The following is a 121,896-nucleotide window of genomic DNA, read 5'->3' as shown; positions in this document are numbered from 1 at the left end:
GAACTAGGATATTTATAAAATATCTAGATTGTTTAGAGGGTGGAAGTTACAGTGATATAATGTAACTGGAGAATCATGTGGAATCAAAGTGGTTATAGGCCTTGAGCAGTGGACTGGGGTCATCAGCCTGGAAGCAGCATGGCTGTGGAAGAATGACTGGAATAGGTGTGAAGATTCCTTGAGTTGTGGGGTTATTATTATTATGCAATAGATAGAAGAAATGAACCTGAATTGTACAATCAGAGTGACTCAAACTTTGCTAGTTCTAGTTAGTTAGCTGAAAACTGATCTTTTACCTGGCTTATGGAGGGGGAAAGTCAGCCATGGTTCCCACTTCTGATCGCTATCCAGTGATCCCTGCTGGAAATGACTCTCTGTGCGAGGACAGGATCAGGTTAAACCTTGATGCCCCTCATGTTTTAATATCTGCCAATGCTCACTGTCTCAGCTTATGCAGGAAAGATAGATACTTAGCTGAGGTTCTTGAAGATGGCTGACATCAGTGGAACTGTAACCAGCGTAAGTCACTGCTTTCAGGAAAAGGGAAGAGAAAATTGGATTTTTGTTGTTGTACAATTCATATATTTCTATATTCTAATAACCATTTGCATGATTTTGTTCCCCCCAACCTTTCCCTTTAACTGGATGGGTCAAATATTAGTGTTGATTAAACAGACCATTGCTATCTGTACACAGAATGAATATTTGTGTTTGGAGAAAATGTTTAAGGAATTAATAATATTGCCATGAAAGCCCTGAAATTCCAGGAGATGCTTTTTATGGAGCAGATCTGGGGCCAGGCGAAACTTCCACCTGCCCGATGGACGTACCCCTTCCCATATCTTGAGTTCAGGACCATTTATCTCTTTTGGGTGGGTGCCCATGCCAGTTATGTCACTGATGGAGTGTTGCCTCAGGTGGAGGGAAGGATTGCACTGTGGCACATTATCATAACATAAGTGGGCCTGGAGTTCCAGCCCAATATGTTTAAAAGAATTTTAAAGGCTGCTGCTTTCCTATTAGGCAGCATTTCTGAAAGCAATCAATCACCCCAAATTCCTCCCCCACCCGCCTGGATACCAACATTTTTCCACCCCGAGCCCCTGAAATTTCGGGGCTGATAATAGTGTGGAGATAACACTGTCTTTTCATAGTATCATCCCGTTTCACTCTTATTATTCCACTTGCAAACATCCTACGCTTAATGCAAGAATTCTTTTCCATTTTCTGAGTTGTAGAGACTCGAAGTTCTACTTGTGTGTCTTTGTATAAGCCCATTTTGAGTCATTTTGTGCCAAGGGTGTACTGTATCTGCTAGACTATTCCACTGCCCAATAGTTTATGTATCTGTTTTAACCTTCAATAAATAAGTAATTTTCTTCTCACAGCTTTTGAAGGATAGAGTGGGTGAAAAAAGAAAGAGATTTTGGAAGACCAAGAAATCATGGGATGCGGTAGTTCTAGAGTTAATACTAATTCAATGAAGAGGACAGAAAATGGTAAGATTGGAGTACTGCTTAACCACTTTGTACATGGTGCCATGGGAGTTATGTACCTTTTGGAAGATATATCTGACACACTTAAAACTAGAGCACAAATTTACATTTTCAGTGCTATTTCATCCTTATTAACACTTGCTTTACTGATGCTTAGTTTTTCCATTATAGTATAGTGTGACTGTGACCTCCAGCTGGTTCTGCATAGTTTTTTCAATTCTTTGTGCGATGCACATTTTTATTTTTATGATTCTGTTATCACAGAGGATTTCCTGAGACACAACTATTCCTTGCAAAAACAATTCTCCCAGGTTTACAACTCAGTCGTTATGGACTGCAACTTATTACTATTTTATTCAAAATCACTTCCGTGGATCCTCCTTTTGCTACAGTGAGATAGCGCTCTATAAATGACAGTAGTACTGTTACTCTGTTCAGCCAGATGCACCAACAAAGGCTGTGAGAATGTGCCAAAAGGACAAAGATACAGCATCAATTGAGGTGTTCAAAAGGGAGACAGACACCTATTTGGGAATTAAGAATATTAAAGGATAGGGAGAAAGGGTGGGGAATTGGTATTAAAAAGATAAAGAGCTGCCATGGCCAACAAAATAGTAGAGCAGTCTCAATGGGCCTAATGGTCTATTCCAGTTCCTATGACCACCATGTGAAGGCCAAAGTCTTTTTTTTTTACTTGGATGACATGGACTGATGTAGCCAGCAAAGATAACCAGTGAGAATTAATAAAACTGCATATGTGGCTGGCAGATCACAGCATCAGGTAGCACTAGTATTTGACCCTGAGCTATATATAAAATTGTAGGAATCAAAAATTCAGTTTGTGCTATATTTCAGAAAACACTGCCTCAGTGTTAGCACGAGCTTGTCTCATGGCTTCTCACTCATTTATAACTGAGGACTGAAAACATAAGCTTGAGAAACAAAACTGATGATGTGGTAAATCTGCCTATTTGGAATTTTGCTAAACACTTCTTGAAATAAGATATGTACATATTGAAGAAAAACAAAAGGATCTGATTTATTTAAGAATGTTTCCAAACTGGAAATAAAATTCTTCCAATGTTAAAATAAGCATGTAAAAATCAAAAGTCTGAAAAAGTAAAACAGTGTGTTGCAGTTGCCCTTCAAGTAATTCTAAAGCTAATCGGGGATTGGACCCCTGAAGATGGGGTGGGTGGGTGTGCTGGAATTTTTAAAAAACTTTCTAAAGCTGTCCCCTTTATAAGGGGGCCGTAGCACAGTCAGATTGTTGCTATGGGGGTGGGGGGAAGGACCCAGTATCCCTCCTCTCTCCTGGTTGATGAACTTATTTTGGTGTTTCTGGGGTCTTTGGGAGGGAGGCGCCACAGGTGAACCCCCAAACTCTCAAAGGCTCCTGGTGGCCCCTCCCCTGACCACGTGAACTTCAGCAGAGTCAGGGAAGGAGTTTCATAGTGGGCACCACCCTGATGCAACTGGATTTTCTGGGCCTATATATAGTGAAATGATTGAATGACATTCTCATTTCTGATAGAATCATAGAATGGCGACAGCACAGAAGGAGGCCATTCAGCCTATTGAGCCTGGCTGGCTCTCTGCAACAGCAATCCAGCTAGTCCCACTCCCCCGCTCTTTCCCCGTAGCCCTGCAAATTTTTCTCCTTCAGGTACCTATCTAATTCTTTTTTGAAAGCCACAATTGACCCTGCTTCCACCACCCTTTCAGGCAGTGCATTGCAGATCCTAACTACTCGCTGCGTAAAAAAGTTTTTCCTCATGTCACCTTTGTTTCTTTTGCCAATCACCTTAAATCTATGTCCTCTGGTTCACGACCCTTCCGCCAGTGGGAACAGTTTTTCTTTATTTACTTTGTTTAGACCCTTCATGATTTTGAACACCTCTATCAAATCTCCTCTCAACCTTCTCTGTTCTAAGGAGAACATTCCCAGCTTTTCCAGTCAATCCATGTAACTGAGGTCCCTCATCCCTGGAACCATTCTAGTAAATCTCTTCTGCACCCTCTCTAATGCCTTCACATCTTTCCTAAAGTGCGGTGCCCAGAATCGGACACAATACTCCAGTTGTGGCCGAATCAGGGTTTTATAAAGGTTCAACATAACATCCTCACTTTTGTACTCTATGCCTCTATTTATAAAGCCCAGGATCCCGTAAGCTTTCTTAACAGCTTTCTCAACCTGTCCTGCCACCTTCAACGACCTGTGTACATATACCCCCAGGCCTCTCTGTTGCTGCACCCTTTTTAGAGTTGTACCCTTTGGTTTATACTGCCTCTCCTCGTTCTTCCTACCAAAATGTAACACCTCACAATTTTCAGCGTTAAATTTCAATCTACCACGTGTCCGCCCATTCCACCAGCCTGTCTATGTCCTCTTTAAATCTATCAGTATCCTCCTCACCATTTACTACACTTCCAAGTTTTGTGTCATCAGCAAATTTGGAAATTGTGCCCTGTACACCCAAGTCCATAGATACTCACCGATTCTGTAGAACTATCGGGTAAATTCTCTGATCCAGCGCTCCTGATGAGAAGCTATGTTCAAAGGCAATGCAGGTCAGCGACCTGGGGTTGCAGTGTTGTAACCTTATCTCCAATCCACTCTCCCTTCGAGTGCAGCTCCCCACCAGGAACGTTGGTGTGGGGAATTTACCCAAATGGAGGTAGAACTCCCTCTGTAGTACTCCCATTTGAACTTATAGCTTATGCAGGTTTCAGGGTTCTACTTATATATTATTACAAGTTCATGGGTCATAAACAGTAGAGGGGTTGCCACTTCCAGACAGCATGGAGTTAGATGCAAATAGGCATGGAGTTGCATGTGCTTCATGAATGGAATGTCTGTGTTATCAAAACTCACCTGTTTGTTACTTTATGCGTCCAAATCTAGTTTCCCACAAATAGCACAGTACATACCTCTCTCCCAAAATAGTCCACAACATACATAGAGATTATGGATTCATTCAAATTTATTTTTTTCACCTTTATTTACATGCACGCAGCAAGATCCTTGACTCTCCCAGGTGGGTACCACTCTGCCATGTTTTATTGCTTTCAGATGGGCAAAATTTATAACATTTGGATTTGTTCAAACCAATGATTTTCAAACTTTTCTGTATGGAGCCCCTCCAAATATTGACATGGTATTTTGACATTCTCTTCGACAAAACAGGATATGGTAAAATATAAAAACGTCCACAAAAAGCAGGACGAATCCAATCTGGCCAATTACCACCCCATCAGTCTACTCTCAATCATCAGCAAAGTGATGGAAGGTGTTGTTGACAGTGCTATCAAGCGGCACTTACTCACCAATAACCTGCTCACCGATGCTCAGTTTGGGTTCCGCCAGGACCACTCGGCTCCAGACCTCATTACAGCCTTGGTCCAAACATGGACAAAAGAGCTGAATTCCAGAGGTGAGGTGAGAGTGACTGCCCTTGACATCAAGGCAGCATTTGACCGAGTGTGGCACCAAGGAGCCCGAGTAAAATTGAAGTCAATGGGAATCAGGTGGAAAACTCTCCAGTGGCTGGAGTCATACCTAGCACAAAGGAAGATGGTCGTGGTTGTTGAAGTCCAATCATCTCAGCCCCAGGACATTGCTGCAGGAGTTCCTCAGGACAGTGTCCTAAGCCCAACCATCTTCAGCTGCTTCATCAATGACCTTCCCTCTATCATAAGGTCAGAAATGGGGATGTTTGCTGATGATTGCACAGTGTTCAGTTCCATTTGCAACCTCTCAGACAATGAAGCAGTCCGAGCCTGCATGCAGCAAGACCTGGACAACATCCAGGCTTGGGTGGGGATAAGTGGCAAGTAACATTTGAGCCAGACAAGTGCCAGGCAATGACCATCTCCAACAAAAGAGAGTCTAACCACCTCCCCTTGACATTCAACCACATTACCATCGCCAAATCCCCCACCATCAACATCCTGGGGGTCACCATTGACCAGAAACTTAACTGGACCAGCCATATAAATACTGTGGCTACAAGAGCAGGTCAGAGGCTGGGTATTCTGCGGCGAGTAACTCACCTCCTGACTCCCCAAAGCCTTTCCACCATCTACAAGGCACAAGTCAGGAGTGTGATGGAATACTCTCCACTTGCCTGGATGAGTGCAGCTCCAACAACACTCAAAAAGCTTGACACCATCCAGGGCAAAGCAGCCCGCTTGATTGGCACCCCATCCACCACCCTAAACATTCACTCCCTTCACCACCGGCACACTGTGGCTGCATTGTGTACCATCCACTGGATGCACTGCAGCAACCCGTCAAGGCTTCTTCGACAGCATCTCCCAAACCTGCGACCTCTACCATCTGGAAGGATAAGGGCAACAGGCACATGGGAACAACACTACCTGCACGTTCCCCTCCAAGTCACACACCATCCCGACTTGGAAATATATCGCCATACCTTCATCGTCGCTGGGTCAAAATCCTGGAATTCCCTTCCTAACAGCACTGTGGGAGAACCTTCACCACACGGACTACAGCAGTTCAAGAAGTTGGCTCACCACCACCTTCTCAAGGGCAATTAGGGATGGGCAATAAATGCTGGCCTCGCCAGCGACGCCCACATCCCATGAACGAATAAAAAAACCATGATCTCTAAATTGGATAATTTGAACACTGTCCTTAAATGGGCTGAACTTTTTGTTTACTGTACCTAAATAACTTTTGTTTATTAGCCTGGATTTTATATTGATCAACATGGTCACCAAGTTTATATTTATCAATGTCAACCATTCCTTATGAGTCCTGTCTTGTGGACGAAGCTGAACTATACGTGTACTTACTGTAACCAGCGTGGTTCAGCTCATTCCAAGGATAATTGTGTGAGCTGGCTATAGTTTCAGTTTTCAGACCACTACCTTTTTAATGATGTATTATAATAGTCTTAATCAAACACAAGAATGGTAGTAAGACCACGTGCATTTCAAATCTAGAATCACAGAGCCATAAATGGGAATAGTTATGGATTGTAAACTACTATGAAAGGATGAGATGTCATCTACTAGAGCTACATCTTTGAGATAATTAGCAGGAATATTATTCCAGATAACCCTGCAAGTCAATGCTAAAATGTATAGAGTGGTTCTCGTTGGACAAGCAGTGGCAAGCTTCCTGATATCCTGTGCTGGTAAGCAGTGAGATTTCAACTAGTTAAACTGCAGAAATACTCCCTACACATATTTAGGGCTCCCCTAACTGGGCTATTGCCAATTTAGTTCTCCAGGCTTAATGCACTCATTATCAGGCAAATAGATACTTCATCTGAGTGGATTTCTTAGTAGCTTGGTTTAGAGATTCTTAATCCTGGCATTGATGGCTTTCTGCATCTATTAGTCACCTGACTGATCAAAACAATTAAGAGATTGCTGAAACGTATATTCATATTAATCTTACTAGTATTTTATAGGTGTGTTATTTGCATCTTTTTTAATCTTATGGAACTATTTCTCAATAGTATAACTTATGAATTCACTTTTCCGTTTGTTTCATGTAATCATGGAAAATCAATGCACAGCTGGCACAGGTAAGAAATACTAGCAATAATGTCATTGATTCTTTTAGCCTGGTTATATAAAAATCAGATTTGGATTGGTTTTACTTATCTACACTAAATTTAACTTTGGTCAGTATCTACACAGTAGGGTAAATTGAGCGAGGCTGCATGGTATGGAGCCTTGCTGGATTGTCTGACAATTTTGTGAACTCTATACGGAGTCACACCGAAGAGGTGTGAGACCACCCCGTCCAGGGAATCTCACTCTAGGCCCTGACTCTGGACCTGCCGGTAGCCCATGTGCCTGACCAAGTATTAAATCTCCTGAGGTCAGGAAATGTGCACAATCTTGGTGGGTGCCCACCCCAGGATCGACACATCGGGGATCGGCCGGGAAAGTGGAGTTGAGGTCCAAGATCAGCTATGGTCTTATTGAATGGCGGAGCAGGCTCAAGTGGCCATATGGCCTACTCCTGCTCCTATTTCAAAAGCAAATTACTGCGGATGCTGGAAATCTGAAATAAAAACAGAAATTGCTGGAGAAGCTCACCGAGTCAGGCAGCATCTGTGGAAAAAAAGAGTTAACATTTCAGGTCGAAGACCTTTCGTCAGAACTTAATCTGATGAAAGATCTTCGACCTGACACGTTAATTCTGTTTCCTGCTCCTATTTCTTCTGTTCTTATCTTGGTTCCCTGTTCGATGAGGAGTGGGGGTCAGATAAATGCAGTGCTGGCCAGCCGCTTATAGACAAAGCCACATAAGAAATTGGTCCATTTTCAGAAGGGTCACTGGCCTCATTTAAAACAATCTTTTCCTGAATGCTCCCGGCTTGGAACACTGTTGCGGATCCCACTTCTGCTGCAGAAAAGTACTCTACACCTCCACTCTTGCCAGCTTACAATACACTGGGGACACAGAAGGCATTACCAGCAGGAATTCTGGCGGTAACGTCGTCCCATCAGCCTCACCTCCACTTGTTATATCAGGATACAATGGGCCAGACACCTAACTCTGCCCTGACAGGAAATTCAAGGTTACTTCCAATTGGGTGGAGATCTGGCATAACTGGGTCCCATCCCAATATCCACCTCCGACACTCTCCTCCCACCCTGGATGCGCCTCAAATCTGTTGGTGGGTATCCAGATTTTTGGCGCCTTTTTATCAGTGTCAGTCAGTGCCCATCCCTAGTTCCCCTGAGATGGTGGTGGTGAGTCTACTTGAATCACTGGTAGCAGTTTGATATAACTGAGTGACTTGCTACATCACTTAAGGCAGCAGTTAAGAATCAACCACATTGGTGTGAGACTGGAGTCACATATAGGCCAGACCAGGTAAGGCCAGCAGGTTTCTTTCCCTAAAGGACATTAGTGAACCAGTTGGGTTTTTACGATAACATGACAGCTTCATTGTCACTTTAACTGATAAGAACTTTTTATTTCCAGATTTTTTTTTAAAGTGAGTTCAAATTTTCAAACTGCAATGGTGAGATTTGAACTCATATTCTCTGGATTAGTAGGCAAGGCCTCTGGATTACTAGTCTAGTAATATAACCACTACCATACCCAGTACATTAAGGCACCTTTATCCCCACCTTAGAAGGCCAAGCTTTACTGCACCAGTGCAATTTTTTCCACCTTCCTGCTTATGGTCACTGTTAACTAGTGTTGAATTAGGGGCAGTTTTCTAATGGGAACTGAACTGAGACTGCCCAAACTCATTTCAAGTAGGACTCTTACAGCCAGTAAAGAAGAGACTTCTTTCCATCACATTAAACAGGATTTGAACCCAGTTTTTGGACAAAAGGACGGTGTGATAATTGACTGTGTTATACAGTTCCCCTTCACTGCAACTTTCAGTCTCTACAACCCCCCCCAACCCTAATCAAAGGCATGTATAGTCAAGATTTCTCTTCCTAAATCTTTCTGGTTTGCTCTTTCCCTCCCCACCGTAAAGTTTTGCAATTCTGTTTTAAGCCTTTTTTTCCCCAAAGGGTCAGAATCATTCTCTAAACACATTGAGAATGATTTTTCTCTCTGTTAGGTCTGAAAATGGGTGGAGATAGGGCATAATGTAGCATTAAATTACATGGAAATCAGGTCCGCCTGATTTCTTCCTAGTTTTGGCTGTACCTGGGGTGGGCAGTGGAAGTTTCCATTCAAAGTAGATGGGAACTCCATTAAAATATGTAAAAAAGGTCTTGAAACCCTCATGATTTTCTTGCATGAAAGGTGCTAGATGTCAAGTCCAAGCTACGCCCAGGAAACTTGATGTTCAGGGGTCGCTAAGGTGGGCCTTTCAGAAGAGAATTGTTTTTTGTTTTGTTGGCCCCTCTTCAGCCTTTGCGTCAGTTGTTCCTAATTTTCTTTTTGGTCCCACTGCCATTATTGGTACCAATGGGTTTCCCAATGGAAATCCCCTGAGCTGATGTGCTTGGAAGAAGAGAAGGACCAACAGAGTGATGCCAGACAGTCATGTTATCTGAGAGGTGCTCTTTGCCCTCCTCACAGCACTTTCACACCCACATCTGCAGAGAGAGGCAAAACTACCACACTTTGTCAGATGTAGTGCTGGTGGAGATTCGTTTTCTGAAAGACAGCTGTGACAGAAGACCCCTGATGGCATAACTAACACATGTCATTGCCTGTCTAACCATCATGCAAGACCTGATTTCCAGAAGCACCGCTTTCTGGCACTGCATGAAAGACGATGTTCGAGAACCGATGTTGCCTGGATTGGCTATACCCACCAAGATGTCACCAACCATTTCTGCAGGCCTTGGTGCTCTTATCTACCAAAGACATTGGAGAGCTGTCTTCTCAGGGTCTGGGCCGACAATGAGGCAGGTGCGGTGCAGTGCAGCCTGCTGCAAAGACACCTGTGGCTACCATGCAGAGCGTAGGATAGCACACATAGGGACAGTAACAGTTAAACAAAAGCAAAATACTGCAGATGCTGGAAATCTCAAATAAAAACAGAAAATGCTGGAAAACACTCAGCAGGTCAGGCAGCATCTGTGGAGAGAGAAACAGAGTTAACGTTTCAGGCCGATGACCGTTCATCAGAACTGGTCAGCTTGGCAAGAAACTTGGCTGCACCTCCTTGCGGGCATGCTGCAATATTGACCGATTGGAATGGCAGCATGAAGTGCCACAGAGGGCAACCCTTCCTTGCAACCAGCTCATACAGCATTACCTCGAACAGGGATTGGGTGCTGGGCTGCCCCATCATTTGTCTACAGACATAAGCCCGCACCTAGGTTTCCATTTCCCTTCATTTGTTTTTTTTGCCATTTCTTAATCACCTGCCCCTTCAACTTTGGCCAAAGGCTATTAATTGATTGTGATGCCTTTTGAGGCTTTCCTAATTTTTGTCTCCCTATTGTGAATGCCCCTTTAATGATACCCATCCCTTTAAATTTGATTTACACAAAGTTTTTTTCTCCCATTATTTGTGCCTCACTTAGACCCATCTGTCTGCACCTAGCGTTGTGAATAATTATGCAGATGACCGTACATTGGGAAATTATGAGTGCTTTTGCCAATTAACCTTTCAGCTGGGATTTGCACCAGTTCTTAGACCTGTGGATTAACTATGGCTGAGACTGAGGCCTAAAAAAATACTTTGGGCTAGAAATTCGGCCGCCTAGTGCCCATTGTTTTGGCACTACCCGGCCTCCCGAAGTGCCAAGATGGCTTCTTGGCTGTGCACACACGTTTCCAGCATGACGTGCGCCGGACGCTATCTTGGTGTAGGTATTAGCGCATACGCAGAGAGCGAATGCCGGAAGCATTTAAATTAAGGAGAAAATAGATACAATCAGTATGCAACGCTGATTCAAAGTGATCGACACCATTTTGGAACTTAACGTTCAACTCACTGCACAGTCTTAACAACAACCATCTGAACATGCCTCAGAGTGCCTGGAGGTCTCCCACCAGCTCTATTTAAAGGGACCATGCAGGATTTACAGGTTAGTTGCTGGATTATTGCTTCTGGCTGCCGATACATTTGTAACTGTTTTTGGAGGTTTCCTATACTTGAATACTAGGACTAGGGGACATAGCCTAACATTTAGAGCCAGGACGTGCAGGAGTGGAAGTTAGGTGGGAGAAGTTTGGAACGCTGTCCTGCAAACGACAGCTGATGCTAGCTCACTTGTGAATTCTAAATCTGAGATTGATAGATTTCTGTGAACCAAGGGTATTAAGGGCTATGGGGCTAAGACGGGTATATGGAGTTAGGTCACAGGTCCACCATGATCTCATTGAATGGCGGAACAGGTTTGAGGGACTAAATGCCACTACCACTTGCTGCCTCCTGATATGCACCACCTTCTCCTGCAAGCAAGCGGGACGTGTGTCTGGGTGATGTGCCTGTCATGGTTGAATAGCTGCCAGTGTGTGGCCTGTGAGTTGTGTGTGGGCGGCTTGCAACAGTGGTAATGTGTAAGGGTGAGAGGAAGCATCTGATTGGAAGAGTTGAGTACTGATAGAAAGAGTTTATTGGTATGTGGGGGATGGGGGGGTGTAGTGCCTGGTGCAGTGGATGCGGCTAGTGGTGCAGTTGGTAGGAGATGCCACTTGACAGTTGACCTCACTCACCTTGACTGCCCTTGTCAAAGCATTGAACTTCTTCCTGCACTGCATCCATGTTCATGATGCTGTGCGCCTGGCATTGACTTAATCCCCCGCTGCCTCCCACTGTCTTTTGGGTATATGTCTGGAGGGCTTCTAGCACCCCCTCCTTCTACCACCCCCCCCCCGCCCCCCCGTGGATATAGGATGTCCCTCCTTCTGTCGACCTCTTGTACCAAGGCCTCTAGTGCATCAACAGAGAACCTTGGTGCACGCACTCTCGCAGGCCTGGTACAAACTCAGATCGGCAGATTGGTGAGGTCTGGCATGCAGATTGGAGGATGTGGGATTTAGTAGCGTGCAACCTTTATTCAATGTTTTAACATAACTCGTCAGTTTGTAAACATAGGGATGGGACCTGCATCTGTGTTTTACATGTGCGATGTCTGATTTCCGTTCAGACTCCGTGCAGACAGCAGACTGTTTTCAGCAAATAACAGGTTCCGGCTACGTTTAAGAGATTTTAAGAGACAGCCCGCCTTTAAGAGATTGTGCCTCCCCCTGCTAGTGTAAAGTGCGAATTACATTGAATCCTCTTTTCAATGCTGATTGCCAATGCTGCTTGAAGGTAAGTCCTCAGGCCGAACCCGAGTCGTGTCCCACCTGCACAGGAAGCACCGGGCGTGGGTTAACAGTTAATACACGTGTCTGGTTTTTGGGGTTATCCAATTTAACCCCCATGTGTCCCTCTGCCAGGCTCTTCTATCGTTTTGCTGGTGGGGATCCTGCGGGGAGTCGGCCCTGCATGACAAATGAGCCCTGACCCAGGAAAATGGGTCAGGGTTACGAACATACAAACATACGAAATTGACGGGCAGGAAAGGACCAGCTGGACACTTCTTCCCTCCCCCGACCTCCCACCATCGCCCCCACCCCCACAGTCCCCTGACCTCCCACCCTCACCTCCACCCCCGCAGTCCCCGACTTCCCACCCTCACCCCCGCAGCCCCTCGACCTCCCACCCTCACCCCCAACCCCGCAGCCCCACCTCCCACTCTCACCCCCAACCCCGCAGCCCCCACTACCTCCCACCCTCACACCCACCCCTGCAGCCCCAACCTCCCACCCTCACACCCACCCCAGCAGTCCCCCGACCTCCCACCCTCCCACCCACCCCCGCAGCCCCCCCCGACCTCCCACCCTCCCACCCACCCCCGCAGCCCCCCCCGACCTCCCACCCTCGCCTGCAGCCCCTCGACCTCCCACCCTCACCCCAACCCTGCAGCCCCGACCTCCCACCACAACCACCCCCGCAGTCCCCCGACCTCCTACCCTCACACTCACCCCCACAGCCCCCCCGACCTCCCACCCTCACACCCACCCCCGCAGCCCCGACCTCCTACCCTCACACTCACCCCCACAGCCCCCCCGACCTCCCACCCTCACCCCCACCCCCGAAATCCCCCGACCCTCCCACCCTCACCCCCGCAGGCCCCCCGACTCCCCCCCCTCACCACCACCCCCGCAGCCCCCCGACCTCCCACCTTCACAACCACCCCCGCAGTCCCCCGACTTCCCACCCTAACACCTACCCCCGCAGCCCCGACCTCCTACCTTCACACCCACCCCCGCAGCCCCCCAACCTCCAATCCTCACACCCACCCCACAGCCATATAATCTTCAGGGAGAGGCAAAAAACCCAGGGCCAATAAGGGAAAAAATACTCTGTTAAATTCCTCTCCAACCCCCTCAGGCAATTGAAACCAGTCCAGGAGATCACATGGACCAACTATTATCTAGAAAGACACTTACCTTCTATATGATGTGATCTCTGCTCCAGTCAAGAATCGGTCCAGCTCCCTCTTGAAGGCAGGGAGTCAGCACCCACCACACCAGCTGGCAATGTATTCCAGAGGCTCACAATTCTCTGGGAAAAGACCTGCCTAACATCCAGTCTATCCCTACTCTTCCATAGTTTAAACTCGTGACCTCTGGTCCTCCCCAACCTGTTCAACTGGAATGATCTATCAGTAGGGACGCTATCCAGTCTGTTAATTATTTTATAGACCTCTTTCAGGTCACCTCTAAGTCTATGCTGCTCTAAAGTAAATAGACCCAAGGTCCTTGAGCCTATCTGAGTAGCTGAGGTTCTCTAAGCTAGGAATCATTCTTTTTGATGCAGTGGCAGCAGCCGGGCAGAAGTCCCATTTCACTGCTACCACACCAGGAAGGGAAGAATCCACCCTGTGACTGACCCCTTTTTATTGTATCCCCCCTCACAGCCATCAAGGCTGCCATTCTTATTCAGAGGTGGTATCGTCAATACGTTGCCCGGATGGAGGTTCGCAGGCGATGCACATGGAATATTTTTCAATCCATTGAATATGCAGGGGAGCAGGACCAGATCAAGGTAAGGATGAGCAGGCTTGAGTTATATGGCGATCCATATCAGGAGTAGGACACTTCTCACCTCATGAAGCCTCTAGCATAAGCCACAAGTTAATTTAAAAAAACTGACAGATTCATATAAAATGAGAGTTCCTGAGCCATATTGTAAAAGGGAACTGAAAAACCATTTCAGTCACAAGACTGGACTGTGACCATCTCCACTTGGGAATTAAATTATCAGTGTAGGAGGTGGTAATTTGGCCCTTCGTCCCCATACTGGTGCTAAATGCACATCAGTGCTCTCTCTTCCAATCTATTTCCGTAATTTTGATCACTTCTATTCGATCTCTTCACTCCAATGAATACAGCTCTAGTTTTTCAATTCTCTCACCAGAACTATGTCCTCTCAACCCTGGTATTATTCAGTGAATCTATGTTGCACACAGTACTCCAACTGTGGACTGACTGATGTCTTGTACAGATTTATCATTAGCTCCTTGAACATATCATTAGTTACGTTCGATGCCCTAATGCATAAAATCCAGAATCACCTTTGCTCGACTTGTGTCTTTTTCCATCTTAGTTCTGCTTTTGAAGATCAGTGTGTCTGTACTGCAAATCTCTCTTTTCCGTTGAGAATTTTACTGTTAATGTTATATTTTCATTTTCTGTTCTTTTTCCCAAATTGTACCACTTCACATTTATCTACATTTACATAAAAACACAAAAATATTTTAATAATTCAGGGCTGAGAGAGACTGAAATTCTAGAGCGCTCTGGGATGTGCATGTTTTCTGAGTCTTTCAAAAAGCGATTTCAATATTTATTCTGCAATATTCTCTCATTTTGCACCAGAGCAGAAAACTCGCAAATTTGCAGGTCTTTGTAATGAAAAAACATGTTGGCCTATAAATTCGGCTGCACAGTGACCTTTCTTCAGACGCTAACTGGCCTACTAAGTACCCAATACAGCGGGCAGGAAGCATGCGCACATTTCCAGCTGGAAGTGCGCCGCCCGCCATATTGGTGAAGGGAAAAAAACAGGTGGCCAGGGCCCACACCTGAGGCAGGCGTTAGGCTCTTTGCATATGCCCCCACTATAAGATTGATTTGCTGTGAGGCAGCCGGCGCCAGCACTGGCTGCACTCAGTAATACCAAACTTTGGACCCTTGGCCTGCTCCCAAAAAGGTAAGTTTTTGAAATTTATTTACCTGAATGTGGAGACGGGGGAGAGCTACCGCTCCAACCCACCCCAATCACCTGCTCTCCCCCCCACACCCCTCAGCCCGGTCTCCGATTCCCCTCCCCAGCCTCCTATCTCCTGACCCTCGGCTTCACTTACCCGGGGATCGCTGTGATGCTACCAGTGGCCTGATTTTGTGTCCTCTTCGCCAGCTGGCTGTTCACGCCTTGGCCTTACCATTTCCGGTGCAGGGTTCATTGGACCACACATGGTAGACCCTTACTTTGCAACTGAAGCTACCATTCTCATTCATTACTCCGTTTCCAGTAGTAATGATGTTTTTCTGTTTTACAGCTCCAGAACTTCTTCAGTTATTTGATGGACCACTTTACTCCAAGTTGTCGCAATGAGCGTATGTCCATTTAAAACTGTTGTTGATTAAGATTAATGTGCTATCTAGCATCTTCCTGCAATGGGATCCATGATAAATGGGACCTTTAGTAAGAATGAATGAAAGTATGCATTCGTAAAACTAGATTCAAAAATATTTTCTGTTGCAGTACTCAAGGTCTAGTTTAATCTATTAACTCAGTGTCTTGATGGCTAAATTAATGCTGCTTAATATTCTGTAGCTATTCACAGTTGTCTGGTGCTTAAATGTATGTGATATATGTTTCTGTAATTTCACCTTGAGGCCTCTATGAAAATAGGCTTTGAAAGCCTAACCAGTTAGCTGGTTAAAATCCTCAGAGGGCTTGTAGGCAGATAACTCTTGCAGCTTTGGAAACCACAACATAAATTCTGGAGTATTTTTCACCTTTTATGGGATCTCACCAAGATGAATGTTATAATCTCTGATTGGTAATGTTTAAAATGTTAAACAAAAAACATCATTTGATGTCGAGAAAATAAAATCCAGAATTTAAAAATAAACCACCTTGCTCTTTTAAATTATTTGGAGATGTAAAATTATGGCAGGTTTATTAGACTAACTGATGTGTAGTCTGGAGTCTTGGGAGCCTCACCAATTCCCTTGATTAGGTGGCATGGTGATTGGAGAAGAAATGAGTTAAACGCTGCTTTTTTTCCCTGGCACTGTTAATTTGGATTCCAGGGGACCAGACTCCAGAGTCAGTTCATGCTACTAAATCCAGATCCCTTATCCCAATGGCAGACTTGTAGAACTACGAAAATCTGGATCTATGAGTCCATCGCCAGGTTAAGTGAGCTCGATTTAGCAGTGCAAGTGCTCGAGTCTGGCTCACCGACATTGTTCTTGCAGAATCCAAATTAAAACAGAGCCAATATAAAAGCAACTTATATATAAAGCCTCACCTGGGAAACTCCATGGTGCCAACAAAGGTGTGACATTCACCTGTAGTAGCCAAAATGTGGATGACACAGGATCAACCATGGATTTCCGAAAAATCTATTTCTACCAGGATAACACTCAACTCAGTGGGGGTAATTTTGACTTTGTGCAATGGTGTAAAAAAGATTAGAGCGAACCAGCAGCCCATTTTACATCTCTCCCCATTTTTATTCCCATTGAAGTCAATGTAAATAAAAATGGGGAGAGATGTCAATTGGCTTCCGTTTCGCTATCACCCATTTTACACCATCGCACAAAGTCAGAATTACCCCCAGTGTGTGTATTCTCTTTTAAGGAGTTGGAGCAGTGATGTGGTATGACACAAGCCATAGCTAATCACCATTTCTACAAAAACAATGAAGTAGTATAGTATGCTGAGGCTGCAGAAGCTGTGGAATAAATCTGCTCCATTTAAGTTGCTGGGGAATTCCACAGTACTGACAGCAACACAAAAAGAACTGCTCCTGACCGGGTTTGCCTGGCTGTGTGAAAGTCACACGTGTGACTTTCCCCATTGGCTGGGGCAGGTCCGCACAGGCCAGCGAGGCTTGAAACCATGGCCAGGAATTTCCTCGGAGCGGCTGAAACCCCTTTAATGCGGTGGAGCGGGAGCAGCTCTGAGGAAATTCCCGGCCCATATCACTGGTCTGTACAGGTGGGCTGAGAAAAAAAACAGAAGTGTGTGCTACTGGCAGAAGCCATTTGCATTTATGGCAAGTGACATTGCTGTCTCCGAAGGAGCAGCCAAGCAGTCCCTCCTCAGGTGGTTCTCTGCTCCTTCACCAGCTACAGTGCTAACCATTTAGAGTACAACGATGACATGGAAGTCAGTCTGCCATCGTGTCGACACTAGAATACTAATGGGGGCTTCACAAGACATAAGCCTAGATTTTCCTCACCAGTACCGCCCAGTTTTTGGGCAGTGTCACAGTGGCTGGATGAAGAGAATTGAAGGAAGTCCGGCCCTGCTGGAAATGCACTGAGCTTTTATCCTGATGCGTTTCCCAGAGGTGGAACAGGTGGCAGAAGAAGTGCCCGCCCATTCATTTCAATATTTATTTGGGGTAGGTAAAATTTCCCCTCCATTCTGCCATGCAGGACGTCTCACATGAAGAATGGACTTTTGAAATGAGCGTCCAAGCTTGATGGAGAGTAGTAAATATCCTGGTGCTCATGGAATATAAATTTGTGTATTTATGCCATTTTTTAAAAACAATTTTCCCCTCTTTCCCCCGGTTGGCACTTCAGTTCATGACCCTTTGCGCCAGTCGATGTAAATATTTTTTTCCTCACAACACCATTACTGGCTCCAATGGCAATCTGCCATGTTTGGAAGATGTGGAGATGCCGGTGATGGACTGGGGTGGACAAATGTAAGGAATCTTACAACACCAGGTTATAGTCCAACAGTTTTATTTGAAAATCACAAGCTTTCGGAGGCTGACGAAGGAGAAAGCCTCCGAAAGCTTGTGATTTTCAAATAAAACTGTTGGACTATAACCTGGTGTTGTAAGATTCCTTATGTTTGGAAGAAGAAAGGTGGAGCAGGCAGGCCTGACTGCACAAGAGATGCTCTGTGCCCACCTGTTTTTCTTTATTCGTTCATGGGATGTGGGCGTCGCTGGCGAGGCCGGCATTTATTGCCCATCTCTAATTGCCCTTGAGAAGGTGGTAGTGAGCCGCCCTCTTGAACCACTGCAGTCCGTGTGGTGACGGTTCTCCCACAGTGCTGTTAGGAAGGGAGTTCCAGGATTTTGACCCAGTAAGATGAAGGAACGGCGATATATTTCCAAATCGGGATGGTGTGTGACTTGGAGGGGAACGTGCAGGTGTCAGTGCCCACCTACCTGCATCTGTAGACTGAAGTGAAAATGCCTCTCCTTGGTAGACCATTAGTGCTGTTGGATGCTCCTCTTCCCAAAGATAGCATTGACTGAATTGCACTGACTCAGTCAGTGATTATCACAGTGGTTAGATATAGTAACTACTGCAATATGAACATATCCCAAGGACCAATACGACAGTGTCTTGGCTGAGTTTTTTTTTAACAGGTTGTTCCAAGAATTCAAATTGTCAATAAAGCAACAATAAAACTAGCAACAGCAGCTTTCAATGATGAAGTAAGACTAAAAAAAATTCACGTTATTTAACAATCTCTTGGAGAATTGATATAATACATAGTAAATAATTTATGTGCTTATGGTTTTAAAAAAGCACCTTGATTCAGAAATATGTCATTTCTATGTACAGGTTAGAAACCTAAGATGCAGTTTATAAGATAAACCTCAGCTTTGTAATGTATATCTGTTCTGAAGCCCAAACTATAACTCAAATTAAGAAGGCCTGTTGATGTGATGAAGTCAGAACATCTTGCATTGCACTTATATCATGGTTAGGAAACATTATCTTCTTTTACCATTCCCTCCACAGAAGACATCATTTCCCACATTTTCACTCAGACAGATGAGTCATGTAAGGATGTAGAGCAAGATAATCACTGCGACTACGATGCCATTGAGGTCCCAGACTCGTATGCTGGACCCCAGCTCTGTTTCCCTCTCACTCCTGCACATGTAACTACCTTACTGGAAGCCTTCAAAGAAGAACAAGTAAGTATTCAGATAATCAAAATCTGATTTTTATTTTTAGGTAGTACAAAGTCTGATATCACTGAAAAGGAAATCGGGCGGAATTTTTAATGGGTAGCCAATCTGATATCGCCAAAAGTTAAAATGACTCCCGCTATCAACAGCCAATTAAAAAAACTGAAGAGGATAAATGCAAGCTCGGGTCAGAGGTAGGGCTATAACACTGGAGGCTCGGGTCAGAGGTAGGGCTATAACACTGGAGGCTCGGGTCAGAGGTAGGGCTATAACACTGGAGGCTCGGGTCAGAGGTAGGGCTATAACACTGGAGGCTCGGTTCTAAAAGGCAATTAAGACTATGGATTAAAAATTCGGCTGTGTCGCGCCTGTTGTTTCGGTGCTACATGGCCCCCCAAAGTTCCACAATGGCATCCGGGATGTGTGTGCCGCTTCTAGCATGACGTGCACCTATCTTGGTAAAGGGGGTTGCGCAGGCACAGATAACGAACGCCGGCTGCATGTAAAGTAAGGAGAATATGTATTAGATCAGTGTGCAACGCTGATTTAAAGGCATAGACACCATTTTGGCACGCTGCAGCAAATGCACTGTCTTAACCACGACCAGCTAAACATGTCCTAGATGGCATGGAGGACTTCCCACCAGCGCTATTTAAAGGAACCCTGCAGGATTTACAGGTTAGTTGTTGGATTATTGCTTCTAACTGCCGATGCATTTGTACCTGTTTTTGGAGGTCTCCTATACTGGAGTACTAGAACGAGGATGTGATAGCCTAACATTTAGAGCCAGGACTTGCAGGAGTGAAGTTAGGAAACGCTTCTACACGTAAAGGGTGGGAGAAGTTTGGAACGCTCTTCTGCAGACGGCAGTTGATGCTAGCTCAATTATTAATTTTAAGTCTGAGATTGATAGATGTTTGTTAATCAAGGGTATTAAGGGATATGGGGCTAAGGCAGGTATATGGAGTTAGGTCACAGATCAGCCATGATCTTATTGAATGGTGGATCAGGCTCGAGGGGCTAAATGTCACTGCCACGTGCTGCCTCCTGTTATGCACCACCTTCTCCTGCATGAAAGCGGGACGTGTGTCAATGAGTGTCCTGCAAGATGTTTGGGTGATGGTTGAATAGCTGCCAGTGTGGATGACCTGTGAGTTGTGGGTGTGCAGCTTGCACCAGAGATAACGTGTGAGGGTGAGAGGAAGCATCTGATTGAAAGAGTTTGTTGGTATGTTGGTGATGGGGGGTGTAGTGCGTGCAGCAGTGGACAAGGCTAGTGGTGCAGTTGGTAGGAGATGCCACTTGACAGTTGACCTCACTCACCTTGACCACTCCTGTCAAAGCATTGAACTTCTTCCTGCACTGCATTCATGTTTGTGGTGCTAATGCTCCTGGCCTTGACTTCGTCTCCTACTGCCTCGGGAGCATATGTCTGGAGGGCCTCTTGCCCCCCGGCGGATATAGGATGCCCCTCCTTCTGTCCACCTCTTGCACCAAGGCCTCTAGTACATCATCAGAGAACCTTGGTGCACACACTCTTGCAGGCCTAGTTCAAACTCAGATCGGTGAGGTCTGGCGTGCAGATTGGAGGATGTGGGATTTACTAGTGCGCAACCTTTATTTACTGTTTTAACATAACTCAACAGTTTGTAAATGTAGGGATAGGACCTGCATCTGTGTTTTACGTGTGCGATGTCTGATCTCCATTCAGACTCCGTATGGACCTGTATCTTATTTTTTTGCAAATAAGAGGTGCAGGCTGCCTTTAAGAGGTACAGGCTGCCTTTAAGAGGTACGAGCAACTCACCTGAGATTTGGGCCCCCCCTGCTGGTGAGAAGTGGAGAGAATAGAGAAAATGGAGAGACATACGAAGCTAGGGCTCCACGCTGCGCATCTATCGGGTAAATTAAGTCGCAGCACCAATCTAACGGCTGGCTGCGTAGGTACCACCGGGCGCAGGCTGATCGCGCATTGCAATGCCTGCGCCTGGATTCGGGGGTTCACCAATTTAACCCCCCATGTCAGTATCGGACCAGAACATAACATTAATCAGAACTGAGACAGAACAGGGTGAGATATTTGGGATTCTCAAAGAAATAATAATGGAGTGATGGCCCAAGTAAAACAAAATAACCCTCTAGAAATACAAGAGGTACTGGGACTGTAGAGAGGAGTTAACCATTGCAGGTGGAATAATATACAATAGGATTAAGATTGTAATTCTGAAAAGTTCGATGCTATAAAAGATTCCTGAGGGACTCATGGACATAACGAAATGGGAAAAACAAGCATATCAGGCTATGTGTCGGCCCAGAATATATCAGAATATTGCAACACCATAGCAAATTGTTCAATCTGCTTAAGATATAAGACCAAGTCCATCAACAAATGAATTTCCTGGAATAAGAAGATCCAATAGTGACATTAAACATCCAGAAAGATTTAAAGGGCAGAATTTGCAAGGATACACTACTGGCTCAGAGCCTCCTAAATGCAAGCGCAGGTCAGAGATAGGGCTACAACATAGGTGCCCCAATTCTGCAGCCCACGCTTATGTCTAGTATAATTCTGTGCCAGAATGGAGGCCTTCCAATTTTTTGCCCTATCGAGATATGTTAAAAGGCAAAAGTTTCTAAATTCAGATCATTAATAGTTTCAAGAAATATAAATTTATTATATTACAGGATCATTAAGAATGGATACTAATGAAAAATAGTAAAATAACCATTTGATTATAATAAATGCAATTGTTTATTAGTTTTGAAAAGAGGAAGATGTAATGACATAGTATGAGAATTTATAGATGGTCCTTTACTTCAATAAGTGTCTTCTTTTCAATAAAGCGAAAACATCAGACAGAAATTTCCAGGATAGCAGGCAAAAATTCTACCACCAAGTCACCACTACACAAATAAACAATGCTGCGGTTTGGTCTTTAATTTACTTCCCCTGCAGGAAGTGTCAGTGTTTCCTATCAGTTTGAGCATGTACATTTAGCAATCTGTATCTGACAATGTATCAGTGAGACAACCATGTGAGGCAGATTGCCTCGACATAAGACTGAAGATGGATTTCTATTAGCAGAGACTGACAGCTGTTGTATATAATGTTATTTTAAAACTCAAATAAGTTATTCCTTTTTATTCAAAATTGGAATACAAAGAACCTGAATACAAGTTAAGAACTTTCCTCTAATCAGTATAGAAAAGGTTAGAGTTGTTCATTCTGCGAATTGTTTTATGTAACAGAGATGCTAACTATATCTTTGCTACTCTCCTATTTATTTGTGATTTTGTTTTATTCTTTGGGTGTTTGCAATGTAAAATGGATGAATTTCATTTCCCAGTCAGCTGCACTGCTCACACACCCCCTTAGAAAATATACAACTGCACAACATTATGGGAAACAAGGTTTCAGTGCGTCGCAAAGGCCCCTTTTTATCAGGAACTTTGAGCACAGGGAAACATGTGAAGATGAAATCCCTCCTGTCGATAATTTTAGCAAAATAGCATATGCATAAAATGGAATAAGTTTTGTGCTCACGGCAACGTTTCTCTAAAGTTACTGACATCAGGAAATTCAACCCCTCCAAGTCTGAGACAAGAAAGAAGGTCTCAAAAAATGCAGGTGTGGAAAACAGGAAAAAGAAATGTGAAATATAGACAGAAAAATAAAGCAAAGTAAAAAACATGAAAAAAAGAGATAACATGGTTTGAGTCAATGTTTCATCCTATTAACAACAACAAATAACAACAAATGTGTTTGGTCATCACACCTTCCTCTATGAAAAACACAATTTGTCTTGAAGGATTCTTTACTTTTGCAACACTGCCCCTGTAAAGAGACTCCCTCCGCAATGAATAGTCGCCAACACTCACTGTATAAGATAACAGTGAAGATTGGTTCCTTGGATGAGATACTGGCAGCACCCATGGAACCAAACTCCAGCAAGGAGTTAAGGGCATTCAAAATGGGGTGGGGGGGGAGGCAACTGGGGGGAAATTGTTCGCAAAAACAAATAAGAAAAATTATATCAACACCATCATATTATTTAGTTTAAGACTGGCATGATAAATAATGCATGGCTCACCTGATTCTTCTCCACAAATAAAATTATATTTTCCAAACCTTTTTTCTATGACGATTGTCCTCATTACCTTAAAAGGAACTGAGCTTGAGCACAGAGGTTGGTAAGAACAGAGAGTGAACCGCTAACAGAGTGAATTGCTGATAGAGTGAGGAATTTCAATTGGGAATTTGGTGAATGTGGCAATTAGGTACAGAGGGGGAAGAAGGTACTAAGTGATTTAAACCAAGGGACTATAAACTAATCTATCAATTTTTAAAACTTAAATAAAATATAATACATAAAATAAAAAAAGACTAAGTAATTACTAATTATTTCAAAATCAAGCTAAATCCATTTACTAAATATAATCTAGAGCTCAAGTGATTCTATTAGTCCTAGAAATAAACTAATGATAATAAGTAAATAAATAAATAAAAACCAGAAATGGCAGTACAGGCTATGTGTCGGGATTGTAATATGTGCGAGTTTGTGGACAGCGAGACTGTCTCGGATTGCCACATCTGCAGTAAATGTCTTTGACTTGAGACACTCCAGCTCAGAGTCTTTGAGCTGGAGTGCGAGTTAGATACACTCTGACATATAAGGGAGGGAGATGTTAGTCAGCAGGTGTGACTGTGTCAGTGAGAACCTAGGAGATGTAGAGAAGGAGGTCCCACAGACACTGGTCCTATCCAACATGTATGAGGTACTTGATACCTGTGAGGATAAGGATAAAGGCTGCAGGGAGGATACCTAGAATGCTAACCATGGCAAGATGGAGCATGAAGCAGTCCGGGGTGGGGGAGGGGGTGCGGGGAGGATCAAAATAGAAAGGTTGAAGTCATAGGGGATTCTATAATCTGGGGGATAGATAGCATTCTCTGCAGTCATGACCGAGAGTCCAGGAGGGTGTGTTGTCTAGCTGGTGCAAGGGTAAAGGACTTCTCAGAGCCACTGGAGAGGAACCAGGATGTTACCAGGGCTGGAGCGCTTCAGCTATGAAGAGAGACTGGGAAGATTGGGTTTGTTTTCCTTGGAGCAGAGGAGGCTGAGGGGGGACATGATTGAGGTGTACAAAATTATGAGGGGCACAGATAGGATGGATACTAAGGAGCTTTTTCCCTTTGTTGAGGGTTCTATAACAAGGGGACATAGATTCAAGGTAAAAGGCGGGAGGTTTAGAGGGGATTTGAGAAAGAACTTTTTCACCAGAGGGTGGTTGGAGTCTGGAACTCACTGCCTGAAAGGGTTGTGGAGGCAGGAACCCTCACAACATTCAAGAAGCATTTGGATGAGCACTTGAAATGCCATAGCATACAAGGCTACGGACCAAATGCTGGAATATGGGATTAGAGTAGACAGGGCTGGTGGCCGGCGCGGACACGATGGGCCGAAGGGCCTCTATCCGTGCTGTATGACTCTATGACTCTATGACTCTCTAACTTGGAAAGGATGAGGGAGGATCCAGTTGTCGTGGTCCATGTTGGCATCAATGACATAAGGAAGAACAAGGAAGAGGTCCTGCTAAGGGAATGTCAGAAGCAAGGAACTAAATTAAAAAGCAGGACCTCACGGGTGGTAATCTTAGAATTACTACCTGACCCATGTGCTAATTGGTATAGGGATAGGCAGATTAGAAAGGTGAATGCGTGGCTGAACGAGTGATGTGGGAAGGAGATGTTCCATTTCATGGGACACTGGCACCACTACTGGGACAGGAAGGAGCTGTTCCGCTGGGATGGGCTCCACCTGAACTGGAGTGGGACCAGAGTCTTAGCGGAAAGGATAAATACGGCTGTGGTTAAGGCTTTAAACCAGCAAGATGGGGGAGGGATCTGGTAGCAATAACAAAAGTCTAAAGGTAAAAGAAACAGGTGATGGGGGTGTAAAAGTCAAACCAGGGTAAGGAATAAAGATAACATAAACAGTCAAGAAACAAATACAGTTATAAAACAGAAGTATAAAAAGACTGTTAAATATAAAGTAACAGGAATAACTATTAATGACAAATTAAACTGCCTGTACAGCAATGTACACAGCGTCCAAAATAAAACAGGGGAACTGGAGGCAATAATCTATAGCAAGGAGCCAGATGTAGCAGGAATAACTGAAACATGACTACTTAATGAACAGGACTGGCAACTAAATATTACAGGCTATAACATAATCAGAAAGGATAGGGAAAGGAGAAGGAGTGGGGGAGGAGGTGGATATGCTGTACTAATTAGAGATAACATTATGACAGTAGAAAAAAGGGACATAGCTATCAGAAGGCTAGAAACAGAATCCATATGGATTGAAATAAAAGATAAGAAGGGATCGATCAGACTAATAGGGGTATACTACACAACACCTAATAGTGGAAAGGAGGTGGAGGAAGAAATATGTAAAAAAATATGTGAAATGAGTAAAGGGCATTGAATAATAATCATGAGAGAGTTTAACTATCCCCAAATAAAAAGAAGAGATAGGTAAAGGGGTGCAAATAATGGAGTTTTTACAATGTGTGCAGGACTTCTTTCTTACTCAGTATATAAAAAGCCCAACAAGAGAGGAAGCACTGCTGAATCAAGTAATGGGAAATGAATCAGAACAGATAAGAGAAGTAAGGGTAGGGGAACATCTAGGCAATAGCGATCATAACATAATAAGGTTTACAATAAAGATTGAGAATGACATAAGTAAGACAAAGACCAAAGTAATACATTTGAAAAAAGCTGATTTTAAGGGGATGAGAATGACATTAGGGAAAATAAATGGGAAAAATTTCCTGACAAACAAAGAAATAGAACAGCAGTGGGAAACATTTAAAATGGTGATCAATAGAGTCTAGGAGAAATATGTCCCCATAAAAATCAAGAACAAACCAGCCAGTAATGACACACCATGGATGAATAAAGAAATAAAGGCAAAATTGAAACCAAAAAAAAGTCATATACTAAGTACATAGACAACAAAGGAGAGGAAGACAAAGGAAATACAAAAAGGTTGGGAAATAAGTTTTAAAAAAAATTAGGAAGGCAAAGAGAAACTACGAAATTAAATTATCAAGGAATAGAAAAAGAAATAGTGAAGTATTCTGCAGACACATAAATAACAGAAGGAAAATAAGGATAGGGATACACATGATAAATTCAGAGGTAATGGCAGCAAAATGGCAGAAATATTAAATAATTACTCTGCCTCAGTATTTACCAGGAAGACTAACATGGTGGGCATAATATTAGAAGAAGAGATCAAAAAAGATATAAAATCATTTAAGCTAGAAATGGGGGTGGGGGGGAGAGATTTGATAAACTAATCAAATGTGGAGAGGATAAAACCCCTGGTCTGGATGGATTACGAATATACGAATTAAGAGCAGGAGTAGGCCATTCGACCCCTCGAGCCTGCTCTGCCATTTGATAAGATCATGGCTGATCTGATTGTGACCTCAATCCTACTTTCCGGTCTACCTACTATAACCTTTCACCCCCTTGCATTCATGCATATTAAAAGAAGTTAGGGAAGAGCTAGCGGAGGTACTATTACATATATATAAAAATTCATTAGGAAAGGGAATAGTCCCAGAGGACTGGCGGACAGCTAATGTGATTCCTATATTTAAAAAGGGAAATAGAACAAGTCCACGGAACTGTGGACCAGTTAGCTTAACGTCGATGGTTGAAAAAATAATGGATTCCATACTCAAAGATGTAACAGAAAAACATCTAGAGACCGAAAATATAAGTAAGAATAGTCAGCACGGATTTCAAAAGGGAAGGTCATGCTTGACCAACCTTATTGAATTCTTTGAAGAAGTAACAGAAAGGCTAGACAAGGGTAACGCCAGGAGAAAGTAATGGAAGGATATGTTGATAGGGTTAGATGAAGTAGGGAGGGAGGAGGCTGGTGTGGAGCAAAAACACTGGCATGGCCATGTTGGTAGAATGGCCTGTTTTTGTGCTGTACACTCTCTGTAATTCTATATCATTCTATGTAATATATTTGGATTTTCAAAAGGCCTTCGATAAGGTGCCGCATAGTAGACTCATTACTCAGGTGAAAGCATGTGGAGTCAGGGACAAGTAACAGAGTGGATAGTAAGCTGGCTTAAAAAAAAATCAGAAAACAGAGAGTAGGGGTTAAAGGTTACTCAGACTGGCAAAAGGTGGGAAGTGGTGTTCCATAATGATCGTTGCTGGGACCACTGTTGTTCACCATTTACATAAACGATTTGAACTCGGGAATGGGTGTGAGGTGGTGCATTTTGGTAGGAAGAATAAGGGGGCCACATACTCCTTGGAAAATAAGAGTCTAAATGTGGTAAAGGAGCAGAGGGATCTGAAGGTACAGATACACAAATCACTAAAAGCAGTGATGCAGGTTAATAAGGCCATAAAAAGGCAAACCAAGCACTGGGGTTCATTTCTAGAGGGATAGAATTGAAAAGCAGACAAGTCATGTTAAACTTGTGTAGAACCTTGGTTAGACCACAATTGGAGTACTGTGAAAAGTTCTGGTCTCCCTGTTATAAAAAGGATATAGAGGCACTGGAGAAGGTGCAAAAAAGATTCACAAGGATGATATCAGAACTGAAAGCTTTAAACATCAGGAAAGATTGAACAGGCTGGGGCTCTTTTCTCTAGAAAAGGGAAGACTGAGGGGTGACCTGATGGAGGTCTTCAAGATTATGAAAGGGTTTGATAGGGTAGATATAAAGAAGATGTTTCCACTTGTGGTGGAGACCAGAACTAGGGGCCATAAATATAAAATAGTCACTAATAAATCCAATAGGCAATTCAACAGAAAATTCTTTACCCAGAGAGTGGTTAGAATGTGGAACTCGCTACCACAAGGAGTAGTTGAGGTGACTAGCATAGATGCATTTAAGGGGAAGCTAGATAAACACATGAGGGAGAAAGGAATAGAAGGATATGTTGATGGAGTTAAATAAAGAAGGGAGGGAGGAGGCTCGTGTGGAGCATAAACACCGGCATGAACCTGTTGGGCTGAAAGGCTTGTTTTTGTGCTGTACATTCCACGTAATTCTATGTAAGAATGCTTCAGACCAGTTCCATATTGATTCAATAGAAGGCATCCGAGAATGAATTAGATTATGTTTTATAAGTTGAAAAGGATTCAAGGAAGTCTTCTGTTCCTTTTAAGTGCATGAATATATTACTGTATTTCAATTTTCAAATAAGTTAACAAGAATTTCTCACGCTAACTCCATTTCTCCCAGTAGCAACTTCATGCTCGCGGTGTATTACAGCTTCTGAATGAAACCAGGAAATATCTGGAGCATTTGCCAAATATCAACCACATTTCTACCTGCTACAGTAAAGAAATTACTGTTTGTGGTAAGCAGTGATGTAATTTGTATTTTATCTTTCCACAGTGGTTAACAGGATTACCAAATCTGTTTGACCTCTCTGTCAATTATTTGCCAAATCAGATTTATATATAGAATAACAATTCAGTTGGAGTGCTTTACAAGGCTTGAGCATAGATGCGGGCGTCAGATGACATCATTAATCACAAGAATAAGATTGATGAATTAGTGAATGTTACCTGATTTTGTTGCATCGAGTTACATCGAAACTACGGGACAGAAACCATTCGGTCCAACTGGTCTATGCCGGCGTTTATGCTCCACATGAGCCTCCTCCCTCCCTACTTCATCTAACCCTATCAGCAAACCTTTCTATTCCTTTTTCCCTCATGTGCTTATCTAGTTTCCCCTTAAATGCATCTATGCTATTTGCCTCAACCACTCCCTGTGGTTGCATGTTCCACATTCTTACCACCCTTTGGGTAAAGAAGTTTCTCCTGAATTCCCTATTGGATTTATTAGCGACTATTTTATATTTATGACCTCTAGTTTTGGACTCCCCACAAGTGGAAACATTTTCTCTACGACTACCCTATCAAACCCCTTCATTATCAGGTCAACCCTCAGCCTGCTCTTTTCTAGAGAGAAGAGCCCAGCTCGTAACTCACTCCAATGCGGTTGTTATTTTAGATAAAATTAAGTCTGGAAATGATTGGGCAGGTCCATCCCAGTGGTAGGATGTGCCCCCCCCCCACCCCCCACCCACAGCCACTGCTCCCGAGTCCGCCTAGGTTCGTGGGGTCAGAAAATGTGGCCACGCAAACCAGGCCATTGGCACTTGGGGGTGGGGTGCACCTCATTCATAAGTGGCCAGTTCAGGGGGCAGGGAGGGCAGTACCTCCGAAACAGAATCTGTGACGACCCCCCACCACCACCGCCCCCATTAACAAATTACTAATTAGTTTAAAAAATAACTACTCATCTTTGGGGTTCCCAACCTTGACCCCACCTTCCCTCAGTGGGCCCACTTGCGCCGGAATTGGAGTCTGTTACCCCTCTTCATCCTTGATGTACCAGCCTCTGATATTACCCTGGGTGGGTCCACCCCTCTCTAACATTGGTACCCAAGTAAGGGCAGAACCCCAGAGAAATTTCAGTCACTTTGGGGTTAATTTGAATTTTTCCAAAAGTGTAAAACAGACAGTATTGGATTATACACCTCTCCCGACTTTCCTTTCCATTGACCCCTTTGAGTCTGATATTCTGTAAAGTCCCACATAACTATAGAGTTTACTACCACAGTCTTTTGAAGGCTAATGGTTTACAAGAATACTTATCGGGGAAGGGGAGGGAGCGATTTTCAAATGCTGGCCGCCCTTTTCTCGCCTGAATAACGGCCTGTCTGATGCAATTTTCAGATGGGCCTGTAAATGGACAAGCTGCACGCCCCACTGTTTTGGACAATATGATGATATATATGCAAATTGGGGTCATCCGCTGGATGTGGCACCCTCATTGATATTTTCAGGTAGAAATGAGCAGACCGTGTGTCACTCATATTCTGCCCATTTGTACCTTAAGGGACCGTTGGTTATCGCTTCACAAAAGGGCCAGAGTTATTTTGGCAGAAATTATTTGTGGGGCCAGGAGGAGCAGGAGTGCTGGCCCATGCTCAGACCTTCCTGGATCGGCTCCCACTGCCCCCCTCTGAGGCCCGATCTGCCAGCCAGCTCAGTATAGGAGCCAGATGATTCCCCGCCCTCCCACAACCGGCGAGGTGCAGCCGAGTGTCCGTTTGGCGCCTGCAGCTTGCCGGCTACATTCAAATGAGGTTTGGGCCTCCCATTGGGCGGGTGGTATGGCCGATCCACCGACTTTGTGCCCATTTTGGGCAGAAGTGGAAAATCTACCCCATGGTGAAAGACAGAAAGTTATGAAGTGACTGGTACACTTTTACTGATATATAACCGGAAAATAATGTGGCCACTGAATATTGGGGAAGGTCCCTTTTTTTAAAAAACAGTTCCTCTCCCCCTCCTCTTGGAATTTTCTTTTCTCCTCCCCTGAAGATACTGATTCATTCTAAGGTATGATCTCACATGTGCTGGCTGTTCTCTGGTAGCTCACCCAAGTGGACATATTTCATATAAGAACCCAGGCAGTGAGTGTTATTCAATCATGGGTGGGAATTACGGCTGAGCTCATTCCTGCCCTCATCTAAAGTCCATACGCACACCTTCCAGCAGGAGCTGCAGTTCTGGCTCATTTTTCCCCTCTACATATACTAAGGGTATTGAGACTAATTTTGCAGCCCTCCTCCCTTCACACCCCACACCAGCTAAGTCAGCATAAAGCAGGGCTTGAATCTGGAGGCTGGCTAGCATAAGAAATAATGCTTGGTTGTGTTAGTTATACATCAACATTCTCCTGGGCCTTTTTTTTCGCTCCAAAATTAATATTTAGGGAAAAGTTTCAAATAATAAAAAAAGGAAATGATACTGTTTCAATGGCACTTCCTACTTGGTGGATTTTTAGTGATTAGTGTGTTAAATTTCTGTATCAGACAAATGGCTCACTTCTATGAAATGAATTGAATTAAAACAATAATTTCTGTATCAGTCGAATTATTCAACATTCAATGATAAAAATAGAAAATGTTAGAAATACACAGCAGGTCAGTCACCTATGAAGAGAAAAGACTAGTTATGGTATTTTGGGTATTAACTTCCATCAGAACTCATGAAGGATCACACACCCAACATGTCTTAACACTATCTATTCCCTTTCGAGGTGCTGACTGGAATTTTTTTTTTGTATTCGTTCATGGGATGTGTGCGTTGATGGCAAGGCCAGCATTTATTGCCCATCCCTAATTGCCCTTGGGACGGTCGTTATCAGTCGCCTTCTTGAACCGCTGCAGACCATGTGGTGAAGGTTCTCCCACAATGCTGTTAGGTAGGGAGTACCAGGGAATGCTGTGTATTACCAGCATTTGTCTTTATTTTAGATTTCCAGTATTTCCAGTTTTTCTTTTTTGCTTTACAATCTTTGATTATATTCTTTTCTGGTGAAACAATTGTATATAATGAAATAATTGTGATTTTTCCTCCATGGAATTCATAGGAGATTTGCATGGAAAATTGGATGACTTATTTTTAATATTCTATAAGGTACGCCTGCATATTTTTAAAAGCCAATTGGCAGAGTTTTCTACATATAATACTGTGTATTAGAAACCAGAATGATCTTATCCTCTGTCTTTATTATATCTAAATCTATTTTTAATGGCCTCCCCCCTTCCTTTAACTCACTCTTTTTCATGATGCCTTTTAAGCCATCTGCAAATTTTTTTTTCATACTCCTTCTTTCCATCAATTATTTTCTTAGTGTCCATTTGTTGCTTTCGATAATTTTCTGTCTTCATTCTTCCCAATTTTCTTCAATGTCACAGAAGACCTCTCCATTTGTATAAACGGGGGAGTGGGGTGGTGGTGAGGTGGAGAGAATACAACATATTATCTTGAGCAACACTAACACACATGTCTGTTGTCTATTGTCTTCCCATTCCCCAACCCAACAGATTCAAAATCCTTGTCCTCATCTACAAGTCCCTTCACAGCCTCACCCTTCCATGCAACCTCTGCAATGTCCTGCAGCCCAATATGCCAGCATTTGCCCTCTGCTCTTCCTACTCTGGCCTCCTCCTGGCCACTCCACTTTTGGCCACAGAGACTACAGTTCACTTGGCCCCACAGTTCTATGCCCTGCCTAATCTGTTCACCTTGCTCTCGCTCTCTCTCTCTCTCCTGCAAAAGCTTCCTCAAAACCTATTTCTCTAACCATACCTTCAATCACTCCCACTGACTCTTCTACCATCGCTCAGTGTCCATTTTCATCTTCGAAGTGCTTTTGAAATGTTTTATTACCTTAAAGATGCTTTATAAATGCAAGTTGCTCTTGCTCCTGTTGTTCAGTAGCATGGCAAGCTGCCCCCAAAATGTTTATGAAACTCTATCAACCAGATACAGCAAGTCATAAATACAATAGCAATGAGATCCTGAATGACACAAATACATTAAAGTATACATCATCAACATCACTGACACACCTTACGTTTCACATTATTGCAGAAACCTTCTTGCTTTCCAAAGGGCAATGGTGTTAATTAGATTTAAGTAGATCACAATTTGTCAAACTAATTTTCTTTGTCACAGAGGTGATTTTTGCTGTATTTGTTTGTATCTTATCACATTCCAGAAACAGGTATGATGATTGGTAATTCTTATTCCTGTTTCCTATTGGATATTATATAACCAGATTGAAAGCTGTAGATAAGGTCCACCTGTGTGGTCCGTGCATTGCATGAGATGAGTCCTTAGGACTAAGTCTACCTGTTAGCCAATGACATTTAGTATTAAATCCCACTGAAAATATTGCAGCATTCTTCATGAATGTTCACATCAGCTTTAGTTCTATTCACATAATTAAAAACTCAATAACTTACCGCACAATTTAAATGTGATAAAATTCGTAACATCAGAACGGTCCTCCAAGAATCTTTTTGTTTGTTTATAATCTGGGTGAAATTACAGTGGGATTTTCAGGAATTTACCAATGTAAAATGTTCTTACTTCCCACTGAGTACTCCAACAGATTTTACATGTGCACTTTTAAATTGATATAGTGATGCCTTATCGTAAAACTAACAGATTAACCCCAGATTTTCAATCATTCAATTGCTATTTGACTAGGAATTATTACTGTTAACCCATTTTAATTTTTGTTCTCACTTTTCTCATTTTTGAATGTATTTTTTCTGTGGGATTATTTTGAGAGTTGTATATTGGTTTATATATTTGTGCCGTTGCACATCTTCTTTATATAGCATACAGTGATGCAATGGGGCTGAATTTCCAGTCAACACAAACCAACACCAAACAGGCATGCACGGACCCAGGAAAGCACAAGGCGATTGAACTTGGCAACTCTGAACTGGATTTGTGCAGTGCATAAGTTACCATTTGATCTTTTAGGATGATATAAAAAGTCAATTTTATGCAAATTAAATTTAAAGCGGCACTGCATAAAATCCCATTCTTTCTAACGGGATCTCACAGGACACTTAGGCTACTCGTGTAGTAGGTGTAAAAGGCCAGAACCATTCTAGCCTTCTAGGATGTGTCTCCTTAAAGGGGAACTGAGGTATTTTTGGTTGCTACAACAAAAAGGGATGAACTAGATATTGTACTCAGTGCTCCTGTCTGCTTCAGTTTTTTGAAGGGAAGATGAAAGAAGGGATGCAAGAGAATATTGCTGCCATTAACCATGCAAACTTGTTTACAGACCCAGGCACAGCTACCTGGAAATGTCTGAAGAACTCTGCCTTTGCAGGCTGAGGTTCACCAGAGAAGCAGTGTTAAAGTTGTGCCATTTGCTGTAATCTAATTTGCAAATAACCAGAGGGGTGACATTGCCATTGGCAGTCGAGGTTACCACCCTTTAAAGTTTTATATTTCTGGTTCCTTCCAAGCAACTGCAGTGGATATCTGCAACATCAGTCAATATATAGTGTACGGGCACATCAAGTAGGGCCTGATGTTTGTTCACCAGGGCAAACACCTTCATCACTTTCCTGACAGAAAAGCAACAACAGAATGAGAGGGTACTGTGCTGTAATTTGTTTGAATGGCAGGATTCCCCAAAGTTCAGGGGACCCCCAGACACAATGTCATGGTGTTCTTGATCTACAAGGAGTTCCATTCCATCAATATCCAAATGGTCAAAGGCCTGTAACACAGGAGCATTTTTTGTTTCTTTCATTCCTGGGATGTGGGCATCGCTGGCAGGGCCAGCATTTATTGCCTATCCCTAATTGCCCTTGAGAAGGTGGTGGTGAGCCGCCTTCTTGAACTGCTGCAGTCCGTGTGATGAAGGTACTCCCACAGTGCTGTTAGGTAGGGAGTTCCAGGATTTTGACCCAGCGACGATGAAGGAACGGCGATATATTTCCAAGTCGGGATGGTGTGTGACTTGGAGGGGAACATGCAGGTGGTGTTGTTCCCATGTGCCTGCTGCCCTTGTCCTTCTAGGTGGTAGAGGTCGCAGGTTTGGGAGGTGCTGTTGAAGAAGCCTTGGCGAGTTGCCGCAGTGCATCATGTGGATGGTACACACTGCGGTACACACTGCAGCCACAGTGCGCTGATGGTGGAGGGAGTGAATGTTTAAGGTGGTGGATGGGGTGCCAATCAAGCGGGCTGCTTTGTCCTGAATGGTCTCAAGCTTCTTGAGTGTTGTTGGAGCTGCACTCATCCAGGCAAGTGGAGAATATTCCATCACATTCCTGACTTGTGCCTTGTAGATGATGGAAGCGCTTTGGGGAGTTAGGAGGTGAGTCACTCACTGAAGAATACCTAACCTCTGACCTGCTCTTGTAGCCACAGTATTTATGTGGCTGGTCCAGTTAAGTTTCTGGTCAATGGTGACCCCCAAGATGTTGGTGGTGGGGTTTCGGCGATGGTAATGTCAAGGGGAGGTGGTTAGATGCTCTCCTGTTGGAGATGGTCATTGCCTGGCACTTGGCTGGTGTGAATGTTGCTTGCCACTTATCAGCCCAAGCCTGGATGTTGTCCAGGACTTGCTGCATGCGGGCACGGACTGCTTCGTTATCTGAGCATGCAAGATGATGCTATCTTCCTAGGCAACAGTCACGGGGTATTCTATTGTAGGACACTTCTCTTTGTCTAGTTTATTTGAAGGAGAAGGCAGATTTCAAAGATATCTCCTAGGAGACCAAGGCTACCCTCTGCCTTGCAAGAGCTAGGAAAGAGATTAATACGCAGGACCTCAAGGGTAGTAATCTCCGGATTACTCCCAATGCCACGCACTAGTGAGTATAGAAATAGGAAGATACAGCAGATGAACGCATGGCTGGAGAAATGGTGCCGGAGGGAGGGCTTTAGATTCCTGGGGCATTGGGACTGGTTCTGGGGGAGATGGGACCTATACAAGCCAGATGGGTTGCATCTCAACATGGCCGGGACCAATATCCTTGCAGGGAGGTTTGCTAGTGCTGTCAGGGAGGGTTTCAACTATCTTGGCAGGGGGGTGGGAACTTGAGTGTAGATTCAGAAGGGAGAGAAGCAGAGCTAGAAATGGAAGGCAGAAAATTAGTAATTGAGTTTGGAAGGCAGAGGAAACAAAGGTTAGAAAATAGACAAGAAAGGAGTTTGTCAGTACTAAATGGTATATAGTTCAATGCAAGGAGTCTAGTGAATAAGGCAGATGAGCTGAGGGCACAGATAGACATGTGGCAGTATGATATCGTAGCGATTACAGAAACATGGCTTAAAAAGGGCTGGAATGGCAGCTCAACATTTCTGGTTACAGGGTTTTTAGATGAGATAGAGAGGGGGATAAAAAAGGAGGGGGTGGCAATATTGGTTAAAGAAACAATTACAGCCATGAGGAGGGATGATATTTTAGAAGGATCATCAAATGAGGCCATATGGGTTGAGCCAAAGAACAAATAAGGGGCAATCACACCACTGGGAGTGTACTATAGATCCCCAAGCAGTCAGAGGGAGATAGAGGAGCAAATACATAGGCAAATTTCTGAGAAGTGCAAAAACAATAGGGCAGTAAAAGTAGGAGATTTCAACTACCCTAATATTAACTGAGATACAAACAGTGTGAAGCATATAGAGGGTGCAGAATTCTTAAAAGGCATTCAGGAAAACTTTTTTAGCCAGTATATAGCAAGCCCAACAAGAGAGGGGGCAGTTCTGGACTTAGTTTTAGAGAATGTCGCTGGGCAAGTGGAAGGAGTATCAGTAGGACAGCATTTTGGTGGCAGTAATCATAATTCAGTTAAATTTAGCATTGTTATGGAAAAGGACAAAGAAAGAACAGGAGTAGAAGTTCTCAATTGGGGAAAGGCAAATTTTACTAATCTGAGAAGGGATTTAGCAAATGTGGACTGGAAACAGCTACTTGACGGTAAATCAGTGTCAGAGCAGTTGAAGGCATTCAAGCAGGAAATAGTGAGGGTTCAGAGCAAATATGTTCCCACAAAGAAAAAGGGTGGGAATGCCAAATCTAGAGCCCCCTGGATGCCAAGGAGCATATAGGGTAAGATAAGTCAAAAAAGGGAAGCTTATGTCAGACGCCGAGAGCTCAATACTGCTGAAAGCCTGGAGGAGTATAGAAGGTGCAGAGGTGAAATTAAAAAGGAGATTAGGAAAGCAAAGAGAGGGCATGAAAAAGTACTGACAAGTAAAATTAAGGAAAACCAAAAGATGTTTTAGAAATACATAAAGAGCAAGAGGATAACTAAGGAAAGAGTAGGGCCCATTAGAGACCAAAAAGGTAACCTATATGTGGAGGCGGAAGATGTGGGCGTAGTTTTTAATGAATACTTTGCATCTCTCTTCACAAAAGAGAGAGATGATGCAGATATTGTCGTTAAGGAGGAGGAGTGTGAAATATTGGATGGGATAAACATAGTGAAGGAGGAAATATTAAGGGGATTAGCATCTTTGAAAGTAGATAAATCGCCAGGCCCATATGAAATGTGTCCCAGGCTGTTAAGAGAAGCAAGGGAGGAAATAACGGAGGCTTTGACCTTCATTTTCCAATCTTCTCCGGCTACAGGCATGGTGCCAGAGGATTGGAGGACTGCTAATGTTGTACCGTTGTTTAAAAAGAGAGGAAAGGATAGACCGAGTAATTACAGGCCTTACAGCCTTACCTCGATGGTGGGCAAATTATTGGAAACAATTCTGAGGGACGGTATAAATCGTCATTTAGGAAGGCACGCATTAATCAAGGACAGTCAGCATGGATTTGTTAAGGGAAGGTCGTGTCTGACTAATTTGATTGAATTTTTTGAGGAGGTAACAAGGAGGGTCGGTGAGAGTAGCGTGTTTGATGTAGTCTACATGGATTTTAGCAAGGCTTTTGACAAGGTCCCACATGGCAGACTGGTCAGAAAAGTAAAAGCCCATGGGATCCAAGGGAAAGTGGCAAGTTGGATCCAAAATTGGCTCAGTGGCAGGAAGCAAAGGGTAATGGTCGACGGATGTTTTTGTGACAGGAAGGCTGTTTCCAGTGGGGTACCACAGTGTTCAGTACTAGGTCCATTGCTTTTTGTGGTATATATTAATGATTTAGACCGAAATGTAAGGGGCATGATTAAAAAGTTTGCAGATGATACAAAAAATGGCCATGTGGTTGATAGTGAGGAGAAAAACTGTAGACTGCAGGAAGATATCAATGGACTAGTCAGGTGGGCAGAAAAATGGTAAATGGAATTCAATCCGGAGAAGTGTGAGGTAATGCATTTGGGGAGGGCAAATAAGGCAAGGAAATACACAATAAATGGGAGGATACTGAGAGGTGTAGAGAATCAGAGGGACCTTGGAGTGCATGTCCACAGATTCCTGAAGATAGCAGGACAGGTAGATAAGGTGCTTTAAAAGGCATACGGGATACTTTCCTTTATTAGCTGAGGCATAGAATATAAGAGTAGGGAGATTATGCTAGAACTGTATAAAACATTGGTTAGGCCACAGCTAGAGTATTGCATACAGTTCTGGTCATCACATCACAGGAAAGATGTAATTGCACTAGAGAGGGTACAGAGGAGATTTACGAGGATGTTGCCAGGACTGGAGAATTTTACCTATGAGGAAAAATTGGATAGGCTGGGTTGTTTTCATTGGAACAGAGGAGGCTGAGTGGTGATTTAATTGAGGTGTATAAAATTATGAGGGACCTAGATAGAGTGGATAGAAAGGATCTATTTCCCTCAGCAGATGGGTCAGTGACCAGGGGCATAGATTTAAAGTAATTGGTAGAAGGATTAGAGGGGAGCTGAGGAGAAATTTTTTCACCCAGAGGGTGGTGGGGTCTGGAACTCACTGCCTGAAAGGGTGGTAGAGGCAGAAACCCTCAACTCATTAAAAAAGTACTTGAATGTGCACTTGAAGTGCCGTAACATACAGGGCTACGGACCAAGTGCTGGAAAGTGGAATTAAGCTGGATAGCTCTTTTTCTGCTGGCGTGGACTCTGTAGGGAATTCCTTATTTTGTGTGCTTCTTGGACACTGGACGAATAGACAAACTAAGAAAGTCACCCTCACTCACAATAGTTTCATTAATCAAAAGTAATTATTTAATGATGTTATCATTCATACGAGCATTCATGAAGTAAAATCAAACCATACATATGACTTTCCTCTATAAAATCCCGTTACACACTTAATAATTCACAACATTCTTATGTAATGACTTAACAATTCATACACACATCAGGAAAATCATTAATACATATACAACCTTTAAATCAAGGCTTTTGCTCGTCAGGCCTGAAGGTTGATCAGCTCTTCAGTACTTGAGGTCCTCTTCTTTTTGCGTGATGTTCAACTGTAGTGTGCGTTCCTTGTGACTGCCAGGTGGTGAAGAGGCCGTTCTTCTCTCAAAGTCTTCTTTTTATATTGTTTTTTTAACCAATAGGATGTAGGATTGGGGTCATTCTTTTTGTCCAATCGCTCCCTGTTGCTATGCCTCAATCATTAATGTACTTCAATGATTGACAATTTAGGCTTTGATCATGTGACTGGAGACCCTTTGATGTCGAAAAGACCATGTGCTCGAATGATGGAATGTAAAAGGCCCCTTTACTGTGTCTGTTTATGGCCTTTCATGTATGACCCATTACATTTCTACGCCCAGACATTCTTAATGGTCCTTATGTCTCCAATTTGGATTGCTTCAGCGGTTTCAAATCCATTCTTTATATCATTTGACCATACACTGGGTGAAATACTGTTTGATGTTTTAAAATCCCAGTTCTTTTGAACAGATTACTAGATAGGAATGAGAGGCCCATGTTCTTTCCACACCTATCATTGCTTTCCTGATCCGAAGCCTTTGATGTAAGTCCTTTTCTTACATTACCCCCTGCTGTGTTGAAAAGCTTGTGTTTCCAAAAGTCTACGGGTTTTGAAAGCCTGACAACGCTTTAAGTTCAATATTATCCATCTAGCTTATTTATTTAATAATCTAGATATCTATCCGCAGTACAATGAGTTTGAGCCCGAAACTCATACTTCTCCAATGACATCAGCGTCATTGAGGGAAAAACAGGATTTGCGAGAACACAGTTTGCGAGAACCTGTGTTTGCAGGTTTTCCGATGTCTTTGTTTAAAACCGGTACAGTTAGCCCTTTCAAATGTCTTTTGTTAAAGGGATTTTGAACCCTACAACACGATGGGCCAAATGGCCTCCTTCTGTGCCGTAACTTTCTATGATTCTATGATTCAAATACTTGAGGCTGAATGCAAATACGACAAGGCCTATTCCTTCCCCTTTGTGACAGTAGACAATGTACATCTTCTGCAACCTACTCTACTACTTCTCCTAAGTGTTTCCCCAGTGGAATGAGTAAGTGAAGTGACTGACTGCTGGATGTTAGTGGCAAGTGCTTGGAATTGGCCCGTACCTCCTTATGTTGGGTCCTGAACAGGGCCTGCAACGATTATCCCTTGTCCGTTGCTGCAGTGGCTGCCTGGTTGTGTGCTGTTCAATCACCTGCCCAGTAATTTTGTTTCCAATATTGTTGCCTCCAATGCTTTTGTTCTCAACTGGATACTTTGTGCCATCTAGATATTTAGTGCCCTAAAATCATATTTGAGTCTCATTTGTGCCCTCCGCATCTAGCCACTTCCATCTAAGTGGCTATTTTCCTTTAAATAGTTACCACAGTCTTTGATGTTGCTGCAACAACGCACAAAATCCCCTGCATGAGCTCCCAGCGCTATTCATGTTTCAGGCAGAACCTGGAAGTTAGCAAATGATCAGCTGTGGTCAACTCAGGAATGCACAAAATCCACATTGCACCATTCTCACCTTCCCCATGTAAAACATGGAAATTCTACCCCAATGTGTTTGTTGACATAGTTGTACAAATTGGCATAATAATAGCCTTAGAATAAGTGTTGGCAATAGCCAAAGGGAGAGGATTGCCTGAGTTGGGTCACTATGCTTGTAGTGCCACCCCGGGGTGGCAGTGTACTTCCATCTGTTGCTTTTAAACCAGCTGGTAGGAAGTGTATGAAAACAGCTCAGTGCGACTCAGCTTTTGGTGCCATCTCCCTCCATCTGGATAGTAGACACCAGGTGTGATTCTGCAATCCTACACTCACAGGCAGGAACTCCACATGCAGGGATCGTGGCGCCTTATTTCCAACTGGTACTTCCTGCTGTTGTAGCTTCGGTGCTTTGAACATGGGACGTGGCAGGGAAGTCATTGGAGGTAATTTTGACTTTGGGTGATAGTGTAAAATGGGCGATATCGATTTAAAGGAAATGAAAATCGGGTGAGATGTATAACGAATAGCTGAATCACTATCGCCCATTTTACCAGCCAGTCTTCAGGCAATTCGATTCACTCCATGTGATATCAAGAAACGGCTGAGTGCACTGGATACATCAAAGGCTGTAGTGCTCAAGACTTGTGCTCCAGAACTAGCCGTGCCTCTAGCCAAGCTACATCACTGGCATCTACCCAACAATGTGGAAAATTGTCCAGGTATGTCCTGTCCACAAAAAACAAGACAAATCCAATCCAGCCAATTACCGCCACATCAGTCTACTCTCAACCATCAGCAAAGTGATGGAAGGTGTTGTCGACAGTGCTATCAAGTGGCACTTACTCACCAATAACCTGCTCACTGATGCTCAGTTTGGGTTCCGCCAGGACCACTCGGCTCCAGACCTCATTACAGCCTTGGTCCAAACATGGACAAAAGAGCTGAATTCTAGAGGTGAGGTGAGAGTGACTGCCCTTGACATCAAGGCAGCATTTGACCAAGTGTGGCACCAAGGAGCCCTAGTAAAATTGAAGTCAATGGGAATCAGGGGGAAAACTCTCCAGTGGCTAGAGTCGTACCTAGCACAAAGGAAGATGATAGTGGTTGTTGGAGGCCAATCATCTCAGCCCCAGAACATTGCTGCAGGAGTTCCTCAGGGCAGTGTCCTAAGCCCAACTATCTTCAGCTGCTTCATCAATGACCTTCCCTCCATCATAAGGTCAGAAATGGGGATGTTCGCTGACAATTGCATAATGTTCAGTTCCATTTGCAACCCCTCAGGTAATGAAGCAGTCCATGCCCTCATGTAACAAGACCTGGACAATATCCAGGCTTGGGCTGATAAGTGGCAAGTAACATTTGCGCCAGACAAGTGCCAGGCAATGACCATCTCCAACAAGAGAAAGTCTAACCACCTCCCCTTGACATTCAACCGCATTACCATCACCGAATCCCCCACCATCAACATCCTGGGGGTCACCATTGACCAGAACCTTAACTGGACCAGCCTCAAAAATACTGTGGCTGCAAGAGCAGGTCAGAGGCTGGATATTCTGCAGCGAGTGACTCACCTCCTGACTCCCCAAAGCCTTTGCACCATCTACAAGGCACAAGTCAGGAGTGTGATGGAGTACTCTCCACTTGCCTGGATGAGTGCAGCTCCAACAACACTCAAGAAGTTCGACACCATCCAGGACAAAGCAGTCCGCTTGATTGGCACCTCATCCACCATCCTAAACATTCACTCTCTTCACCACCGGCTGCAGTGTGTACCATCCACAGGATGCACTGCAGCAACTCACCAAGGCTTCTTCAATAGCGCCTCCCAAACTCGCGACCTCTACCACCTAGAAGGACAAGGGCAGCAGGCACATGGGAACACCACCACCTGCACGTTCCCCTCCAAGTCACACACCATCCCTACTTGGAAATATATCACCGTTCCTTCATTGTTGCTGGGTCAAAATCCTGGAACTCCCTACCTAACAGCACTGTGGGAGAACCTTCACCTCATGGACTGCAGAGGTCCATGCAGAGGACCACCACCTTCACAAGGGCAGTTACGGATGGGCTATTAATGCTGGCCTTGCCAGCGACGCCCAGATCTCATGAATGAATAAAAAAAACACTATCATCCAAAGTCAAGATTACACCCATTGCGTGGGAAATAGCAGACATGAACCAACATCCTGTGTGTTACTGCACCATCACACCACTATCTACCGCTGTTGATGTGATACAATTGCATTTCTGTTACCAATATGAATTTGTTTTCTTCCCTGACCAGAATGGGCTACCATCCCCAGAAAAGGTGTATGTCTTTAACGGAGACTATGTTGACAGAGGCAAACATTCTATTGAGATTCTGCTGATCTTGTTTGCATTTCTACTTGTTTATCCAAAGGGAGTCTATTTAAACAGAGGAAACCATGAAGATCATATCATCAACTTAAGGTACAGATACCATGTAATCCATTCACCATTGTGTTGGTTCCCTCTAATGTCTCAGTGTGCATTCAGTGAGTCTCTCAGTCACACAACCAGTAAAGCTATGTAGTGACAGTGGGGGTACTACAATCAGCCTCAGGATTGCCTGGGCTAGATAAGGGAACACTAGCCAGAATTCCCTCTCCTGATCACTGTCTAGTGACCACTTCTGGAACTGTGAATGTGGGACATTTGATGAGAACAGGATTGAGATCAGTTCTGATGCTTTCCGTCACGAAATAGTCTATCAACACTCATTGTCAAAGCCTAGACATAAACAATAGTTACTTGGGTAAGGTACAGGATGGTGACTGGTAACTGTGGAACCTCTACACAGCAAGGAGTCAATACTTTAGGAGAGTAGAGGAAAAATTGGCAATGAAAGGAAAAGGTGAACCGTTAGTGTCTCTTTAGAGGTTCTAGATTTTCTTAATTCATTTCTGTTTATAATTGGATGCTGATCATTTTAGATAACCAGATACTGGATAGTCCAAAAATAGGTAATGAAACAGGCATATATTACATCTTGTAGTTCTTGAAATATAATTCTTTAAATGCCAAGTTATATTTCACCATTTTAGGTATGGCTTCACAAAGGAAGTAATGCAGAAATACAAGGTAAGCATTTGGATTATTCCTGTTATTTTTCTGCAAGTCCTTGATGACTTATTCTTTGAATATTTGAATACTTTCTGTACTGCTAAGGATTTTTATATTTGCTTCAGGTGCATGGAAGGAGAATACTGAAATTAATACAGAGTGTTTTCAGTTGGTTGCCATTAGCTACTGTTATAGATGAAAAGGTATTGATTATACATGGAGGTATTTCAGAAACAACGGATTTGGATTTCCTGGGCAAGATTGACAGACACAAGGTACAGTTTGACCGTTTAAGATAACTAAATATATCCTATTTAAAGTCTGATTTATTAAAAGTTATTCTAATTTACTTTTATTTTGCAAATAATCCCTTAATTTGTTTTCTTTTGATTGCCACTATTTTTATTTAAGTATGTTGGAATATCCAGGAGACTCCTAGTAATGTCAATTCATCCATCTCCTTCTATTTCTCAAAGATAACTCTTAGATAAGGAGGAGATGAGTATTAAACCAAATCTGAATCCAATGTGGTTTGAACTGGGTCAAACAGGTTAATTCACCTAATATTAAAATTGGATTCAATTAAGCCACTTTGGCATATCTCTTTAAAAAAAATGGTGAAGGAGCAAAAGATCCCTTTATACATATTGATTGCCATTATAGCAGTCACTTATAGCTAGAGCCACAACAACAAGGATTAATTTATTTTATTTTAGAAATCTTATCTACCAGCCGGAGACTTGCAATGGTTGTTACAAGGATTACTCCCAGTGCCACGCGCTAGTGAGTGTAGGAGTAGTGGGATAAGACTGGGAAATGCATGGCTGGAGAAATGATGCAGGAGAAAGGGCTTCAGATTCCTGGGGCACTGGGACCAGTTCTGAGGCAGGAGGGATTTATTCAAGATGGACGGGTTACACCTCAACAGAGCTGGGACCAGTGCCCTCGCGGGCAGGTTAACTAGTGCTGTGAAAATGTTGGAGAGGAGAGACAAGGTGCACAGAGGACTGGGAGGGACAAATAGCACTAGAGTAAAGAAGAGTTCAGAAATAGGAGGGATCAGACGGGGGCAAATGCGAGGCAGGCTAAGATGAATTTGGAGTGCACGTGCGTAAATGCAGGTAGCGTGGTAAATAAGGTTGGTGAGCTGCAGACTCAAGTCACCAAATGGGACTATGCTATAGTGGCAATAACAGAGACCAGGCTCAAAGAAGGGGAGGATTGGGTTTAATATTCCTGGCTACAAGATATTCAGGAAAGATAGGGAAGGAAAGAAAGGAGGGTGTGGGGATGGAGTGGCAGTATTGATCAAAGAAACTATTATAATACTGGAAAGGGATGATGTAGTTGAGGAATCAAAGACATAATCTATCTGGTTAGAATTAAGGAACAATAGAGGAGCTATTACACTACTGGGTGTATATTATAGGCCACCAAATAGTGGGAAGGAGATAGAGGAGAACATTTGTAGGCAAATTACAGAAAGATGTAAGAACTAGAGAATAGTGATAATGGGGGACTTCAATTATCCCAATATAGACTGGGGCAGTAACAGTGTAAAGGACAAAGAGGGGGAAAAATTCCTGAAATGTGTACAAGAGAACATTCTTGAACAGTGTGTTTCTAGCCCAACCAGGAAGGAAGCAGTGCTGGATCTGGTTCTGGGGAATGAAGTGGGGCAGGTGGGACAAGTTTCAGTGGGGGAGCATTTGGGGAACAGTGATCATAATATCATTAGGTTTAGAATAGTTATGGAAAAGGACAAGGAACAATCAAATGTGAAAATGTTTAACTGGAGGAGGGCAAATTTCAGTGAATTATAAAGGGATCTTGTCCAGGTGAATTGGAATCAAACATTGGTCGGCAAAACAGTAATTAAACAATGGAAGGTCTTCAAGGAGGAGATGGTACAGTGTAGACACATTCCCACAAGGGGGAAAGGAAAGGCATCCAAAGCTAGAGCTCCCTGGATGACTAAAGATATAGAGATTAAAATGAAACAGAAAAAGGAGGTTTATGCCATGAAGGGAATAAGACGGGCAAAGAGAGAGTATGAGAATCGATTAGTGGCTAACATAAAAGGGAACCCAAGAGTCTTTTATAAATATATAAATAGTAAAAAGGTAGTCAAAGGAAGGGTGGGACCGATTAGAGACAAAAAAAGATCTTCTTGTGGAGGCAGAGTGCATGGCTGAGGTACTAAATGAATACTTCACATCCGTCTTCACTAGAGAAGAGGATGCTGCCATTGTAGCAGTAAAGGAGGAGGTAGTAGCAATATTGGATAGGATAAAAATAGATAAAGAGGAGGTACCTAAAAGATTGGCAGTACCCAAAGCAGAAAAGTCACTCGGTCCAAATGGGATGCATCCTAGGTTACTGAGGAAAGGGTAGAAATTACGGAGGCTCTGGCCACAATCTTCCAATCCTTCTTAGATATGGGGATGGTGCCAGAGGACTTGAGGATTGCAAATGCCACACCCCTGTTCAAAAAAGGAGAGCGAGATAAACCTGGCAATTACAGGCCAGTCAGCCTAACGTTGGTAGTGGGGAAACTATTAGTGACAATGATGAAGTAACAGAAAGGGTTGATGAGGGTAGTGCGGTTGATGTTGTACTTATGGACTTTCAAAAGGCATTTGATAAAGTATCACATAATAGACTTGTTAGGCCATGGGATTAAAGGGACAGTGGCAGCGTGGATACAAAATTGGCTAAGGGATAGAAAGCAGAGAGTAGTGGTGAACGGTAGTTCTTAAGACTGGAGGGAAGTATTTAGTCGTGTTCCCCAGGGGTCAGTATTAGGACCACCGCTCTTTTTGATATATATTAATGACCTGGATTTGGGTAAACAGGGTATATTCTCAAAGTTTGCAGATCCCATGAAACTCGGAACTGCAGTAAACAATGTGGAGGATAGTAACAGGCTTCAGGAGGACATAGACAGACTGGTGAAATGGGCAGACACATGGCAGTTGAAATGTAATGCAGAGAAGTGTGAAGTAATACATTTTGGTGGGAAGAATGATGAGAGGTAATATAAACTAAATGGTACAATTTTAAAATGGGTGCAGGAACAGAGAGACCTGGGGGTGCATATACACAAATCTTTGAAGGTGGCTGGACAAGTTGAGAATGCTGTTAAAAAAACATATGGAATCCTGGGCTTTATTAATAGAGGCATAGAGTACAAAAGCAAGGAAGTTATGCTAAGCCTTTATAAAACACTGGTTAGGCCTCAGCTGGAGTATTGTGTTCAATTCTAGGCGCCACGTTTTAGGAAGGATGTCAAAGGCCTTAGAGAGGGTGCAGAAGAAATTTACTAGAATGGTGCCAGGGATGAGGGACTTCAGTTATGTGGAGAGACTGGAGATGCTGAGGTTGTTCTCCTTGGAACAGAGAAGGTTGAGGAGATTTGATCGAGGTGTTCAAAATCATGAACAGTTTTGATAGAGTAAATAAAGAGAAACTGTTTCCAATGGCAGACAGGTCGGTAACCAGAGGACATAGATTTAAGGTGATTGGCAAATAATCTAGGGGGGAAATTAGGAGAGGCGACATGAGGAAAAAAATTTTTACTCAGCAAGTTGTAACGATCTGGAATGCACTGCCTGAAATGGTGGTGAAAGTAGATTCAATAATAACTTTGAAAAGGGAATTGGATAAATACTTGAAGGGAAAAAAATTTACAGGGCTATGGGGAAAGAGCAGGGTAATGGAACTAATTGGATAGCTCTTTCAAAAGTCTGGACAGGCTTGATGGGCCGAATGGCCTCATCCTGTGCTGTACCTACTATGATACCATAGTAAGCGTTCTGGTTTTGTTGGGATTGATGAAATATAGGGCTATAAATTAGATCGTGTAGTGCCTGTTGTGTAGGTGCTACGTGGCCTCCTAATGGCCCAAAATGGCGTCCGGAAGGTGTGTGTACACTTCTAGTGTGTCATGCGCCAAACGCCATCTTGGTAAAGGTGTTTGCTCACGCGCAGATAATGAACATCGGCAGCATGTCAAGTAGGGAGAATATGTGGTAGATCAGTGCGCAACACTGATTTAAAGGGACAGGTGCGATTTTGGATCTCAACGTTCTAGCCAACGTTCTGTCTTAACCGCGCACTGCTGAACAGGTCGTAAACAGCATGGAGGACCCCCCACCAGCACTATTTAAAGGGACCATGCAGGATTTACAGGTTAGTTACTGGATTATTGCTTCTGGCTCCTGATGCATTTGTACCTGTTTTTGGAGGTCTCCTATACTTCAATACTAGGACTAGGGGACATAGCCTAAAAATTAGAGCCAGAACTTGCAGGAGTGAAGTTAGAAAAGGCTTCTACACGCAAAGGGTGGTAGAAGTTTGGAACGCTGTTCTGCAAACGGCAGTTGATGCTAGCTCAGTTGTGAATTTTAAATCCGAGATTGATAAATTTTGTTAACCAAAGGCATTAAGGGATATGGGGTTAGGTCACAGATCAGCCATGATCTCATTGAACGGTAGAACAGGCTCAAGGGTCTAAATGGCCTACTCCTGTACCTACTCTCCTATATTCCTATAATAACGTTTCAATACTCTACAGAGAGTGTGCTGGCTAGCTGACAAGGCAACAGCAAGGGCACTGGCGAAGTGGCAGAGGTGGGACAGGAATGCTGTCAAACTGAGAGAGGACAGCAGGTTCATGTTCCATGGAGCCACAGCCACTTGCTGCCTCCTGTTATGCGCCACCTTCTCCTTCAAGAAAGCGGGACGTGTGTCGATGAGTGCCCTGCAAGATGCTTGGGTGATGTGCCTGTCATGGTTGAATAACTGCCAGCGTGTGTGACCTGTGAGTTGTGGGTGTGCGGCTTGCAACAGTGGTAATGTGTGAGGGTGAGAGAAAGCATCTGATTGGAAGAGTTTGTTGGTATGTGGGTGATGGGGGGTGTTGTGCGTAGAGCAATGGATGCGGCTAGTGGTGCAGTTGGTCGGAGACGCCACTTGACAGTTGACCTCACTCACCTTGACCACTCGTGTCAAAGCATTGAACAACTTCCTGCACTGCATCCACGTTCATGGTGCTGTGCGCCTGGCACTAACTTCATCCCCTACTGCCTCCCACTGTCTCGGAAGTATATGTCTGGCGGACCTCTTTCCCCCACCGTGGATATAAGATACCCCTCCTTCTTGCACCAAGGCCTCTAGTGCATCATCAGAGAACCTTGGTGCATGCTCTCTCGCAAGCCTGTTACAAACTCAGATCGGCAGATTGGTGAGGTCTGGCGTGCAGATTTGAGGATGTGGGATTTAGTAGTGCGCAACCTTTATTCAATGTTTTAATATAACTCAACAGTTTGTAAACATAGGGACAGGATCTGCATCTGTGTTTTACAAGTGCGATGTCTGATCTCCGTTCAGAGTCGTATCTTATATTTTGCAATTAAGAGGTGCAGGTGCCTTTAAGTGGTGCAGGCTGCCTTTAAGTGGTGCAGGCTGCCTTTAAGTGGTGGTAGCCACTCGCAATATCGGGTCTCCCTGCTGGTGAGCAGCCACTCAACAGCGCAGGTAGGCCTGGCTGCTCGCAGCAATCATGTAAATCAGCAGGCAACACGAATGTTACGTGCTGCCTGCATCTCAACGACCAGGCGCAGGTTAATCGCGCAGTGCGACCCCCGCACCCAGTTTTGGGGGTTATCCAATATAACCCCCATCATTTGTATTCTAGTAATCTAGTAGAGGAAGGTAGACAACTTTGAGGTAAATACCACCTATCTGATCCCCAATAGCCTCATAAGGAAGCAGGATAGTTAGCTCATAGTTTTGATATGCCTGTCCAATGCCTGGCTGTTTAGTTCAGCAGGAGGGAAGGGAGATGTCTGCGGACTGGTGATTTGTTTGTTTTCTCCCAGGGAATTGAAAATGGTGATTGTTCTTACCCATGCTCCTTAGTGAATCAACTCTGTACCTTTGTAGAACAGTTCCACCTATGCCAGGAAAGAGGAATTAAAAGCACCTTCATTTTGATTTGTATACCACAGCATTAATATAGGACATTGGGTTAATTCAGATTGGATTCAAATTTAGTGCTCGTAGCACTGACACTTGAGATCCTCGCAAAGCAAATGCTCATTTCTACTCCTGGAACTACTCAGCACCTCTACATTGGCAGTATTTAGGTGAGGTTCTCATGCGGTGACATGTTTGAAATAAATCTGCAGGATTTCATTGAATTTGTCCACTTAATGACCAATATATTTACTTGAATGGAACAAAATGGCAACTTATTACATAACAGGAACAAAGGTACAGGAGTAGGCCATTCAGCCCCTTGAGCCTGTTTCACCATTCAATTAGATCATGGCTGATCTGTATCTAAACTCCATCTACCCGCCTTGGTTTTGCCTAACAAAAATTTAACAATCTCAGTTTTGAAATTTTCAATTGACCTAGCCTCAAAAGCTCTTTGAGGGAGAGAGTTCCAGACTTCCACTACCCTTTGTAAGAAGAAGAGCTTCTTGACATCACCCCTGAATGGCCTAGCTGTAATTTTAAGGTTATGCACCCTTGTTCTGGACTCCCCCACCAGAGGAAATAGTTTCTCTCTATCTACCATATCAAATCCTTTAAGCATCTTAAACACCTCAATTAGATCATCCCTTAATCTTCAATACTCATGGTAATACAAGCTTAGTCTATGCAACGTCTCATAATTTAACCCTTTTAGCCCCGATATCATTCTGGTGAATCTGCGATGCACCCCCTCCAAGGCCAATATATCCTTCCTGAGGTGCAGTGCCCAGAACTGAACACAGTTCTCCAGGTGGGGTCTAACCAGAGTTTTATTTAACCTGAACATAACTTCTACCCCTTTGGATTCCACTCTTCTTGAGATAAAGGCCAACATTCCATTAGCCTTTTAAATTATTTTTGTACCTGTTCACTAGCTTTTAGTGATTGCTATACATGGACCCCTAAATCTCTCTGTTCCTCCACGGTTCCGAGCTTCTCACCATTTATAAAATACTCTGATCTATATTTCTTAGGTCCAGAGTGGATGACCTCACTCTTACCCACATTGAACTCCATTTGCCACGGTTTTGCCCACTCACCTAATCTATCAATGTCCCTTTGTATCTTTCTGCTCCCATCTACACTATTTACTGTGCCACCTAACTTAATGTTGTCAGCAAACTCGGTTATACGGCTCTCTAGTCTTTCACCCAAGTCATTTATAAATATGGTGAAAAGCTAAGGCCCCAGTACAGATCCCTGGGGACACCACTAGTCACATCCTGCCAATTTGAGAACATACCCATTATCCCTACTCTCTGTCTCCTATCTCCTAACCAATTCCCTACCCATGTCAATAGGCTACCTCCAATTCCATGCACTCTCAGTTTTGTTAACAGTCCCTTGTCAAATGCCTTCTGGAAGTCCATATAAATAACATCTATAGACACTCCTTTATCTACCATGTTAGTTACCTCCTCAAAAAATTCAACTAGGTCTGTTAAACATGGCTTTACCAGTTAGAAATCTGTGCTGGCTCTCTCTGATCAGTTCATATTTATCCAAGTGCTCAGTCACTCTGTCCCCAATAACAGATTCTAGTAAATTCCCCACTACAGACGTTAGACTAATTTCCTAGCTTATCTCTCCTATCCTTCTTAAATAATGGAGTGATATTGGCAATTTCCCAATCCAAGGGGACAATTCCTGAATCAAGGGAGCATTGGAAGATCATGAGAGGTTTGTATATAAACACACACACATAAAAGAAAGGCTTATATAGTGGAGCAGGCACAAGGGGCCATATAGCCTATCCCTGCTCCTATTTCTCATGTTCATGACCTCAGGATGTCCCAAAGTGCTTTACAGCCAATTAAGTACTTTTTGAAGTGTAGTCACTGTTGTAATGTAGGAAACATACTGGTGAATCTTCAGTGGTATTTCTCACAGCTGTGTCTAAACTGACCTGTCACTTTAAAACTACAATGAGTCTCATCCTGAAGTTAGTCACCCCTACAGGTTTAACAAAAAAGGCCCATCCTGAAGTTACTTAGAGGCTAATTGCAACTGCTGAGGAAAATGACTGGCTTTCTTTATTTTTACGATGTTACTTGTTTACTGGATCTGTTCAGGTGTGATTTGTTGCTGCTTTATAAATATCTTTAAACTAATCAGGTGCAAATGTAACAGATGTGCTAGATGCAAGACTTTTAAATAGACAGATGGATAGATAGAATGCAGATACAATACAAGAATGCTTCTTTCTGTAAACAAAGTCATCTCTCTATGACAGTACGTTACAACGATGAAACCCCCCAAAAGGAAAAGGATTGAATGGAACAAGCAAGTCTCAGATCAGGAGCAATACTTCAGTGGGAACAAAAAGCAGTGTGTGAACAAGCCCTGTCAAATTCCACAGAAGAATTCAGTGTCTGACGTCTTTAACCTTCCTACTCACACATACAAGAGTCAGATGAGGAAAAGTTCTGGCACGGTATTTGTAAAGAAAAAGGAAATCACTAAAACAGTGCGACGTTCAGTTGAAGAGGAATTAGAAAAGTGTCGTAGACAAGTGGGCTTTAGTAACGCATATGATGGATCTAAAATGTCATTGTCCATGTTAGATTCAGATGCCAATGAAATTCTCGACTCGGATAACCATGAATGGAAACAGGTGAGTCTAATTAAAAATATAAATGTATATGATTATATGCATGGGTTTATATCAACCGTAAAAGATTGATTTGTACCATAGTATAATGAGGCCGATGCATTCGGGACAGACACCAAGAGATATTTCTTTACACCTGTTTAGTACCTTCTATATAAAGAGTTACCAGGATGGGTAGCTGAGGCTAGGACAATAAACCCATTTGAAAAATAACTGTAATTAGCAGCACAGTAGGATTGGATCAAATGGGCTGAACAGCCTTAATCATCTGAGCTCATCTTGCGATCAGTTCAGAGATTGGGGTCCTGAAAATCCATGATGGCCACTTACTGGTGAAAATGCCGGAATGTGCCCACTTGGAAGCCTCCAGTGCAAATTCCATCAAACTTCTCAGGGTCAGGGGGAAGGCCATTCACTTAAATACAAATGGCAGGTGCCTGCACCACTAGTTGTGCCCGTCCGCTGAAGAAGTAGCGTACCATGGCACTGACTAGGGTTCGGCGGGGGGGTGGGGAGGTGGGGGGTGGGGTGAGTGAGCTTGGGATTCCCTCACACACTACCATGCAAGAAGATTATCTTGCTCCTTCAGCCTACTTTGTAAAGCCCTGCCCACATGTTAGGGCGGGATCTGGTGTGTCATCATTCCATGCTCCCGCTGGAGTTATGGTGAGAGCGCATCAGAAGGGCTGGAGATGTTTGGAATGTAGTCCCTTCTGATGTTGATGGAGGTTACGTTTGCATAGCTGGCATCCTTACAATCACAATTCAGCACATAAATGTATGTATTTCAGTGATACCATTCAAACATTGTTTGTTTGTATTTGGACCAAAATCAGTTTTTTTTAATATATGCAATGACCAATGTTTTAGTGACTCCTTGGCATCATTAAAAACACTGACTGGTCATCAGGAGAAGGGGAAACACAATAATTAGTGACAATATGCTTAAAACATAAACTTATTGCACAAGTAAATAATTTTTATTCGTACTATGCCCCTTCTCTGCAGTAATCTCCTATTTGATGAGCAGTTATTGTTTTAAATGTCCAGAAGGTGCTAAAATGCCTGAGAGCAAACATGGTTTCTTGAGATGTTTTCCACGTGACACCACTCTGCCCTGGAACATGGAATCACCCCTCGATCATATGTGGTCTGATGGACCAAATGGCTGCCCCAGTTCCATGCTTTATGTCCTCATATTTTAATAAATTTTAAAAAGTTTTCTTGGGATGTTGGAGATGCTGGCAATTATTGACCATCTCTAGTTGCACTGAGAAGGTGCTAGTTGATCATCTCCTTGAACCACTGCAGTCCTTGTGCTAACAGTGCTCCCAAAACAGTATTGGGTAGGGAATTCCAGGATATTGACCCACCCACGCTGAAAGAACACTAAAGGGGACGTCGATAATTTGAATGGTTTAAGACCTCACATTTAAAAGTTTCTTTTCTCTCTTGAGATTGTGGACATTTTATGGAGTGACCCAATGAATCAGGAAGGCTGTATATCCAACACTGTCAGAGGAGGTGGGTGCTACTTCGGACCTGATGTGACCAAGAAGATTCTACAAAAACACAATTTACAGCTCTTGATCAGGTCCCATGAGTGTAAACAAGAGGGTTATGAGTTCTGCCACAACCAAAAGGTACGAATAAACCTCCATGAAGCCCAAAGATAAAGAAGCATCACTACAAGCACATACTCAATGCATGACTGGCAGTAATTGTTGCCCACTTCATGCTAACGCAGTTTTGGTTACAGTAGAACAAACAGGCTCTGAATTAGGTCACTGACAATGAGCTTTCTCAGGATAAGACTGACAGTATGGCATAACTCCTGGCACTGGGACACAGAAGTACTTTTGAAACGAAGTCACTGTTGTAATGAAAGAACAATTGATTGTAGCACTCAGCAGAGCCTCATATTACAATCAAGCACATACACATGACACCCAATCCAATTAGACTGATGATTACTTCTGCCCAATTGTAACACTGTACAGCTTTAACGTTTCACCAGTCAATTGTAATTATGGAAGCTCCAGCAAAAATGCAGCAGTACGGTCGGAAGATCGGTTGGAGCCTGGTGTAATGGGTAAGAGGGAAAAGTACAGACTTGGTTAGGAAGTTGACTGAGCAAAAGGCGACAGAGAGTAGGGATAATGGGTAGGTACTCACATTGGCAGGATGTGACTAGTGGAGACCCGCAGGGATCTGTCTTGGGGCCTCAATTATTCACAATATTTATTAACCACTTAGATGAAAGCATAGAAAGTCTCATTTCTAAGTTTGCCGATGACACAAAGATTGGTGGCATTGTAAGCAGTGTAGATGAAAACATAAGGGATATTGATAGATTAGCAGTATGGGCAAAACTGTGGCAAATGGAATTCAATGTAGACAAATGTGAGGTCATCCACTTTGGACCAAAAAAGGATAGAACAGGGTACTTTTTAAATGGTAAAAAGTTAAAAACAGTGGATGTCCAAAGGGACTTAGGGGTTCAGGTACATAGATCATTGAAGTGTCATGAACAGGTGCAGAAAATAATCAATAAGGCGAATGGAATGCTGGCCTTTATATCTAGAGGACGAGAGTACAAGGGGGCAGAAGTTATGCTGCAGCTATACAAAACCCTGGTTAGACCGCACCTGGAGTTCTGTGAGCAGTTCTGGGCACCGCACCTACGGAAGGACATAATGGCCTTGGAGGGAGTGCAACGTAGGTTTACTAGAATGATACCTGGACTTCAAGGGTTAAGTTATGAGGAGAGATTACACAAATTAGGGTTGTATTCTCTAGAGCTTAGAAGGTTAAGGGGTGATCTGATCGAAGTTTATAAGATATTAAGGGGAACAGATAGGGTGGATAGAAAGAAACTATTTCTGCTGGTTGGGGATTCTAGGGCTAGGAGGCACAGTCTAAAAATTAGAGCCAGACCTTTCAGGAGTGAGATTAGAAAACACTTCTACACACAAAGGGTGGTAGAAGTTTGGAACTCTCTTCCACAAACAGCAATTGTGCCAGCTCAATTGCTAATTTTAAATCTGAGATAGCTTTTTGCCAACCAAAGATATTAAGGGATATGGGCCAAAGACAGGTATATGGAGTTAGATCACAGGTCAGCCATGATCTTATCAAAAGGCGGAGCGGGTTCGAGGGGCTGAATGGCCTACTCCTATTCCTATGTTCCATTACGAGGCCAGTGACATGGAGTTGGGGGAAGGGACACTCTACGTTAGAAGTCCTTGTGATCAGTTTGCTCAATCTTGAGGCATGCTAGCCTTCTCAATAGCATTTGTGGGGCCAATTTGGGGGCTCAGGCCAGGGTTGTGGCCTGGACTCCTGAAGATTTAAACTGAGGTGAAACATTTTCTAAAAATGTGACCCCCTTACAAAGGAGGCCAGTGTGGCCCAAAGTTGACTGGCCCTGACAAAACATAACCCCCGCAGCCTGGGACCTAAGGCCTCATTTTATGGCATCTTGGGACAGGTGGCTGCCCGCTACCCATATACACGAGATGACCTCCCCCTGACCCCACATACTCCAATGGGTCAGCATCCAATTTCGCTGACAGGCATGATCCCAGCATAAGAGGTTGCTTGGCCAAGTTGTTGCCATTGTTGAAAAAGTGCCTGAACTGTACACGTTTTGTTTCTACAGCACGATTACACATTGATTTCCTTCATTACATTACTTTTTGTTATTAATACAGGTCCTGACAATATTTTCTGCTTCTAATTATTATGAAGTTGGCAGTAACAGAGGAGCTTACGTGAAGCTTGGTCCCGACCTTGTTCCTCACTTTGTACAGTATCAAGTCAAACAAAGTACCCGTAAGCTAACCCTAAGACAAAGGTGTGTAAACTACAAGTCCAGCAATGACCTCCTCATAATGAATGTCGTAAACAATTTTACAACACCAAGTTATAGTCCAGCAATTTTATTTTAAATTCACAAGCTTTCGGAGGCTTCCTCCTTCGTCAGGTGAACGATGTGCATCTCCACATCATAATGAATGTCAGACAGGAATATCCTACAGTTCGCTGCAAACAGTCTCATAGCACTCTCCTATCTGCAGCCAAATGCTACATCATTATAAGTACTTTCAACACAATATAGTAACAGGATAACCTGAGGGAAGAATAGAATAGAAAGTGAACCTTGTTTGGAGGGAGGAGGAACAGCAAAATATTTCTAAACAGAATTGTATGCTCCTCTCTCTGTCTTTTTCTTCTTTCATTTTGGGTGGGATCTGGTGAGTGGTATGGTATGGTGAGGCAGGGCAAGGAGCAACCAATGGCTGCGGGCTGCATTTGGGGTGCAAGGAAAATGCGGCCCTCAGTGGTTACTTTTCCATTGCCTCCCCCAATCACTCGTGCTTCCACTATCCCCATCATGTTTCCTACCTGTTTACCTTCTCACTATCTCCTCCCCTTCCTGCCAATTCCTCACTCCCCCTACATCTTCCCCTTTGAACTAGCCAGTCAAACCCTGTATCTTTCCCTTCCCTTAATTCTGCTATCACTCACCTCATCCTCAACCCTCCATTCATTCCCCTCCCCACTTCCATTCACTGTCTCTAAGGTCAGGTGGTGAGAGCCACTCAGTTGTAAAATCTCGCTACGAAAAGTCATAATAAGAATAAAACCGGACGGACCACTAGGCACCGGACATGACAACGGCAAAACACCAAGCCCAGTCGACCCTGCAAGGTCCTCCTTACTAACATCTGGGGACTTGTGCCAAAATTGGGAGAGCTGTCCCACAGACTAGTCAAGCAACAGCCTGACATAGCCATACTCACAGAATCATATCTTTCAGCCAACGTCCCAGACTCTTCCATCACCATCCCTGGGTATGTCCTGTCCCACCGGCAGGACAGACCCACCAGAGGTGGCGGTACAGTGATATACAGTCAGGAGGGAGTGGCCCTGGGAGTCCTCAACATTGACTCTGGACCCCATGAGATCTCATGGCATCAGGTCAAACATGGGCAAGGAAACCTCCTGCTGATTACTACCTACCGTCCTCCCTCAGCTGATGAATCAGTCCTCCTCCAAGTTGAGCACCACTTGGAGGAAGCACTGAGGGTAGCAAGGGCACAGAATGTACTCTGGGTGGGGGACTTCAATGTCCATCACCAAGAGTGGTTCGGTAGCACCACTACTGACCGAGCTGGCCGAGTCCTGAAGGACATAGCTGCTAGACTGGGCCTGCGGCAGGTGGTGAGCGAACCAACACGAGGGAAAAACTTACTTGACCTCGTCCTCACCAATCTACCTGTCGCAAATGCATCTGTCCATGACAGTATTGGTAGGAGTAACCACCGCACAGTCCTCATGGAGATGAAATCCCGTCTTCGCACTGAGGACACCATCCAACGTGTTGTGTGGCACTACCACCGTGCTAAATGGGATAGATTCAGAACAGATCTAGCAGCTCAAAACTGGGCATCCATGAGGCGCTGTGGGCCATCAGCAGCAGCAAAATTGTATTCCAGCACAATCTGTAACCTCATGGCCCGGCATATTCCTCACTCTACCATTACCAACAAGCCAGGGGATCAACCCTGGTTCAATGAGGAGTGTAGAAGAGCATGCCAGGAGCAGCACCAGGCGTACCGAAAAATGAGGTGCCAACCTGGTGAAGCTACAACTCAGGACTACATGCATGCTAAACAGCGGAAGCAACATGCTATAGACAGAGCTAAGCGATCCCACAACCAACGGATCAGATCAAAGCTCTGCAGTCCTGCCACATCCAGTCGTGAATGGTGGTGGACAATTAAACAACTAACGGGAGGAGGAGGCACTGCAAACATCCCCATTCTCAATGATGGCGGAGTCCAGCACGTGAGTGCAAAAGACAAGGCTGAAGCGTTTGCAACCATCTTCAGCCAGAAGTGCCGAGTGGATAATCCATCTCAGCCTCCTCCCAATATCCCCACCATCACGGAAGCCAGTCTTCGGCCAATTCGATTCACTCCACGTGATATCAAGAAACGGCTGAGTGCACTGGATACAGCAAAGGCTATGGGCCCCGACAACATGCCAGCTGTAGTGCTGAAGACTTGTGCTCCAGAACTAGCTGCCCCTCTAGCCAAGCTGTTCCAGTACAGCTACAACACTGGCATCCACCCGACAATGTGGAAAATTGCCCAGGTATGTCCTGTCCACAAAAAGTAGGACAAATCCAATCCGGCCAATTACCGTCCCATCAGTCTACTCTCAATCATCAGCAAAGTGATGGAAGGTGTCGTCGACAGTGCTATCAAGCGGCACTTACTCACCAATAACCTGCTCACCGATGCTCAGTTTGGGTTCCGCCAGGACCACTCGGCTCCAGACCTCATTACAGCCTTGGTCCAAACATGGACAAAAGAGCTGAATTCCAGAGGTGAGGTGAGAGTGACTGCCCTTGACATCAAGGCAGCATTTGACCGAGTGTGGCACCAAGGAGCCCTAGTAAAATTGAAGTCAATGGGAATCAGGGGGAAAACTCTCCAGTGGCTGGAGTCATACCTAGCACAAAGGAAGATGGTAGTGGTTGTTGGAGGCCAATCATCTCAGCCCCAGGGCATTGCTGCAGGAGTTCCTCAGGGCAGTGTCCTAGGCCCAACCATCTTCAGCTGCTTCATCAATGAGCTTCCCTCCATCATAAGGTCAGAAATGGGGATGTTCGCTGATGACTGCACAGTGTTCAGTTCCATTCGCAACCCCTCAGATAATGAAGCAGTCCGAGCCTGCATGCAGCAAGACCTGGACAACATCCAGGCTTGGGCTCATAAGTGGCAAGTAACATTCGCGCCAGATAAGTGCCAGGCAATGACCATCTCCAACAAGAGAGAGTCTAACCACCTCCCCTTGACATTCAACGGCATTACCATCGCCGAATCCCCCACCATCAACATCCTGGGGGTCACCATTGACCAGAAACTTAACTGGACCAGCCATATAAATACTGTGGCTACGAGAGCAGGTCAGAGGCTGGGTATTCTGCGGCGAGTGACTCACCTCCTGACTCCCCAAAGCCTTTCCACCATCTACAAGGCACAAGTCAGGAGTGTGATGGAATACTCTCCACTTGCCTGGATGAGTGCAGCTCCAACAACACTCAAGAAGCTCGACACCATCCAAGATAAAGCAGCCCGCTTGATTGGCACCCCATCCACCACCCTAAACATTCACTCCCTTCACCACCGGCGCACTGTGGCTGCAGTGTGCACCATCCACAGGATGCACTGCAGCAACTCGCCAAGGCTTCTTCGACAGCACCTCCCAAACCCGCGACCTCTACCACCTAGAAGGACAAGGGCAGCAGGCGCATGGGAACAACACCACCTGCACTTTCCCCTCCAAGTCACACACCATCCCGACTTGGAAATATATCGCCGTTCCTTCATTGTCGCTGGGTCAAAATCCTGGAACTCCCTTCCTGACAGCACTGTGGGAGAACCGTCACCACACGGACTGCAGCGGTTCAAGAAGGCGGCTCACCACCACCTTCTCAAGGGCAATTAGGGATGGGCAATAAATGCCGGCCTTGCCAGCGACGCCCACATCCCGTGAACGAATAAAAAAAAAAAAAGTCCAGAGATCCCTCACCCTCAATCGGTTTCCCACCTGCCCTCTCTGCTTCTACCCTCCCTTCATATCTGCTTCCCTCACAGAAGCTTTGTTTGGTGTGAAAATTCAACATGCTTTTTTTAAAAAAGGAATCAAATAAGAATGAAGAAATACACTGTCTGTCTGCTTTTCTTTCTCTGTCTCGTAGGTATTAGCAATTAGAATCTGTCTCAGCTGTAAGCAATTAGGAATAACGTTTTTTAACTGTCAACATAGCTGAAAATAATTAATTGGTTTCAAAATTCAACTAAGTTAAATTAAAGGGAACTTCAAATTCCCTTTAAGTAACACAGGTTATGCTGCTCAACGCCTTGTACAAATGTGCAGAGCATGCACAGTGCACACTCAATTCCCAATTGTAGCTGATAATTGCAATTTTGCAATTGCAAAATTGCATATTTAAGCAGCCTCTCGTCTGTTTCAGATGAGCAAGTGGTTCATCCATTTACAGGCCCACCTGAACAATTGCATCTGGTGGGACTTCGTCAATGGGGCAGCCAAGGTGCCTCCACCTTCCCAATTTCATTTTCTGGCCACCTGTTTCTCAGGTGAGAAATAGGCAGCCAGCATTTGAAAATCATCCCCAGTGTCTCTCCCTCTCAATGTAATATACATTCTGAAGCTTGTAGAACACAAAAGCTGTAGATGTGCAATAAGAATGCTGCCTCTTGCTCTCTCACACATTCACCTTCTCTGCTTTAAACTAAACACTCAATGTAAATTTTACCCAAATAAAGCTTTTGAAATTTGTTGTCTAGCATTCCTTCAAATAATTTTGAAAAACAACTGTGCAGAAATTGCTAGAATCTAAAGAAAAATATTACATCAGCTGGCTAATGGTATTGATGCACCCTGGGAAATTAGGTACCTTGGACATACTCAGTCTTCACAATTCAAATTCAACTCACAGTATCATAGCTCTGGGCAAAAATGTAAAGTTGAAGCCCAGGCTTTTAAGAAGCTGAGGCCTTCAAATAAAAAAAATGAATGAAGACGTTGAAATGACCATTTCTGTAGGGGTCCCAACGATCTTCCGCCAAAGTTATGGCAGGAGATTGAGAAACCACTGTGGAAATTCTACCCCTATGTGAGCTTCCTATTGCAATGTCTACTATCTTACCATTAAGTCATTAGACTTCCAATTTTATATTGGAATATATGCTGCCCACGGGTTAGAAAACACTGTTGGGAGTAGTTTGTAGGCCCCTATTAGTAACTCTACTGTTGGACAGAGTATTAATCATGAAATAATAGGAGCTTGTAACAAAGGTAATGCAGTAATCATGGAGGATTTTAATCTTCATATAGATTGGGCAAATCAAATTGGCAACGGTAGTTTGGAGGATGAGTTCATGGAATGCATTCGAGATGGCTTCCTAGAGCAATATGTCATGGAACCAACCAGGGAACAGGCTATTTTAGATCTTGTATTGTGTAATGAGACAGGGTTAATTGGTAATTGCACAGTAAAATATCCCCTGGAGAAGAGCAATCATGATAGAATTTCACGTTGAGTTTGAGAGTGACTTACTTAAGTCCGAAACTAGAGTCTTAAACTTAAATAAAGCCAATTATATAGGTATGAGGGGCGAGTTGGCTAAGGTAGATTGGGAAATTAAATTAAAGGGTATGACAGTTGAAAAGCAATGGCAAACATTTAACGAACTATTTCAATATTCTCAACAAATATACATTTCATTGAGAAATAAAACTCCATGGGAAAAGTGATCCACCCATGGCTAACTAAAGAAGTTAAGGATAGTATTAGATTAAAAGAAAAGGCCTATATCGTTGCCCAGAAGAGTAGTAAGCCTGAGGATTGGGAGAGTTTTAGAAACCAGCAAAGGACAACCAAAAAATTGATAAAAAGGGAGAAAATAGAATATGAAAGTAAACTAGCAAGAAATATAAAAACAGATTGTAAGAGCTTCTACAAGTGTGTAAAAAGGAAGAGAGTAGCAAAAGTAATTGTTGGTTCCCTCGAGGCTGAGACAGAAGAAATTTTCATGGGGAATCAGGAAATGGCAGATGCGTTAAACAAATATTTTGTATCTGTCCTCACAGTAGTAGACACAAAAAGCATACCAGAAATAGTGGGGAACCAAGGGGCTAATGAGAGTGAGGAACTTAAAAGTAATTATCAGTAGAGAAAAAATACTTGAGAAATTAATGGGACTAAAAGCCGATAAATCCCCTGGACTTGAAAAGAGGTGGCTGACGAGATAGTGAATGCATTAGTCATGATCTTCCAAAATTGCCTAGATTCTAGAACGGTCCCAGCGGATTGGAAGGTAGCAAATGTAACACTGTTATTCAAGAAAGAAGGGAGAGAGAAAACAGGGAACTACCGGCCAGTTAGCCTCACATCAGTCGTCGGGAAAATACTGGAATCCATTATTAAAGAAGTGGTAACAGGGCACTTAGAACATCATAATATGATTAGGCAGAGTCAACATGGTTTTATGAAAGGGAAATCATGTTTGACAAATTTATTAGAATGTTTTGAGGATGTAACTAGTAGGGTAAAGGGGAACCAGTGGATGTAGTATATTTGGATTTTCAAAAGGCATTCAATAAGGTACTACATAAAAGGTTGTTACGCAAGATAAGGGCTCATGAGGTTGGGGGTAACATATTAGCATGGATAGAGGATTGGTTAACTGACAGAAAACAGAGATAGGGATAAACGGCTCATTCTCAGGTTGGCAGGCTGTAATTAGTGGGGTACCACAAGGATTGGTGCTTGGGCCTCAGCTATTTACAATCTATATTAATGACTTTGCTGACAATACAAAGCTAGGTAGGAAAGTAAGTTGTGAGGAGGACACATAGCCTCTGGATAGAGAAATAGACAGGTTAAGTGAATGGGCAAGAAGGTGGCAGATGGAGTATAATGTGGGGAAATGTGAGGTTATTCACTTTGGTAGGAAGAATAGAAAAACAGGCTTTTTTAAAAAAATGGTGAGAAACTATTAAATGTTGGTGTCGAGAGAGAATTGGGTGTCCTGGTACAAGAAACACAAAAAGTTAGCATGCAGGTACAGCAAGCAATTAGGAAGGCAAATGGCATGTTGGCCTTTATTGCAAGGGGGTTGGAGTACAAGAGTAAGGAAGTCTTATTACAATTGTACAGGGCTTTGGTGAGACCTCACCTGGAGTACTGCGTCCAGTTTTGTTCTCCTTATCTAAGGAAGGATATACTTGCTTCCGAGGTGGTGCAACGAAGGTTCACTGGATTAATTCCTGGGATGAGAGGATTGTCCTATGAGGAAAGGTTGAGTAGAATGGGCCAATACTCTCTGGAGTTTAGAAGAGGTGATCTCATTCAAACACAAGATTCTGAGGGGGTTTGACAAGGTAGAGGCTAAGATGTTGTTTCCCCTGGCTGGAGAGTCTAGAACTAGAGGGCATAGTCGCAGGATAAGAAGTTGGCCATTTAAGACTGAGATGAGGACGCATTTCTTCACTCAAAGGGTTGTAAATCTTTGCAATTCTCTACCCCACAGGGCTGTGGATGCTGAGTCATTGAGTATATTCAAGGCTGAGATAGATAAATTTTTGGACTCTAGGGGAATCAAGGGATATGGGGATCGGGCAGGAAAGTGGAGATGAGGTTGAAGATCAGCCATGATCTGATTGAATGGCAGAGCAGACTCGAGGGGCCGTATGGACTACTCCTATTTCTTATGTTCTTATATCACTGCCTTCTAACTATACTCTACTTATCAATTATTCTGTGTTATTTGATGTGCAAATATATTCTAATCAACATCTCAGTAATGCTTCTTTTTGTATCCAGAATGAGTAGAGTTGAGAGGTCAGCATTAAGAGCTCTGCGGGAGAAGATTTTTGCCCACAAATCAGACCTCATCAGTGCTTTTGAGCATTATGACAAGAATAAAACAGGTAGGGACACAAAGTGCAGTTGTAAACAAACAGCGACTTATTTCACATCTGAAATCCCTCAAGACTGGTGACCCAACTGAATGATGGTCCAGCCCAACTGATCAACACCTATTTTCTAAACAACAAACTAACTTTAAGCACAATTTGATTGCAATATAAATCTACGTTGTTATAATGTAGTAAAAGTTGACATTAAATTTGTACTGTATAGCAGCTTCAGGGTCTGTCAAAGACACGAGCAGCCATATTTGTTTTAGTTTTACAGAATTGTTTTTACAGAATTGATCCTGAGGAGCTTATCTTACAATGCAACGAATGTAAATTATTTTATACATAAGAAATGTTTTTGTCTTAAAAGTTGAACTCCAGGCTCCAAACTATTTTAGTTCAATATACCAAAGAAGCCCATTCCAATGCTTAGTTCCCAGTATTAATTCAACGTTATCATTTCATCTAATCAATTCGTTTTGACCTAAAGCAAAACTGAAACTAATTAATCACTTAACATTAAGCCACCCAAAGCCTTCAGAGCTGGATGGATGATGTTGTGTTGTGTGAATCATAGAAAGTTATAGCACAGAAGGAGGCCATTCGGCCCATCATATCTGTGCCAGCTTAAAAAAAAGGGCTATCCAGCTTAATCCCACTTTCCAGCACTTGGTCCGTAGCCCTGGAGGTTACGGCACTTCAAGTGCACATCCAAGTACTTTTTTAAATGAGTTTAGGGTTTCTGCCTCTACCACCCTTTCAAGCAGTGAGTTCCAGACCCCACCACCCTCTGAGTGAAAAAATTCTCCTCAACTCCCCTCTAATCCTTCTACCAATTACTTTAAATTTGTGCTCTCTGGTCATTGACCCCTCTGCTAAAGGGAAATAGGTCCTCCCTATCCACTCTATCTGGTCCAATCATAATTTTATATAACTCAATTAAATCTCCCCTCAGCCTCCTTTGTTCCAAAGAAAACAACCCCAGCTATCCAATCGTTTCTCATAGCTAAAATTCTCCAGCCCTTGCAATATTCTCATAAATCTCCTCTGTACCCTCTCTAGTGCAATTACATCTTTCCTGTAATGTGGTGACCAGAACTGTATGCAGTAATCAAGCTGTGGCCGAACCAATGTTTTATACAGTTCTAGTATAACCTCCCTGTTCTTACATTCTATGCCTCAGCTAATAAAGGAAAGTATCCTGTATGCCTTTTTAACCACCTCACCAACCTGCCCTGCTACCTTCAGGGATCTGTGGACATGCACTCCAAGGTCCGTTTGTTCCTCTACACCTCTCAGTATCCTCCTGTTTGGGAGGATGGATACCATTCAAAGAATAAAGAACCTATGAGGTAGATAATCTATTTTTCTTCATTCTGCATCCTCCACAGACAGTGGACATAAGCCAAAGTAGTACAAATTTAGGAGCAAGAGGCCTGTGTAGGAATCATGACATCAGCTATCAGACCTGGTCTGGCAAACCTAGACAGTAATGTCTGGTAGATGTTGTACCAACATTTGTTTTTGGTACCAAGTGAACATGTATTGTTGTCTTCTAATACATAGGTAAAATTTCACTGAATGACTGGGCAAATGCTCTGGAGTCCATCTTAGCTCTGCGTCTGCCGTGGCGTGTTTTGCGATCCCAACTTGTGCCCAGTGCTCCTAATGGACTTCTGAATTTTTACTTATGGTTTGATGATCTTGCCATAGAGAAACCTATTGCACAGGTAAGAAAAATGGATTTCACAATGTGCTTTGAGGATGCATGAATAAATATCCAGAAGCAATGAAACAGACATTTATGTAGTGCTTTATTATGTCTATTAGGACTATTCCAAAATATCTTGCATATAATGAATTACATTAAACTACAGGAACTGTTATATAGGCAAATACAACATCCAATGAGATGAATGCCCAGTTAATCTGTTTCTGCTGGAAATGGTTCGGGCAGGAATGTTAGCCAAACCAAGAAATTAGCTATCAAATTAATATAGAACAATTAACAAATGACAATTGTATATTTGTTTATATCTGGGCTTACACTTCAGTGCAATACTGAGGGAGTGCTGCTCTGTTGGAGGTGCTGCCTTTTGAATGAGACACTAAACCGAGGCCTGGTCTGCCCTCTCAGGTGGGTGTAAAAAACCCATGGCATCACGAAAACAGATTATCTGGTAATTTATTTCATTGCTGTATGTAAATTAGCTGCTGCATTTATCTACATTACAACAGTGACTACACTTCATAAGTACTCCACTGGCTGTAAAGCACTTTGGGATGTCCTGAGAACATGAATGGTGCTATATAAATGAAAGTTATTTCTTTTTCTTTCAAATAAACTTTGTAGGTCTGTTTTCAGGAACGACCAGGGTCCGTCTTGTAAGATATCTCAATTTCAGTGGCATCTGCCTGTAATAACTCATTATTACAATACCTAATATACCAAAGTAGTACTTGTGAAAATACCATTTTATACAAAACCACAGGTAAGGAAGTTGGGTACTTGCAGACCATTTGTAATTTTTTTTAATATATGTAGTTTCTAGTGACTATTTTTTGTGGGGAAAAATCCAATTTTAGATAACTTTTAATTTTACATCTTAAGCTTTCCCTTCGTAGTTAAAGCAGCCTGTAAACCTGGAGGTCAATATCATGATGATGAAGATTCAGCCCAGTGCCCATAGACATGAAAAAATGGCCAGAGGCCCCTATAGATCCACATAACCTCAAATGCAATCTGGCTTGTGGCTGGGACTTGGATGCATGTAAAGGTCTAGACTCACTGCATGATTCACTGTACTCAATACTGTTATTTCCCATCCACAATACTGTGGAAAATAATGAACCCTGAATATCATTTGCACCATTTTACTGCAAGAGAACTGAAGTTGGTGAGGTCCATTTCTACTTTAAACATGGACAGATTTCACTTCTCCTCTTTTCCCCCCCAACATGAATGACAGGCATTGCAGTGACTAAAGATTCCATCCCACATGATACAGTTCTGGCACCACACAAGTGTGCATTGTGTAGCTGATACTGCGAGGAAGTACTGGGCATGTGCTGAGGCTAGTTATCAGTTATATCCCTAGGAACAAGTTAGTGGCATTCCTGGTGTTACCATTCCCCATATGTGTCCATGTTAACCAAAAGAACATGTGGAATTTCCCTTACCAACTTAAAAGCAATTAGAACTGAGATAATTCTATAGCTGAACTTCAACGTCAAAATTTAAGCTAATAAGTGTTCTAGATCAGAATTCCAAAATCCTAAACTTGTGGTAGAACAACCACCTGTATTTATACATGTACAAACATCCTAAGGCACTTCACAGTGATGTAATCAGTACAACTGACATCGAGTCAAAGGTGGCAATATTGGGAGGGGTGACTAAAGGCTTGGTCAAAGAGGTAGGTTTTAAGCAAGGTCGTAAGGGAGGAGATTGAGGTGGAGAGAATCATAATTCCAGAGCTTAGGGCCTAGATGACCGAACACACAACCATCAATAGTGCAGCGAAGGGAATGGGGGATGTACAATAGGCCAGATTTAGAGGAATTCAGAATTCTCAGAGGGTTGTAGAGCTGGAGGAGGTTACAGAAATTGGTTGGGATGAGGCCATGAAGGGATTTGAACACAAGGATGAGAATTTTAAATTGGAGGTCTTGTGGGATCGGGAACCACTGTAGGTCAACAAGCACAGGGGTGATGGGTGAGTGGGATTAGGTGCGGGTTAAGCAGCAGAGTTTTGGATCAGCTGAAGTTTATGGAGGGAAGAGGATGGAAGGCCGGCTAGGAGACCAATGGAATAGTTAAGTCTAGAGATGACAAAGGTGTGGATGAGGGTTTCAGCAGCAGATAGGCGATGTTACGGAGATGAAAGTAGGCAAGTCTTTGTGATGGAGCGGATATGGGGCCGGAAGCGCAGCTCGGGGTCAAATAACACGCTGAAGTCGGCCTCAACCTGAGACAGTAGATGGAATTAGTGGCAACGGTATGGAGTTTGTGGCAGGGGCCGAAGACGATAGCTTCGGTCCTCCAATGTTCAACTGGAGGAAATTCTGGCTCATCCAGGACTGGGTGTCTAACAAGTAGGCTGAAAATTCAAAGGCAGTGGAGGTAGAAAGAGGTGGTGGACAGGTAGAGCTGGGTGTCGTCAGTGTTCACAGATTTTGCCAACTGGAATAGAGAAGTGTTTTTTTGTTGTTGTGGATTTATACGTTTCATTTTGCTACACCCTGGAATAATATTCCACAGCTATTCTAACCCTGAACTGTAGTTTAGATATGTTTTGATATATACAGGGGTTTTTTGGTCATTTTTGGGAGCCACAAAGAACTAATTCATAGTAAAGGTCATTTTATTTTAAAAGCCTATAAAGGTATTACCATGGACAGGGAGTTGGCAGCTGTGTCAATAGTTAATCTGCCAGTCACAGATGATTAATAGGAAGTAGTTATGTTCGCCTTGTGTCACTAACAGCTGCTAGTCCACCTGCCAGAGTCTGGTGTTGTTTGTTTAAATTAAAAAGCTTTAATTTGTTCTGCAGCACATACAACCGAGTTTGCTAGAAATGCTTTACAGGAGCAGGTCTGACCTGGAAACCATTTTTAGAATTATTGACAGCGACAACTCCGGTAAGTACTGATTACTAAAGATTCTTTCCCCACAGTATCTGAGAATAAAACGTTTGCCTCCCATGGCGTAGTTCTGGAGTTATTATGACATAACTATCAAAAGTATTAATGATCAGAGGACACAACGGATCGAAAGACACTTAGAAAAGAAATGAAAACAAAATTACCTGCTGGCCAAATCCTCAGCGTGTGAAATTGAATTATGGTTTTGCCAACCAACTGCCAAGGTCACTGCTTTGTACAAGTTATTAGGTTAATCTAGGTGAAAATTTCCTACATATTTCATGTGATGTTGCAGCAATATTACAATTTGCTTATGTTAGCAGGAGTTAATCCTTAACAGCAATTTATATAATTTATCAATGCCATTCTCAAAATAAGAAACTGCATTTATATATGAAAATATGGATTTGTACCCCAGCAAGGAGTTGCAGCCTTCATTGGGGTGATGGGGGTAAATTAGCAAGAAAATAATAAAAATTGTACTTCATCCATGGTGTCATGGGAGCAAAATAAAAACTGCCTATTCTCACGTCTGGCAGGTCTGATATCATTTGAGGAATTTCAAAAAACTTGGAAACTCCTCAGTTCTCACCTTAAGATTGAGATCAATGATAAAGCAATTGGTGACCTGGCTCGCAGTATGGACTTCAACAAAGATGGAAATATAGACATTAATGAGTTCCTTGAGGCTTTCCGTTTGGTCGATAAATCCAGTTACTAGGATGGAGATACTGGTTTGCTGATAATTCCACAAAGCGGACAATTGAGCATGGTGGATTAAGCAAAGAATGAAAAGGAAGAAGATAATCTCTGTGAAATTGTCATAGTGACAGATGGATGGATTGATTTATGTGAGCCTTAAAAACAAATGTAAACAAGCACACCTGAACCAAGTACAGAACTTCATAATTTGATCTCATTGCATAGGCCTTCTGTTCCAACTTTCTGGCAAGTTTCGATGTGCATTTATCCAGCTGTGCTAAAAACACCCAAACTGTACAGCGATCATTAACTGTGCCTGAAAGGTTCTGCTGAATGACACTGTGTCAGCGATCCATTTTCATATATTGTTAAACAGTGAACAGTTTGCTTTATTAAAAAGAATGTCAGTGTGTCAAGTACACTTTACTTGGGTCATGTTTGAATTGGATACCATTGATAAAATGGTACTCAAAACTCGCAACCAAACCTCATTACTGTTGTGAAAGAAAATGGAATCCCATACTACCCATATAGCACAACAGGCATACTGTTTGATACAAGGAGCAGGTTAATAATGTTAGTTCATTGACATTTCCTACTTATTACTTTTCATAGCAGCTTGAACTTTATACAATGAGTTACTGTATCCATTTAGCTTCCCAGACCGACAGGAGACACGAAGCCTCCCTCAGTCCATGTATGCTCGTATTTGCCACCTTCCTTATATTATCATAGTAAACTGCCACTTCCAATTTTCTCCCTGTACTTAGGTGCAGAAATTGCCATAAAGTGGAATTGTCAGCAGATGATTATAGTTACAGGGTACTTAAAAGAAGCACTGTTGGTAAGCTTTCAAATAAGGCTAGTGGAGACCTGCAAAAAGACTGCCTGCAGCATTAACGCTTCTACTATTAAGACACACAAACAAAATAAGATCATTTTTGCCTTTACAAACCTCCAACCATTTAAAGAGGGAACAATGAACATCAGTGAGCAGTTACAAAGCGATAATCTTACTGAAGGATTCAGCAAATTTTGAACTAAAATAGTCCAGTAGTCTTTTGAACTCCCATGTGAGGTAACAGCCACAAAATCACAAAAAAGCGTGGACAGTGAAAGTCCATTCAGCTCACCAAGTCCACTCTTTACACTCTGTGCTATTCGTAATTTGGCCCATTTCGGAATCTGCCCCACTTATTTGATACCTGAGGGAAGTTCTGCAAAATTTCTCCCTAATGCTCAAGAACAGTATAGTAAAGTGCCACACTTCATTCCATTATTTGACACTCAACAGCTGCTTTCCACAGATGCCATTTCCAGGCTCTCAGTCGAACAGGAACCACTGTGTCCCATGCCAAAAGGAAACTGATTAAGACTGTGTGCACAATGAAACAAAATTTCTCACTCAGCATAAACACTTCATTTTCTTAAACATGAAGAAATGGAGCAAATCACCTGATAACAGTCAGCAAGAAGTTTCTAACCAGGACTAACCAACTAACAGAGTCACAGGAGGGAAAGAGGGGGAAAAAAAGTTTTTCTTCAGGGTGGAGAGCTGAAGGAAGCTGGGGATCAGGGAAATGTCAGTGGAATTAAAAAATATTTGTGCCTGAACAATGTCTGGATCAAACTATGAAATCAACATTGGAAAAACCAGAAGTAGTTGGTTATTAAAGCAAATTGTTTATTTAGAATTTATTTCTTCTTTGCATAATTATTAAAAACTTTTAACACACTAAAAGTAGTTCTTCAATAGAGATCCTTGTCTGGCCGTTGGCTCACAATTACCACTCCAGACACTAATGCATTGTATTGATGCATGTTTCAAAGTGACCACTATGAGGTACAAATGGTACGGGGGAATGATTTGTAAACATAAGTATCATGACTAGCACTTTAAAAAATGTTAACTTCCTCAAAAATAAATCCAATCCCCGATGCTCCTTGTAATAATACTATAAATACGCTTGTATGATGTTTTAAAAAATAAAGTGGGCTTGTATATCCAGCACTTATGCTTCTCTGGCATATCTAACATTAATCGTTTATCAATTCACCATTCCAATTTCTAGGGCTCCTATTAGGTCCAATAAAGCATACCTCAAATTTTCCACGTTCATGACACATCAAGGTCACATTTTCAAGCTGTACAAACTGTTCAAAAGTACTCGGAACAGTTAAATACACACAAATCCAATACAAGCAAAACTCCTGATGCATGCTTTTATTTTAATATAAACAAACCCCAATTTGTTCCTGACTTAGTCAGTACTGATATAGCCATTCCTGTTAAATGCAAGTCTGGTTATTAGCAGCATTTTAAAAAAAAATCTGTCCCAACCTATTGCATAGAACAGGAAAATCATTAAGTTTTTACATTTAAAAAAAAAATATTGTAAAGAAAAGTTAAGATATGAATCTAGGAACTATTATTTGCAGTATTAGCAGGTGAATGCTGAACACATTTAAAATAAACAGGTTAAAGTCTACATTAAAATAGCAGACTGAAGAATGTCATCTGATTGTTTTAAACGTTCATCCCCTAATATCCAAACAGTAGTTTCTAGGCTATAGTTTTAGACATGCTAAACAAAGTCAGTCAGTCACCTATCCCTGTTGCAAAGCTTTGTAACTGGCTACTTTATGAAAGGGTTGTTGCACCTTAGAGTAAACATTAGAACCCCTAAAGCTACAGAGTGTTCTGAGGTGACTGCAGCATTTAATGAAGAATGGCAACAATATTTCTTTCTCCCATCCCCACACCAAAGTTCTGGTTTATAAAAATGGAGATGCTATCACTTTTGTGCAGATGGGATGAACCAAAAGATTTTAGACAAGGAGAAAAATATCCTTAAGTACAGTGATGTTACAGAAAAGCCATCAACTGAAGAGGTCGCGTCGAATATGAACACTCTCATTAAGGCCATGCTCAATTAACTTCACATCCTCCAAATCTTCCTTCAGGACACTGATCAAATGACTCAGCCCTTCCTGCTGCAACTTCAGGTGCTGGGAAGAGAAATGAGCTACATTAGCAAATGTTCAATGGTGATGTGATGTGTGATCAGAATTAGTTTTGAAGTTCAGCTGGTCTGTAATACCATTTTGTTGACAAAATTTAATAGTAGAATGGAAGAAAACAAATTAAAATGTCAAAATTCTTCACATTGGTATAATGCTGTCTGGTTGAAACTGTTGTTTTTGATGCAACATTGCTTAAAACTGTAATTTTACTTTCTAAGATGACATGAAATATAAAGGACTAAGATTCTGCAGTGTCAAGAACTAATCTGAGCAATAATCATTCATATTCAAACTTCTGTATATTTTTTTTCAATGGAATTTGTTCCTGCAAATTGAGAAAAAGTTGTAGCTTTTATACCTGCTTGATTTCTCCCAAGAGATCTCCATCCACATTGTATCTCTCCTCTGATCTGACAGCTCCGACATGATTCTGCATCCTTATCTGAGACATCAGTTCATTCAGACGGCCCTGCACATAAACACCATCATTGCAACATGCTGCCTTTTTGATTTACATTTCTTAGCAACCTCCTTAATCCGGTTGGAAGTGCTCAAGGCAAACTGTTCTGGGTATATTGCACTAAATTCTAGTAAGTATTTTTTACCTTAAACTGGGTTGGCGCATTTAGTTCACACTGGATAGTATCTAACTGCACACGAAGCTGCTCTTCTTCCGCCTGAATAGCATAACCAGCTTTCCTCTGGATCTCTTGCTTTATTAAAACCTGAAGAGAGAAAATTAGTTAGGAACTTGAGAATTGATTATCCTTTGCAAGTCGCACATGTAGACTTCTGTCCATTCAAGACCTATGAAAATACTCAAGTTTCCAGCACTCAGGCCATTATGTCTATATTGGCTCTTTGCTAGGCCAATTCAAAACCTCAGTTTTAGATGACTGTTTATTTCTCTCAGTTCATTGGAATATTTATAAAGTCCTAATTTCCTGCTGCCCCGTTCTCTCCCCATCACCCTGTATCTTCCTCTGTTTATCCAATTTTCCTTTAAAAGATGCAATGGTCCCTGCCTCAACTACCCCGTGCTCCAAAAATCTACTGCATAAAGAAATTTCTCCCAGTATCCCTCTTAGTAACAATTTTAAATTGATGATCCCTAATCACTAACTCCCAAACCAAAGAAAACAGTATTTCCCTATTCACTCTACCAAAATCTTCATAATTTAGAAACTTCTATTAAATCTCCTCTTAGCCTTCACTGCTTCAGTAAAAATAGTCCCAGTATCTTATCTCTCCCTATAACAATTGCTCACTCCAGAGCTAACTGTGGCTTAACCATTGACTTGCGCAAATTTATTATCTCTTTGTTCTTGTACTCTATGCCCTTGAGTGTATAAAACCCAAATTGTTTTTGGTCTTGTTAATATTTTTATCTATCTGCGCTCACACTTTCAAGGAATCACGTATTTGAACCCTGGGTCTTTCTGTTCATCCACACCCTTCAGCATCTTTCCACTGAGTATTTTTCTCCCAATCCTCTGCTAACATTTACAGCCAGGCTTCATATGGCCTTCAAATTGCTGATCTGGACTGGACTGCTCACAAGGTGAGGTGCTGTTCTGAAGAGAGCTGACCAACTTACACTACAAATTGAGCCCCCTCATCCCTCCAGGACCAAAGGCAGTGCGGAGAAGAGAGCAGAGGGTGAGTCTCAACTGTCTTAGGGAAGAGCCGTGACAAACTTCTCCACATGAAACTATTTCTGCCCATTCTGCTTACCTGTCTATTTCCTCCTGGGGTCTTTTACAGTCCTCCTCGCTGTTTGCCAAACCTCCTTTTTTGTCACTAACGTTCGATATCGTACTCTCTGAGCCCAAGTCCAAATCATTAATATACAAAAGTAGACACAGAATTGTCCTCTGGGATTCCATATTTTTTCAATTCGAGCAACACTGAATAATCCTAACCCTCTGTTTTCTTTCCGACAAACAATTTTCTATCTGTGCTGGCACACGTCCTCATACATCACATACCAGAATTTTTGTTACAAACCTGTGAGGCTCCAAAATTAAATTCTGAACACAATCTGCTAAATAAATTACCACTGTACAAATATCCCCACAAAAAGAGAAATAAACAGGAACATGGTACATTGGCGAGACCATGCAGACACTGCGACAACGGATGAACGGACACCGCACAACAATTGCCAGACAGGAGGGTTCCCTCCCAGTCAGGGAACACTTCAGCAGTCAAGGACATTCAGCCTCCGATCTTCGGGTAAGCGTTCTCCAAGGCGGCCTTCGAGACACACGACAACGCAAAATTGTCAAGCAGAAATTGATAGCCAAGTTCCGCACCCATGAGGACGGCCTCAACTGGGATCTTGGGCTCATGTCACGCTACACGTAACCCCACCAGCGGAAAAAAAAAGTTATCTTTTTAATACAACTGGACATTCTCTCTCTCTGCCTTTCGGGTCTCTTTCTCTCTCTGTCTTTGTAATCTGACCCATTGTGTATTCAGTATACTGGGATGTAATGTTTTCCGTGGCTAACCTGTCTGAACACCAACGACACCTCTGATTGCTGTGATCGTCTCCCAGCCGAGATGTGATAGGGGGCAGTTGGAAAGATTATCTGTGATCACCAGGCATTGTTCTCTGACTATATATGCTATGCGTTTTTAGAACCCTTCACTCACCTGACGAAGGAGGTAAGCTCCGAAAGCTTGTGATTTAAAATAAAACTGTTGGACTACAACCTGGTGTTGTGCAAGTCCTTACCTAAAATAAAGGTGTGTGCAATTATTGGGTACAAGATGGAAGTTCTATTAAAATCTCAACTGCAACATTCTTATACCAAGCTGTACTGGTATGGAGATATTAATGACCAGTGACAAAGCTGTGAATCATTTGTCAGAAATAAAAACAGAAAATGTTGTAAATATACAGGTCAGTCAGCATCTGTAGAGAAGACAGCTGAGGTCTGATGAAAGATTACACTCCTGAACTGTCATAACCTGTCTTTTCTCTTTAGAGTTGCTGAATGACCTGCTGTATATTTCCAGCATTTCTTTTTTATTTTGCCGTTTGTCAGAGACTTGATCTGAATTTAATCCTCTGCTAACATTTACAGCCAGGCTTCATATGGCCTTCAAATTGCTGATCTGGACTGGACTGCTCACGAGGTGAGGTGCTGTTCTGAAGAGAGCTGACCTACTTACACTACAAATTGAGCCCCCTCATCCCTCCAGGACCAAAGGCAGTGCAGAGAAGAGAGCAGAGGGTGAGTCTCAACTGTCTTAGGGAAGAGCCGTGACAAACGACTTAATAGCCTAAGGCTCTCCAGGCTTGGAAAGTGACACATGAAAGAGGATTTAATCCAGTTATAAGACGCTTAACGGGATAGCCAAAGTGAACCTGAAACAATACTTTTCCATAAGTCAGGATAGCAAGACAAGATGGGATTGTGAAGGGCAAATTTAGGAGAGAAGTGAGGAAGTATTTCTTTAGAAAGACTGTGATCAACAGAAGGAACAGGTTATCAGAAAGAGTGGTGCCAGGACACTGGACTCATTTAAAAACTAGATGTAGTGATGGGAAGACAGTAGGGTTAGTATGCTGGAAAGATGAGATCCAACGAACTGAAGGGTACTCTTCATCCAAACCTATCTCGTGAAACCAAACTAGGAGTGCTCTGCACAGGATTTGTAGAGGCCAGACTGGCCAGTCACTCAGGTTAGGAAAGGTTTGGGAGGAGGGAACAATGAAATCATAAGATTAAGCACACAGGGAAGGGGATGCAAACTTAGTTATGCAGTGGTTTAGATACTGCCCTTTCACCTTTGGCACTGGAGTTCAAGTCCAGTGATACTTATAGAATCATAGAAGTTTACAACATGGAAACAGGCCCTTCGGCCCAACATGTCCATGTCGCCCAGTTTATACCACTAAGCTAGTCCCAATTGCTTGCACTTGGCCCATATCCCTCTTTACCCATCTGACCCATGTAACTGTCCAAATGCTTTTTAAAAGACAAAATTGTACCCACCTCTACTACTGCCTCTGGCAGCTCGTTCCAGACACTCACCACCCTTTGAGTGAAAAAATTGTCCCTCTGGACCCTTTTGTATCTCTCCCCTCTCACCTTAAATCTATGCCCCCTCGTTATAGACTCCCCTACCTTTAGGAAAAGATTTTGACTATCTACCTTATCTATGCCCCTCATTATTTTATAGATTTCTATAAGATCACCCCCAAACCTCCTACTCTCCAGGGAAAAAAGTCTCAGTCTATCCAACCTCTCCCTATAAGTCAAACCATCAAGTCCCGGCAGCATCCTAGTAAATCTTTTCTGCACTCTTTCTAGTTTAATAATATCCTTTCTATAATAGGGTGACCAGAACTGTGCACAATATTCCAAGTGTGGCCTTACTAATGTCTTGTACAACTTCAACAAGACATCCCAACTCCTGTATTCAATGTTCTGACCAATGAAACCAAGCATGCTGAATGCCTTCTTCACCACCCTATCCACCTGTGACTCCACTTTCAAGGAGCTATGGACCTGTACGCCTAGATCTCTTTGTTCTGTAACTCTCCCCAACGCCCTACCATTAACGGAGTAGGTCCTGGCCCGATTCGATCTACCAAAATGCATCACCTCACATTTATCTAAATTAAACTCCATCTGCCATTCATTGGCCCACTGGCCCAATTTATCAAGATCCCGTTGCAATCCTAGATAACCTTCTTCACTGTCCACAATGCCACCAATCTTGGTGTCATCTGCAAACTTACTAACCATGCCTCCTAAATTCTCATCCAAATCATTAATATAAATAACAAATAACAGCGGACCCAGCACCGATCCCTGAGGCACACCGCTGGTCACAGGCCTCCAGTTTGAAAAACAACCCTCTACAACCACCCTCTGTCTTCTGTCGTCAAGCCAATGTTGTATCCAATTGGCTACCTCACCTTGGATCCCGTGAGATTTAACCTTATGTAACAACCTACCATGTGGTACCTTGTCAAAGGCTTTGCTGAAGTCCATGTAGACCACGTCTACTGCACAGCCCTCATCTATCTTCTTGGTTACCCCTTCAAAAAACTCAATCAAATTCGTGAGACATGATTTTCCTCTCACAAAACCAAGCTGACTGTTCCTAATCAGTCCCTGCCTCTCCAAATGCCTGTAGATCCTGTCTCTCAGAATACCCTCTAACAACTTACCCACTACAGATGTCAGGCTCACCGGTCTGTAGTTCCCAGGCTTTTCCCTGCCGCCCTTCTTAAACAAAGGCACAACATTTGCTACCCTCCAATCTTCAGGCACCTCACCTGTAGCTGTCGATGATTCAAATATCTCTGCTAGGGGACCCGCAATTTCCTCCCTAACCTCCCATAACGTCCTGGGATACATTTCATCAGGTCCCGGAGATTTATCTACCTTACTCACGAGGTGAAAATTGATGCTGCTCCCCTCAAGGGTCAGACACAAAATCGGTTTGGGCAGTCTCACTCCAGTTCTTAATGGGCATTCATCCACTGCACAAAACTTCTCCCTATTCAACACCAACTGCAATTTCACTCAAAGAAGCAATGATGGTTGGCGCAGGAAATGGGGAGATAAAGAGTCACTTTGGGAATGCTCATCTGAGGAGGGAGGCAAGGCATTTGGGCTGGGGTACAGCAGAGGAGCTTTATTCTGCAATGCCTGACCCGAGAGAACTCCACACCGACACTAAATATCAGAATTCGCACACACCCTGATGGCCACAAAAATGTACATTTTTTAAATGTTTTAAGTTTGTACACACAGATGGCAACAAAAAGCATTAAATTACCTGCAAGACTTTATGAGCCTGGTCCATCAGTTTTCTCTTGTACTGGGCTATTTTTGCTACAGTCGTGGCCTGGTTCTTCTGCAGTTCATTTACATCTTCAGATATAATCTGTGTGGGGTGGGGAAAACACACCATGTGGCTGCTTTTTTGGATTTTACAAATAAGTCAAGGAAAAAAATGTCAGTTATGAAACTCAATCTTTACAATTGCTGTATCTGATGAATTGTGTGAACAGAAATCAAGAGCTTGCAGGACACGCCTGCAAATTCTAATCTCTCCATTGCTCACAACTGTCCAGTAAGTGAAAGGTGTACATGTGTTCCACTTTTGTTTTATCGCATCAATCTGTATTCATAAGAGTTTTGAGAGCATCTGTCAGATCTTGTGTAAAACAAAAAATCATAACAGAGCAATCAAAACAAAGTACAGCGAGGAAGTGATTCTTTAGAAAGATTGTGATCAATAGAAGGAACAGGTTATCACAAAGAGTGGTTGGTGCCAGGACACTGGACTTGTTTAAAAAACTAGACACTGAGATGGGAAGACAGTAGGGTTAGTAATTTGGAAAGATGAGATCAAACGAACTGAAGGGTACTCTTCATCCAAATCTATCTTGTGAAACCAAACTAGGAGTGCTCTGCACGGGATTTGTAGAGGCCAGACTGGCCAGTCACTCAGGTTAGGAAAGGTTTGGGAGGAGGGAACAAAAAGGAAAAAGGAGAGCCTATTATATCCTGTTTTTTCTGACCTTCAAGAATAGGAGCCAAATAGCTACCAATGTAAAGAAACCTCCAACAATTAGAATCTAGTTGACGTTGGGGCCTATTTCGACCATTTCCTACAGGGAGTAGCCGAGCAAAGATCTTAAACGTACAGGCCAGGTTAGCAGCTAAATATTACAAATGTGCTCCAGACGCCACACCACCTATGAGCAACACCCTAGGACATCAGCAAGTATACAAATAAAAATCAATGCCAGCTACCTGCAAGGCTAACACTGGAATTAAACATTACAGATCAGGATTGTGCTGGAACAGAGGGGGTGCAGGAGCAGAGAAACATGGAGGTGCACATACATAAATTTTTGAAGATGGCAGGACAAGTTGAGAAGGCTGTTAAAAAAGCAGATGGGATCCTGGGCTTTAGTAATAGAGGCATAAAAGCAAGGAAGTCACACTAAACCTTTATAAAACACTGGTTAGGCCTCAGCTGGTGTACTGTGTTCAATTCTGAGCACCACACTTTAGGAAAGATGTCAAGGCCTTAGAGAGGGTGCAGAAGAGATTTACTAGACTGGTGCCAGGGATGAGGGACTTCAGTTATGTGGAGAGACTGGAGAAGCTGAGGTTGTTCTCCTTATAACAGAGAAGGTTAAGGGCAGATTTGATGGAGGTGTTCAAAATCATGAATGGTTTTGACAATGGTGTTCGAAATCAGGAATGGTTTTGAGAGTAAATACAGAGAAACTGTTTCCAGTGGCAGAAGGGAGTAAGAACATAGTATCATAAGGATTAGAATAGCTATGGAAAAGGACATGGACCACTCTAAAGTAAAAATACTCAATTGGAGGAGGGCCAATTTCAGTGGGATGAGAACAGATCTGGCCCGGGTAAACTGGAATCAAAGATTGGCAGGCAGAACTGTAACTGAACAGTGGGCGGCCTTTAAGGAGGAGATCAAAACTAAAGCCGGAGTTCCATGGATGACAATAGAGATAGAGATGAAAAAGGGGTCTATGACAGGTATCAGGTTGATAACACAAGTGAGAACCAGGCAGAATATAGAAATGTTCGGAGGGGAAGTGAAAAAGGAAATAAGAGGGGCAAAGAGAGAGTATGAGAATAGACTGGCGGCCAACATAAAATGGAATCCAAAAGTCTTCTATCGGCATATAAATAGTAAACGGGTAGTAAGAGGAGGGGTGGGGCCGATTAGGGACCATAAAGGAGATCCACTCACGGAGGCAGAGGGGATGGCCGAGGTATTAAATATGAGTACTTTGCATCCGTCTTTATCAAGGACAGAAATCTAGAATGCTAAAGTGAAAAGACAAAGAAGCAGTGCAGGAAAGTGATTGGGGTAAGGATAACCAGATTGTGTCAGGAAGGGACAGAGCGTACAAACAAAAGAGTGCACTAACAAATAGGGTCCAGGTAAGAAAAAATGGTAAGACAAATAGGGCCATAGTACAAAAAAATGTTAAGATGTCTAAAAATGTTAAAAAGACAAATCTAAAGGCACTATATCTGAATGCACGAAGTATTTGTAATAAGATAGACGAATTAACAGTGCAAATAGATATAAACGGATATGATATAAATTCCAATAACAGAGACATGGCTGCAGGGTGACCAAGGCTGGGAGCTGAATATCCAAGGGTGTTCTATATTTAGGAAGGACAGGCAAAAAGGAAAAAGGAGGTGGGGTGGCGTTGTTAGTAAAGGATGAAATCAGAGCAATAGTGAGAAAAGATATTGGCTCAGAAAATCAAGGTGTAGAATCAGTCTGGGTGGAGTTAAGAAGCACTAAGGGGCAGAAAACACTGGTGGGAGTTGTCTATAGGCCTACAAACAGTAGTGATAATGGAGGGGACGGCATCAAACAGGAAATTAGAGATGAATGTAATAAGGGTACTACAGTAATCATGGGTGACTTTAATCTACATATAGACTGGCCAAACCAAATTAGTAATAATACTGTGGAGGATGAATTCCTGGAGTGTGTACAAGATGGTTTTTTAGACCAGTACATTGAGCCAACCAGGGAACAGGCTATCCTAGATTGGTTATTGTGCAATGAGAAGGGGTTAATTAATAATCTTGTTGTGCGGGGTCCTTTAGGGAAGAGTGACCATAACATGACAGAATTCTTCCTTAAGATGGAAAGTGAAGTAGTCCAATCCAAAACTAGGGTCCTAAATCTAAACAAAGGAAACTACGAAGGTATGAGGAGTGAGTTGGCTATGATAGATTGGGAAGCTTCATTAAAAGGCATGAATGGTGGATAGGCAATGGCTAACGTTTAAGAAACAAATGCATGAATTGCAACAATTATACATTCCTTTCTGGTGCAAAAACACAAAAGGAAATGCAGCCCAACAATGGCTAACAAAAGAAATTAAGGATAGTACTAAATCCAAAGAGGAGTCATATAAAGTTGCCAGAAAAAGTAGCAAGCCTGAGGATTGGGAGCAGTTTAGAATTCAGCAAAAAAGGACCAAGAGATTGATTAAGAGGAGAAAAATAGATTATGAGAGTAAACTTGCAAGGTACATAAAAGTGGACTGTAAAAGCTTCTACAAGTATGTAAAAAGAAAAAGATTAGTGAAGACAAATGTAGGTCCCTTACAGTCAGAAACGAGAGAATTTATAATGGGGAACAAGGAAATGGCAGAGCAATTAAACAAGTACTTTGGTTCTGTCTTCATGGAAGAGGACACAGAAATGCAAGGGAACCAAGAAATGCAAGGGAACCAAGGGACTAGTGAGAAGGAGGAATTAAAGGAAATTAGTATTAGTAAAAAAAGTGCTGGAGAAATTAATGGGACTGAAAGCTGATAAATCCCTAGGGTCTGATAATCTGCATCCCAGAGTACTAAAAGAGGTAGCCATGGAAATAGTGGATGCATTGGTTGTCATCTTCCAAAATTCTATAGATTATGGAACAGTTCCTTCAGATTGGAGGGTGGCAAACGTAACCCCACTATTTAAAAAAGGGAGAGAGAAAGCAGGGAACTACAGACCGGTTAGCCTAACATCAGTAGTAGGGAAAATGCTAGAGTCTATTATAAAGGATGTGATAACAGGACACTTAGAAAATAGCAACAGGATTAGACAACGTCAACATGGATTTATGAAAGGGAAATCATGTTTGACAAACCTACTGGAATATTTTGAGGATGTAACTGGTAGAATAGATAAGGGAGAACCAGTGGATATGGTTTATTTGGATTTTAAGAAGGCCTTTGATAAAGTCCCACATAAGAGGTTAGTGTGCAAAATTAAAGCACATGGGATTGGCGGTAATATACTGGCATGGATTGAAAATTGGTTAACAGATAGGAAACAGAGAGTAGGAATAAATGGGTCTTTTCCGAGGTGGCAGGCGGTGACTAGTGGGGTACCGCAGGGATTGGTGCTTGGGCCCCAGCCATTCACAATATATATCAATGAATTGGATGAGGGAACCAAATGTAATATTTCCAAGTTTGCTGACGACACGAAACTAGGTGGGATCGTGAATTGTGATGAGGATGCAAAGAGATTTCAAGGCGATTTAGACAAGTTGAGTGATTGGGCAAATACATGGCAGATGCAGTATAATGTGGATAAATGTGAAGTTATCCACTTCGGAAGGAAAAACAGAAAGGCAGCGTATTATTTAAATGGTTATAGATTGGGAAATGTTGCTTTACAAAACGGACCTGGGTGTCCTTGTACACCAGTCACTGAAAGCAAACATGCAGGTGCAGCAAGCAGTTAGGAAGGCAAATGGTATGTTGGCCTTCATTGCAAGAGGATTTGAATACAGGAGCAGTTATACAGGGACTTGGTGAGACCACACCTGGAGTATGGTGCGCAGTTTTGGTCTCCTTACCTAAGAAAAGATATACTTTCCACAGAGGGAGTGCAGCGAAGGTTCACTATACTGATTCCTGGGATGGCAGGACCGTCGTAAGAGGAGAGATTGGGTCGACTCGGCCTTTATTCACTCGAGTTTAGAAGAATGAGAGGGGATCTCATTGAAACATATAAAATTCTGACAGGGCTGGACAGACTGGATGAAAGGAAGATGTTTCCCCTGGCTGGGGGGATCCAGAACAAGGGGTCACAGCCTCAGGATACAGGGTAGGACATTTAGGACTGAGATGAGGATAAATTTCTTCACTCAGAGGGTGGTGAACCTGTGGAATTCTCTACCACAGAAGGCTGTGGAGGCCAGTCACTGAATATATTTAAGAAGGAGATAGATAGATTTCTAGACACAAAAGGCATCAAGGGGTATGGGGAGAGAGTGGGAATATGGTATTGAGATAGAGGACCAGCCATGATCACAATGAATGGCGGAGCAGGCTCGAAGGGCCGAATGGCCTACTCCTGCTCCTATTTTCTATGTTTCTATGCTGCCAGAGACTCAGTAAAGGAAGATACAGTTGAGATACTGGAGGGGCTAAAAATTCATAAAGAGGAGGTACTAGAAAGGCTGGCTATACTTAAAGTAGATAAATCACCCTGTACAGATGGGATGCATCCTAGGTTGTTGAGGGAAATAAGGGTGGAAATTGTGGAGGTACTGGGCATAATCTTTCAAACATTCTTAGATAAGGAAGTGGTGCCAGAGGACTGGAGAATTGCAAATGTTACACCCTTGTTCAAAAAAGGGTGCAAGGATAAACCCAGCAACTATAGGCCAGTCAATTTAACCTCTGTGGTGGGGAAAAATTAGAAATGATAATCCGGGACAGAATTAACAGTCACTTGGACGAGTGTGGATTGATTAGGGAAAGCCAGCATGGATTTGTTTAAAGGCAAATTGTGTTTAACTAACTTGATAGAGTTTTTTGATGAGGGAACAGAGAGGGGAGATGAGGTCAATGCAGTTGATGTGGTGTATATGGACTTTCAAAAGGCGTTTGATAAAGTGCCGCACGGTAGGCTTATCATCAAGATTGCGGCCCATGGAATAAAGGGGGCATTAGCAACATGGATACAGAATTGGCTAACTGACAGGAAACAGTTGTTTTTCGGAGTACAGTGGTGTTCACCAGGGGTCGGTGCTGGGACCACTGCTTTTCTTGAAATAAATGACTTGGACTTGGGTATACAGGGCACAATTTCAAAATCTGCAGATGACACGAAACTTGGAAGGGTAGTGAACAGTGAGGATAGTGATAGACTTCAAGAGGATATAGACAGGCTGGTGGCATGGCCGGACACATGGCAGATGAAATTTAATGCAGAAAAATGCGAAGTGATACATTTTGATAGAAAGAGGAGAGGCAATAGAAACTAGAGGGCACAATTCTAAAAGGGATACAGAAACAGAGAGATCTAGGGGTATATGTGCACAAATCGTTGAAGGTGGCTGGGCAGGTTGATAAAGCGGTTAAAAAAGCATACGGGATCCTAGGCTTTATAAACAGAGGTACAGAGTACAAAAGTCATGATGAACCTTTATAAAACACTGGTTTGGCCACAACTGGAGTATTGTGTCCAGTTCTGGGCACCGCACGTCAGGAAAGATGTGAAGGCCTTAGAGAGGGTGCAGAAGAGATTTACTAGAATGATTCCAGGGAGGAGGGACTTTAGTTACGTGGATAGACTGGGGAAGGTGGGGTTGTTTTCCTTGGAACAGAGAAGGTTGCGAGGAGATCTGATAGAGGTATTCAAAATCATGAAGGGTCTAGACAGAGTAGATAGAGAGAAATTGTTTCCATTGGCGGAAGGGTCAAGAACCAGAGGACATAGATTTAAGGAGATTAGTAAAAGAACCAAAGGCGATTTGGAGGAAAAACTTTTTTTTAAAAACACAGCGAGTGGTTGTGATCTGAAATGCACTGCCCGAGGGGCTAGTGGAGGCAGATTCAACCATGGCCTTCAAAAGGGAAATGAATAAGTACTTGAAAGTAAAAAATTTGCAGTGCTACGGGAATAGGGCGGGGAGTGGGACTAGCTGGACTGCTCTTGCATTTGCCACGATGGGCCGAAGGGTCTCCTTCCGTGCCGTAACCTTTCTATGATTCTAAGGGCCAGTAACCAGAGGACACAGATTTAAGGTGGCTATCAGGAACATAACAACGATCTGAGCACAACTCTCTGATTTACTTTCACTGGCTGGCAGGCAGTGGACGTCAACAAATCAAGACGTAGCAGATTTAAACAGCATTCTCAACTGCAGCGAAGCCACCAACTGGTACCTCAATGAGTTGCACCTCTCCACTGTCAATAAAACTCAGTTTTTTAAAGAAATGAATTTGAGATAATTTGAAGTACTCGCACTTTTCTGTTTTCAAGCATGTTCAATGGGACAATGTTCAAAAATAATGAACACAGTATAATGAGACACAATCACATTCCGACTTTTTTCAGAATCAAAAAGAGTTCTGTGACAGAAATAATGGATGCTCAAGAGTTTGTTCTGGACCGAATCACTTTTCAAAGCATCATGAACAACTCACTCCAGAACCATAACCAATAAACTTAGCTTTTGCTTGTTGCAAAATTTTTACGTAAATAGTACAAGTGTAAGACATGATCTAGAACAGGGGCTTTGATGACACTTAAGGCCTAAAAATGGCTTTTCAAGCTGGAATCCCAACTCACATCCAGTCTGCTTTGATGCTGTTTTGTCATCTGGTCCTGGAACTTAAGCCTCCTCAGCAATTCCTTAAAACCAACCATGGGCACTGGTATCAGTCTTGGAGGAAGAGAGGGAAAGAGAAAGAGAATAGTTAGAAATCTAGTTCAACATGTCATTTATACTAATCTTTTGAAAAGAGTTTTCAGCTTTTTGTAAAACAAACAACACAAAAGGAGCTCTCTGTAGTTTTCTACACACCATTAAATGAGCCAAAATTAAAATTCTGTAAAATGAGAAAAAAGAATTGCTAACATCAAATATTTTGTTATACAAAGCTAACTAAGACTCAACAGTTTGAAAACTATAAAACTTGAATGACTACGCACACTAAGAAATTAGAATGGTCCAAAGCATATGGTGCAGTAAATCACTTCAAGGCTGATTGGTGCTTAAAAGTGTGTGAACTATTTAGTTCAAGTGCATTGATAACGGAATAGTCACTGGTGCTACTCTTTAATATAAAGTGTAGTGAGGAAAAAAAAGCCATATCTGTTTGTAATTAGTTTACGTATTTGAAACATCAAAAAATTGTCAAATAAAACTGTAAATATCTCTTGAACTAAACCAGAAAGTCCCATGATACAGTTCATTTAATAAGCTTGGGAGCTCCATCGCTGTGGGGTAACTGACATGAAATTACATAAACGTTAAAAAGAATTTATAGATCATCCTTAAAGGGTCCAATCGTAGTTTATTCTCAACACAAAACATTTTGCCTCTTTTAGAACTGAAACATCAAAACCACAAAGTCATCACCCTTTCCCTGACTGCAGTAATGTGTTAACATCAAAAGAACTGAGGCCTTGACATTATACCATAAGAGATTAATGTGCGACTGCTTAATGCATTCATCTCAAATTCCTCCCTCCCCTACGAGACTATTTGTTTTAAACAGGTTACCTCCATTGCTAAAACAAAGCAGAGAGGAATTTCAGATGGACACATTCAATGTTTGCACACAACACACTTAAAATTTTGTACAAATCATGTATCTATACACACAAAAACACATTATTTAAACAAAAGCAAAAAACATCTTGATTTAACTGTTTCCACTAGTCATGCATGGGGCTTATGGGAAGGAGATAGGAAACCTACTTTTCAGGATCGGGATTGTCAACTTTAGCCTGTTCCCAAATTATCGGATCAACACCTGTAATAGAAAATGCCACCACTAATTGTAATATTCACTCCTAGAGTTGTTTGTTGGGACAGATAAAGTGAGCAACACCGCTGTATTTCTGCAACATCATACTGTGAGTCACTTAAAGTAACTTCATTTAATCAACCTTCCATCAGCTCTCAATCACAGCTCAGAGTAATATTGTTGACATTTAATAAAAATCAAACGAGTTAAAAAATATTAACATACCTTTTATTATATAGAGGTAAAACTGAGAATGAAACATAGAACTTTCATAAACCTACATTTTTAGTAGTACTGATTTGCATAATAAGCTTTCGCAATCAGACATTTCCATGGATGGCATTAATGCTGCTCCCTAATCAAAATGCCACAATGTACCCAAGTGGTGCAAGAAGATGCCAACATCCTTAAGTAGTCTCATCTTCCCATTCCTTCCCAAATTACCAGGATGAGACTTACAGAAATTGTCCTCTAGGGGGGAAAAGTCCAAGTGTGTCAGTCTGTTAACACTATGATTTTATCTTGTGTATTGTAGGTTTTGAATCCAGTGTTCTAGTGTAGAAGCTATTGAGCCACATTATCTGTTCATTTCTATATTCAGGTAATTGTTTTATACAACACTAAAGTTTCACTACATACCAGCAGGAGGGTTCTGCAGCAGCTGTTTCATCTGAGCTGGAGAAAGTTCGGTCCTGGGCAAGGCGACAACCACTCCTAATTGCATCAGGTGACTCTTCACAATATTCTGTTCCAGCAGACTGTAGAGGTTTGTTGCTGGAACTCTTCTGGAGTTTCCATTCGGAAAACGTTCAACAACATAGATCACCATCTCTGTTCTGAAAGGCAACAAATAAAAATGGTCTTTACATCCAATTTTCCTCTACGACAGTGCCAAATGTGGCTTCAATTACAAACACCATTCATCTGAACTGATAAGTTAACCAAACCAGTGGCATCTCCTGCATGCTTTGCGTGTATAATTATTTCAGTCAATTGTCTCTGTGCTGAATTAATATCATCGATCATATTCACCAAAATTGGAGGGGGGCTTCCAAACTATTTAAATTAACAGCATCTAAAGATACAGGTAATTTTGGCTTCATAACCCAGGTGACCACAGATTTGAGACCAGGAATGTCGAACACTTGAATTCATAAAGGAGGATGGGCAAATACAAACCAAGTCCATCAGTTGGGAGGTTGATCAATCAAGTTGAACTGCTACTTCCCAGAAAAATGCAATTACATAAGCGTCTCAATCCTTTCATTTATAATCTGCAAGACCTAGCAGCAGAATGTACTTGGAAGATCATTGCTATAATTTACATTTTTAAACATCAATAGGATGTTACCTTTGGGCAGCTTCAGATTGGCTACATTGTGGTTTATTTACACTAGTTTAGCAGGAAAGGGAAAAAACATTTTTAATATTTAGGTCCATAACTTTCACCATGGTCATGCATATAATGATCCAGTCATTGTTTAGCACTGAATATGCTCTTTCATAGGCCTGAAGAAGCTGGCACAGACTACGGAATTGTAATAGCTTGATTATATACATTTCCTTTATTTACCATCAATTAAACTCAACTCTCAAGTTATACTGGTACTCTAGATACAGTGCAACTGTCATAAGTATAAAGTCAGCTGTGGCCAGGGAACTATGTGCTACGCTACCCTTTTAATTCTGGGACAGAGGTTTGAATCCAGCCTAGACTGATGGGATAAAGGTCTCCTTCCTGATGGTTGTATGGGTCCTAAATGAAACAAGTCCTATGTAAAATGAGTTTAGACAATTTCAAATTAATTCCTAATAGGTGCAGATACACAAACAAAACAGCCCATAACCAGCAATCTCACTTGAAGTGGCCACAAGGAAAGCTGGTGAGGAAAACAGAAAAAAAAAAATTACACTGACACAATAAGCAAGGTTACTTCTAAAATAATGGGTAAGAGAAATTAAAGGTCATCAACCTGAAATGTTAACTCTGTTTCGCTCTCCACAGATGCTGCCTGACCTGCTGAGCGTTTCCAACATTTTCGGTTTTTATTTCAGATTTCCCGCATCCGCAGTATTTTGCTTTTGTTAAAAGAAATTGTTGGAGCAGAACAGAGAGAGTATTACCCTGCCTCTAGCTGTGTTACACCTGACTAGAGAGCGTTCAATGATGAAAGCGAGTAGAAATGTGTTTCACCTTATTATCAATTTCCCCTCGCCTTAAACAGAGATATGTAAAATAACTCGGACACACATACAGTGCACTTACTGATCATCTGGCAGTGCTCGGACTCCTTCAACATTCACGATGATTTGCTGCAACCCGCCAAGAATTTTGTGCAATGATTCCACGAGCTGTTGCTGTTGGTTTCGAATATCTGCCTCTTTTTTGTTAAAAGTCAAAGCTACCAGACCATCCTCATCTTTGTTACTGGGTATGCAGCTGAAACCAACAGTCTATGGCAAGATGAAAAGCATTAGAGTTTTAAGGTAACTTGCATTAGCAAGTCTTCAAGATCGCAATCTCAGACTGTACAAAAACGTAACAAAACTACAACATGATTGCAGATCAGAAAAGTATCTGCCTGACAATACCAACCATGCACAAGTTATAAATGTCAAAAGGTTCAATCCCTATAGCGTTGTTCACCAGATAATTTCTTTCAGCAGCGCACTACTTCCTATGCCATAAAAAGTTACAACGATGGGCTTCTAAGCCCAGTTAGCGCTCTGAATGTTGGACCAGTTTTCATGGAATAACATGATCTGGTTGCTCCAATGACAACCAGGTTAAAGTATAGAGTTCAGTTTTCAGATTGGGCTAAAAACTGGACTGCCCTTGAAGCTTGGTTTTTAAGCCAATCAGGAACTTGAATGGTGCAGAGTTTGATAGTGGAAACATGGGGGAGGTACAAGAGAGAAAATTACTTAAAACTTTAAACAAAAATAACAAAGATATAATAGGGCATTTAAGCACTAAGTAATGTGAAATTAAAATAGAAAGCAGGATACAACCAAAGTTGAAAAGAGGAAAGACGACAAAAATGGTTCCTTAATGTTTTTGTGGCCAAAAAAGTTCCAGTTTCAATTCCTGGTCTGTGTTGCATTAGCTAATCTCAGCCAGGGTGCCGCGCTCCTGGGAGAGAGAAGGTCTAAAAAAATACGGCATGGTTCCCACTTAACAATTGCTAGCCAATGATCTCTGCTGGAAAGTGCATGTGTGTGGGGATGCGGAGTGAGGATAACAATCAATTTGGCTATGAAGCCTTCCAGAATGGAATAAGACAGGAACACTCACTGTCTTGGCTCACACAGGTGGAATGCCCATTTGGGCAAAGTACGAGAGGAGTGTCCGTGTCTGTCAGCTCCCTCAAAAGAGGACAAACATGTCCTTCCCCCCTGAGAATTATTTTCCCTTTTAAGTAATTTAAGACAGTTATGGAAGAAAATGGTTGCTCTCGAAAGGTTTTAAAACCTCCACACTTGTACACAAGCAGCTTCAGCATACTGTTGGGAGTTTAAAAACTGTTTTTCTTTCCGCTCCAGTAACTATCCCAATTGCTCCAGAAGTTTTGCACAGGTGAGCGGTAATTAAACCATTTCATTACCTCTACAAAGGGAACGAGTGCACCTCAGCCATTCAGTTTGATAGCAGCCATGCTCATTTGCTACCTGTGCCTCTTGTGTCAACAGTGCCGCGGACACACTGCAGGCAGAGGCAGCACTGCCATCTGGAGGCATAGCTGTGAACCATTAACTTAACTGTGACAGAGCTCACAGCCTCTGACTCCCACTATATCAGTGGTTCATCTAACAAAAAGATTGTTGTCAATTTCAGGAGTGCTGTCAGCAAACATGCAATATAAATCGAGTACAAGATATAGAATAAACTTGTACCATTGTATCCAAGGTCACCTCTGCAATGGTCTACACAAAAGTTGTGAAAATCCTCCTTAGACCTCCAGAAAGTTCCTTTCCCTGCCCCCTATGCTCTCCACACACACAAACAATGTAAATGTTTAATTGTAAAATTATTTTTACTCATTCTCATTGGGTGAAATCCTTTTATTAATCAGTGCTTGCCTCTTTTGAAATCACCATCAGGTCTCCTTTACGGTAACAGAATGGTTGGGACTGTGACATTTCCACACCCATGTTGTGCTGTACCAGGAGAAAGTAGAACTTAAGAACGGACTTTTCCTCTTTTCCTTCCCCAGAAGGTGGAATACCATCCCGGTATTATTTTGCACTTCAATGTTAATCAATAATATATTTATGTACAAACACAAACATTTGAAGTTGCTTTTTTAAAAAAAACATTCACCTTAAATCGACAGAAAGGATTTTCTTGAGTGAACTCGACAGGAGCCAAGTTATTGTGGAAGTAGCCTTTTCCAGTTCCCCAGAATGCCTGAAGCTGGTTCCACTTAGCCAAGATAGTATCTCGCTCATCTCCCAGTAGAGTTGGTGCAGAAAGGGCACTTGCTGTGTTTATCAGTTGAGCTGACTGGGTCTGAGGCTGTAACGCCTGTCCAAAAAGCCCTCCAGCTATAAATATACAATAGCAACATGAATATTTTCTGTTGGTGGTGGGGTTGGGGGGGTAAGGATAATCTAGAGACCAGAAGAAGGGGGGGGGGGTTAAACTGAGTTGTATCATACTTACAATGGAAATCAATACAACTCATCTCTACTGCACATGCGTATGAATTTGTAGATTGCACAAAATACATGTATTACTTTCTCTCTTACCATCAATAACCTTGCAGGGAAATACAGAAGACACTTTAAATCCTTATACTTCATCAATGTCATAACTCTCAAAGTAAACTCGATTAGTTTTGAAGATTTACTATTAACTGCAGATACCATATTTGAAGTAGGTTTTTAAAAATGTTTTACGTGTTACCCCTTTTAAATTAAAATTTAGTTACAGTGTCTTGCCTTCCTATGAACTTACTTTGCTGTTGCTGCTGAGCACCAAAACCACCAAATCCTCCGAATGTGGAACCAGCTCCTAAACCCGCTGCTAGACCTGTGCCAGTACCCGTGCCAAATCCACCACCAAATCCAAATCCTTTATTCTGTGTATTCTGGAAAAGGCCTGGAAAACAAAGAAAACCATATGGAATTACAAAACCTTAAAAGCACATCATAGGCTTTCTTGGGGTTACCAAACTGATACTGTAGCTCAGGTTAATCGAAAGGCAAAATGTTAAGTCTTTTATGTATAGTTTAAAAAAGAAACTCAAAAAAAAGACAGTTCCCATAACAAAGTCTTATGAAGCAGCTACTAGCTTTTACACATTAGCTGAAATCAGCTAACTCACACAGACTAGGGGTTGGACCTGGGACATGACTCAATGCCACACCAAGTAGTGTATTTAGCTAAAGAGTCACCTGGGGAGCACTCTGATTTAATAAAACGTAGTTTAATCATTATTTGAGTTTTCTAAATTTTCTTTATAAAAGTTCTGATGGCTTGACTCTGTTTAAAGTACTTGAATATCTGGGATGCAAGTCCCTCTTATATTTTAAAGCTGCAATTTCATCAAAAATCTGCAAATCTATACAAAGTTATTTGATCTCAGCCAGCGTAGGGTTGAAGAGTGCTATAATCTGTTTCCATGCTCTGTGCCAAAAAGGCAAAAATCAGCCAGAATACTCGATGTTATTAATTCAGCACAGAGACAATTGCAATCCCCCTCCCTCTCCCCCATCCACCCTGTTGACCCTCAGTGTCAAGGCTTATGCATGAACAATGAAAGTCCGGCAAGGTATTGGAGGGTGGACAGTACCCATGGAACCATATCCCAACAGAAAATCAGTGCCTTCAGGAGAGGGTAAAAAACAATGATGGCATGATACATTATATATTTTAGAAATTCTTATAATGGATTAATACCAATATCGGTAGGTAGTGTCAGCTCAATTGTAGGTGTGCGTAAACTGAAGCACTTACCCACAAAGCTTATTATAGCCTTGGTCGAGAGCTAATTGGCTGAAAAGGGGCCATATGGCCTACTCCTGCTCCTATTTCTTATGTTCTTAGCATGTGAGAAAACTTCTTATTGCCGAGGTGATATCAGCATGTTTTCTCATAAAAATATAGATGCACATTTTCATCAACAAAATATTTCCTTTTACTTTCTTCTCCATTCTCTCTATAGTCGGCTACAAACATCACCATACACTATAGTTCATCCCATCTCTATACCTACCAAATTAACTTAACAAAGACAAATCTCTCATTTGCACTAAACTGATTGAGAATTTAAAGGTAGTACTGCATTTTACACTTTGCAGTCTTCTAAGTGAGAACAGGAGCTGAGAAAAGCACAAATTCAAATTATGAGCAGCAGTAATGGAAAAAGAGTAGGTTCTGGAGGGATCTGAAAACCTAAATTATATTGAGAACCATTAGTATAACTAGGATTTATGCAGAGACTACACATTCAGTAGCATCTCTGTGTAAATCCCTAGTAATAACACTCAACACAATTTAGATTTTCAAACATCTTGAGAGTTTGGTCCAGTTCTTTTCCTGCTGCATTGCGCTTTACTGGGATTTTTTTTCAGTTCCAGCGCTGTAAAATAAGCTGTGGGATCATTTGCCAAGGGATTGCTGCTGTTTCCAATAAGATGTCAGTTATCCCTTATGCTGTTGCGAAGGTCCATCTATAAGCACGTCACTTCTAAGGAAATTTGCTGTCTTGTTGACTTTCTGCTTACACCGATGCATAAACATGTTCTTTGCTGCAGATTACCATTCCCCATCCCTTCGGGCCACCACCACAACGCCCTCCTCAAAAAGCATATAGTTAAGGAAAAGAACAAAAAGTTTTGTGTATATATATATATATTTTTAAATTTGTAATTTTCTCTCTCTGGCAAGCGTTTACCATTTTGTTTTTTTTTTACCTGTTACCCCTGTATTGGCAGGTGTTGAGAAACTGAATGCAGGAGCAGCTGTCGTAGTTGTGCCAAACCCTCCAAAACCACCTATGTGGACATTTAAGAGAAATCAGAGTTCAACAAAAAGTAAACTAATTAACTTTATAGCTATATATTTGTGACTCATCATTATTTCAAAACATTAAAGTAATAAGAGTATTTACAGGTTTAGTGAATCCAATTTTTGACCATAATATAACATAATAAAATGCCAATACTTTACCACCCATAAGCGCATAACGACAATCTCAAGGGGGTGTGTTATTGGACAACAATATGATTAGGAAATTAAAATTAGAGTTCTATGTGTCAATAATTCCATAATCTCCTTGCAGCGCAGTGAACGAAGGCTGGGAATCGCTTTAGTTGTTGTCTTCTGCAGCCTTTTGGATGTTTCAGTTCCTTCTAAATGTGATGGACAAGCTGGACACAACATTCTAAATTCAAATTGACTAAAAAGTGTGCATCCTCAGTGATACAGCATTCTCAGACTTTCAATCGTCTGGGAGCTTATCTTATTATTCACCACATTTAAAAACAAGACTACAGCCACTCCCGGCTTCTCTTCCTTATCTAATCTTCATCAAATTACTCCCCTTTCCTTGTAATCATGGTTCATATATTTGGATATTACTTATGCATCCATCTACAATAAACTTCCTTTTTTAAAATTAGACCAACACCTAAGTTTCTTTTGAAAGCTCTCTGTCTTTGCCATGTATTGTGCCTTCCTAAGTAAGACCGAAGAGGTAGCATGAAAAATATCCAGAAGCCATACATCATGCCATCAAGATCCTCTTCAGGTCTTTTAGTTCTAGGGTGTTCATACATTACATGCGATGAACCAAAGAAAGTTTCTAAGCATGGAGTTCTCAATCCAACTAGTTTCAACACAGTTGAGTTTGTTGTTAAGTTTAAACCGGTTGACTTTGGAAAATGGCTTTCAACACCTGTCTGAACAACATTTTAGTTGGCTCTCTGATAGGAAGATGGCTTCCTTTGAGCCATTGATGTCGGGCTAATGAATATACAATTGCTCTTGTGACTAAACATAAGGCATCAAACAGGCAATCAAAAGACTGCATTAAACAAAATCTATAAAAATGGGCATTCTGATGAACGGTCATTGACCTGAAACATTAACTCTATTTCTCTCTCCATAGATGCTGCCTGACTGGCTGAGTGTTTTCCAGCATTTTCATGTTTTTATTTTAGATTTCCAGCATCCACAGTATTTTTCTTTTGCTATAAAAAGAAATCTAGATTCAGTAGCTACATTAGGACATGAAGAAAGGAAGAGACTGCAATAAAATAATTATTCATGTGCATTTAAGTTTATAAAAACAGGCACTCGACAGTGTGATTAGTTACTATCAGGACAATACAATAAAAACATTGTCCACATTTGGCTTAGGTGTAAGAACAGCTAACCATAAAACCAAGACTGTAAGTAGTTGAGTTGTAAGAATTTCTGTCATGCGAATGCATATTATGTAAAATTATATAAATTAACCTTTAGTAAATCTGGCCAGTAGAGGATTCACAGTTCCTGACACTCTTGCCATGATGGTAAAGGCAACTTTAATATTTTTAAAATAACTTGTTGCATTTACAATAATGCCACTTTGAAATGATAGGTCACAAACATCAAGTAAAAGGTAAGCAAAAATACACATTAACGTAGCTAGAAAAATCTATACACTAATGCTCCATATTAACTGTATGAGTTGTAACAGTACAAGGTGGGATAAATGTGACATTTATGGCCCCATCTGATGACACATTTTTTACCCAATATCAACAGAAATGATATAAATAAGTGGTAGCAGGGCAAAAAAATAACTAGGAGAATAGCAGTCACAAAAATATGTGCACTGCGAATCACCCAAAGTGCAGTGCAAACATGACGAGAATGAGAAGGAAAGTCCATGCATGTCACAGTACAAAGAAAGTGTAAAATGAACACAAAACTTGGCCTGAGCTTTCATAAAGTTCAAAAAAAAACATATAAAAGAACTTGAAAAGTGACATTTAGAACAAAATACGCAAGATTTAAGACTGGGAAACTCAGTCTGTTATGTATAACTATGTCAGACTTGCATGAAAATATACACATCTTAATTGTTCTCCAAATTTAATGAGCTTTGAATAGTGACAATTAAACACAGAGGTGCAGAAAACAAATGTACACAATAAAAGGGAACTGAAAAAGGGATAAACAGCAAGGAATCTGGCCTTGAAATGGTGTTTTGTGAAACTTGCAAATGAAATTCTTTCCTCTCCTCTCAGAGGCATTAACATATTTTAAATAAATGGGTTATCATCTCCATTAAAACAGCAGAGGAAGGAATTTCAACTGAACACATGCAACATTTGTTGCTAGTATCCCACAGCATAACAAGGCCTTTGACTTCAACATTGAACCCGCAACATAATGTCACTGTAACATAAGGACCCATGGTTCATCTATTCCAAATATTACTGGCCGAATACTTTGATTTAGTGTCCCAAAAATAAGTATATGCACAACATTTAAAACTTTAACTCATACAGGTATAGGAGCAAGTGGATTTGTCTAGCCTCAGTAACACTTTGCCTCAATACTATTGTCCATGCATAACCCTGATCAGCAGGCCCTGTAAAGCTCAAATATTACATTTTACTTCTTTGCTTTAATAATGAGTCTCAGTCAAATTTCGAGTTCTTTTTAATGCCTAAAAACTGTAAAAAAGGGAATGCCAACCAGAATTTTACATGTATGATTGGGAATAAAAATAAATTTAAAATATAAGAAACAGTGAATAACCTTTTGATTAAAGTGACTCATGCTATACAGTGGCACGATGATTTTAAAAAAAAAGAAATTTTTTTGACAATTTATCACAACCACAAATGAACCGAATCAGATCCAGCTAGGGAGCATCATATTTTTAAATGCAAGATATTCCCCCTAAAACACAGCAATAAACATTCTCTTCCCCCAAAGAACCACACTTTTTATGCCAATTTCTTCTGAAATAAGACGGTCTATTTAGTTTTTTAAAAAATAAATTTAATATACGGGCACCAGGTTTTGCTAAAGATTGCAGGAATTCATATACACACTAAAGGAGACATTTTAAATCAGAACACCAGATACAATCCAGTTACATATTAAAAACTTTCAAAACCACACAGGTTTGTACATCAATGCTGTAACTCTTTTTAATTGGTATACTACATCTGTTAACCTAATTTAAAATAATAAAAACTGCTAGAAATAAAGCAGGTCTATTAGCATCTGTAAAGAGAAAGGGCCGTTTAATGCTTCAGGTATAGACCCTCACTTCGGCAAAGGGTCTGCACCTGAAATTTTAACTTATCTCTCTCTTTAGACACTGATTGACCTGCTGTATATTTCCAGCATTTTCTGTTTTCATTTCAGATTCACAGCAATTGCACTTTTTCTTTCATTGCTTCTTTTTAAAAAAAGTTATTTACCAACACTGTTCACGATTCAGATGCATTAAGCTTCTCCCCTAAACCTAACTGACTACTCATGTTTTACCCCAGTTCCATTTTTCTTTGTAGGTTTACCGTGGTGTTTTGGGGGCCATGATCACCTTTTGTCCAATCTTGCCCACTAATACTGTACCCCAAGAGCTGCGACTTTGGTTCACTAACTGATGAGCAAGGAGCAGCTGTGCATCCAAAGAGAAAAGTACTACAGAATGAGTACAAATACAAAGAGCTACAGAATGCTATTTCAAACATCAGCACTTTAAAACTAAACAAGCACATTATTGGGAACACTAAGATAAGTGAAAACAAACAACGGAAGAAGGGTCGGGAAGTAAAAAGAGAGTCTTTTTAAAAAAAAATTTAAGGACAGATAAGAAATTAAAGAAAGTGGAAACCTGAATAAAAATGCTAAAAGAGACTGTGAAAAAATGACAAAAAGAAAGTAAGCTCCCAAATAGTCAAAGTTGGGAAGCAAGTTAACTGTTTACCCATTGATACTAAAGAGCACGGTTTTGTCTACTTGATTAATTATTTCACTGTCACACAAGCTCCTAAAAATTAAAATGCTTCGGTATCTTTGCCTGGGACTACTGTAGGAGTTGACTTAAACCAGACAAGTGCCAGGCAATGACCATCTCCAACAAGAGAGAATCTAACCACCTCCCCTTGACATTCAACAGCATTACCATCGCCGAATCCCCCACCATCAACATCCTGGGGGTCACCATTGACCAGAAACTTAACTGGACCAGCCACATAAATACTATGGCTACAAGAGCAGGTCAGAGGCTGGGTATTCTGCGGTGAGTGACTCACCTCCTGACTCCCCAAAGCCTTTCCACCATCTACAAGGCACAAGTCAGGAGTGTGATGGAATACTCGCCACTTGCCTGGATGAGTGCAGCTCCAACAACACTCAAGAAGCTCGACACCATCCAGGACAAAGCAGCCTGCTTGATTGGCACCCCATCCACCACCCTAAACATTCACTCCCTTCACCACTGGCGCACTGTGGCTGCAGTGTGTACCATCCACAGGATGCACTGCAGCAACTCGCCAAGGCTTCTTCGACAGCACCTCCCAAACCTGCGATCTCTACCACCTAGAAGGACAAGGGCAGCAGGCACATGGGAACAACACCACCTGCACGTTCCCCTCCAAGTCACACACCATTCCGACTTGGAAATATACCGCCGTTCCTTCATCGTCGCTGGGTCAAAATCCTGGAACTCCCTTCCTAACAGCACTGTGGGAGAACATTCAGCACATGGACTGCAGCGGTTCAAGAAGGCGGCTCACCACCACCTTCTCAAGGGCAATTAGGGATGGACAATAAATGCTGGCCTCGCCAGCGACACCCACATCCCATGAACGAATTTTTAAAAAAGAGGTTTTCTGAATCACAGTGTCACTTTGCCAGGTAAAGAAAAAAGACCCATTTGCAGGCTCCTTAATTTTCATAACCATTACTTTTTTTTAAAAATCATCAATTGTCATTTGCATGTTAAATAGCAGCAGCACCACCAAGTTCCTCCTGATGGTGCTCTTGAGCCATTAGACACAGTTTTCCATCAGCGGGAATGTACGAGTATTGCAGTTTTGACACAACAATAACAAGAAGTTCAAAAAGACGGCAGTGGAGTTTCCACAATACCACTCAAAAACAGTGCTGAAATTTGTTCTGGTTACTGGTCTGGGTCAGTCCTTGCTCAGCAGAAGCGAGTACTCTCATTCAGGAGCATTGTGCATCTCTAAAAGGGAGTGGTTTTTCGGTAGAAGTCAACTGTGAATATTAATTATGAAACAGACAACATTTCCTTATTTAGGGAAGTGGCATCACAATTGTCAGGTCTCTATAGGTTCGAAGGAGAATTTTGTCTTTGACAATTTTTCGGAGGATGCTTAAACCAGAAACATTTTTGAAAAAGAATGATCAGAAGTTGGGAGTCCTGATTGTACAGTATTTATATTTTCCACCAAATAAAAACCCCACAAAAATTTTGACCCTACAGATCCTGATTCCAAAACTTGTGTACTTCATGTTGGTTCAATAAATTATAAACCTTTTCAGTAACTAGGAGCTGAAAATGTAACTTTTATTTTCATTTCCAACTTTCTCCCCTGTTGTCCTGAAGGCATTGACTCTTGCTGGGACTGAGTTCAACAGGTGCCAACACTCTTCCGTCAACTGGCTGTTCTTCACATGAGCCCAGAAACTAAGCACCAATGTACTATTTGATTGTTAGGGATATTACAGCTGAGCTTGATCTTCTGTTGCTACCCGATGTACACAATTTGAACAAGTGTCTGCGGTGAGCAATCAGGTGCGAAAACCTTTGAAAAGTTTTTCCTTTCCCTCGCCCAAAGTAATGAGACAAATTGTTGCACCGTCACCGTCTTTCCTGCCTCCCTCCCTCTCATCTGAGATCAGTTAACTCAGCACAGATCAGGGATCAAACCTGGGACTTTGCTGGACGATACAAGTCAATGCAACACTGGGTAGAAAATTCTGCACTTTCACCTTTTGTTTCAGGCACAATGAAACATCTTGGGATGTTGGGATCAGTGAAAATTTGTCCTGAAGATTTATAAAGCTAGTCAGTTACTGAATTTACAAATGGTTGACATCTCCAAAGCAACAGCTTTGGTCAATGGAACCATTTACTACCCACTGATGTCAGCTGTTCTTTAAATTTAGATCCAGCAAAGAAGATCTGAAGCTGGCTATAGGTAGGATAGTACTGATTTTAATTCACATGGGAGGGGATTGGAGAAAAAGTGAAAAATACTTCTAAATTTAGCAGCTTTAACAGATTTAGCAAAATATTTGGAGCAAAGATTGCATCCAATACAGAGCAGGGTTAGGCTCCTTAACATATAATTTCTGCAAGTCAGTCCAGAAGCAATTCTTAGCTCATTAATGGAAAATTCTGTGATCAGTATAGGTTATAAAAATGCACATTTAAAAAAAACTTATTTACTGAATGTCAAGGTCTTCTAAATTGGAGCTGAAGAATGATGCATGGTCTGTACAAAAGAACCACTATATTTTTGGGCTGTTGTAGAACTGAGAAAGTAAGTAAAGTGGCTTAAAAAAGTCACTCCTCCACCCTGCCCCCCCCCCAAAAAAAATAGTCCTTTTACAATCTATGATTAGATTAATGGAGAAAAAAAAATTGTAGACCAATTTAACTTTAAATGACCAAATCCTTTTAGCTTTTACAAATATTGGCTCCTATTTTATTTATACATAAAGAATTAAATGAGATAATGTTTACTTTGGGAAGACTACCCAGAACGCTAATAAACAGGTCAGTGAGTGCAAATCAATACTGGAAAACAACTTTTTGGATTTTTCTGCTGTCCCCCATGTCAAATTAAGTTCCTCTGTTTACTACCCATGTCAAAAAGTCAAATTACTGTTTACAACTAAACCTTTGTCTCATTTCACAGAACACGAACACTAGAACACTAATGGTGGTAGCAACAGTGAAGTGCGGACAGACAGTGCTTCATGGGATGGTACGTCATAGGTTCACACCCATGGTTCACCAATCTTGACCATGATGTTAAAAGGAGGCACTGAGCGGAAGCACTTCCTCAACAGGAGAAAAAAAAAACATTTTTTAAACGCAGAGTACATTTGGGTCAGTATCATGCACCTCTCGATATCTATCTCAACAGCAGCACAGCCCATAGGCAGATAATTTGGTTCCACAGAAATGATTCTGCAACAACCTTAAAAGGGGAAAAAATTATTGCTTTAACATTGGGCATACAATACAAATCTCTGTCCTATTACATCAGGATAGAGAAGCTGGGATTGTTCTCCTTAGAGCAGAGAAGGTTATGGGGAGGTTTAATAGAGATGTTCAAAATTATGAGGGATTTTGATAGAGGAGATAGGGAGAAACTGTTTCCAATCACAGGAGGGTCGGTAACCAGAGGACACAGATTTAAGATAATAGGCAAATAATCCAGGGGGGAAGTTAGGAGAATTTTTTTTTTAACGCAGCGGGTTATGACGATCTGGAACACACTGCCTGAAATGGTGGTGGAAGCAGATTCAATAGTAACTTTCAAAAGGGAATTGTATATATACTGGAAAAGGAGAAAATTGCAGGGCTAAGGGGAAAGAACAGGGGAGTGGGACTAATTTGACAGTTCTTTCAAAGAGCCGGCACAGACACGATGGGCCGAATTGCCTCCTTCTGTGCTGTATGACTCTATGATTAACAAATGTATATAGTGCTTCCAGAAGTACATATAGTAAATGAACTGTATTGTTATAACCAGTTTCCGTTATTTCAGGTCAGATGCTCGCTATGCAGGACCTGGTACGGAGTGTGTATTACTTTGAACTGTCATGACGAACTACTGCAATACAGAAGGTGAATACAACCTATAGTCAACATAGCTACCTGTTGAATCAAAACTGAATCCTGCCAATAAAAACCTGATGATCACATGAATTGTAGAATGTTTATTACCACAGTGCAGGGTTCCCAAATGCATGTAGAATATGTCACATTAACATTGAGATACTCAGCTGTGGATCTGTTCGCTCATAAGTAACATCTTAGGTGTCAAAGGTTTGGTAGAACCAAAACTCAGATGAAATGAGGTACTGAAACGAATGAATGTATTAAAAATAACCTGCCACTTTGCTTGCAGTAGCAGGAAACTACCTGTGCCAGCCAAGCCACCACTACCAAAACCAAAACCACTAGCTGTGGTTGTAGCTGCACCAAAACATCCGATATTTAAGTCAATTGCAGTGTTAGCGTTTAGTCCGATACCCCCAAAATTAAAGCCACTGGCTGTAGTGTTTGCTGCTCCAAGCCCACCAAAACCTGCAGAAAAGGAAGCACTGTAAAACCGATGCAAGAAGTTGTTAGTTGAAAAAAAACAGCATTTTATATGGTCCCAAAACAAACATCGAGACCTTTCAATTTGGATTTTCCTAGAGCTAATAGAGATGGTATTAGGCTGTATTACAATGGAAAATACATGTGGAACACATTAAAACAACTACAAAGCAGTGACACACATAATATCAGTAGAACATACAGTAACAAATTTAGGATTATAAACCATTCGTGTTATACATAAACATATTATAGACTCAAAATATTCTAGAGTTAGATTTGGCCAATTAAAACACTACAGAGGGTCAAGCTTTCTAAAGATTAAAGGTTATTGTAATATTGGCATTCTGCTACAACACATTAATACCACAATTAGTAAATACTGTATTATATATTTATAATCAGTGCTAAAGACATTAAGGTCACTGCTGTACTTTTTTTATATTAGGAAGCATAATGAAGTTCAGTGAAATTGAACCTGGTAGTTACCAGAGGCCAAAGAACAGTTTTGCTGGTGTGCTGAGGGGTAAATTCAGAGTTTCCCCACTGCCTGATATATGGCTCCAACACTGGTTTAGTGAGTGGTTAAATCTGTATTTAATTTTCTTTATACAAAAGGCACAGTTCCACGCAATGGCCTAATGTATCTAAGAGAGAATGTCACATGCAACTTGTATTTATATGGCGCCTTTTAACATAGAAAAACATCCCAAGGCATTTCAGACAAAAACAGACGCCGAGCCAAAGAAAGTGATATTAGATGGGGTAAGAAGTGGGTTTTAAGGAGGATCTTAAAGGAGGAAACAGAAGCATAGGGATTTAGGGAGGGAATTCAGGGCATGGGTCCTAGATGGCTGAAGGTAGAGCTGCCAATGGTGGGGTGAAGGAGGGGAGGGGTATGCACAAATGGCCAGAGTCAAGGGAACGGAAAGTTTGAAGGGGAGGAGGAAGGGTGGGGCTGTACGGCTGCAGGAGTTTACAGAGATATGGAGAGGAATGGCCATGGAGGGATCTAACATAAAGATGAGAATTTTAAATTGGAGGTGTTGGGGGAGCAGGAGCCAATGTAGGTCAGCAAGCACTGTGATGGGTGACCGAGACTTAGTGCAGGACAGGATACTGGGCAGCTGAGTTTTGGATGAGCTCAAGTTTGGGGAGAGTGGAGGCCGGACAGGGGAGCATTGGAATAGCTGAGTCTGGAGCTAACAAAGACATGGATGAGTGTTTCAGCAGCAGATGGACTGCAATGTTAGGGAGGTAGTCTTTGTCATGGGGAGTTTATGGAGTCAGAAGCTCATCCGGGGTGGAACAGGACACTGAGATTGCGAGCAGCCTGGTGCAGCCTGAGACCATGGTCAGGGTATGGGGGGTGGAATTGGTGGCGAGGGTATGAAGTTTGTGGTGAGGGCCGAAGATGATGGCTTTGGTCTTCCCAGTGTTTAACTGGAGCAAATTGTGGCTCATCCAAGACCGGTATCGGACAAGCAGTCTGACAATACAGAGGCAATGGAGGGATTGAGAGAAGTGGTGGAGAGGTGCGTTGATGATTCTCAGCTCTACATGTGGAAACTGATCCCATCTCTGTGAATGATGTCACCGACAGCCACCATGTAGACGAGGGAGAGAAGGGGACCAAGGACAGGTCCGTGGGGGACTCCGTAGGTAATGGTTCTGGGGCAGGAAGGTAAGCCAACGTCGGAGAAGCTCTGACTGCAATCAGATAGGTAAGAGTACGGAGCTGTTTTCTCACTACAACGACATTAAGTTGAAGTATTCCAACATTGAAGATGAATGGGTCTAAACTTTGGCGTCCTCAAGCACCTCCTGCATAAGTGTTGAGAAAACACTGGACCTATAGTCTCTTCCAGCTTTGAGATTTCAAACAGTCCTGCTTCCTGCTGCCTTATTATTTGTATTTGGTAATGTGTTTCTCCTCAAAATACTTCTCCAGTTTTACCCTGAAGATAGCTAAGCTGCTTGCCTTTATGAGCAGTTCTAATAACCGATTATCCTCTCAGTAATGTTTCCTTACATCCAGCCTGAATCTATTTCTTCTCACTTAAATTCATTCCCCCTTGTTCTGCTATCTTGTGCCAACAAAATAGCTCCAACTGCTCTTCCATATCCTTAAGCTAAACATTGGGGGGAGTGGGACCAAAGCTATTGTCTTCGGTCCCCACCACAAACTCTGTACCCTTACTGCCGACTCTAAGCCCCTCCCCAGTTACCATCTCAGGATGAACCAGACTGTTTGCAGCCGTAGCACCCGATTAAACCCCGAGCTAAGCTTCTGACTCCATATCCCGCCCATCACAAAGACTCCTTACTTCCACCACCGTAAGATTACTCGGGTCTGCTCTTACCTCAGCTGATCTGTCACTGAAACCCACATCTATGCCTTTGCCACCTTCAGACTCAATTACTCTAATACTCTCCTTGCCGGGCTCCCATCTTCCACACTCTATAAACTTCCTCTCACCCAAAACTGTACTGCTCTTTCATCCCTCCCGTCCTTGCTGACCTACATTGACTCCTGGTCAACTAAAACCTCAAATTTAAAATGCTCATCCTTGTGTTCAGATCAGTCTATGGCCTCACCCCCCCCCACTATCTGTAATCTCCTACAGTGATACAACCACCCCTGAACTCTGACCTCTTGCGCATTCCCCCTCCCTTCACTCCACTATTAGCAACAGTGACTTCAACCACCTAGATCCCTGTCTCAACACATCCGCCTTTCCACCTTACTCTTGTGATTTACGATCCTCTTTATATCCATCTCTTTTGGTCACCCCTCCTTATATTTTTTTTTGTTTATACATCTGTGAAGCATTTTGGGGTATTTTCTAAGTTAAATACACTATTTAAATGCTAGTTGTTGTTAAGCCTTTTTTTAAAAAAAAATCTCAACCATAATTCCTCTCAGTATTCTCCTTTCCAATAAAAACATTCCCAGGTCCTTCAGTCTATCCGGATATGTTTTATTTTCCAGATTTCTTCTTTTTGTACCTTTTCTAGTTTAGCTCAAGTTTATGGGGGGTGGAAGATGGGAGGCCAGTTATGTAACTTCCAAAACTGCACACAATATATGACTAATGCTCTGTATACGGGTGGGATTACTTCCTTTCACCTACTCTTCACCCCTCTTTCCTTCCATCACAATATCCCATTTGCTTTTTTGACAGGTGCCAGATATTGGCTCAGTTATGTTGAGGTATACATCTACTACAACACAATATCCCTTTTCTGATCTGTCTTAAATCAGTAATTTCCCATTAATGATCTAATTACTCTGCTTATTTTTTGTCCCTAAATGCATCACATTACACTTATCCACATTAAGCTGCATCTGCCAATTGTCTGCCCACTTCCCTAAACAGTCCTGAAGCCTTTCCCATCCTCCAATGCATTAATCACTCCTGCCAGCTACTGGTCCCAACACCGAGTCCTACAGGACTCCACTCATTATACCTTTCTTACCAGGATACTTCTTGTTAATACAGACACTTAGTCGCCCATGCCCAGTCAATTTTAAATCTGCCTCAGCACATTGCTGCAAATACTGTCTGCTAATTTTATGATCTAGTTTTCTATGAGGCCAAGCACATTGCTTCTTTTGTTACTTAATCAAAAATTCTACTAAATTACTCTGGCTTCCCTTTTTGTAAATTCATGCTGATTCTTTCCAATTAGTTCACATTTCTCTCAGTACTCCACTACCTTGTCCTTGGTAATTGATTCTAGAACTTTACCTGATAATGATATCAGACTAACTATAGTTACTCAGATCTCTCATAGGAATACAGTAGACCATTCAGCATCGCAAGCCTGTTCCACCATTCAGTTAGATCATGGCTGATCTGTACCTCAACTCCATTTACCCGCTTTTGCTCCCGAACCCTCGATACTCTTACCAAACTAGTCACGCGGTATTACTCCTTTTTCCAGCAAATCCCTAAATATCTCTGCCAGCGGAGCTGCTGGCTCATCCTTGAGCTCCTTATGAGTTCTTGGGTGTATTGAATCCAGCTCAGGTGCTTTACTTACTTAGATCTCATTCAAATATCTGGCCACCAACTCGGTAGTAGTGTTAATTTTATTATACATCTAATCTGTTTCTCTTAGATCATCCATTTTAACCCTGCCCTATGTTGTACTTTTCACTTGCAAATATTAAACTGGAGAACTCACTCAACCTCTTCACGAATTTTGACTCCTGTTTCTGTAGCCAGTGGCCTCATTGTCTCTTGTTGGGCATGATTTTAAATGGGAAAAAATGAGTGGGTTGGGCCAGTAAAAGTTTTAAAATTCTAAAACCCGCCCCCAACCCGCCAACTTCCGGTTTTCACGGAGGCGGGACGAGGGGCGGACAACCAACTCGCTATCAGGAGGCGGGTCGGTGATTAAAAGGTTTCAAGGAGGCTGCAGGCCTCCATTTTGACAGATTTTTGTTTTTAGCCCCTGGGGGCCGGGATTCCCAGGCCTTCTCCTTCACATCACGTGAGAGGAGGTGAGAAGGCCCGAAACTGCAGGCAAGTGCCTTTATAGCACTGCTTGTGGAGAAGCAGGAATGCTCCCCTCCAGGCCTAACAAGCCTACCTGCAACAACCCCACAAACAAGAACGACACCGCAGCCCCCACCCCCGATCTCAGATCCCCAACACCCGCTTCCTCCCCCCCTCCCACCTAACACTTACCTTTTCACATCCTCATCCTTCCTCTTCTCCCGTCCGACTGAGGCCAGCCTGTCGGGCGGGAAACCATCAAAAAAAAATGACGTCCTTACGTCAAGATCGTAAGGCTGTCTGGGAAACCCGTACTTCCAGGTTTCCCAACAGGAAACCCCCCCCCCACCCCCGATAAAATCATGCCCCTTAAGTTTTTCCTTTTCCTAATGATGCTTTTAATATTTTTATAATTGTTTTTATTTCCTTAGGAATTATAGATTCACATGCTTGCTTTGCACTTTTAACAATCATTTTACACTCCGAGTTTCTCTCATACTAATCCTTACCATCCTTTGTCTCCCAACAACTTAAAGAAATATCCATGATAGCTTCATCATGAAGGCCTGCTCGTTCTTTGCTCCCTCAGTAGAATTACTACTAAGCATTAGTTTTTCAACTGATGTAGTGTACTGTCAGTTCTTATTATCAAGACAGTCATTGGGCGGCGACAGTGCAATGGAGTATGGAATCAGAAGGATGGGTTGCCACTAGAAGTCGACCGTGGGGGGAAAAAAAACATTGGTACGACTCAGTATTTGCCAGCCCAATTCTTTGACAACAGACTACGGAATCCAATCTACAATGAAGCTCATGTGTGGCCACGTAATCTCATGAGACACTCTAAATAAAATGATTAATGGAAGCAAGTTAAAATGACCTTTCACCCTTTAGATAATAGTGAAGGTAATGTTAGCTAAGCTGAAATCCTTTGCCCACTACTCTTCCTCTAGTCATGTGTTCTTCCACTGCCGCCTCAATTATCTTTTCAAGACAAATGTCCACTTTTCATGACCTGATGTTTACACCCTCTTAGAAAATTATGCATCTGATTAAACAGCTCACTCAATTATAGCACAACTGCCCAACTCGATTCACAGTTAGATCAGGACCATACCCTTACTGAATATTCTAGAAATATCAAGGGGCTACTGCACGATGTCATAGCATCAAAAGAATCAATACATTTCTGGAGCAGGAGAATGAGTGGTGCAAGTTGACTAGTTTAAGAAAGAACTTGTATTGATATAGAACTTTTCATGTCCTCGGCATGTCCCAAAGCACTTTACAGCCAATTAAGTACTTTTTGTAGACAATGTAGTCACCATTGTCCACCTGAGAGGGCAGATGGGGCATCAGTTTAACATCTCATCAGAAAGATAGCACCTCCGTGTCATCCTAAATTACATACTCAAGTCTCTGGAGTGGGGCTTGAATCCATGACCTTCTGACTCAGATGTGAGAATGCTACCACTGAGTCAAAGTCGACACCTAGTCAACCAAAGTACGAATTTCAGGAAATCTTTTGTCACGTGAAGCCAATACAAGTGAGGTTTAGTGTCATATAATGACTATAAAACCTTGCTAGTTTTGGTCACAGGATGGAACCATCACACATGAATTTTGGACCACAAACTGTGTTACTTTACTTACAAAATGGAAAACAAAATGAAACCACCACAACAGCACTAATAAAATAAAGTGACAACAATAAATGTATCCATTTAGAGTAACTGAACGACAGCTATAAATTTTCATTTATCCACAAATATGGGGCAAGTTTTTCTCCAGTTTTGGCTGGATGTAAAACAAAGCAACTCATCAACTTGCATGGAAAATCAGAGAGTATTCCTCCATCTCCAATCTTTCAGATTCTTCCTGTTACATTTGATCCTATGTAGTCTGTTGTCGCTCTTCTCCACCCTACTAAAATACTATTTCACTTTCTACATCAGAAAAAGTTGTGTTTTATTCCCTTTTGGAGTAATGTCTCTGTTTAATGTTCATGTAATGGCCTCTAGAGACTGAAAAGTTGTTATAATTACTCAAAAATAATTTTACTTGCCAAATGCTGAGTAAACTTTACAATCTCTTCACTCCAGTAATGTCTAAAAACAGCAGTGATTTAAGTGGTAAAGACTATTTGGAGAGGGGTGAGGGAAGTCTTTAAATGTGTAACATAATCTTGAGGTTCTGATCACTACATGAACTGCTCAACGTTTACTATGCCTATAAATGTTCACGCTGCACTTCAGTCTTCTTTCTACATCAACAACTTGCATTGATGTAGCACCCTTAACATGGAAAAAACACAAGACACATCACAGAGCAGTGAGGGAAAAAAAAATGTCAACACAATGAATGAGTTATTAGGAGGATTGACAAAAGTCTAGTCAAGGAGGAAAGGAAGGTGGAAAGATGGAATGGTATAAGCATGGAATTTCAGTTTGTGGGGTCCAGGCAGCTGAAGGGACGGCTGCCACTGGTGGGGTGAAAGATAGGGGATGCATAAGAGGACAGAGTCGGAGGAATGGAGAGTTCGAGCAGAAGGGTGTAAAGCGTTAGATGAGGTTACAGCAATAGGAGTGGGGAGGGGACATGAAGGCATTTCAACACAAGGATGAAAATTTTATATTCGAGACACTGGAGAACAGAGAGCAGAGTAAACATCACCTCATAACATAGGGACATAAGGAACAGGAGTAGGCCATTCAGCCCCTCAGGCTTGCCCTCAGCCGTTCAATTAGATCACAGCTGATCTACACCTCCATTCCAAATCTTGATACCCTTACTGAACAAAAGTCTATCCAGGTGTCAGCTGTGGCTCAGTGGTAGCTCAGACTGAGTCAGAAGGTTGCAGGTGCAAGGCCCACTCTAGAGATTTGAGCACATAATCTAGGCTGACACTCCAGTGCAGTACTGAGGGAGTGCTGTACTGTTGAAGGTGCAATCTTTCAGATGAAACATTAAACGGAGGCCCAGTCTGCCCTCTCAGGATCCCGTGACACTATTTCGAAGAACAGGGAGTTTTTGTGTCCTGGTCAATATTTATCCCTCAACCAACATCACTAAAGCAGATTATCTAGTCATTATCATATTACTGTTTGTGGGACTTTGTTGTGCGCAAATTGGCTGCCACGTTTCCTATATTACAACAGTGACTACACTTTAGAAGTACTTTGTTGGCTGTACAGCGCTTTGGGATGTCCTGAGGTCGTGAAAGACGCTATATAAATGCAAGTCTTTCTTTCTTTCTATCTCAGTCTTAAAAGCTCCAACTGACCCAGCAACCACAGACTTTTGGGGGAACAGAGTTCCAAATTTCTATCACCCTTTGTGTGAAAAATTGCTTCCTGATTTTGCTCCTGAATGGTCTAGCTCTAATTTTAAGATTATGTCCCCTTGTTCTTGATTCCCCAATCAGAGGTAACCACAAAGGAATACTCCAAGGGAACTAAAGAACTATTTTTTTTCCATACAATTATTTACTTCATTTCATTTATTAACAGTGTTCATTAAATGTAACAGGTACATTATTTAATAACTGGTACTATTAATGAATGTCAAGTTACCCTAGGTAAAGTTGTACCTTTATATGGGAATTATTTCCACACAAACATTTTAAACAGCAAGTTCACTGAACAGTGGGAAGGGGAGGGTAAGATGGTTTGCAGTAAATGACTATCAGAAGAGAATGCTAGCATTTTAAAGTGCAATATCTGATTAACAAAGATCTATGAAATAAGTTGATACGATAAATGTTACGGTACCTGTGGATGCTCCAAAAGGAAATCCTGCTGTTTGTCCAGTTGTGGCAGTGGTAGTGGTTCCAAATGGGCCAAAACCTAGACAAAAAAATACATAATACAGCAAACACAAAATGTTAATTTAGATCACACTCACATTTTATTGTATTGCATTTTAAACAGTAAGGTTTTGGCAGTGCTGATGAAGGGTCACACTCGAAAGACTAATCTAAATTCCTCTTCACAGATCCTCAGCAACCAGCTCTGCAAGTCCAATGTTGTCTGTTTTTATTTCAAATTTCCAGCACTCCCAATTTTCCCTTGCAAAATTCTAGCAGCTGTTCTTTTTCTTAAAAGTACTTTCCCATTTTTTGGAAGAAAATGGTTGACCATGGGAGAACTTTGACGGAAGCTTTTAATCATCAGCATTCTTGCTATCATGGAGTTAGGGAGTCCCTCCCTGCTTGGTAACCACTGACAGGGAGCACCTTGCTGTGGCTCCACAGGAAACAGTGGGGAGGGGAGGGGAAGGGGGTGGCCATGATTTTAGTCTGCCCAGAGAGACCTGGAAAAATACACTACTGGCTGTGAAATCAGATTTCCCAGTTTGTAGTATGTTTTGGTGGGGTCCAACATTTCCAGAGAACCTCTCAGGCCAGTTTAAAATCAGCCCCCACATTGGTGATGTCACTTGAACAGCCCAGTAAGGATGGAGACCCAATTCAACAGTCTCAGTGCTGGTGAGAGAAAAAAAAAATCAAAACTCTAAAAGATTAATATTTTCTTCTCTATAAAATATTTGTTCTTTGGACAGAAAGGATCCTCCCCTAAGACTATCCCTCCCTTTCAAGTGTTAAGGATTGTGGAAAAGGTACAGAGTTCTTTCTGATTGACAAATATAACAGTGGACATAATAGGATATCTGGCCCAAGGTAAGAGACATTTCATCAGGATAATATTTGTAACATAGACTTTATAAGCAATGCTGTACAAGTGAATCATTTAGAATTTTAGTGGGAATTTTTTCTTTGAAATGTTTGCCGTTTCAGCTGTGGCTCAGTGGTCTCGCCTCTGAGTTAGAAGGTCTGGGGTTCAAGTCCAACTCCAGAGATTTGAGCACATAATCCAGGCTGACACTTCAGTGCAGTACTGAAGGAGTGCTACACTGTTGCATAAGCCATTAAACCGAGGCCTCATCTGCCTTCTCCAGTGAACGCAAAAGTTCCCTTGGCACTTTTCGAAGAAAAGCAAGGGAGTTCTCCCCAGTGCCCTGGACGATATTTATCCCTCAAACAAAATCTAAAACAGATTATCTGGTCATTATCCCATTGCTGTTTGTAGGACCCTGCTATGTGCAAATTAGCTGTTGCATTTCCTACGTTACAAAAGTACTTCATTGGCTGTAGGGTGCTTTGGGACGTCCTACGGTCGTGAACGGCGTGATATAAATGCAAGTCTTTCTTCCTTTCTTTTGTTTAACATTTAAGTGTGCAACAAATTTTAAATTAAACAAGTAGCTTTTTGTTTGTAAATCGGGCTACGTGGTATGCAACAATTTATTATACCTTCAGTAAACAGACATCCTTTGTGATACGAGAATTTGGCTTTATGGTGGTTGGTATCGTACTTGTATTCTTCAGCTGTTCCAGCTACAGTTTTGAGAGAGACTGGACATTTCTTAGTGAACCAGTTGTTTTAAAAACAACAATCTGGCAGCTTTCACGGTCATTTTTTCTGGTGTTAGCCCACTGATTTATTGAACTCAATTTCGCAACTTGCCATGATGGAACCTCTGGGTTATCCAGTGCCATAACCACTGCACGACTGTACCCATGAATACGGTTATGCAGTAATGCAAGCACCCACACAAAAATGTGAAAGCAGTTTTCACGCATTCACACTCACACCCCAAAAGTCAGACCCTCATACACACAAAAAGCAAGACCCCAATACACAAACAACAACAACTTGCATTTATATAGTGCTTTTAACATAGTAAAATGTCCCAAAGTGCCTTACAGGAGCATTATCAAACAAAATTTGACAGCGAGCCACATAAGGAGATATTAGGGCAGGGAAGAGGTAGGTTTTAAGCAGCGTCTTTAAGGAGGAGAGGTGGAGAGGTTTAAGGAGGGAATTCCAGAGCTCAGGGCCTAGGCAGCTGAAGGCACGGCCACCAATGGTGGAGCGATTAAAAATCGGGGATGAGCAAGAAGCAAGGGGTAAACAAGCAAAACTTCCTATACGCACAAAAGCAAGACCTCCAAAATTGAGACAACCCCTCCCCGCTCACCACCTTCCCCTCCGTGAAACCAGAAAACTTCAGCTCTTAAGTTCCCCAGCCTGAAACTGAAGAGGTTGCCCCCTAATTGTTGGATTTTGACAATTCAGGGAGCAGCCTTCGGGCGTGGAAATTTTTTTAAAAACTGGAGTTCAAAGCTGCTGACAGCAGATTTGTGCACAAATGCAAAGAAGATGGGAACCGGAAGAAGCTTTGGCGTAGGATCAAAGGAGCTCTTAGACAGCCCCGTCTTAGATCACTTTCATCGGTGAATCCCAACTTCCTATACCTTTGAGTGTATCTTCACTAGACTTCGATATCTAAGTAACCTTTCTGTTTATTATTGTAGCTTTTGGAATTATCCAGTGCCTCCACAGGATCACATTTTCAATAAGCAGTAGGGCATTGCAATATTAGGCCCGTCTTAAGTAGAACATAATACATGGATTTATTTAACAAAATATGAATAGGCGAATAGGTAAAAGTGTTGCAATAAAAATACCTAGATTCATCCATGTTCATGGTAGAAATCCAATTCAGATCCTCGGAAGGAAAACAGTAAGAGCTGGTCATCTAAATGCTAAGTTATTATTTTGCAAACAATTTTTGTATACGCAATGTTTATTTGCTTCTTGTATTTCTTAATGCTATAGGAGAGTGCTAGTCTGAACTATATCACTTAGAAATTCTAAACTGACTCTCAGATTCCAACAGCTACACCTCCTTATACCCAAAATGTGTTGCTGGGACTTTCTAAATTTGAAAACCTATCAAACACATTTGTAAAAAAAAGCATAGCTGTAATGCACATAACTAAACAAATCAGAGTCTATATTTGTTTGAAAGTAGTTTATTTCTTCCCTCAAGCTTTACAGACAACCAACAAAACTTGCAATATTTGTATTTAATTAAGCTTGGGACAAAATGCTGACTGGTTAGTTTTAAAAAAAAACTTTCTAACTAATGACTGAATTAAAGGGCCCTCTAAAAAAGCCAAAACAGGACAGAACTGCTTCACCTTTGCCACAATCCCTGCTTTCTGTCCCCTAACAATCGCTCTGTCCATGCAGCTGATTCTCTTTAATTTATAGGCCTTAATTTTCACCACAAGTTTGTAATGAGGGGCCTTGTCGAATACCTTCTGGAAATCCGTTTATCCAACCATCCTTTCCCTTTATGTATAACAAACTGTGATTTCCTCAAAATAAATCAATTAAATTATTCAAGCACTAAACGTTTGAAGAAGAGTTACCTAGTTTGAGAATTTGCCAAACTCACAAGGTCAGAAAGTTTGTCTGTTTCCAAGTTAAACACTAATTGCCTAAACTTACTAACCTTAAAAATTAGGAAACCATTTAGTTCAACTACCATTCTGCGAAAATTGAGATTGATTTAATTCGTAAAACAAACAAGAACATTTGTTTAAAAAGGGGGATAAACTGTTATCTTTTCAAAACAATATATTTTTTCATTTCAAAAATAGGAATGAAAGCAAAATCTGCAACACAGTCTCAGAGATCGATAGATTTCTAGATATCAAAGGCATCAAAGGATATGGGGATAGTGCAGGAATCTAACGTTGAGGTAGATCTTGTTGAATAGCGGAGCAGGCTCGAGGGGCTGGATGTCCTACTCCTGCTCCTATTTCTTATGTTCTTCCCTCGACTGGTTCTATTAGAGTTTAATTTATTTGTCCAAACTCAACAGGAATAAAGGTGGGAGTCATCATTATGAACTTGCATTTTATAAAGTGCCTTTCGCAACTTCAGAACGCCCCAAAGTGCTTCACGGCTAATGGAGCTATTCTGAAGTGGAGTCACTGTTGTAGTGTAGGGATACCCAGCAATCACTTTAGACACAGCAAGGTCCCGTAGACAACAATGAGATAAATGACCAGATAATTTTTTTTGTCTGGTGTTGGTTGAGGCGTAAATATTGGCCAGGACACCAGGAGAACTCCCCCACTCTTCTTCAAATAGTGCCAAGAGATCTTTTACGTCCACCTGAGAGGGAATGCGGAGCCGCAGTTTTAACAGTTCATCTGATTAGAGGTACAAATGGGCAAACATGTCAAAGTGGCAGCTACTAACTGGAACACCTTGGATAAATTGCACTAACACTGAAAACTCCATAATTAAATGGGTACCAAGGTCTGAAATCAGGCCACAACCTGAGCTGGCACACAATCACATTGATTTGGAAATTTTAACGTGGAGAAACATAAAGCAAATCAACCATGAGGTTAGTTTCACTCCAACAACTATCCAAATACATGCCACAAAGATAAGCACAGATGAGGGAGGCCTTTCTGCCCAGCTAGTTCATCTCTTCATGGAAACCCATGATCCATGATGACTCATTATGTCAGTGTAACCTCTCCCATTGCAGGCATGCGTGGCATGAGAAAGCAAGCTTTTACTTGTGAAAGGAAATGATGAAATAGGAAGCAATGGAAAAGGGGAAAAACAATTATGTTTAGTATGGAGCTGCTTCGCTCTGCACATCCAAAATATATGGGGCACCTGCACAACTCTACCTGTATAACTGTTGCATAAATCACCAGTTAACAATCAGTAAGCCACACAACATTGTAAAACCAGCAAATATTATGGGATGGTACGATTGTCGCATTTATTAAAAAAAGTCACTTCTCTCACTTAAATTCTGCTTGTCCCATGAATAACTGAAAAAGCCGACATACACACAGATATCAGAGCAACCTTGCAAAACCCAGACAGTAAAAACATCCACCAGTACATATTTGAGTTGACTGAGAAATATAGTGTTGCTCTGTGATGAGGACACGGTACTGCATACATTTTTTCCCACGTTTTACAGTCTAGTTTCACATAACGTACCATATAAGCTAACCATCTGGCTCTTACACGGACAGGCGGAGTTTGGGACCCAGCATCTACTAGTCAACTTTTGTAGACTAAAATCAACAGGAATTCAACTTTCCACCGACGTCGCTGGACAAACCATCATGGCTCAGTTGTAAAGGTCCTGCTCTGCCACAGGCTCCACGATCATTTTTCTGATTGGATTGGTCCCTCACCACCTCCCCCCGTTTCTACCTGATGCTTTGCTTGGGGATTAAATTCTGCTTCACTCTGCTGCAGGAAACAAAATGACAACTGGAAGTGACGTCGAACGAGTCCAGCTTATCGGCCTGTATTGTTATAAATTGAACTTAAGACATTGGTGGCCGAGAGGGACAGCGAACTCGCCATCTCACCACGCTGACATCAGGAACTCCCACCTACAGTGTGGAGCGTAGTTCGACCCCCAGAACAACAAGATCAGGTAGGTACCGAGAGTGCCGATGAAGATTGGGTCAGAAGAGTGTTCATGTCAACTGGGGGTGGGGTGGGAGGAGTGGAAGAGAAAATCAGAATGGGGAGAGGGAGAAGAGTGCCTCTATGTCACTGTGTACAGCAGTAGAAACAATTTAGCAATCAGATATAGCAACATACAATAGCTCACAATTTCTCCACTAAAGGTTAGGGAAAATCCCGGCAAATTTTGTTACGGTCTTCCACTATATTTACGTGCATTCCATTCCCCCCCTCCCCCCGGTTACTTCTGGGACAAAATGGAATGTTGGGTACACCTGCAGCTCAACTTAGGTCAAGCCCATGCCTCACTGAACTTCCAGTGTAACTACACATCACAGACATATATCCAGTACTGTTTTTGGGTTGTCAGCTTTTCTGGGGCAGTGTTAGTGTTTGCTAGCTTATTTTTTAAGTTGGCGTTGATTAATGTACATTGAACAGTTTCAAGGTCTGTCTGACTGGTCATAGTCCAGGTAAGAACACAGCAACCAAAAAGAACTGAAATTCTAAGAATCCTTTATTTACATAAAGCAGACAAATGGTGGGATTAAGTTAACATATGACAACACATCTGCAATTTCCTCATTTTTTTTTTAATACTCTGGGGTATCTCCAGGTCCTGGAGATTTGTCTATTATTTTCTCTTACCATTTTTAACAAAAACTTATATTAAATTCACCAAGTCCCCCCCGCCCCCCCAAAACCTATGTTCAGGTTCCCATGTACTGCTGGTATTTTGTCCTCTTTCTCTACTGTGAAAACAGATACAAAGTACTCATTTAACAGGTCTACTATTTCCTTATTGTCTATTATTGTCTCATCTGCATCTATCTTTAATGGGCCCACATTCCCTTTACCACCCTCTCTCTCTTTTTATAAAAATCTTTTGCTGTTAGCTCTGATACCCCTTGCAAGTTTTTTTCATATTCCCTTTTTGCACCTCTTATTATTTCCTTTGTTTCCCTTTATTGCTTTTTATAGCTCTCCCAGTCTGCTGAATTTCCATTTTTCCCTTGCATTTGTGTAAGTCTTTTCTTTTAGTTTGATACTATCTCTTACCTCATTTGTTGACCATGGTTGTTTAACTACACAAGTGGAACCTTTCCCTTTTAGGGGGATGTACTGGTTTTGTTTTGCACCAAAAAATTCCATGGAAACTTTCCACTACTTGTCTGTAGGTTTATCCATTAACAGCTCAGCCCAGTTTACTGTGATCAATTCATTTCTCATCACTTGCCTTAATTAAACTTAAAATCTTGGTTTGTGACTCTCCTTTCTCCCTCTCAAACCTAATATCAAATTCAATTATATTATGGTCACTATTCGCCAGATGTTCCCTTAAAGTCAGATCATTAACCAATTCTGGTTCGTAACATCACTAAATCTAGTATGGTCTGTTCCCTTGTCAGTTCTAAAATATATTGTTCTAGCAAACTGTCCTGGATACATTCTAGAAATTCATTGCCTTTACTCACTGTCCTGCCAGTCTATGTGAAAATTTAAATTTCCCATTATAACTTGTAAGCTTGTAACAGATTTCAAATTCATCAAATCATACGTGCAAACATTTAACAAAAGGAACTGTATCGGCAGTTTTACAATTCTGTGTAAGCAAAACCAATTTGGTTTCCTTGAAGGATGAAATATAATGCTTTCTTGTTTCAGACCGTACTATGTTATTATATCACGCACAAACCTGCAAAACCATATTAAATGCAAGTTATTGATTAAAATGCTCGCCTCTGGGGAAATGTTACAAAGAAAGTTTTGCCATTAGTATTTCTTCCAATAATTAAAGTATTACATGGTATAATTAACTTTTTTCCTGGTTATTTCTGATTTTTTTTTTAAACTATTTTTCTTTAAAACAGCCTCTGTAAGAAAATCAGAAGAACTTGCTAAGAGTTACTGAACCCAATAAGGGAGTTGAAATGACAAGGTCACCACCCATCGTGCCCTCCCCCACACCAAGAAATCAATGTGCGTCTCATTTGTCACGTCAGGCTTGGTAAATTCCACTCTGTTGGCAGCATTCATTGTTTAAACAAAAATGATCAACAGAAATTCATGGGGCAACAGAAAAAATGCTATGGTTAATCAGAATTTATTGTACTGGTTTCATTTTTAACAGGGGTAACGGTAGTGACAGTGCAACTTCATCCAAAAAGCATTGAGGAGGCTTAATGATTTAATGATTAGATGCCAACAACGAAATTTTTAAAAATAAAAGCATGTTAAGAAGTTAATCTCATAATAGATTTTTGTCCGAAATGATCCAATAATCAGAAAAATGAAGAAAAGCTGTTACAAATAGAAAAGATACTTGAATATACATAGAAGTCAATCAAATATAAAATGTCAACACAAGTTAAAGAAAGAAAAGTATTCCATGTGCATTTCTCAATACAACAAAATAGGAAAGCTTCCTAATATGACAGGTGAGAAGTTATCAAAAAAAGCCATTCTTTGCACTCACCCAATCCTTGAAAAGGCAGAACTGTAGAAAAATATTTGCATTACCTCCAAATCCTGAAGAAGCTGTTGTGGTCGTATTTCCGAAACCAAAACCAGCCTGTGCTGTGGTTTTGGCACAAAATGGACCGAAAGGAAATCCAGTGGTTCCTAAAAAGAACAGATTAATCACTGAGGATAGGCGTATAGGTTTTTGGGGGTGGGGGGGGGTCATGGGTCTGCATTGATGCGAAAGTTACAATTAAATTTAGGAATACTTCAGCTTTTAAGTATGCTGGGTAAAATATTCACTAGTCAAGGAATGGATGGCATTGTTCCTTAGAATATTATCCTTTCACCTATGTGATGTGAAATTAAATACAATGCAGACTGATGGAGTGAAAGTCTACTCCCTTTAATAGCTTTAAGGGTTCTAAGCACAATGACATAGAATCACAGTATGATACAGCATAGGAGGAGGCCACTCGGTATTCTCAAGCACAGTCTTGAACTGGACACAAGCCCGTAGCATAGAACCACCAATATCATACATTTTAATAGCTCTAAGGAAGTGTCTCCACCAAAATCATCATTCTCTTTCAGAAATCACCACGTGTTTCCAGCATTTTCTGGTTTTATTGCAAACTCTACAAACCCACAGAGAGAAAATTTTCATCCTTTCAGTGTAGGTTTGGTTCAAAACCAGGTGCCAAAGGGACCTGTGGCTAATCTATTACACTCCCCAGTCCAGTGTTCTTCCCCCACCACCATCACCATTACTACAACTCCTAATCTGAAAACAGAGCATCTGTACCATAATGGAGAGGTAAATGAACAAAAATATCACATTCAAGATTGCCAAGTTGTCTTCTCAGCATTTGTCAGTTCTGCCTATATCTGCTTTCAGTGATGCAGTCATTGCTTTCAAATCCATGCTCGGAGGGGACAGGAAGAAGAAGAGAAAAAAAAGTGGCCAGCTAAGTCATCCGCAGTATTTTGCTTTTGATTGAGTTCTGAGTTTGTTTTGGTTAATGCTCATTGAAGACCCTAAAAATGAAAGCTTCCACATCAGCCTGAAATATGGGAATGAACGGAATAAACTCTTTAAAAAATCAAATTTCTAGCGCCGAGTTTACATTGGTCACTTACAATTACAATGGACCAATATAAACCCATTACAAAATGATTTCCCAAATCAGCAGCAAACTCACAAAGCAGTATACTTGTAACAGGTGCCAATGTAAAACCAAAACACATGGCTACTGCCGAGCTAGGTCTGTATAGGTCGACAAAGTGCTTTGATTAACACTGTTACTGCTTGGGGTACCATCACCAGAAAAATACAAGTCCTACTTGTACGTTCCCCAATTTGCACGTGCACAGTTTAAGGTGGCTCTAACGAACAGAAACTGCACAACAATGGGCTTTTTATTTTACAGCCCCAGGCATAAAACCCAGCTCAGGAAGCAGCCCTTCAATAGAAAGTACCCTTTCTCTCCATCTAGCAATACAATCAGATAGGAGAAAATTTAGAATTAAGTGGGCCAAATTAATTACAGAAACAACTGAAATCCTAAGCCTCTAAAAAATACTGTAGTTCCTGTTCTGTAGCCGTTTAAAAGTTGTTAAGTGTCGAGACGCAGGGAGGATATTTGAAGTTCTTGTTGGGCCAGCTGCACTGCTACTTTTTAAATATTTTATGACAAGTTGTTGGAAACAGCTCCAACAGAGGTCCATCAACAAATGTTTATACAAAAAATTGTTTCTAATTAAGTTTGACATGTTAGAATTTGTAATTATGTGACATAATAATAACGTTTTAAAAAAAAACTTTTTCCGTAACATTCCTCTCCTGAAGGAACCGGCATGCCAGGAAACAGCTCCACAGACAAAACCCTCTAATACCTCACCTGTGCATTAGCACAAAATAAAAGTAGTTTGATTATCACAAAACATGTCTGTGACTGTCCACAATTTTCACGGATTTCCATGATTTGTCATCCCCCCCCCCCCCATGACTAACCTACTATTTCCTCAAAATTTACCATGACAAAATTACAGTCCTATTCACAAGACTATTGGCCTAAATTTAAAACTTTTCGTTCAGTTATACTTGTCGTTCCCCGACCCAAAATGTCTCCAATAAAAACAGACAGGCAGTGCACAGTAAATAATTCAGCAACAAAAACAGAAAGTGCTAGAAACAGCAGGTCAGGCAGCATCTGTGGAGAGCACAGAGGAGTTACCATTAACCTGTAAAGAGAAAATATAGTTTAATGTTCTGACGAAGAATCTCTACCCCAAAGGTTAGCCTATTTTCCTAATGCTGACAGACTTTCTGTATATTTATAGGGACAGTAGTAGGCCATTCAGCCCCTCGAGCCTGTTCCACCATTCAATTAGATCATGCCTGATCTGTATCTCAACCTCATTTACCTGCCTTTGAACCATATCTCTTGATACCATTGACCAACAAAAATCTATTGATCTCAGTATTGAAAGTTTTAATTGACCCAGCATGCACATCCTTTTGGAGGGGGCGAGTTCCAGATTTCCACAACCCTTTGTGTGAAGAAGTGCTTCCTGATTTCACTCCTAAATGGCCCAGCTCTAATTTTTTTTAAGATGATGCCCTCTTGTTCTGGACTCTCCCACCAGATGAAACAGATTCTTTTTATCTACCCTGTAGAATCATTTTATCACAAACACCTCGATAAGATCCCTCCTCAATCTTCTAAACTCAAGGGCATGCAAGCCAAGTTTACGAAACCCATCCTGACCGTTTAACCCTTTTAGCCCCTGTATCATTCTAGTGAATCTGTGCTGTAACCCCCTTCAAGGCGAATATATCCTTCCTGAGGTGCGGTGCTCAGAACTGAGCCCAGTACTCCAAATGGGGTCTGACCAAGGCTTTGTATTTCTATATCATGCTCCATGTGCAGTTTTTATCTCCCTCCCTGGCTCTGGTCACACTGCAGGCGACAATTCCATTCCATTGTCTCCCAGATCCGGGCCACGTTCTAAACGTCAACAATCTCAGAGCTCGAGCCAGGAACCCTGGACCAGGCCTCGCGCCATCGGGTGCAACATGAACGCAGCGAACTTCCTCCGCCAGCTGGGGGGCTGACGGTGAGCGCCGGGTTACATTTCTTTTCAATCCGATTTCGTCCGTTCAACCCCAGTCTTTTTGTTCTCTTGCCCCTCGACTCACCCGTGCTCCCACCGCCCAGATTAAACGCCATGGTACAGCGCGCCGCTCCGTCACTACATTACGATCCGGGTGGAGTGACAGCAGCACCATTAAAACGTTCCGCCTGTCTTTCTGCACCCGGGGTCTTTAGTCAGGCCCCCACCATTGTTGATTCGTTTCATTTGATCAAATTCGACAAGGTGGGAATTTCATGCACTAAGCGAAAACATATGCATTGATCTAGATATTCATTTCTTCCTAGTGTCTGTAACATTACTGATGCGTAGGAGTGGGGTATGTTGTCACAAAGAAGCATGGCATGAGGCGTTTATATATATATATAAAACACAGAAAAGGCTACAGCTAAATTTCATGAGAATTGTTGAATTAACAGTTCCGTTGGAAAGAATGGGGAATTGTTTTAAAACTGTGAAATACATCTGAATTGTTACGTTTTATTGATGGAATAGTGAAAGAATAAAATGGGCAATTTTACTTGACAACGAATTAATTAATTCAGATCATTGCCCACATGCAATAAAGTAGGATCGTGGGTTTCAGATTGTGTATCAGATTGGAAGTAGTAAAATGTGTTTCCTAGAACCCTATAAACCAATGCATTTGTTTACAAAATATTTAATCTGTGACAAAGCACTAAATGATTTGAATCTGATAAGTACATCTTTCAAAAAATATAATTCACGTACAAGATACTTTCAGA

At 41.9% G+C, this 121,896-nt stretch overlaps 2 protein-coding genes across 4 annotated transcripts; one reads left to right on the top strand and one right to left on the bottom strand.

The window, feature by feature from the left end:
* Positions 1-7,026: 7,026 nt before the first annotated feature.
* ppef2a (protein phosphatase with EF-hand domain 2a) lies at positions 7,027-70,058 on the top strand. Its single transcript, XM_067978634.1, has 16 exons — positions 7,027-7,054; positions 13,884-14,011; positions 15,528-15,585; positions 18,976-19,154; positions 28,446-28,560; positions 31,656-31,702; positions 42,691-42,857; positions 43,472-43,508; positions 43,616-43,765; positions 51,766-52,146; positions 53,601-53,786; positions 55,857-55,999; positions 63,569-63,675; positions 65,230-65,393; positions 68,217-68,304; positions 68,847-70,058. Exons 1-16 carry the CDS (start codon positions 7,027-7,029, stop codon positions 69,026-69,028), a joined length of 2,160 nt encoding a protein of 719 aa, XP_067834735.1. The 3' UTR covers positions 69,029-70,058.
* A 614-nt stretch (positions 70,059-70,672) lies between these two features.
* Positions 70,673-121,291, bottom strand: nup54 (nucleoporin 54). 3 transcript variants are annotated; one of them, XM_067990238.1, is made up of 15 exons: positions 121,197-121,291; positions 118,055-118,156; positions 109,940-110,014; positions 101,485-101,649; positions 93,263-93,343; positions 91,302-91,445; positions 90,666-90,889; positions 88,611-88,798; positions 86,984-87,180; positions 86,296-86,350; positions 85,161-85,254; positions 77,839-77,946; positions 72,639-72,758; positions 72,392-72,502; positions 70,673-72,018 (listed from the first exon to the last, which is right to left on the bottom strand). In XM_067990238.1, exons 1-15 carry the CDS (start codon positions 121,225-121,227, stop codon positions 71,890-71,892), a joined length of 1,824 nt encoding a protein of 607 aa, XP_067846339.1. In that variant the 5' UTR covers positions 121,228-121,291; the 3' UTR covers positions 70,673-71,889. The 3 variants fall into 3 exon arrangements, with proteins under 3 accessions (XP_067846339.1, XP_067846323.1, XP_067846332.1); XM_067990222.1 differs by lacking the exon at positions 101,485-101,649; XM_067990231.1 differs by lacking the exons at positions 93,263-93,343; positions 101,485-101,649 and having other exon boundaries at positions 121,197-121,290.
* Between the last annotated feature and the right edge of the window lie 605 nt (positions 121,292-121,896).

This window comes from Heptranchias perlo, chromosome 1 (genome assembly GCF_035084215.1).
Source record: "Heptranchias perlo isolate sHepPer1 chromosome 1, sHepPer1.hap1, whole genome shotgun sequence".
Lineage (NCBI taxonomy): Eukaryota > Metazoa > Chordata > Chondrichthyes > Hexanchiformes > Hexanchidae > Heptranchias > Heptranchias perlo.
The sequence above is the reverse complement of the archived record's forward strand: the minus strand, read 5'-3'. Positions and strand labels throughout refer to the sequence as shown.

Excerpts from the sequence above, each read along its gene's own strand:
- ppef2a (XM_067978634.1), top strand. The coding sequence starts at position 7,027 with ATGGAAAATCAATGCACAGCTGGCACAG. Across the intron at positions 19,155-28,445 it reads AAGCCTTCAAAGAAGAACAA|CAACTTCATGCTCGCGGTGT; the intron begins GTAAGTATTCAG and ends TTCTCCCAGTAG. Across the intron at positions 43,509-43,615 it reads AAGTAATGCAGAAATACAAG|GTGCATGGAAGGAGAATACT; the intron begins GTAAGCATTTGG and ends TATTTGCTTCAG.
- nup54 (XM_067990238.1), bottom strand. The coding sequence starts at position 121,227 with ATGGCGTTTAATCTGGGCGGTGGGAGCACGG. Across the intron at positions 101,650-109,939 it reads TCCTTTTGGAGCATCCACAG|GTTTTGGTGGGCTTGGAGCA; the intron begins GTACCGTAACAT and ends CCTTTTCTGCAG. Across the intron at positions 85,255-86,295 it reads GACAATCCCGATCCTGAAAA|ACTGATACCAGTGCCCATGG; the intron begins GTAGGTTTCCTA and ends TCTTCCTCCAAG.